Below are 121,202 nucleotides of genomic sequence, written 5' to 3' on the forward strand. Positions count from 1 at the left end.
AGCATAATTACTGTTTTCTGTACTAGCTCTATGTCTGAACAAATCTCAAAGCCTGGTTAGTTTTAGACTGCTGTGTAAACGTCAATAAAAATCCCAGAAGTGCCAGCTCATCAGCATTCCCAGGCACAGAAATGGTGAAAATATCACTGCATTTCCATGCTGTTAACATCAGGCAAGGAAGTCTCCATTCTTCAGTCTAACCTTAGAGTTTGTAATAAGGTAACATCTCCCCCAAGTGAATGCTTATTATGAAAGCTAATTAATTGCTTTCCAGTAATGAGAAGTCTTTGGTGTTCAAAGAAAGCAAAATTCACTACACAGGAATTAAACAGTGTTTATTGAAACAAAGCACCCCCCACTTAAAGACCTCTTTCTGATTAACATCATTACAAATAAAACTAAAGAAACTCAACATACAAACATACAAAACATGTATAGGCAGGAACTGTGAAGCCAAAAAAAAAAATCAGTCAGAAATCCATAGTATTAATTGAAGAGAAAACTAAAGCAATGCTTTGTAGTTGCCTGGATTTCCCTGGGGGATGGAGAGTCAATGCTTATCTGCCTTCCTCAGAAGAGACAATTTTGATTAATATCAGACCCATCTGACTCAGTCTATTAAACCCTGAAGGAAGGATATTCTTCAGATATAAGAGATATGTCTTTGATTAATAATTCTACCATATTGCCATTCCAAGCATTAACAACTGCATGGCACCTGTGGAAAGTGAAAGCCTTTGAATTCTATGGAAGGGAACTAACTTGTACTAATAGACCTGTTCTCTTTTGTCCAGATCTGAAAGCTCCATGACACTGCTCCTCCTGCCCTCTGCTGAACAAGTCAAAGTGTCAAGGTTGTCATTACTCCCTTGCAAAGAAGACAAAATGGTTATATAATTCAGCTTTACATATAGGAAGAGAGCAAAGTTACTTCAGACATTCTGAGTAGTTTGTCTAAAGACCTTGGCAATCTGTCTAGAGATTCCTCTTCAGCTCTGACAGAGTTTAACAGACCACAACAGGCTGCAAAGTGGTGGCCATCAGAGTGCACTCCTACCTCCCAGAGCACATCTCCAGAGAAATGCAAAAATCACTCAGCCCACTACGCTGGGTGTAACTAATGCCCAATTGTCACACAGAGGTGGGGGAAATGTCAGTGTAACTTTATCTATTGAGTTTTTCCTGGAAACTTTAGGCTCAAGCAGCCAGCACTGGCCTCCTCATCCCAGCTGAGCATTTCTCCTGATGTTGGCAATCAACCTCTTGCTGTATTCTCTGTAGTTCACGGGTTTGACGTCCATTGCTGTGGCCTTAATACGAGATTCATCCTGCAAAAGAGAAATTTTAGTATGTAAAAGAACATGAAGCACTCCAGGCATTTGGTTCCAACATCCTTCTGCCCCAGTAACTTACTGCTCATGCTATCTGGGTTAGCTGGGAGTGCCAACACGGCTCCCAGAGCTGGTATGTTGTTTTCTTGTGAAACCAGCCACTCTTGATGAGCCAGAGAGGGAGCAGCAAGGATCCCTCCTTCAGTGCTCAAGACTGACAGTATTTGTGTGATCTTTGGAATCTTCTGTTCTCTGTGAGCAAGGGAAACCTCTCCCCACAAACATAAGAGGAGGAAGTCACCTCCTATGGAGACAAGCTGAACTACAAAAGCCACAAGTTACATTATTTGCCTTTTGGACAACACTTACGTTGTAAGTCTCCAGTTTCACCCGGATCCTGAACTCGAAGGTGTTGAAGTTTGCATTTTGGAACACTTCTTCAAAAGCCTGCTCGTTCTGAGGGAAGGACAAAGACAGGGATCAGCTGCAGACACTTCAGGCTCTCAGTAGTGCCATGAACTTTGAGAACAGCTCAGCTTTTGGGGAAGTTGGCAAAACACTGGAACTACCTGGCCCACACAGGCAGAGCCAAGTCTTCCATCATCACATTTTAGATGCCAAACCCATAACTCAAAGGTTTTTAAAATAAAAAAAACTGACAACTTTTTAGCTGCTTAAACAAAGCAACATACAATTGCACTGAATCTGCAACCAGGTATAAGGAACAAAAATACTACAAATCTTCAGGAGCTGCCAAACTGGCTAATTCTGGTGTTGTGCTGTGATCACAAACACTGACAGAGTTAACTATTTCCTTATTAATTGCCTTATTAGGCATTCTGGTTTTCTGCTTATCCATCAAAGCTGCATGTATCCTTCCCATCCTGACACAGGCCTATTTAAGAAAGTGTTCTATAAAAAAACCAGATCCATGTTTTGAACGTGCTTTAATAACCATGAGAAGACTGTGTCATATTTATAACATAAGCTGCTTCTAATTACCATATGAACACTAAACATCATCATCATCATTTATAATAGACAATTTGTCAAAACACTAGAAAAGGAGCAGGCAAGTCGTGGAGACTGTGAAAAAAAAAAAGTTTATTTTTGTAAAAATATGAGTCGTAAAAACCTTTGCTGACATTCAAAAAAGATCCTGCATCTCCCTGATGATACTGACAAGTAATTATTAATGCATTTATCTACCAGATGCACTTGACTTGATCAGTCACTCCAGCAGCAGACAGAGCATCTGATCTGGAATTGAATCCACCCCAGTTCCACTCACATTCCAAGTGTTACATCTGCTGTTTTTCACTGTGTGCAGCACTATTTTACACTACACAGTGATTCTCCTAGGGTTTAGAAAAGCACAACAAATGGAGGTGAACAGGAGCAGCTAGGTTCACAGATTACAGAATTTAAGCATATCCCTCCTGAATATTAAAACCCCTTCCTTTGGCCATCTTATGGATTAGAGGATAAGAAAACTCGCTTAATAAAGCATTTAGCTCCTCTCTGCAGCTCTGTCACAAACTGTGCTAACCATTAGTGAGTTGAAAATGCCCTCAGCATAGCAGTCACTGCTACCCCACATTACCTCCTTTGGTATCTAACAAGCACAGGCAAGAGGCAGATGAAAAACCTTGCACATGTATCTCTGCTTAGCGTGGTCACGGGCTGTACATGAACTCCATCCATACTGTGAGCACTGAAAAGACTCCCACCAACTTCACAAGACACTGCATCAGCTCTATCAGAGAAAAACCACTAAGAAAAGCTTACTGCAAATGCATCGAGTACCATTTTTAAAGGCTCATAAAAGTGTCAAATCAAAACCAATTTCTCCTGGAACACAAAGCATTCCTGCTCAAGGGCTCACTCCATATTATGTTCCATTTTCTATCCTCAGCCATTTCCATTAGGCAGCTCTTCAAAAGACATTACATGTTTGTACTGGTACATTGGATCTGCTGGCTCTCCTTCCCCACCCAGATCTCTTCAGCATTAAAAGCGACAAAGAAATTTTGTTTAAACTCTGGCAGAGATTAAACATGGCTGAAGCAAGAAAATATTGACAGGTTAAGAATGTCTGAAAATGGAAATGCAAAAGTGAAAGCACATCTAATTAGAACCCCCCAGCCAGACATCTTCCTACAAAACAGAGGTGGCCAGCCTTTGTAGTGCCACAAAAACTCAGCATCCCAGAATCACAACCTTTGTACCCCTCACCTCTGACAGCAGAAAATCTCCAAAAATCATTCCATATTACAGGAAAAATAGCCCTGCTTTGCAGAAACAGAGGTCTACAACAGTGTCTCAAGGCAACAGCCTCAACAATGCCTCCTGCTTCATTTCTCTCCCACAGCCAAGCAATGGGTTAACCAACAACTGGGATGGATATCTGTGGAGCCCTGGAATCAACCAGCCTTAGCCTGGGAGCACAGCAAGGCTCATATGCAATTCAAGAACTTATCATGCATTCCACATCATCATTTAAAAACAAAACAAAGCCACACAGTTTTTATACAGTACACAAGTTTAAAAAAAAAAAATCAGGAAAAGATTATTTTGGTTGGAAGAAAGACAAAGGCAGCAGAAAAGCACTGAGTGACAAAAGGGAAGATAATACTGCCTGTTAGTGTCTAATGACTTAAAACCTTAAAAATTGTTCTAATCTGCACAGAAAGATCAATTCAGCACCTCTGCCAATGACCTGGTTTACAAATTGTGGCTTTTGTGAGACCCACAAAATTCTGATGATATTTGGTGGGAGAAAAAAGAGCCTTCAAAAGTGGGCTCACACACATCAGTTCAAAAAGCTTCCTGCCTACTTAACAAAGATACATACAAAGTGTTCTAGAACTTTTAGATTTTGTAAACAAATTTTTGGAACACATTAGGGGTAATGTTGTCAGCACTCGTTGCTAAACTAGGATTTTTTTTTTTTTTGCAGATTCTTCCAGTCTAGGTACAATGATAAAACAGGCTGTGTTTTCAACTGGAGCCAAACTGTTAAAGCTGTCAGTCCCAAAAAATCTGTGGCACAACCCTGGAGTGAGCAGCTGCCTCTCCAGGTCCAGGTGATAAGGACAGGCTGATCTGCAGCTTTCAGCAGCCAAAAGAGCTCAGGGGTAGACAGACTGACTGTGGGAGCAAACTATGGGGGAAAGCAGGCAAATCTCTGTTCTTCAGGCAGATGGCCTGTGGAAAATAATCCTGAGGAGAGTAAACAAGTCCCTGCCAAGAACTTCAGGCTAGGGAGAAGCAATGATTTGTGAACTTGTAAAAGATACCCAAGGCCAACATCTGGAGGACAACCTTGGGCTGAGCTGAGCTGGCCTATCACCCAGAGAAAGGGCAAATCACATCCTTGACAAATGAAACAGAACATCCCTTTCTTTTATATGGCATTATTTCATGTATTTTCAATGGTGTTAATTCCCACAGGAGGTACATGAACATGCCCCAATGCCTGTGCCACATTTTCTGTCCATTCACACACAAATATCAGACCATGCTCTCTGGTGGATCAGCACTGGTGCACCACACAAACCTTACATCTTTGCCAGAGCTGCCTTCAAAACATTACAAGAATATTTCCTTACCAGAAGGATCAAAAAACCCAAAAAAGGGGCCAAGAAATCTGAGGGCAGCCCAACAGAGAATGAATGAAACATAGTTCAACTTCAAGGCAAACAGTAAAAATACAACAAGCTAATTGACTGACCTTTTCCTTCAGTTCTCCCAGGAAAGCTGCATTTTGGCCAAGAATGAATTCTGCTGTGTCTTGAAAACAAGTCACCCACTGATACTCCAGACAGTCTGCAATGGTCACCTAGAATACAACAACAAAACCCAAAAGGTTATTTCATCCAGTTGCCTTTTCCTCCAGAAAGAAGACAACACAAAAGAAAAAAAAATATCTCAAAGCTATAGAGAGTTTTAAATTTCCAGTAACTCTCAGAGCCTGACCTGTGTGTCCTTTCAATCAATGCTGTGGGTGGAAAGCAGTGACTTCCTACCTTTTTTTAAGCTCCACAGAATGTCCATAACTTAACACAAGTTAACACTGGCAGTAGATTGAACCACAGGGAAAGGCCAACAAGATCACAACAAGACAACACTGATGGATGCTCAGCTGTGTCCTGCTGCCACTGATAAGCCAGGAACAGGTATCCCAGAACAATAACCACCAAGGGGAACAGCAGCAACTCTGCAAACTGAATTCACTTTGCACACACCTGAGTACTTGAGCATAAATTCATGGAACATTATGTTGTGTTACAAGGAAACTGTCAAAACACTCAAAGACAGTTAAAAGTTAAAAGATCAATTAAAAGATTGGTTTAGATTGGTTTAGTAAAAAGATCAATTTCCAGCTTCACATGCATTTCCTGGCTGCTTAGACAATTAGGAATGGGGAAATGGGAGACTCTGCTCTGAGGGCCCTGAGTGTACCCTCAGCATCCTCTTTATATTCTACAAGAATGACTCTGCTATGTAAAGCAGTTCATGTATTCCTAGAAGTTATCTGATAAAAATTATTCAGAAGCAGTTTGTGTTTTAAGGAGGCTGCAGGGACAGTTCCCTCCTCTCTGCATGCCCACCTGGCAGAGCATTTCTAAGAAGCAGATAGAATCTCATTTATAATGTAAAACAGGAGAAAGTTCAATGCCTATGGTGTAAGTGGGCATCACAATAATAATCCCCAGACAACTTTCTAAAGCAGACTCCATTAAAGCACGAGGCAGAACAATACCTACCAAAAAAAAGCTGCACTAAATATAGGTAGCAGCTGTAAAAGTGCAATTACTGCTCTCCAGAAATGCCATTTTACTTCAGTTTATCTTCACTACTGAAGAGGCGGGGGCCATCTGTATTCTGCACTGCATAGTACACTTGGAAACCAGAACCAACCGAGCTAGCAGCAACTTTTTGGCAAAGAGAAAAGCTTTTAATTGGAGCACTAGGAAAACAAACTGCTAATCAGCTCAATGAAACATCCCTCACTCAGGTACAGCACACAAAGCAGCTGAACACCCTGTAAGTCACAGGCAGAACTGACGGACAAACAGCACCGCGTTCCCTCAAAAGATTTCCTGCTTGGATTGTGCTGGGAACGTGGCAGGAAACGCCCTGAAATGCGATCCGGGTACTCACCAGCAGCATCAGGCGGTATTTGAAGTTGGGGAATTCGCGGTCACACTTCTCGCAGCGGTAAAGTCCGTTCTGCTGGTCTATCACTTTCTTGTTGCAATCCTGAGAGGGACATGCCTGGTACATGCAGTTCTCTTTGCGCAGATGTACAATTGTGCCCACACAGCTAAAATAATCTGCCTGAGAGAGTGAGTGTGCAACATTAGCCTCAAAATACTCAATGTTTTCCCCTTTCTGAATTAACTACAAAAGCAAGGCAACCATACTTGGATATTTAGGATTAGAAAGCTTAACAGCTATGGATTACTGGGAAACTGTAAATCAACCCCTCTGTTGCAATAATTTTTAGGCTTCCATTATGTTAATAAAGCCCCTACAGCAAGATTATTTTGTGTTTCCATTGCAGGAAACTCCAATTGCTAGGTCTTCTTTAGATAAAGCATATTTGATTCTCCATTGTGTCTGTTCAAATCTGCACTTTTTCACAGGATTAAGATTCTGCACTTTCCTACGCTTCTTTCAGGAACCAATACAAAAAACAGAAAGCCTATTGTGTAGTGTTACAGATAAGCATTTGATTAAACTATAGCCTACAGAACAAAATACCCACTCACCACACTAAAATAATCATCATAATGGTTTAAGACCACGGTCAAGTCTTTCAGCAGAAAAATAGAGGTTGCTAAAGAAGCATGGGCAAAAATTGTCAGAGAAAATAGCTGAATTTCAGGTAAAGAGAAAGTGTTCAGAGCCAGGCTGGATGGGACCCTGAGTAACCTTATCTAAGGGGTGGCATCCCTGCCCATGATAAGGGGTTTGGAAAGAGGTGATCTTTAAGGTCCCTTCCAACCCAAACCATCCTGTGATTCTAAAGGTTTTTTTCCATGGATAGAAGCTCTTGTATATTCCAAACAGCTTAGCACTTAAGTCTGAAAAAAAACCAAAACCAAAACAAAAAAAAAAACCTACCCCCACAAAACAAAACAACCAAACAATATAAAACCCCAAAAACCCCACAAAAAAACCAAAAAAAACCAAACAAACAAACAAAAAAAAAAAAACCCAAAAAAAAAACCAACAGCATAAGCCTAGAGAGGTTTCTGGAATGAAAAGCCAAGGACCTGGGGTTTATTACCAGCTTTTCTATTGACCAAATGTGCACCCTTGAAAACCACTTCCTCCTAATGCACTTGTTTCTCCTAGAACACTCTGTGCTGTCTCTTTGAACATCTTTGGGGTAAAAACATCCTCCCTTCATTTACACAAGGCCTAGAATTCTCTTGCAAACAAAGCATCATGTTGCAACATCAGCAACAAGCCTGGATTTATTTGAAAAACAATAATATTAATTAATAGCATAAATTCCAAGACAGTAAACACCAACTGCTCAATACTTTGACTGCTTCTGTAAGAAGAATACCTGCACAAAGCCTTGCTTTTTATTTTCACCCCAATACACAAAGCTTGCACTGAGTGGCCATGCCTTACCTTATCTCCTTGTCCCAAGTTCTCAGATTTGGCTTCAAACAAAGTTTTCCAGTTGGTATTTGCTCCAGCTGCTGGCCCACCCCTCACATCAGAGATGGAGGCACACTCCAGAAGCTGACCCTCAGAGTCAAACCTGCAACCACAGAGATGCACTTCTATTTTTGGAGAGCAGACCACACAGACTTATCAAAAGCTTATGTTTATTTTCATGTGCTCGATCCATGAGGGATTTTTTATCAATGATTGCAAAGGAAACAATTACAGTAATATGTGTATATTGCAAACAAAAATAGCATTTCAGAATAAGTTAATAGTCTGACTTAATTAGCACAGTATTTTATAAAGCCACAAAAGGAGGACAGCTTTGTTCTATATAACTGCAATTTGTTTGCCAGCTAGTGGTCAAACCAAGCACTGCACACTTCTTAAAGGCAGGCAGATAACAAGATTTAAGGGCATCAAGATATTTCCATAATTAAAATTAAATTACATGGTACCATTATCTTCGCAGCAGCTTCGAAAGAAAAAGCAAATAGCATTGAAAAGATTATGCTTTCTCTGTTAAAATCAGAAAGCACAGCTCTTCAGCAAAAGGTTGCACTGCATTCCCGTTGTGATGGGCTTTGTGATTTCACAAGCACACCAACGAGGCTCCAAGATTGAGCTTAATTAAAGCGTGACAGTAATAGCTCAGACCCACAATCAATTTTATCTCCAACAAGCCTCTGAAGTATGGGAGAGCTCAATGACAAATGGAGGATGCCATTTATTTCATCCACATTTGGGTGATGTAACTGGAATCTGAAGACTCAGGATTCACAAGTCTGATGCTGTTGGCACTTAACCCTCTTCACACACACACACACCACATCTCACCACATTCATACTTACAACAGACAATTTAACAGCTACTTACAGGAGAAGCAACAATGAAATCGCTTTGTTTTGCTGACAATAAAAGAGTTATTTTGCTATCTGAAAAATATCTGGCAAGAACTAGACACTGAGAGATGTCAAACAATCCCTCCACACTAACTGAGTGTGTATCAGATTACACACAATGGAAAAGCCTGTGGAAAAAAAATACCATTCTCTCAGATCAAGCCTCAGAAAGTAGAGCTGGTCAAGCCTGATTTCATGCTGCCTTCCAAGGCTTTGGGTCAGCATGCACTAGCCAGATTTCAATTTTTCAAGGTCTGTCATGGAATTAAAAGTTTTTTGAATTGAACAACTTAAGAAGGACAGCCTTCCACCAGGCTCTAGGGCTTGCAAGCCAGAGAAGCTTCTGCAGCTCTGGAAGCCACAGCCTCTGCCACCTTCCCTCAGTGCTACACACACTGCTCAAGTACAGAGAAACAAAATAAAACAAATACTCTGTGGGAGGTCGAAACAAAGCAACATAAACACACTCCTACCATCCTCGGAGTTTGAAAGCCTCTGGGCTATCAGGGTTGATGACAACTGTGCTGGAGGACAGGACAGACAGGCTCCTGCCACCAAAGTCAGAGACACGGGCTCCTTTGATGGCAATCACAGGTTGTCTGGAACCATCAAACTGTTCAGCCTGCATGTGTGAAAAACCAGAGAGCAGCAGCAGCACGTTACAGGAAAGGCACTGAACTTGTGGTCATAATTCACAGATCATGACAAGAGACCAAACCTGCCCCACTGTATCTAGAAGGTAAGGGTTTGAATGGTGTCATTAGGAGTTTAAGCAAAGGTAGGTGACAATTTTCTGTGCAATCCTAACACCCTGTTTCCTGGGGAACCAGAGAATCCTTAAATCACACCACGGGTTTGTTAGAAAGGACTGGTCCCCTCTGTCAGCAGCTTTACAGCAGGATTTTAGAAAGGGAGATGTGTTATGGGAATGCAAACAAAATTAATTGTTCATATCAGACTCCTCAGGAGATGAAACAACTCACTCAGCTTCACTGAGCCAATCATGTCCATCTTACTACCACTTACACAAAAGTGCAGCTATGCTGACCAAACATTTTTACTCAACTTTCCATCTTCTGGTTTTTATGTCATAAAGCTGCTCTAATGCTGTTCAACTGCCATCACCTGAGTAGTCTGACACTAACAAAGAACCTGATGGCATCAGAGAGGGTTTGAAAGGTATAGATTTTATGGACCCCACACCACTCAGCAAGCAAGGGGAGGACCATGTACTTAAAGATAACAAATGAGCTGGAGTTGCAGTAGTACTTACTGTACCCATGAGATGCAAAAAGAACAGAAAACACATCCCAGCAGTCATGGCTGTAAAGGACATACAGATTCTAACCCTAACTGTGCCAGCTGCAAGCCATACATCACTCCCCCTCAATGCTTATTGATATTTCTGTTCTCCAAGCAAGCCAACAGATTTTATTTTGCAAAATGCAGACCCTGATCTCTGCTGGAAGAGTTATGCCAGGAATTGTATACCAGTAGTCTCTCCTATTATAACCTAGTTCAATCTTAAGGCTTTGCAATACTGAACTTCAGTTTACTTCATCTGTATCAGCAGATGGTTAATGGTGTTTAGGTACCTACAGTATCAGTGCACTTGATCATTTAGCCATAAAGCATCACTGTCAAGCTGGCAGGATCACTCCCATTTTATAGATGCCACATAAATCCCTAAGTATCTATAACAACAGTGGAAAACAAAGTAGCCTGTTAAAAAGATAAGGAAACAGTTTACTGCAACTGTTCAAACTTTCACTTCCAAGGCTCCGATGCTTTAAACACCCAGTGTGAGACAGAGCCTCTCAACCTGCTCATTAGGGGTAACATGTATCCCACCCTACAAATAAAATTAATCTTATCTGAGACAGCCATAGCCACCAGGCTTTTCCATCATCAAACTGCAGCTCACACCCTTTCCTAAACCAGGAGCCTGTTACCTGCAGTATTTTGGCTTGAGACATAATGTCTGCAGTTGTTCAGAACACATTAGTCAGATCATGTCAGCAGTTTGTCAGGGAAAGGTTAAGAACATCACACCTGAATGCAACCAGACAGTCTTTCACCTTCTCTCGGGCCCTGATCCTTGAACACCCAGGACTGTGGCAGTGCTGTGCCCATCTCAGGTGACACCAGCACTTCCTGGCCTTACACCAAGGAAGCTTTGTAAGAGCAGGTAAGAGAGCACGTACCTCATTTCCCCACAGTGTAGCTGTCACCAGTTTCCCTGATGTATCCATCAGATGCACGTTCCTCTTTGAAACCTCCCTATTGTTAGCTTTCACTGTAATTTTAGTGACATCTTCGTAGCTCTTGCAAATTCCAATTACATCTGAGAAACAGTTACAATTTAGAGTTACTCAAGGGTCACAATTGGAGAACACAAGATCACAAGAGAAGAATTCAAACCTACTGTCAGATTTTTACCTTGTATCCCAGCTCCCTATTGAAATGAAATCTGATATGGAAATTAAGTGTATTATGGTAGGAATGTTCCACTACAGAACTCTTCAGTGCTTTAATTTTGTTGACGCAGTCATTAAGATATTCATGAATGCAAGCCTCACCACATTAGAGAGATCAAGGCATTGTACTATCTTTTCCCATCACATTCTGTCAAAGGACTTCAGTCCTGATCATGTAACACACTTGCTGTTAAAGCACAAGCAAGAGCCTTCAAAGTGACTGCAACACAATGAAACAACTGGCTCGTGCCTCCACAGAACTCTGCAATTATAAGTTGCAACTTTAACAAGTCTGCATGCTCAGGCAGACTTGTGCAATCCCCTGTGCAGTCCCTAAAAATACACCACTTTTAATATTACCCATCTACCTTTAAAATTCCCAGCTGAATGTCTCTGAATCACAGGCATCTTGTGCCTCTGAAACCTGAGAACCCTCGCCCCCACCCGAGCCTCTGATTTTCCGGAGTACTCTGCCCAATGAATTACAGAAAAACAAACCTCCAATACTTCATAAAGCAAGCCAAAACAGTCATGCAACTTGGACTTGGATGCACTGAATTATGCCAAAATCACTACAGAGATAATTAGATAGTGAAAGAAAGCAAGACCACAGAAGGTATGAAATGCACACATGCTGAGCAAGGGCATTTTTTCTTTCAGCCTTTTTCTGTGGAAAACAGCGATCGCAGTACAATAAACAACTGTCACCTACTGTCTTCAGTTTGAAGCACAAGTTTAAAGAATAATTGTTATATATTGTTAGAAAACAGGCAGAATCATCTTAACAGGAAAATTGCCTGAGGAATTTTTAATGGCAACCATCACTGGATGACTTAAATTAAGAGATCACAACACTCGAAGCATCCTACGCTCACTACCTGCCCAGAATTCAGGACACAAAAATCAAACTTCACAGCTTTGAAATTTGCCATTTTTCTACTTTGACTGACCAACAATCGAGTCTTTGGGCGTGTTCTCCAAGTCAGAGATGGATACAAAATCAAACTGAACAGATGGAAGATGCTGGGCATCATCACAGGGCACAACTGAAGTCTCATTAGTGAATGTAATCTCATAGTCATTCTTAACAGCTGTATATTGCTTGTTAGCAGTCTTCAAATTGCCTTTGGTAAAATAATACACCTACAGGAGAAAGCAATGAAACAGGGGGTATTATCAGTAGTCAGGGAAAATAGATTGTGTTCACCTTTAAAAATCCTTGCTAGGCTCAAGCTCCTCTTTTCCAGCTCCTGTCAGTCTAAGAAAGCACAAAGCTACCATACCTTGTTCAATTCAATGAGTGGAAAGAACTTGTCTGCTTGATCGTTGAATGCAGTAGCTCTAATCTCACCCTGCAGGAAAATAGGGGAGCTGGTCAGAAGTGAAATTTGGCATGGAAAAAGATTAAAAAAAATAATCTTTGCAATGTTAAGTGGTAGCAGTCCTGCAGAGACAGTGGGGTCTGCCAGGGTAGCTCCAGGCGTGTGAGAAACAAACAACATTCTCTTCACATCTGTACTTAGAGCTAAAGTGACATATTCTACACCTGACAATCAAACCTCATATTCAAGTCTCATTAGTACATCTACAGCTTCAGAATAAAAGGCATAAGAACTGCATCCATCATAGAGACACCTCTGAAAATGCCAGTAAAACTGGCAGTGATGAAATAAAATTCAAATACACCCCGCAGCTCCACAAGTTAGCACACAGTATATTGTGATGGCTCCCACTCAGATATGTCTATAAGTAAGAATTAATAACAATTATACCCTCACTAGATATAAACACTGTTTAAAAAAAAAAAAAAAAGAATATAGACACTATGCAGAGAAAACAAATGCCTGGTGACAACATGTTACATTATTAACCTCACATTTTACTCTCAATATAATCTAGCAGAATTTTGTTTGTTTTCACGACAGAAGGCTGTAATTTGATAAGAGGTTTGACAAACTGCAAGTTCAGTTAGATTAACCAGATACCATTCCCCAAACAAACCACAAAGGAAATTTCTCAGTGTTACAATAATTTGTACTCCAATTTCCTCATGAAATTTGAAAGCTTGTAACTTGGAGGTAATGCTCCTCTCACTCCCTGTTTTGTAAGGTGTAGCTCAGCCAGGAGGAGATGTCACTCTCAATCTACAGGAAACCACCACAACCCTCAGTATTAGGTTGTCAGTTTGCATAAACAACTCTATTTTGAAGCTGCAAAAATCCAGTCACACACTATAGACTTTGATGAAAAATAATCAGCAATGCTGCACATTTAAGACTTCATTCTGGATAAAAACTGGCACGTTGATGTGCAACTTAATGAATGCAGGGATACAAGTTTCAGTTGTAATAAAAAAAATCATTTCCGAAAAATGCACTTTATTTCCTCTATTCTGTCTTTATGAAAGGTTCATCAGCATCTGGCATACATTATCTTTGTCTCCACATATGACACTTACACTTTCATCAACGAGCTCTATGGAAAAGAGCTTTCCTTCCCCACGAGAGTTGCTCCACGTGCGGATCTGACCTTTTTGGGTAACACGAGCACAAATGGTCCACCTGAAATCATTCAAGAAATCACTGCTCTGCATCTCTTTGCATCTTTTTAAAGAAGAGATTGACTTGGCAAACCTTTGGAACTGGAATGTGGCTATTTAAAAGCCAGAATCTTCCCACTGCACCTCTGCAACTCTTTGCTTTCTGTTTTAATGGCCTAGACCATTAAAGACAGAAAGTTGTAGAGAAGGCAACAAAGCAGCCATAAAACATCCAGTATGATAATAATAGTGAACAATCCTTCTGCACAGAAGCAGGCCTCAAATCTTTTACTCTTCTAGGGTACATTTCTCACACAGCAGTTTGCCTGCTCTGAAAAGCCACGCCAGAACTCAAGAGCTCAATTATAGGATTCGCATTTAACTTGGGTAATCAAATCAGTTTGCATAACTTAAAAATGTCATTCACTAAATAATTACATCCTCATGCTTTTCAACAGCTCAGTAGCTGAAGTGAATAGCTTACTGAGCTGTTTTGTCATTAAGTTACCAAAAAGAAGGTTGCTTTAGGAAAAAAAAAAACCCAGACAAGTCAATCGATTTTCAACTAAAATATTAAAAACCTATCAAGCTCAGCAGGGCAGCTGCACCAAGACAATGGCAAGGCAAATCTCAGATTGTTAAGAGCATTGATGCAATTTAAAAAGATAAAAAAAAGAAAGAATAGAACACACTTTGTCACAGAAAAAAATATCAGAAAACAAAACCCTAAACAAAAACCCAAAACAACAACAACAAAACAAAACCCCATAAAAACAAAACAAAGCCCACCACTGTTTCTATGGAAGGTTTTCTGCTTGTTTCTCTGGGTGGTTTTGTGGTTGCTGTTGGGTTGGTTTGTTTGAACTTAACCAATAAAATCCAAAGAACTCAATGAATTATTTGACAGAGACTCACACACAGAAAATCAAAACAAAGCCATTGTTCCTTCATGCCTGTGAGATGAACAAGGCCTGGCAAACCACAAGGACTCACTTGGACTGGTATGGATTCAAGCTGGCAATTGGCACCACTTTGATCTGAGACCCCCCAGGTGTCTTCATGGCACTGGGAGCACTCGCTTTTCCAAACTGGTTGGAGGGAGCGTGGTACTTGGGAGCAGCAGGACCTTCCAAAAACCACAACAGAGCAGAGAGGATTTCAGCCTCACACACAAAAATCAGGTTAAAACCAATTCAGGGTGCAGAACTTTCCCACCATGGCAAGGGGAGCCACACAGGCAAAGTTCCAGGGAACACCCTGTGCCATGTGGGCACCACAGAGGGGCTTGGAGCTTGTTGCATTGTTTCTGCTCTTGGTCACAAGTGTTTTCTAGGCTGCAAAATGCTGCAGAAGAGACACTCTCAGACCTTTTAGAGTGCTTGCACTTACCTGGAGATGTGTCCAGAGTCAACCACTTGAACAGAGTTTAAGTGGCAAACAACTGTTCAGTAAATCCTCTAAAATAACAGAATCACAGGGTGGTTTGGGTGGGAAGGGACTCATTCCAACCCCCTGCCAAGAACAGGGACACCTTCCACAAACAACCTTGCCCAGAACCCCATCCAACCCAGCCCTGAACACTTCCAGGGATGGGAAGTGTTAGATCAAGACACCACTTGGGGGAACAACTAAGGAAAAAAACCCTACAAACAGTTTTTTAACATGAAGTGATACTGCTAATTCTAAACTCAAACTTGTCAATGTATATGCAAAAAAACTCTTGTGATCAGCTTTAAGCAAGGAAGGAGAAGCTTGTTTTCTGCTGCAAGTTTCTAAGCAAATGTCAAAATTTTACTATTTAAAAATCCTTCTTAAACACAGGGGTAAAGAATACAGACAAGTTAAAGCAGCACCAAGAATTAGGATTGACAACTTTTTAGCTTAAAAAAAAAAAAAAGTCTACAGGCTGACATTTAAATTGACTTCATCTTCCAGTATCTCACTGAAATCTTGATCAAAAAACCACATTTCTGAATGTACTATCAAATAATTTCAGTGTATTGCCTAAAATGTTTGGCCTCTATCTCAGCATTGGTAACACACACAGTTGGTGGCCAGCTCCAAACTGCAGCCTAATTTGGGTGTCTACAGAGCACTGTTTCAAGAATGCAGTGTAAACTGAATACAGTTGGGTTTCTTGGGCTTTTTTCCTCTTGGGAAAGAAAAGGGACAATTTTCCCCCCCTTTTATAACCACTTCTCTTGAGAGAATTCATCTTGTCAAGCTATGGGTTACTCCTCAATGGAGAGCTTCTTGTGCAACACCACTAAAGAAAGGATTTTGTTTAAACTGAAGCTGTAGTTTCTCACTAATCACATATCAGAATTCCTGCCCTGAATGACTCTTACCTGCTCCAGACAAATTGCCATTTTGCTGCTGTGGTTTGCTGGCTGCTGGGTTTCCTGCTGGAGCTGCAGAACGTTGCCCTTGTCCTGGTAATTAAAATGGAAAGAGACCATAGAGGAGGGAGCACATTAATTAAAAGTCCTCTTTTAGGAAATAAGACTTGCATGCAAAAAATAAGTAAAAAAATTAAATAATTAAACCCACAGAGAACATTATAAACTCCAGGTATTTAAGACACAGGAGCAGCCAGCTATCTGTTGATCAGTACCATGAAGGAATTCCAGTCAGATCTCTTTCCTCAAGCAACTGCTTTCTACTTGGAAAGAACTCAGGGCTGATGGTGATTTAAAAGGACAGCCCTGAAGTAATCTTGACAACTTTTCAGTGTTTATCAGCTGCTATTGCTCTGACAGGTAGTTCCTGCTCCTACCTAACAGCTATGATAAAAAAAACTGTAGAGAATTCTGTCTCATCACTCAGAAAGGGCCAAAAATCCACTGGGTAAAGTCAAATCTGAAGTTAACCCAAGACAAAGAAAACACCTGCTGAAATATGAAGATGTTTAATGTAGGGGTGATGGAGTCATCACTTCAGAATTCACCAGGGCCCTCTTGGCACACAGCAGTAAATTGCTTTGGGAGCAAAGTGATGCCATAGTAAGAACAGTGTCCATTTTTTTAGATTTCAGGACTTTTACTTGCTCTAAATTAATGATAAATTACAAGGCAAAGAGCAGACAGGCATATCTAAAGTAAAAGTCCATTAAAAGACTAATCTACCATTCAAAAATTTGAATTCCTTTACAATATAATTCGCCTCTAGATGAGAAAATATCCAACATTTTTGTCCTTTTCGACACAACTAATCCTTGAGGTCTCGCTTTGCAGGGAGACCTAGGCCTGAGCAGGCAAAAACCCCTGTAATTTGGATGTGAGGAGGAAGATGGTCAGAGAAAGTGGAAAAGAAGGTCAGACCAAGCCTGGAGAGCACCACGAGGAACAAAAGCAGAGAATCCCAGGACAGAGGGATGGCACCAAACTACAGGAAAGGAGCAGAAGCAACACAAGGAGAGCCCAGTGTGGTGTTGCCTGATGTGGTGGAGTCTCCAGAGGTAACCCTCTGGTTATTTTTAATCCAAAATCCAGGTCCTTGCACCAACCCCAATCTCTAAGTTGCCGCAGCAGAGTCACATCGGTGAACTGGTGACAGTCTCCCTGGCAACAGCGTGACGTCAAACAGCAAAATGTGTATTTACTGCAGGTTCCACTAGATGGAGGAGCCAGGTCTCCCCCTTGCTCCGTGGCCTCAGGTGCTCAGAGGGTCAGCACGCCATACCCAAATTCATTTTGTGCAAGGGAAGGTGGAAAAAAACCCAACAAGACGCATTAAGAGAAAAATATGTCTGGTCAGGGGAGGAATATTCAGGAAGAACAGAATGTGGGTATGAAGCAGCAAGAGGTTTCCTTATTACTTTTGTTCCAAATCTGTTTCTTTCTGTAGGAATTTGTGATTAAAAAAAAAAAAAAACTCCACTGAAAACCAAACCAAAGACCACCACATCCATTGGAACACGTGTGCGTTATGAAACAGAAATTCACATTTTAATGGCTGCCTACCCACAGCCGAGTGTTTCTCAACAGAGTAAGAATAAATTCACACATCTGTGCATGTGTTCAAATACAGAAGTAGCAGAAATATCTCTCCAATTTTCTCGCTTGCAGAGCCTAGGGACTCCTAAACTGTGATTTTTGGTGGCTGGTGGCCTACAGATCACTTAAAGTGCTCAGAAAACCGAGGAGGCTGCCTGGTTTTTGCTGTTAGTTTTTATTAGCAGGAGGTGAAAAAAGCAGCTGAAATACCTGCTCACATTTCTGCTGTGTGTGGTAGATTAGGCAAACCCAAGACCTTTGCCTGCAGCTGCCCCACAGCCCACTCAAAGGCAATAATTGTGTAACAGGAACCCTCAGCTCCCAATAATTTGTCACCCAGAGGTTTTGCCACCACAGTGCCGTGACACAAGACCTGCTCCAGAACTGAGCAGAAGGGAAGGGAGAGAAGGGGAAAAAAAATGCACTTTGAAACAACACACCCCTAAATCCTAGCAGTGGGAAGGGCAGGAGGAAGGAGTTCAAGTGAGTGTGCAAGTACATAAACATCTCAACATGGAAAGATTAATGACAGAAGTTCAACATAAGTAGCAAGCCATTGTCAAAGTGAAAAGGAAGTCCAGCATCAGGGTAATTTGAATGAGATTAACGACAGTAATAACACAACCACCCAGTCTTCAACAAGAACTGAACTGCTCAGTCTTAATTTTCAATACTATTATGAAAGGCTGTCTGAAAAGTTTTTATGATTTGTAATAAGAAGATTTTGTCTCCAGCTTCCTTGTTAGGCAGATTAACCACCTACTGCTCCCATGTAAAGTGGCCAAAAGCCAGCTTCTCACACCCCCTGGGTCCCACTGTGCTATTACAGTCTGAGAAAAAATATTCCTTAATCCTAGGTCTGGCAGTTTGAGATCTGTATTTCAGAGAAAACCAAAAGTAGGGCTAAAATATACATTTTTAAAGTACCAGAACTTTTTTTTTAACAGAAACCATGAAGTACATTAAAGATGATGCTCATTTTGCATTAGCTGAGTGTCCCTCAAAAATACAATTTCTTAATATATACAGGAACTTAGAGAATATGCAATTTGAAATACACACCTCTGCCATTTCATCAAGGCCTTCATGACAAATCTTGCAGCTTGCAGAGCAGCAAGGCTGGGTTAAGCTTACCTAATCTAAACTATTACCATCTTCTGTATCAGAAACTTTATTTAGTATCAAATAAAAGGGTATGAAGTCGTCAGAATAAGATCAGTGTTAAAATGAAATACACATCACATCTTTTTTGGCATCTTTTACCTAGTGCAAGCCCACACATATTATGACCACAGACCTGTAACATCTCCAAAAGAGTTTAGATTTGAAACCTTCACTGCGGAGTATTTTTGTAAGTCCAAATGAAGAACACAACTTTGATCAAAGTAATGGTAATTTTACCAGAATTTATAGTTAAAGGTATATTTTCAGCTCAATTCTGTCATATACCACGTTCTCAGTGGTTTCTAAGCAACAATATAACTGAAAAACACTATAGTTCACAAGCTCTTGTATCACATAAGCAGGGAAATGGGAGAAAGGCACAAAACAGTCTGCTCAGTAGCTATTCTGAAAGTCTTGGTCTCTACAGCAACTGTGGGATTAAACCATAAAATCTGAGATGTCAACACATTTTTTAAACAGCAATTAGCTAAGTAACTATCAAAGGAACAAAGGATTCTTTAGGCTCATTTAACATACGCCCCTCTTAATTCCCTTGGAAAAAGTTAATGAAGAAAGATGTCTTTGCCTTTGCAACAGAATAGATTTTTAACCAGAAGAGCAATGTACCTACCACCACTATTTGTCCAAACTATTCTACAGAAAACTCTTGCCACTAATGTGTGGTCCCTTAGTAATAAAAATATATTAGTCCACTTCTCTCAGGATAAAAAAAAAAAAAAAAAAGATCTTCAGGAAGAGCTGTTTGCTATTAAATTCCAGCCATTATCTGTGTATACATCACTGACAGAGCTGTTCAAATATTTTCTTTCAGTGCTTATTATTCTCCCTCCTTTTAAAAAGATCAGAATTGGAAGAGCAGAACAGACTTTTGAACATTCTCGGAGGGAAAAATGTTTTAATTTAAAAAACCATTTGCATGAGAACTGCAAGCTCAGCAGACAAAAGTGAAGAACACAGTTATTTATGCAACATAACAGATCCAAAGAGATTCATGGCAGGTCAGATTAAGGTCCAACCAGTGCCTCAATCCTTTTTCAGCTGGGCATGGTAGGAATGGGTGCTTAGGGAATTCTGTGCTCTCCTTGTTTTCATACCAGACTCTGTCTATGTACTTGGAACAATCTAAGTTTTAGTGCTTCCTGCAGCTAACATTCATGCAGAGGATGTATTGTTATGTTTAACAGCCTTTAATGGATTTCTCTTTCACATCTAATTGCTTTTTGAACCTGTGCCAATTTTTGGCACCTACCTCCACAAGTTTCATCCTTTAACTATGCAGTTTAGGGGTGTGGTGCAGCCTTTGTTTTACAACCACTGCCTGACAACACGAGAGCTAAAGAGCATCAAAGGAACATAGAAAAGAGAGAGAGAGATTCATCATTCTTTATTCATCCCCTCTATGCCATCTTAGACTTTTACAGATCATTATTCCATCTTCCTCCTCCTGTTTCTTTCCAGACAGGAGAAATTAGAACCTATTTGATTACTCATTATGAGGAGACATAAAATCGCTTCCGTTTACTTACTGGAACTGGAGGTAGAGACCACTCACTACAATAAAAACCTGTCAAGGTTATAAGGGATGGATGCTGCAAACACCATGGAGAGACTCAAGCTTCAGCCACGGTGCAGAGTTTATTACAATAGGATCAAACCCCAGTTTGTGTGACATGAACAAAAAGGAATGAGGATGTCCAGGTTTTCAAGATCTGGACATCCTCATTCCAGGCATAAAAAAAACCCTGAACGTGTCTGCCTGCTTTTTTCAAGTGAAAGAGAGAAGCTGAAAGGCTCTGAGGCGACAGAAAAGTATTTACTTACAGCTACTCACCCTCATTGTATGGCTGGGGATTGCCAATAGGCCCACCAACCTGATCAGCAGTTTGCAGGACTGTTACATCCATCAGGATCACCACTCTCCTACAACACAGAACAGACAGCAAACAAAGACTGTCACCCCCTCTGCAACTCCCATCTCTGGATATCCTTTGCAGCAGGTGAGAAAGCCAAGCATTAAGAGGCTGATTCTTTGGATGAAGGATCTGGGAGACAAAAGCTTTCCACTGTCAACAAAGCCCTCTCTAGAGGGACAAGTAAGCTTGAAACAATATCAAGGACACTTCATATCACTGCATCAAGGACAGGCCTAAACAGGCACCAAAAATAGCTTGGGAAACCATTGTGTTTTAAAAGTAGCTAAACCATACCAGATTTTTATTCCCTGCTACAAAAGTTGTTGTCTTCTCCCCAGAATAAAAAGAATACAAACCTCAGTTCATATCCTGCTAGACATATACACAGTTTTTCTGTTATAGTTTCACCTGCATCTCTTCTAATTTTGCAGCAGCCCATTCCCTCAAATTTTCCTATCCTATTTCCTCAAATTTTAACAAAAGACCAGATTCCACAACACCTAAGTAACAAGATACCTTTATTGTTTCTTTTCAACAGCAGAAAATTCTAAGGAAGCTTTGCGCAAGTATCTGGAGTATTCCAGCTGGAGTATTGCAACCAGCAATTTTATATTACTAAATCACTGTACCAAATACATCTGATCCCACCAGTGTCACATTCTGCAATTTATTTCTTCTGTTACTGGTGCTGTGGAGTTTCCCCCTCACACCCTAAAGCCTAAGTATTGTCAGATAATCCCAACCAAAAGCACTTGGCCTCTGTTTAGTAGCAAAGCACAGAGCCCCCACTGGTGCAGCTGCCTTTCTGTAGGGCTGAACTTAAAGATTATCACAAATACCTTCCATCTTTCAGGCTGTTGACAATGAATCTGTTAACCTGGCAAACACACCGGGCTGACAAGCGTTCATCTTCCACCAGGGAGTTCAGCTGTGTTGCCAACATGAATGCTGCAGGAGCAGAAGGAAAATTGAAACAATTCACAATGCCAGCTTTAAAAGGTGCTGCCATGGCTGGCCACAGATTTTCCAGCCAGTCAAGTATTGCACTGGATCTACAGCTTGACAATAAAAAACTGTGCAACTACTAAGAAGCCACCAAAACTGACCATAAACTATGCTGTATTTATTACCTACACTTCAGAGTGCAGTGATAGCTAGAATGATTCTATATCAAAAAACTAAGAGGAAGATTAAGCTAAACTACCTCACAATGTTACATGTATAGGTTTCTGTATTTTCATTATATCCTGCAGCAAGCTGATTGCTTGTATTTCACAAAGTTCCAAAAGTCAAAGATTTCACCTAAAGGACAAAATGCAGTTGCACACTTCAGAGCTGTGGCCCAGTGAAAAACCACATTCTCCTTCAATATTTATTTCAGCATTTTGCATCCAGTCACCAGACCAGGAATGTAACCACCCTTAGCATCTCCACACTTAGAAAAACCTCACTGCAGCTTGTCATACTCACAGGAGAGGGTGTTCACCCCATCACTCATCAGCACTCGGTAACGTGGGGGCCCAGTTCCTGTGGCAATAGCCCGTGTATTCTGCAGGGAAAAAAAGCAACAGCCCAGGCTGTCAGTTCACACTTGTTCAGAAACTTCTCAAAAACAGAAACTGACATTAACAAGTGACTTATCTATTCAGCTTTTTTGAACAGTAATACCAACGGCATAGCCCAACCAATGTAAACCAAAATTAACAGAACTAAAAGTAGAGCAGTCTTGTTCAACTTCTCTTCAGAGGAAAGTCTGACTGCACTCAGGACCCCACAGGCAGCCACCGAGAGAAGGGACGGTACTCACGATGACTTGCAGCACAGGCTTGGAGACTTCCTCCCCTTGCATTATGGCCTGCAGAAACGAAAGAGCCGCTCAGGAAAGTGCCACCGGAACGTCCCGCCACCCACAGGGACAGAACCACAGAACCAATGAGCTCGGACGTCTGAGATCCCCAGCCCAACCTATGCAGGGCTGTAGCCATGGAGGAACTGCCGTGGAAGAGCCAGGGACGCGGGTGTGGCCGCCACCGCTGGACCAGGACACCCCCCCGGGACCAGGCCCCGCTCCGGGCCTGCTTCTCCCCTCGGGACCGGGCCGGACCCGGTGCCCCGGCCCGGCTTCCACCTCCGACCATGACAACGACCAGGTCCATCCCAGCCCAGCCCGAGCCGCTCACCGCGATGGCCCCCTCGCTCAGCCGCACGCTCATGGTGCCGGCGCCGCTACCGCCAAATCCTCCCGCCGCTACCGCCAAATCCTCCCGCCGCCGCTGCCGCCACCGCCTCCTTCCGGCGCCGCCTCACCCCAGGCCGTGCGTGCCCCGCCAGCACGGCGCTTCTATTGGCTGCCCGGCGCCGTACGGCGGAAGTGCTGCCGTGTTCCGTGCAGGGACTCCACTGGGCGCCGCCATGGCGGTGATGGCGCTGCCGGTGGCGCGGTGATGGCGTTGCCCGTGGCGGAGTGGCAGGGCCGCACCGCCCGGCTCTGGGCCGCGCTAGAGCCGGCGCTGCAGGAGCGGCTGGAGGCGGCTTCGCTTCAGGACGCCGTGCGGTTGGGTTGCGATCTGCTCCGGTGAGCCGCGGGCAGGGCGGGTGTGGTGCAGGGCAACGAGGGGAGAGGGGGACTGGAGCATCTCTTAATGCGAATAAATAATAAAGGGTGGTGTCAAAGGATGGACAAGGTTCCACTCGGTGGAACCGAGCAACAGGACGCGGGGCAAGGGCCAGAAAGCGATACCGGGGACGTTCCACCGGGATAAAATTCCACCTTTTTACCTGACAGCAGGTTGGAGGTCTGCCTCGTTTCCCAGGCTGCTGGTGGTAGGACAAGAAGATATAGGCTTAAACTTCACTTGGGGAGCTTTGGGTTGGACTCTAGTAGGAATTCTAGTAAGAATTTCTTCGCAGGAGGGTGATTAGGGCTGCCCAGGGAGGAGGTGAAGTCGCTCTCCCTGGAGGTGTTTAAGGAAAGATTGGGCATGGCACTCAGTGCTGACAAACCAGGCATCCCTCACAGGATGGACATCCATCACTCGATGGCCTCAGAGGTCTTTTCCAACCTAATTGATCCTGAGAATATGAGAATATGGGAAAGAACTTCTTCCCTGTGCAGTGACCACACAGACTGAGCGTGTGGAGTCTCCCTCGCTGGATATATTTCATCTAGACACAGTCCCGTGCCACAGGGATCAGCCTGCTTGAGCAGGGAGGCTGAACCAGAAATCCTAAACTGATTCTTCTCCCCCCGTGTCCCACAGGAGCAAGGAGGAGGAGGAGGCAGCCCTGGTGCAGTTGTGCCACCGGGCACCCACGGACAAGAGGCCGGAGGCTGCGAGCTGGTACCGGGAGCAGGGCAACCGGGAATTCAAGCGGGGCCGGTACCAGGCTGCCCTGAGGCTCTACTCCAAGGTAGGTGTGGCATGAGGGGGTCCCACCACACCTCACAGCCACAGGGATCCCCTGAGGGGATCCCTCTCGGGACTCTAGCTGGTCAGAGTGACCCCAAGACACCTTAGAAAGTCTCTTTTCCCAGATTGGTGGTCAAAGTAGGAGTCAGAGCTCTTCAGTTCCCAGTCTCAAGGTTGTTTATTGTATCTTATCTATAAAATTCTTTCTCCTGTCCAGCTGAGGTCCATTCAGCAGGACAGACAGAGGCACTCTGCCCGCCCCTGGGGTGGTGTTATCTTTTTATACTAAAAATTACGTGTGCAATATTTACAATTACTTTCCAATACCCATCACCTATGTTAGACGGTGAGCTTCTACTCTAAACCAATCTAAAAGTGCCACCATCACAGCAGAAGATGGAGGCCAAGAAAAAGAAGGAGAAAGGCTGAACACGCCCAGATTCCTCCATCTTGCCCCCTGAGCCCCCATTCTAAAAACCCCAAAAATCTATTTTTCACCCCGTGATAAATTCGCTATCCTTCTACTTAAACTGTCGTGCCTTGTAGATCTTCATATAAGGCTGGTAATTTGCTCCATGGGTCATAATCAAACCCACAGGTGTCTTGGGCTCTGTGCCAGGGTCTCTGAGCCCCCTGGCAGGGGTCCTGGCAATCCAGGACAGCCAGAGGGATGTCAGATCCCCAAGAGAGGGTCCTGCAGCCCCTCATGGTTGAAGGGTAAGGGGCAAGGAGCAGCTCCCATGGGGGGATCCCCAAAGAGGGGATCCTGTGGGCCCTGCTGAGGGGGTCCTGTGAGGGATCCCCCCAGGCAGCAGCAGTTCTCTGGTCTCTGCAGGCAGCATCCCACGAGCTCCCTGGCAGCCCCGAGGTGTCCGTGTGCTTTGCCAACCGCTCGGCCGCCCTCCTCCACCTGGGGTACTTTGAGGTAAGTGGGGCCAGGGCAGCACCCACCCCACAAGGTCCTGGGTGCCCCTGGGGTGTTTGATTGTTAGATCAACAGACAGCAGATCAGATGTCCTTCCCAAGCTGTGCTTAAAGCATCCATAGCTCAACTTCCCTAGTTCATTTCCATGTCAGGATGTTTTATTTGGGCAGCAGGTTGGTTATGCACATGGAATTTGCTGATTCTTCCATGAGACTGTCTTAGGTGGAATGAAAGAGCACGAGTTGGTTTTCAAGCCCACTTAAAAGGCCTTATCTTTGTTCCTAGGTTTGTTTGGAAGATATTGCCAGGGCTGAAAGCCATGGCTATCCAGACAGGCTGCTGCCCAAGGTCCTGCTGCGGAAAGCTGAGTGTCTGCTGTGCCTGGGGAGGTTACAGGATGCACAGGATATCCTCAGAGTGCTGGAGAGTAAAATTGCTCTGGATGGGGTCATGACTCCACACCTGACACGGCTAAAAAGGCTAAGTCAGCTGAAGGTTAAATTGGGTGAGAAAGAGAGGTGTCCAGAGCCTGCAGGAGAAGCACATGGTGGCACTCAAGGGGAGCCAGAGATCTGGGAAGAGAACAACAGGATTTCAGGTGCATCTTCATCCCTGAGCCTGAGCTTTGATGCAGAGAGAGGACGTCACTTGGTGGCCTCCCAGGACATCGTGCCAGGACAGAGGCTGGTGAAAGAGGAGGCCTTTGTGAGCGTGCTGTGCCCCGGGGAGAGCCTTCCTCTGCAGGAGGGTGACACAGCGTGGGACACTCGAGCCACCAACGCAGATCTTTACTGCCACCGCTGTCTGAGGCAGCTCCTGGCCTCAGTGCCCTGCCAGGGCTGCAGTTATGCCAAGTACTGCAGCCAGGACTGTGCAGCCAGGGCATGGCAGCAGTACCACAGGACAGAGTGTTCCCTGGGAGCGCTGCTCCTCACGCTGGGGGTCTTCTGCCACGTGGCCTTGAGGACTGTCCTGCTGGCAGGATTTGCAGAGGTTAGCAGGCTGGTGGCAGGGTCCCACTGTGGGGACAAGAACCTTCAGAGCCCTGAGGCAAGCTGCAAGCCTCTCAGTGAGGCAGCAGGTGCAGGAGCTGGTAGCAGAGGTGTCCCTGGTTGTGACAGCAGTGGTCGGTACCAGAGCTCTTACCAAGCTCTGTTCCACCTTTTGCCCCACACTGAGCAGCACAGCCCTGAGCACAAGTTCCTCTGCACTCTCAGTGTGGTAGCTCTATGCAAACAGCTGCAAGCAGCTGGCCTGGAGGCTGCTGTGTTGAGTCAGGAATCGCCTCAGCAGTGGTCCAAACCAAAGACATGTGAGAAAACCTCAGCTGAATTGTCCCCAGAGCTGAAGACTGTGGCAGAAGCAATGCTGAGGCACGTGTTGCAGCTGCAGTGTAATGCACAAGCAATCACTGTAATGCAGGAGCTGGGTAAGATAAAAAAATTTAAGCCCTACGGTGTTGTCCCAGAATGGTTGGGATTGGAAGGAACCCCTGAAGATGATTCAGTCTAAATCCTCTGCCCAGGTAGGGTCACCTGGAGCAGGTGACACAGGAACCTGTCCAGGTGGGTTTGGAATGTCTCCAGACCTCTCTGGACAGCCTGTTCCAGTGCTCTGCCACCCTCAGTGGAAAGAAGTTTTTCCTCATGTTGAGGTGGAGCTTCTTTGTTTAATTTGTGGCCTCTGACACCTGTATTTGTATATGTATTGATGAGATCCCTTCTCAGTCTTCTCTAGACTAACCAAGCCCAGCTCCCTCAGTCTCTCCTCACAAGAGAGATGCTCCAGACCCCTCATCATCTCTGTGGCCTCCACTGGACCCTTTCCAGTAGCTCCTCTTTCCTGTCCTCAGGAGCCTGGGACTGTCCTCTCCTTGCCCATCTTGTGGGAAGTGAAGACATTAAATTCTCAGCTGTAAAGAGCTCCCATTGCAGATGGAAATAATTTGTTTACAATTGAATAGGCTGTCCCATGCTGGCCTGTTCCTTGGTGCCCATGCAGAGTGTGTTTAGCTGTTATTTATTGCAGCAATATAGCAGGAACCCTTCTGCTGCTGCCTGCAGGTCACGGGGCTCCTTGCAGAAATTGTGTGGGTTTGGGAGCATTCAATCTCAACCTGCTTGGTTTTCCTCTGTCTTCAGGGCCTGGAGATGGGGCTGTTGTAGATAAGAAGCCTGTGAGGCTGGCAACAGCCTTCTTCCCTGTCCTCAGCCTGCTGAACCACTCGTGCTGCCCCAATACCAGCGTGTCATTCAGTGGGACAGCTGCCACTGTCAGGGCAGCACAGCCAATCTCAAGTGGCCAAGAGGTTTTGCATTGCTATGGTAAGCCCCAGTTCTGTGTTTGTCTCAAGGCACAGACATCATTCACCTCCCCTTATCATGCTGATGGCTATTTATATCATAATTCTCATCAAATATTGCCAGGGTCTTTGTTTAGCAGCCTTGACCAACAGTTCATCCCTTAAACCCTCTGTTAGATTTTCAGTCTCCAGTTGTGTCCTCCCCAAAATATATCTAGTCTCAATTGTAACAAAAATCCATTTATTCTGATGTTAAGAACTGTGTCTGTGGAAGATCTTTACCCTTGCCATCCTCTGCAGGGCCTCACTGGTGTAGGATGAGGGTTGCTGAGAGACAGCAGCTTCTCAGTCAGTATTTCTTTGAGTGTCGCTGCCCAGCGTGCCTCCAGGAGTTAGAGTCTGGTGTCAAGAGTGTGGTGTCCATCAGAAATTCGTTCTGCTGTCCCAAATGCCAGGCCCCAATGCAGGTAATTCTCCATGGTCATGATTGTGCAACTTACTGGGATGTGTAAGGTTTGGGTTTGGGAAAGCCAAGAGGTGAAGACCTCACTTTGATCCCTGCTCAGAAGCCAAAAGCCCCCATTGAGTCAAGACAGTATCTCACTGTTTCTTATAAAATCAAATAAGCTGATAATTAATTTAAAAAATCACTTTGTTTAATGAATAAAACTGAGAAACAATTTAGCATCTCTATAACCCAGAGCTAATGCAGATGGAGAGTAAGCTTTGAGCTGAATGGGAGCAGGAATGATCACAAAGGTGATTTCCACAGGGGGAAGAAGACACACTTTGCTGTTCAAATGAAGCTTGTGCAACCTCAGCCAGCAGAGATCACCTGTCTGGCCGTTTACAGGACCTTCAGCAACAAATCAAGAAAGCTTTAGACCTGCTGAGAGTCAGGAAGGCTGGTAAGGCTCAGCTTTCTGCCCTGAGGTCAGGAGCTGAGGAGCCCAGGTTGGGACAGGAACCATGAGATGGCACTGTTGCTCATGACATTGGGGTGCTGTGACATGTGGCCTGGTGTCCCTGGGGACTTCAGCTTTAGATTTTTTTATACCCCCTGATCTGGGTGTTAATCTAAGTCACATATTGTTCCATAGTAAAGTAATTAAATAAAAAGAAATCAGGGTAACATTGGAGTTGGGCATTCCAAGGCCTTGTTTTCCAGGGGGAGTTGGGCCAATGCTGGGGTAGAATAAGCAGGAGTGCAGATGAAGTCAGTATTGAACCCTAACCAAATCCCAATCAGCTGTGCAAAGATGAGATTGAATTGATTTTATTTCATGGATTTTGGAACACTGGACACTGGCCACAGGGTGAACTTTTTAACCTTTTTTTTTATAGATCAGGCTATCAAAATGCTCCTGAAGTGTCAGATGGATGCTGGAACCTTCTTGTCTCCAGAGCATTTGCTGATGGGAGAGATGGAGGATCATCTGGCACAGGTCTATGCTACTCTTGGTATGGCACTGTCCTCTCACTATCCCATGTCTCCTGAACTTTGAATTTAACATGAGCTTTTTCTTGGACTGGCCCTCTCATTTTTTCCCCTGGTTTTGTCAGCAGGGCTCTCAGAAAGACCAAACCTGTGTTCCCAGCAGCCAGTGAACAATGCTGTGCTCTCATGTTCTTTCAAATTCCATGTCTTGGTTCTGTGGACAGAGTTCACCACATTTTGATTAATTCTGTCAGATTCTTTGGGTGGCAGTAGCTCTAGAAAGTATTTATTAATTTCTCATTGTTTTGTTTTGCTTGTTTTTCCATCAGGGAAGTGGGAGAAAGCAGCCAGACACCTGAAGAAGAGTATTGAGATTGTGGAAATGCACCATGGGCCATCAAGTGTAGAAACAGGCCAGGAACTTTTCAAGCTGGCACAAATCCTCTTCAATGGGTGAGTTTGGTTCCATCCTCTGTCCCTGCCCTGCACCACTCCTGTGTGTCTGACACAATATCAAGGCACCTGGAGGATGTCTCACAGGACACAGGGCAGTCTAGCACAGGTACTCTCTTAGGAATCTGCTTCTTTATTTTGTGCCTGTCTATCATTTCATTCTCCCTGGCTCAATTTATTCCCTGTCCAATTGTTTTATTCTGTCAACTCATCACCCCTGGTGTTTATATCTCAGTTGTATAATGTTGCTGACATCTTCTCAAAAGGGAATGAAATCCTCTTGCTTTATTGGCAAGGAGATCCCCTGACTGCTTCTGAAAATCTCCTCACAACTACTCCCTTTAACCAAATTAATTTTAGCAGGAGCTGCAGTGATGAAATAGTAGGTTTTTATGTACTCAAATATAATGTTTTCAGGTTTTGTCCTTACCTTTCCATCCCCCTCATCCTCCCTTTGCAGCTGAAGCAGACACAAATTTTCCTGCTGCTGGAAGGCAGGGGAGGGTGGGATCTGTAGCCATGAACAGGTTTAGGTTTTTGTTAGGAAAGGCTTAAAGGTTGTCTAAGTCAAGAAGCTGAATTAAGTGTTTTGCATGCTCTGTTCTTATTATCTTCCTATTTCAGATTTGCAGTTTCTGAAGCTCTGAGCACAATTCAAAGAGCAGAGGGGATTTTGTCAGTGCACTTTGGTCCTCAGAGTGCTCAGATCCAGGAACTACAAGAGATGAAGGCCTGTCTGTCAGAGCTTCCCAGAAACATCCTTCAGAGGACTTAATTTCCTTGTCAAAGGAAGCTGCAATGTGATCTTCCATCAAAGCTAAGTGTCATGTGGTAAGGTAGTCATGTAGTACAAGCTGGAAAATCATGTGTAACAGCAACTTGAATGAAGTCTTAAAATGCTCTTTTGTGAGCCTGTTGTAAATAAAATGACCAATTCTAACGTGAGAGGTGTGTGTGTGGTATGGTGGGAACAGAGGCTGCTGTATAAGTTCTGTGTGTGGGTTGGAAGCAAATGTTTGAGTTGCTTTTGTGTGAGGTGTGACTCTCCCCTGTGTGGTGCCCTGAGCATTATGAACATACAGTCATCCAGAGCACGTTGCCTTCTATTTTTAATACTGTGAGGCACTTTCCTTCTTGCCAGTGTCAAATGGAAATGGTTGGAAGGGGTGAGGCAACAGCCTGGGAAGTGCAAACTTACAGTTTATAAAAGGGGGCACTGCAGAACTTGGAGGGCTCCAGCCCAGGTCTGTCAGTGATGAGGGATTCACAATCAACAACTGGTGTCAGGTTGGAAAGCAGGATGGGGAACAGTGCTGCATACACCAGATAATGTTTGCTTTCAGGACACAGAACTGCATTCCTCCTCTGGGGAAATTGGGAGTGTAGGCAGATAACCTTTCAAGGGAGAATACTTGGGCTTGCTGAGATTAATAGCAAAAGCTCTTTTATTGCAGCATGAAGGCGTAAGATTTGCAAGTTGTGTCTTTGTGCAGCAGAGCAGGGAGCCAATATCCCTCCCAATATCACCCTTACCATTGCAGATTATTATGAAGGGATCTAAACACCCCTGGGATCCAGGATCTTGCCAATGAAGAGGAGGGTTCCAGTGGTATCATCCCTCAGTACAAGAAGGAAGGGTCTGTCCACGTGGTATTCTATGGGGAAGGTCAGACGAGCAGCAGTGGCCCCAGGGTTTGGTGTGGATCTTTCCCCATCCTCACTAAGCTCCAGCATGGCCTTGTGTTGCACATGAGACAATCTCAGAGGTTTGGCAGAAATCTTGGAGAAATCAGGTGATGTGAAAAGTGATTGGAGCCCTGGAGAAAAGAGGAAGTTCCATTAGCTGGGGGCATGGATTGCAGAAGGGGGAGCAGCACTGCTAATGTGTGAGCCACGAGGGCAGGGAGCTGCTTGGGCAGAGGTTTTTGGGGGAGCAGGGAGGAGCAGCTTCCATCTGCTTGTACTGAGCTTCACCCACAATCTCAGCAGCACTGCATGAGCTTGGTGGAAGGATGTGATAAAGAGCTGAGAAGTCCTGGATGAAGGTGATTTGGTTGCTGGTGAGATCTTCACAACCATAACTAACAACCCACCAGCTTCATAATCTGAGAGCAGGAAACAACTTGAGCACTGCTTTGAGCCCTGGCAGCCTGCAAGGGGGGTGTGATGCACATACTTGTCTCCTTTAGTGTGCTGCCAAGTGCCTCTTCATGGTTCAGCTTTAGTTTGGGCAGGCTCAGCACAGCATGGACTGTCTTCAGCTCCTTGTCCACATCGTGGACAAACTCAGAAGTGAGGCTTTCCTCAATCAGAGTCATGTTCTGGGTCACCTTCGTGGGCAGGAAGAACATGGCACTGATTCCCTCTGTCAGGGGCAGCTGGGCAATCTGCAAGGCCAGAAATAAGAGAGAGATAAGAAAGGATCACATCAATAATAAAGTTTTACCCATCCTGTACCAAGCAGTGGCCTGAATCTCAGGCTGGAATCTCAACCTTTTCAGTGACCATTTGATCTTTTACCCTGTTTGCTTTTATCTGACATGATGCTTCCTGACACTTCTGGCTTTTTCCCCAGGCTTTCATCCATCCTTGCTGCACTCTTCCTGCTATGGAAGTGCTCTCTCACCTGCTGAATCCTGCAGCATTGCTTTGGGGAATTCTCACTTGAACACCTTTGAACTCATGCTTCAGGGAAAGGATGGTTGAAAGAGGTAGAGATGGAAAAGTTTTGAGAGGTGTGCCCTGCCCTTCTTGCCCAACTTTAAGTCAAGCAATACAGGTTGGTAGGACCTGGCATAATTTATATTTTGGATTGCTTGTGACATAACTTGGGTAGAAGCAGGATATCCTAAGAGTCAACACACTGCCTTTCAAAATAGGGATTGCAAAAGTCACTGATGGGAGGAGCAAGGCTGGGATGGGTTAACAGGTGGGTGTAGCTGAACCTGCTCTTCAGTAGGTTTAGGAGATCTTGGGCAACATTTGCTGTCTGACCTTGCAGTTGAGTTCTGAGTCAAAACCATATCTCAGGATGGCTTTGGGGTCTGACATCATGGACACCTTCACAGTCCTGTCCTCATCCAGGTGGAAGTCCTTCAGGGCAGTCTTCTTGGTGTCAAACTTGGTTTTCCATGTCCCTGTTTTATAAGAGAGAAAATGGAGGATTTTTTCTGGAATAATAGCATATGAAACCAGACTTATCCCTGTGGCTGAATAATCTTGTGCTTTAATATACAGCATTTGAGCATTAAGGAGTGGAGGCATAACAGGGATAGAAATAGTGATTTGAGCTACTGATTTACTGCCATCCTTGGCCCCTCCTTTTCATCTGGGAATTGGCTAAATGGCAAATAAATAATCAAGCCAGTGTATGGGTGGAGTAGCCAGTGGGAAGTTGATGTCTACTTATGTAATTACAAAACTATTTTAAAGGGTAACAGTTGTGTCAATGGATATAAAGTGCTTCTCTCCCCACCCTTTATTTTGCTCCTTGTCTCTAAGCAATAATTCTCCAGGACAGTGGCTTACAGGATGTTTAAGAACAGCTCTCTAGTATCACATTGTTCCTTCTACAGTGGTAAGAAGGCTCAGAACACTCTAAGCTCTTCCTTCCCTAAATGGTAATATCCCATCTCTGAATGGAGTTTTGTGAGCTTAAACTTCCCTCTCTGATTCTTACTGCAAACAGGTCAAGATTCAGCTTCCCAAGAGTAATAATTCCTCCCTCAGGACTATTTTTGTTCAGATAGTGTGCTTTTTTATTTCTTTACTAAACATTTTCAACCACTTTCTTCTCACACTCTCTGTTTGCTTGATTGGAAGTGAGAGCATTCCTTCACATCTCCTATAACCTTAATGCACTTTTTCTGTGTCCAAGCACCCAGTATTCTTACCCTTGAAGAAAGCAGCCCCAGCAAGGAGAATGCTGACATCTGTGGGCATGTCTTTCATGAACCTCATGATCCTTCCCTTTGTCTGCTGTCGGGCCCAGGTGTTGATTTCTTGGAGGTCCAGCTGGCTGTTGCCACTCAGTGCCCTTGGTCTCATCTTGTAGGATTTTTCGAGCTGGCTGTGAAATCCAGGCCTTGCCCTGAGTCCTGGGGAATAAAAACATGGATGCTGCAGCTAGCTCCCTTATCCAAACAATCTCCAGGCAGCAGGTGGCAATCCAAAGCCCAGCAGCAGGTCTCTTGTAAAATATCTGGGCCTGTTTGTCTCCAGAAACTTGCTTTGAAGAGGAATATCTGAAAGCACATTAAGGAAAGTGATCCAAATCCTACAGCCACCCATGCTGGAGCATGGGATAACTCTCTTCTGAAAACTGAAAAAAGGAGATAAGAACTGAAGGCTTGGACACAGCCATTCCCACATCAGCCTTTCTTCTTTGCCCAGTCTGCTTTCTGAGTACAGCTTACTCAACCTATTGGATTCTTGGAACCAGCAGGTTCCAAAAGATAGCTCTTAGCATTCTCAGCAGATGTTTATTGCATGCCAGAAGCAGACATTTCAAATAGCTCTGCAAGGAATTAAACAAAGGAATATGGCTGAGTGTTATCACAAATAGAAAATGTGATCTGTGGTTCCTGGAAGCCAGCAACACCTGCCAGACAGCCTGGAGTGAAGGCAAAATTATCAGCAAGTTTCTTTTAGGTCTTCTGTGAGTTAACTGTTCTGTCACCAATGTCTTTGTGTGCATGTCTGGTCTTTTATTTAAGTGCACACAAACTTTCCAGGCTTTTTCTGGAGCAGCAAGAGCATTCCATGCCCTGCCTGCATCCTGGCTCAGCAGGATGTCAGAGCCAGAGCTGTTAGTGCTGTGTTTCTCAGTGTGTTTTTGTAAATAAACTCACACCAAAATAACTGCTGCTGACAGCTTTTTAGGTCCAATTTTATAGAGGGGAAAGAAGGACTTTTACTTTTCTCCAAGATGATCCGGGAGGCACTTTTCATGCTCTTCTCTGGCCCGGTCACAGTGCTCAGGAGGTCCTTGTAGGTGTCGTGGACCTCAGCCTTGTTGAGCAGATCGTAGAAGAGCGCGCGAGAAATCACATCCTCCGTTCGTTCTCCAGCCCCTGCCAAGGAGCAGGAAAACATGAGGGAAGGGCTGCCAAACCTGAGGGTGAGTGTGGAAATGGGGCAAAGAGCTCACCAAGTGAGAGAGCAGAAAGTGCAGTAGCCAGGCTGAAGGGAGACAGCAGCACGTTGGCCGTGGCTGTCCGGCTGGACTGCTGGCGGTACAGGTCGTAGCCAAAGTTGGAGACTGCAGCTGCCAGCTTGTTCACAGGGCTCTTGTAGAATGGATCTTCCTCTTCCTCACCAGCATTGGCTCCATCAGCTGTGGCAGAGTTCTGGCAGGTCCAAGGAGTGCTTTGGTTAGACTTGCAGGTGTGGTAAACACGTCATAGGCAAACAACTAGAGATATTCTTCAATGACCCACAGAAATACTGACTTAATCTTACAGAGAGTGTAGGAACAGTGACTTTAATGCCAAAGGCAGCACTGAGTTTGAAATTCTGCCTCCTGGTCATCCCCTGATGTAACTACTGTGGTTTTATCCAGGTAAAGCAGGAGTTAGTCTCATTATGTTGCTAAATAAAATCCCAGTAATTTAGGAGGGTGGTGCTTAATCCTTCAGTAAGAATCTCTAAAATTAAATTATCTGCTCCACACCTCTCCCCCTTGCTCTCTGCATATTGTCTCCTACTCACCTGCTCAGTAGCTGAGTTCTGGGTTCTGCTTGGGACAGTAAAGAGACCCAGGAAGAGGAGAACCACTGGAACCTGCATGCCTGGACCTACAGAGTAGGAATATGACAGAGAGAGTTTGAGCAATCAGGTAAATACATCTCTACCACAACTATTCACTGTACCTGGCTGTGACAGGAGCTGCAGTGACAGATGCTGCTGCTTGTCCTTCCAGTTCTGAAACACACACCTGATCTGAGCCAGGTTTCCTTCTCTAGTTGAAATTATTCAGCCAGACTGGCCCCAGTGAGTTTAAAATTGGGCAAGCACACGGTGTGGGTGTGCCTGAGCACAAAAGCAGATGTGTGTGGCCCAAACCACACTGATGCTGGCAGTTACTGAGTGCCAAGGTCCAGAAAAGCACCAAACCATTACTTCTGAGTCTTAAGCTTCAGAAAAATTCAAGATTTTATTTATAAAAGGTACCAAATCCATATTGTTGAATGGGGCAGAGGGCAACACTGACTGGTACTGCTTTGATATACAAATTACCTGCCTCAGGCAGTAGTTTGCTGTTTCTTGTGTCTACACGTACCTGTGTCCATTCTTTGCTTCTTATTTGCAATCTGATGAAGTAAAATAGAAGAGGTTTCTAAAAAGACAATAAGGAAACCTGGAGAAGTGAAAGGCAGAGCTTGGCTTATTCAACATTTTAAATGGAAGTAGGAGAAAAGCACCAAACTCCCCAAAGCTGTTCCTTCTGTGGAATCCACTTTTCATCACTCCAGTACTGGGATGAGTGGCCTTTCCAGACAGATCTGTCTGGTCCACAAGGGCACTGAGTAACCCAGGGCTTTGCTGTGGGTAAACCAGAGCTCCTGAAGGGTCCTGCCCCCAAGAACAGACGCCACTGAGGCTGCTCTGAAGCAATGTTTAGATAGATTCCCAGAAATTAAAGGAAGAGGGTTGTATTTAACTAACCCCTGTCATGCAGGCAACTAGAGAAATCAGAGGAAGAACATGTGGTTCAGATTAAATCCAGCTACAAATAAAACATGCCTGCTGCTAGAAATACACGTGGCCACAACAGCCCCAGCTCAAGACCCCGTTCAGGCAGAGTGAGAGGCAGTTTGCTGGTTCCCTTCCCTGCCTTTTCTTCTGGAGGCAGCTCCCCTTGGAGAAAAAAGCATCACAGGGGAGGTTGTAAGCTCTCATCTGTGTTCAGCCAGTGTAACACAGATGTGGTACCCTCTTTCTCCCCCATGCACTTGCATCCTGGAACCTGCTGCCATCCCAGCTGCAGAATGGGTGAGGTTTCTGGTGCAGAAGATGTGGATCAAGAGGATTTACTGATGGTGTGGTAGTGGATGTGATGCTGGGATTGCTCCTATCATTCCAGAGATTTACAGCTGGAAGAGAGATGCCAGAAGTCCTGCATGAGTCTAAGTCAAACAGGCTAAGTAAGGGCTCTGTGAGGATGCCTGTGCCAAGCTGCACTCTTGCATGCTGAGAGGAAGAGGTTTGGCCCAGTCTAGCTTAGAGATGAAGCTTTTCCATGGAGTGTAACCTTTTCTCTGAAGAAAAAGAAAATAATCTCAACACAACCCCTGCTTCCAGCTACACTGAGCTCCTGGGAGCATGGGAGCAGAGATTGGTTTTGCAGATTGTATTGTTTTTGCCAGTACTGTCACCAGCTTCATATTTCTCAGACTTTGCCAAAAAGCAATTTCCATTTTAAAAAGACAAAGCCTTTTGAGTTTGAATTGGCCTGAACATCTGGATTCTATTTGTATTTCTCTTAGCACACAGCCAGAAATGCAGAGAAAAGAATTTGGTTGGATTGGAGGTGGGATGGTTTCAGGCATGATATTAAAATCTGTGGCTGCCTTGAAGGAGAAGAGAAGGAGCAAGAGCGGGTGATGTTACAGTCAAAAAGTACAGGAGGAAAACCTTGAGAAATGAACTGAGAAGGAACTTCGTGTCTGGGAGTTGTCGATTTGTGAAGGCCTGCAGGTGCAAAGGAAATATTTTACTTTCCACCTACAGTGATACAAGTCTCTCACATCATTTATAAACACTTCTGACTTTAGAGATGCTGTGAAACAGGACCCATGAGTTCAGGCTGATCTCTCTGCTTGTTCCGCAACTCCTGGAGCATCCTGCAGCCACCAGCTCCAGAGGATTTGACTGTCACACCATCACAGACAAAGAACGTTCCCAGCTGCAAGGCAGATGCTTGAAAGGCAGAAAACCCACCCCAGTTCCCCAGCACAGCTCAGCCCCGGGGGCAAAGCTGATGCTGGTGGCTCCCGATCCTTGGTGAGGTCTCTTGGTGGGAATCCCACCTGCAGAAGAACCACTCTTCCCATTTCCCAGGTCCTCAGAGAGCTGCCCAGCCTCAGCCCCTGCCCTGTGCTCCCCTGGCCGCTGGCAGTGGCACAGGTGAGCTGTCCCTGAGCTGTCCCTGAGCTGTCCCTTACCTGGGGCTCCTCTCGGCCGCTGCTCTCAGGGCTCCCAGCGGGTGCGAGTCGAGGACAGTGTGGGTTTGGTGCAGCCACATCTGCTTTTTGCTGCTTCCCCCAGCCCAGCCTTCGGCAGGCTTCAGGTTACAGCTTCCCAGGGCTCTCTTAAAGTGCTCTGCTCCCATTTTCTGCCCCTGCCACCCTCGCCCTCAGTTGCACTAATTTTCCAACTCTTTTTTCTCCCCAAAACAAATCCCCATGCCAAGGGGAGCCTGGTGCGTAAAGCACAGGTAGGAGAGGCAAACACTCCCTGCCCTGTTTGAACAAGCCTTTTATCCCTGCAGTTCTGCCATAGGTCACATCAGGGAATTCCTTCTGTCTCAGAGGTATGGTTAGTGCAGTAGTGTTTAATGGATTTATAGATTTATGTCCAAGATTTAATGGAGAGACTGTGGAAACAGGATTCTGTTTGCGGCAGTTAAGATGCTGGGAACTGCTTGTATCCAGTGATAGTTACTAGTTAACAAGAAATCATTAACTGGCTTAAAGTTTTTGGCTGAAAAGAAAGAGGCTGGAAAGCCAAGGACTTGTTAAAAAAAGAAGATGAATTAAGAGAATCTTGTAGAAGCTTTCAGAATGATAAATGACATGGAGAAAGGAGAGGGACAGAGGAGTTCCATTATTACTTTCCACAGAAGGCTCAAGGGGAGCACCCACCCGTGCACATTTAAATCAAGGGAGTGTATTTTTATACAAGTATTAAATTGTAAAACTCATTATAACTATAATGCAGAAGATGAAAGATAAAAATAGATTTGAGGTAAAAAACCCAACCCAAACCAAATTAGTGGAAGAAAGGTCCCCTGAAGGCTACCAATGGCCAGCTGGGCAATACAACCAGGGAACAGTGGGTTTGCCTTGACCTTTGCCATTCTTTTTTTTCCTCATCCATGGTTACTGGAAGAAGCAGGACACTGGACATGTAGCTAACCAGATCCAGCTGTTTTACTGTTTGGAAATGCTGCAAAGGCAGTGCTGGCAGGGCCCTCAGGCTGGGACATCTCTGGGCTCACTGCCAGCAGGTAACGAGGAGCTCCTCCCAGTGAGCACTGAGCTCAGCCAGTCCCTGAGCAAAGGGGAAAGGATGGGCTCAGAGGTGCATTAGCTGCTGGTTTTGCAAGCCAGGAGAGCACATCAGGTGTGCCCTGAGATTAGTCAGTGCTTCAAAGGCCACCCCTCCTAACCAGAGGGGTAGCAGCTCTGCTTTCAGCTGCTTCTCAGCTTGCTCTGGGCAAAATCATCTGCAGAGAAAAGATTGTACTTGTTATTCTTCCATTCTCAGCCCAGGAATGGGGGTGTTGGCTGTGGAGATGTTTTCTGGTGGTTTTCATCTCTTTGTGATACCTTGTTTGTGGTGTTAAAATGCCCTTTTATGGAAGGAGCACTGGAGAAGTTTTTATGTCTTGTCTCTATCTTCAAATGAAAACCCATCTGTTTAAATACAGGTTTGGTTTTAAAACCATTTCAATCAGAGTGGTAGTTTCATAGAATGTCATTACAGACCAAAGCCAGCTTTATTCCTGTAGGTGAAGGGTGTTCCTGAAATGGTGCATTAAACTCATCTAACAAAATCAGTTTTATTAAATCAATACAAACATTTTGCTGTTGTTCTGGTTTGGTCTCAGTATGCTCTGACAGGGTTCACCTCTACTCTGGAAGTAGTGGTGATATGAATTTGCTCTAGGTAAGGAAAAAAATACATCTAATATGAAAGAAACAGGGACTTATTTGATATTCTGAGCCAGTGGTGCAGATGGATAGAGCAGACACCCTGTGCTAGTCATGTCTTTTCAGAATACAGCTCCGTCAAAATGAAAGCTTTAGCAATGCAAAGTGGAAACTCCTGAGCAGAAACATTAATATTACTTTGCATTTTACAAACTGCCTCTTCTGGAAAGTCAGTGGAGTGAAAAAGAGTCTTATGGTTGGTGTAACTGATAATTTGTTGAGCGAAGCACAGTCATGGAGGGCTGCTGTACTGTCAAATAAGATGAAATTAATAGTTTGACAAGAATAGCTTGGAGGAGGAGTGATGGCAGCAAGACAGAAAATAGGAAATAAGAACCAAGCTGTTCAGGAAACTGAGAACAAGGGGAAAAACTTTATAAAAGCGGGAGCTGGAGGGCAGAGGCGTGAAAAGGAAAACTTGAGCTTCAAATTTTGCAGTGGTTGCAGTGCAACAGGGTGGCATTCAGGGAGGTTACAGTAGCCAAAGAAGACTTACCTAAGGCATGGAATGGTATTTCTGAATGCTAGGAATGAATCTGTATAAATAAATAAGCTAAAATGTTCCCTGTGGGCTAGAGCTGTGCCCTCTAGTAAGAAAGGCTGAATTCTTGTGGGTTTACTTGTTAAAATTGCAGGGCTCTGTAATTACAGCCTCTTTCTGAAGGGTTCGTGTCATGACATTGGTTAGAGGGGTAGGCATTATCTTCGGCCATTCTTCCCCTTTTAGACTGGAAGAAATGCATAATTGGAGGCTGGAGCCAGGACTTTTCATTCCCCAAAGTTGCCTGCATCCCCTAAATTCGTGGTTAGTGAGTCAGTCCTGCTCTTGTGCCAGCAGATGGTGCAGACTATTCAGGGACGGAGGCTCCCAGAAGCATTCTGCTCCTTCCTTTGAGGGAAGACAGCCTTCCCAAGAGAGGAAAACACTGCCAGAAGGATGGCCCTTGGGCTCTCTGACTGCTGCTCTGCAAGAACACAGCACCATCCTTTCCACCCAGCAGCTGAGGGGGTTTGGAAGCAGAAATTACTATGGACAGGACTTGCTTTGCACAGAAGTACTCCTGAGTTAGGACTGTAATTTTTAAGTGGTAGGATGGCTTGGTTGGGTGGAAGGCCCCCAGAATTCCTTGATAGAATCATAAAATAGTTTGGTTTGGAAGGAACCTTTAAGATCATCTTGTTTCAGCCCCCCTGCCATGGGCAAGGACACCTTCCACTATCCCAGGTTGCTCCAAGCCTTGTCCAAGCTGTCCTTGGACATTTCCAGGGATGGAGCAGCTTCTCTGGACAATCTGTGCCAGGGCCTCATGGGCATTTAGGGCACTGCTGCACTGGAACAAGGACCCATCTCAGACCAAAGGGAAGCTGTAACAGGACATTGTCTTTTGCCAAAACAAAAGCAGTGACATTCAGCTACAGGTGTCAAAATCTTTGCTCCTTTCCCTGGAAGCTGTCCCAGCCATCCACAGCATGGACACTGTGGAGCCAGGAGCATCCCAGTGAAGAACAAATCACAGGTAACAGATGCCAGATCAGCACCTTCGACCCTCTGAGCAGATCCCAGCATTTGTCAGGTTTTACCCAAGAGAAAAGTTAAGGGCTGTTACATCTTTGCTTATCCCTGCATTGCTGCTCACAGGCCAAACCCTCCTGACCCTGTGCCACTGAGCTCATGCCCTAATTCAGGGAATTCTGCCATCTCACAAAGCCAGCTCTGACCCAGAGAGCATCCATCCCCTGCACACTTGCCAGGGGAGATGCCCAAAACTTGTTGGACTTGGCCCTTGGAGAGCCTTCACAGATCTGCCATTTCACCTCACAGCCCCTGCTGTTCCCTGTGACAAGGTGTAGCAAAAGCAGATCCTTTGCCACAGCCCCTCCTTTATTTTCTTCTGTCATGCCCAGATTTTTTTCCTCCCCATCTTTGCAATTACTAAATCTCTGTGCCTTTTCCCTTTCTCTGTTGGGTTCTTCAATGCAACACCTTCAGCAAATACATTCTGCTTTATTCTTTATTATTCTGCCAACATAAAGATTACTAAAAAACACTTTATAAAATATCCCTTGAAAAATATAGCATTACCCAGCCTCTAGAAGAAGGGCTGGAAAGGGAAAATTACCCAGCCTGTAGAAGAAGGGCTGGAAAGAAGGATCCAAAGGGAGGGGTTTCCTACAGCAGAGCCTCCTACATCAGATCCAAATAGCCAAGGAGTGGGAAAAGGGAATCTTTGAAAAGAACCCATGCCTGGAAGTGGCTGTGACTCATCGTAGAGAAGGCAACTGGTTTCTAGTCCAGTTGCTCTGGAGGTCATTGTCTAGGTGGGCACAGATGGTTTTCAGAGGAACACGGAGGGATTCGTGTTCCCAGGAACTGCGGAAGGAAGAGCCACGTTCAGACAGCCCTGGCTGATGTCCAAGCTGCCAGATGCTAATGATGATTCCAGGCTACAGGGGACTCTAATAAGATCTTAATGAAGACTCTAATAACAGTCTGGGGACAAGAAAGTCTCCCTTCCATGACTGAGAGCCCTGGAAGGGAAATCCAGGCAGAACAAGCTTTTCAGGTTCAACAGAGGGGAGCCTCAACTTGGAGAAGCTCAGAAATCCCAGGACTGGTCTCTAGGGATCTGGAAAGGAAAACAGCAAGGAATTGCCCCCTGTGGCCTCTCCCAGCTGCTCCAGAGGGTCAGGCAGTAGTCCCAGAACACTCAGCTGTGCCCTCTGTTATTTGGGCACGCGGTGCTTGTTGGCTTCTGTGGCTTCACCTGAGTCCTGTGGCTCTTGGATCTGGGGAACAGCATCTGGGTTGGGGTTCTGGACACTGCCAATAAAAAGTGGGATCCCTGTTTCATCCTCAAAGATGATGAAGATGAAGGGCCTGTCGAGGCTGAAGGCAGAGACTGAACGTGACAGCATGACACTGGTGGCAGCAGATGCTTCCACCCCGTCTTCTTTAAGCTCCAGGGTGGCCTGGTGCTGTACACTGGACACAAAGAGAGGCTCCTCTGTGATCTTCTGGAGGTTTGGGCTCGTGAACAGTTCCTGGAGGCCTGCAGAGAAATGAGACCAAGTTGGTGCTGTGAGTTCTGAGTTTTCTCAGAGCTGTCTGAAGAAAGCAATTCCCTGATCTGTTGCTCCATGTGCTGCCCACCATGGAGGACTGGAGAACTGACAAGAGAAACAAAAATTCCACCTGTTTAAAAATAGTAGTGTAAGAACTTGAAGTCATCCTTAAAAAGCAGCAATAAGTCTGAAGACTTTCTAGCTAGGCTGAAAACACTTCTACAGAGATTATTTTTTTAAGCAATTCTTTGCTTAAAAAACAATGTGAACTCTTAAATTATTCTCATCTGGAAAGGCAGCCCCTGGTGTTTTATTTCAGCTCCAGGTTTTGTGATCTGCATTTTCTCTGTTGGCAATTTCCATGTCCTGGACACTGAATGAAATGACAAAGTAAGAGACTGAGATTGATGCACGGGGGAAGTTGGTCTTGGCTACAACAGGAAGAACTCGTAATGGCTGTGAGAAGCTGTGAATTCTCTGTAGTATCATCTTGTTGGAGCAAAACATTTGGTGCCAGGCAAGCAAGGAGTAAGGAGGAGGAGAGGAAGAAGAGCTGGGAGAGTTTGGAGTTCTGGAGCAAGCTGTGAGGCACAGCTTTAGAAACAAGGGTGGCAGCTTTTGGTGTCAGCGAACAGACTGATCTTGTTCTGTGCAAACCCTGCCAGAGGCCTTACCCATTTGGCTGAGAACCTGGTTGAGTTCCAGCTGGTAATCCAACTTTATTTTGGGGATCTTCACCGTGGTGGGCACCTCTCTGGGGAAAAGCCTGCACAGTTGTTTGTAAGGGAAGTTCTCCAGCATGTGAGAGGTGTCCCTGGAGTTGTGGTTTGGTACAAAGACCACAAAACTCACATTGCTCTTGAAGGGAAACTTGGCCACCTGGAAATAAAACCAACCAGAGAAGGATTCAGGGAAAAGGAAGGGAAGTCCACAAATTTAATTTCATTTTAATTTAGTCTTTTTCTAATTGGTCTACAGGGCCACTCTTGCTCCCAGATGAAAACAGCCTGGTGAGAAGGAGGGATCTGATTTCTCCAGAGGAGAATTTGTTGGAATAACAGCTTTAGATTTTAGTATTAGCCACTGGCTGGTAAAGGTTGAGCACATGGCAGAGTGAAAGCCCACAAGCTTGTCCCACTCTGGATTCTGAAAAGCTCCAACAGCACATGGTCTGAGGGAATTCCTTTCCATATTTTCTCCTTTGTCTTTAACTCAGGGCTTTAAAATTCTATTAATTCCAAGTTAGTCAGAATATCTCTTTGTGGTTTTTCCTAGAGATTAAAAGGGAAGTTTCAACATTCTTGCTGGAAGTAAGGACAAAGAATGATTATTAAATTTTTGTGTGCTATGCCTGTAAAAAAAAAAAAAAATTTGGTTTTTTGGAGGGACTGCTTGCAGTTAGTAAAATACCACAGCAAGAGGAAGTTCCAGTGAAAATTTGCTGTACTCCTGAGAGATCCCTACCTGAATATCCTGGGACTCCAGAGTAAACCAGCTCAGGGGGTACTGGTGGGCTTTCATCATCTCAACTGGGACCACAAACTCATTGTCAAGGTGGAACACATCTGGCCCAGTGAAACTTGCATTAAATTTATTCTTCCAAAACCCTGTAAAAATAAAAGTTTTGAAAGTGATGAAGTTAAATTTGAGTAGAAAACCAGAAACTGCTGAGCTGACACTCCTCCTATCTTGAGTTCTCTAACAAGGCCAGTAGTGACCAGGGAAATGAAAATACAGTGAAGAGAAGTCAGTACCAAGGCTGGAAGAGCCCTAACAGCAGGAAACTCTTATCATCCAGAGAGAAACTATGGAATAACAAAAAGAACATGGATTAATCCTCATGCCTCAGCGTGGGAGACTACTGAAGGCTATGGAGATAAAAGAAACTATGTTTGTGCTTTGAAAAATGGGGAGTATTGCCTCTGTGCTGCAGAGGGGGAAACACTGCTCCAAGACCAAGGTAAAACGTTTGTAGATTTACACTGGAAGAGTTTGGTCTGTGCACAGCCCTCAGGGAATTCAAAAAGGAAGATGTGGCCGACCACCGTGCTGTAGTCAGAGAGAAATCCACAGAAGCTGCCTCTGAGCTCTGTGGTGGGTGTGCAGAGCTGCAAACGACCTGGTTCACCATTTGGGTTAGAAAAGACCTTTAAGATCACTGAGTAGATGAGCAGGGATGTGCCACTGCCTGGGATCCTGAAGCAGGAGGCAAAGATACTGCAGGTCCCACCTGCTGTGTCCTGGCTCTGCTGTCAAGTAACATTTTTAGCACATGTGAAGCAGTTGGGAATTATTACTGTAAAGAAATCTAAGCAAGAGGAACAGCAGATGCACAAGAACAAGCAGATTGCCTAGCAGGAAGCGAGGAGAGGAGAGGCTGTTCAGCTACAGGGCTTGCAGAAAACTGGAGTTCCAACTATTTCCTCTTGAAAGAAATGAGGAAGGCCTGTGGAGCTCACCGTGGAAATAGATGGCATTGAGCAGCAGCATCACTGTGTTTTGAGGGAGCTGCTGGAGGAAGGAGGGAATTTTTCCATGAGTGACATCCTTTACCCAGTTGTTTATGGCCATGAGGTCGTCCTGACTGATCCCAGAAAGGGTCTTGGGCTTTGCTCCATAGAATTTCTCTGAATCCTCCAGGAACTTCTCTTTGACCTCAAACCCTGGCAAAGGGGAGGAATGATGGAAAAGGTTTGCTCAGCGTGATATGACACTCCCCAAGAGGAGGAAATAGGGGAAATTGATGTCTCCAGGGTGCTTCCATCACTCTCTGTGACTGGGAGGTTTGTCCTACACCAGTCCAGCCCCCTCTCTCACCTTTCTGCAGGTACAGACGTGACCCCAGGCTGAGGGTGGACTCTGTGAGCCTCCTGCGAAGGGTGCCCAGCATCTGGTGGAGGCAGGGCTCTGACTCCAGGTGCATCACCTCCAGCAAATCCTTCTCTGTCTGATTTGCTGCTCCTAAAAATCAAATTCCTGTTAGGTCTCATGCCCACAGAGTGGAAAACAGGGATGTTCCTCTGGCTGCCTCTTGTTAGAAACACGCTGTGCCTCACAAAAGAGGCTGGAGAAATCTGAGAGTCGGAGCCTCAGAGGGCAGCTTCAATTGTAATCATGCCTAATTAAAGCTGCAGCAGCAAGGATAAGTGGTAGGGACTGTATTTCATTTGCATCTGGTTGGGAGAGGAGCTGGGGAAGGGCAGGGAATGGTGGCTTTGCCACTAAGAATTACCCAGGGCCAGGTGGGACAAGGCGAGGGCGATGCTGAAGGGGGACAGGATCACGTTGGTTCTGTTGGACTCCAGCTCCACCTTTCTCAGGAGATCAATGCTGAATCTCATCAAGCCATCTGCCAGCCTTTGGCTCTTCTTCCAAGTCATCTCACAGCTTTTACCTCCAGCCTCTCCTTCCTTCTCAGTAGAGGCATTTTCCCCAGGTGATTTCTTCCTATGACAACCCCCAGCCCCAGTTACGGCTTCATCTTCTGAGTTCCAGTCATCCCTCGTGTCTGGCAGGGTGGTGGGGAATGCTGACATGGGTCCATCATTCTCCTGGAAGCTGTCATAACTAAATTCTACCATCTTTCCCTCTGGCAGGGCTGGGATGGCTCCAGGCAAATCCCACTGTGAAATTCCAGCACTTTTCACATCCTGGGGAGAAACAAGGATAGCACTGGGAAAGCAGGAGCACAGTGACACCCTCATGGACTTTCACTGCACACCTCAGTGGGCTGAGAAAACTGGGCAGAGCTGGACTGCTCACTCTGGTTTTGCTTCAGTTTCCTTTTAACTCTGAGGATAAAGATTTGGAAAAGAGGTTTTGTATCCTGTGAAAATGGACCCAGGGTCGGGTTCCTCCTCTACTTGCTCTCAGGAAAGCTTGAGGTCAAGGCCCACCACCAGCTCAGCACATGTCCTGTGCCTTCAGCATTTACAGATCCATCATCCTCAGCCTTGATTTCATCTCCTCCCCTCACACATTTCAGCAGTGCCCACCTGCCTCACACTGGTCACCCCTTCTGCTGCTGTCACAGCCCTGATCCAGTTTGGCTCAATTCCTCCTCCAGGCATCTGTGTTTTCTTGACCTGTGTGTTCTATTCCATTCTTCTTCTCTCTAAATTTCCTCATTTTCCACTCTTCTAAGCTTTAGCCTTTAGCACTGCCACTACTCCTCACATTTGCATGATCTGAAACATCCCAGGTTCAATGGGTTGGAACAGCTACAGGTCTTTCTCCCTGTCATCCTCACAGCTGGTGGTTTCCCTCACCTTTCCTTATCAATCAGAAATTAAATCATCCACCTGCCAGCCCCTGTACACACCACACTGATGTTAACTCCACACTCTGCTGTTATTTAGGGTGGAGCTTCCAACCTGAAGGAGCAGAGCACTGGCAGCAGCTGGGAGTAGAGCCTGCAGAAAGATGGACTTTCTCATGGCACTGGCATTGCCTGGGCTCATCCCTTCTCAGGAAAAACTGCAAAACTTCAGCCCCCTTGGGTGGAACCTGTCAGTGCTTACCCTCAGCTTCCCATCCTTGTCCAGGAAGAGACGCTGCTGGTCAATGGCATGTGCCAGCTGTGGGGAAAAAAAATCAACAAAAAACCAGAATCAGGTCCCTCTGAATTTCCAGAGTGTGTCTTCCCTGCTCCCACTGCAGCCCTGGCTGTAGCAGTCCCCACAAGGTACAGCCAGGGCAGGATTTTGGGGTGCAGACCCAGAGGTGGTGGGGTCTGACATGGGCAGGTGGAGGTGAGGAGCAGCTGGGAGACACTGCAAATACTGGATTTGTTTAGAAAGGGATCAGGCCAGTCTGGCACAAAATAATGGATCCTTTTGAGATTGAGCAGTGGGGTTTTGCAATCTCAGTTCTGACAGGGATCCAGATTTAAAAGCTGGGGGGGGAGGAAAAACCTGCTTTTCAAAAAGTTCCTGTTAACTCCTGAAGGTCACGGTCACCAAATACAGTTGAAGTCAGGTTCCAAAAGAAAAGTTTCTATAGAAATATGAATAATACTGAAAATATTGTATATAATATTATAAATATTATATATATATATATATATATATATATATATATATATATATATAATAAATATTGAATGAAAATAAGAACATCCACAACTATTTGAGCTGGGTAAAGGATTAGAAACCTTGCTAGTGAACCCCCCAGCAGTATCCTCCACCAATCTGCCTTCCAGGGCTTTTCTGGGTGGTATTTGCCCCATGGTCTGGCCCAGGGAGCCACCACACTTCCCTTGCTCTTTGCTGGAGTAGCAACTTACCCTTGGGAGGCTGTGCAGAGCAGCCAGGCAGAGCAGCCCCCAGAGGAACCCCATTTTCCTGGAACACAAGGACCAGCCGAGAGAGGAGTTATTTCCAGCTGCCAGCTCAGCCTATTCAGGTCTACAGGGAGAAAATTATCAACCTGGCCAAACAGGTTGGCACAGAAGCTGGTGGAAAGCAATAGGGAGATGAACAATGCTGCAAAGAAACACCACAGGGCTCCTGGGTCTGGTGCCAAGGCAGGGAAATCAGAGAGGAGCAGGGGCTCACAGCCACAGCCAGGCTGGGCTTGGAACCTGCCTGTCTGACCCTGCTGCCCTGGTTTCTCTGGATTGCAAATGGCATTTCCCTAATCAGTGCTGCACACACCGTGCCTCTGGAAGGAGACAAGAGCCATTCTGCTCCTTTCCCATGGAAACCACAGGGATACAGGCACAGCATCCTCAGCTGTGCCCCAGGCTCTTGGGAGAAGGGCTACTGACCTGCGGGTGCTCAGCAAGTGCTGTCTGGGAGGGAATTTGCAGGTATGAAGTGCAATACCACAGCAGTTTCCCAGCATTATGTCCTGGAAGGGGGAGTCCTCCCCTTCCCAGCACTCCTCTTCCCCCTTTGCTGGCAAACCCCGCCTCTCCCTGCTCCGTGCTCCAGTTCCAGTGTGGACAGGGCTTCCAGGGGTCACAGCGAAACCCCACCCATTCCCTGGCCAACGCTTCACACAGCCACTTTTCCCTTTCAGACAGAAATAAAATACCTTTTCCTTCTCATAAAACCCCCACGCCAAAGCCCTGCCCCCGGCGTGGTGTCCACATTTAATTCCTGGGGCTCCTTTCCACTCTCCAAGCAGTCCTTACTTCACCCAGAACTGCTGGGCTGAGAGCCCGCTGGCAGAAGATAACTTGAGGCCAGTTCACTCTTCCCCTTCCTCCACCCCAAATACCCCTTTTCCTCCCTGGTGGTGCCCATCCTTTAACCCTCTGCCAAATTCACCCCTCTCTCCCAGAGGGCCATTGCAGGAGCCCTCATTTCTGTCAAACCCTTTGATTTGTGCCTTACCTGAGGCTGTTGATGTCCACGTTGGAGCTGGCAGCTGCTTTAGCCTGTCCAGCAGCTCTGCATGGGGCACACAGAGCTCTAGTCCAGCCCCCCCTCCCAGCAGTGACCTTCAGCACCACCCCCTGTTTGAGAATTTGGCAGGCAAATATTGACCTACAGCATCCGGGTAAACATTTCTTAGGGGGAGAGGAGTGAATCTCTGGTGCATTTGGAGATGGGGACACACTTTTGGGCTGCTGTACCTTCAAGACAGCCTTAACACTGAGTTTAGCAGTCCAAAACTCCCACCAGCAGCAGTAATTTGCAAGTGGCTCCACTTTGCATTCACTCCCCGTGCTAGGAATATTCTCTTTTATTCATAAACTTCAGTGAAAATGCAGGGCTCAGTGTTTATTGCCACAGGGCTGTCTGGTTTGGGAATTTTCTTTGCTGAAACCCCCAGCTCTTCCCTCCTGGAGTCCCTGCTGCTGCTGGTTGAACAGAGGGCAGGGGCCCAGGGTGCTGTGGCTGCACACAGCAGGCTCTGATGGCCAGGCTGGGCTGAGCCAAGAGCAGCTGCTCCCTCCCCTGGGGCACAGCACGCTCCAGAGCTCTCCAGGGCAGCTGGTCCCAGTGCCCAGGGCATGCACATAACTGCTGGGGCACAGAGGAACAGTCCTGGGGAGGGGCAGAACTCCAGCAGAGCTGCCCAGGGTGGATTTGTGATCATGCAGAAGTGATGGTGATCCTTCCTGCCCCTGCCCCTGTCCTCAGGGGGAGAGGAGTCACTGAGGGCCAGCAGGGAGCACCAGCAGCATCTTCCACTCCATTCCTTGCAGGAACTCTTGGTTTCCAAGCTCACCCAGACAGTGAGTGACAGATCTGAACTCTCCAACCACATTTGGGAGCTACTTCCCCCTGGAAAGCAAATCCTGTGCAGCAGAGTCCTGTCCTACATCCAGGGCTCCCCCAGAGCACAAGAGGAGCAGGAGGGAGGAGGTGGCACTTGGGCTGAGCAGCAGGAGAGCTGCAGGCAGCACACCCAGCCCCTCCAGCACAGAGCTCACACACACACACAGAGATCTCTGCAGTTCTTTCAAAGAGTATATTAGAAGTAAATATTTACATCTATTGCAAATGCTTAATAGGCAACACGGGACTGAGAGCTCCCCTTGGGTAGGGAAGGACAGCACTGGCCAACCACTCACCTCCCCAGCTCCCTGCAGCTGGCAGCTGGATGGAAGCCCTTTCCCCTCCCAGGACAACCCACAGCAGGCTCCTCCTCTGCCCAAGAGCTTCCCACTCCCCTGATACTGGCTCTGGCTAGGCTGAAGGATGGATGGGAAAAGGGCTGACATAGAAGGGAGGAAACTGCTCCTACTGGTGGGGCAAAGAGCATCCTCTGTGCCTTTGGGGTGGGAACAGACAGTGCTGTCCCAAAGGAAAGGTCCAAGAGAGAGACCATGCTGCATTCTTGCCTCCTGCCTCTCACCCTACAAGGGCAGGAGGGCACAAAACTGAGCACCTTTTTGCTGTCCTGTCTTCCCCAGGAGCCTGAGCAGCACGGAGGAGAGGATTAGGATTTACTGAGGATCAATGCCAGTGCACAGCACACATGGCATTCCTCACCCCTCACATCATCATGGGATGCTGGGGTAGGAACCAACAACAGCCCTACCCCGCTGCTCCAGAAGCCAAAATCCCCATGGAAGTATCTAGTTATTTAGTTCTGGCCTCCTTAGAGTCACATTGCCACCCCAATCTGCCCCTCTGCAGCAGCCCACTCTGACAGGAACTGAAGGGCAGATGGGGCTTGTGCCTTGGCTGCCTTCCATTCCAGTCCTTGCCCTGGAGCCAGCACGGCAGCAGAAGGGCTCTGCTGAGCCTCTCCTCCTCCCATGCAGGCTCCAACTCAGCTGGCAGAACCTGAAGTTCACAGAGCACCTCCTCTGGGCTTTGAGCACCAGCCACAGGAGGAGGAGATGCAGCCCCAAAGGCAGCAGTTCCCAGGCCCAGCTTCTGCCATCCCAGTGGGGCTGTTCAGAGGTTCAGGAGAGGAAGGGGAGGGGAAGTGCAGGTGGCAGTAGCTAAACTGTTGTGTTTTATCAAGGGGCACCTCCTACCCCTTAACTGAAGGGGGGAGGGTACCTGTGGTCCCTATTCCTGTGGAGGGCAGCTCACAGTCCCCTGGGGATCAGGCACACACGGTAAGGAAAGCTCCAGGCCTCTCTGCAGGGGTGACAGTGACCTACAACGCCCAATATCTCTCCCAGCAGCAGTGGAGGTTTCTCAGTTATGGCTTTTTTTTTTTCTTTTTCAAGATACAGAAAGAGCTTAGAGACGTAACAAGTACACCTCCCTCTGCATCCTCTGCTCAGAAACATCTGACTGTGCCTCCTCCAAAAGCCATGCTGCTGGCTTCCAGCTCCAGGGACAGCCACAGGCTGCCAGGCCGGGGTCACTATGCCAGGAGCCGGATGACGCCGTTGTCCGAGCCCAGCAGGAGGTGGCACTTTGTGGGCAGCACTGCCAGGCTGGTCAATGTACCCCGAAAGTTCTCTGAGCTCAGCTTGGTGGTGCTGCTGGGCAGGGCTGAGGACTCCAGCATGGAGTAGACCCCGATCTTGTTGGCCACAGTGCCAGTGACCACTTCGTTACCATAGAGGTCGAAGGCGTGGATGGGCTCGGAGGCAGATTTGTAGTGGTGCAAAGGTTTCTGCTCCAGCTCCTTCCACACAGTCAGGGAATGATCTGAGGAGGAGCTGATCAGCATGTTGCCCTCTGCAGCCTGCAGGAGAGGAAAGGCCAGTGAACAGGGGTTTCTGTAAAAACTCACAATCTGGTGCTGCCCATGAGAGCAGCAGGTGGCTGCCAGTGACCCAGTGGTCACAGTGCAATCCCTCAGGACAGTCAGAGTCATTTCCAAGCAGCTGATGGTACTGAGCATGTTAGCAAGGCCTTGAGTGGACACTGCAAGGTAAAGCATGCTCTGGTAGCTGGCAATCTCCTCCAAGAGATGGGCTGGGCCTCTTCTCAACAACGCCCTGACACCCAACACAACTCATTCATCATCTGTTGCTACTGCAGTGGGTACAGGGATTACCATGCAGTCTCCCTCTCCACTAAATCACCTGCAAAACTATTTTTCTTCTCAGGAGAAGGAACTGGGAGGCTCTCTCACAGTTGAAAATACTGCTGAAGGTAGGAGAAGCCTGGAGCTGCTTATTACCAGAGCTAATGAGAGGGTAAACAAGCCACACTGCTGAACTTTGTTTAACCCACATTTGGGTCGAGGACACAGGAGAGCCAGCACTGCTCCCTGGGGTGGGTAAATATGGACAAGAGTTACTCATTAGAGCAACACTCTCCCAGGGAAGCCCAGAGCCCCGTGGAGAAAGCAACACATTTGCTCCTTCACAGGAGCCATGACTCCTCCCTGCCCCTGCTGCAGACCTGCCTGGCAGGCACTGAAACCCAGGAGGGCTGAACTCTGGCAGCATGAGCTGGACCAAGAACAGCTGGCAGCAGCACTAACCACAGGGCAGGAGAGCTTGGGCAGCCCTTTAGGGCCACTGCAAGGCATGGAGCACACAACCCTGAAGGAAGGATGCTCCACACAGCCTCAGAACCTCAATGAGGCCCCACCCTGATCCCAGCTGAGCCTCTCACCTTGATCTGCAGGATGTCTCCCTCGTGGGCAGGCCAGCCCCGCATGATGAGCCCTGTCCTGGTGTCCAGCAGCACGATGAAGCCCGAGGAGAAGCCAGCCATGACGCTGCGGCCGCTGGGGCTCACGGCCAGGCAGCGGATGAGCCCCGCGCTCACGCCGCTGGCCAGGCGGAACTCGTGCTGCAACACAGACACTCCAGTTGGGATGGGGAAGCTCAGGGGAGCTGGCATTCAAGGGACAAGCTGGTTCCCATGGAGCCATCACAGCTGGCTTTGGGATCTGGGCTTTGGGCCAGCTGTGATCCCAGCATTAAGCAGAGGGATGGAGGAAGGTGACTCGCAGCACAATGTCCCTACCTGTAGTCCTGGCTTCCTGTGGTCGATGAACCTCAGCACAGAGTCTGCACTGGCCACAGAGATGCTGTGATAGGGAGGTGGCATGGTGGTCACAGCTGTGATGGGGACTTTGCTGTCTAACTCATCAAAAGTCCGCAGAAGCTTGCCTATGAAAAGATGACAGATATTACAGCAGGACAAGTCACACAGCAAAATCTCCAGCTCTGTGCTGGTTTTTAACAAGAGCCACCCAAACTCAGCGCAGCCTGTAAGGGCTGGACCAGCTCACTCCAACTCCTCACCCTTTCCCTCCTTACCTGTGAACTGGTCCCAGATGTGCACGGTGCCATCACAGCTCACCACGTGCTGCGGTGCCTCCAGCTGGCTGACGTAGAACACAGACTTCTTGTGCTCGGCGTAGGTGAAGCGTGGGGGCACCTCGCTGGTGCCATCCCCGTAGTTGTACAGAGGCCAAAGCCTCACTGTCTTGTCCTTGCTGCCACTCAGGAAGAAATCCTCGCTGCCCAGCGGTGCCACGCACTTGATGGCCCCAGAGTGCCCTGAGAAACTCTGCAGCTTGATCTGGTGGAAGTGGAAGCGGGGGTCGTGCTGGCTCACCCCGATCTCGTACTGCCAGTAGGCCAGCCAGTTCCCACAGAGCATGTGGGTGCTGCGGGGCAGGTCCTGCTTCAGGGCACTCTCCTCGCTGGATGAGCTGGGAGTGAATCCATCAGGGCCAGCACTGAGGTGGAGCAAGCCAAGACCCTCCCGCTGCGTGTCCACGGGCACCTGGATGCGGTTCCCCACCAGGACACTGCCAAAAGTGCCAGAGTGAGTGTCCTCCTGGGGGCTGGAGAAGGGCTCAGCCCCTCGAGGGTCTTGGTCAGAGCCCACCACACTCGGTGTTTGCTCCAGGCCAACGGCCTGCAGGTTCTGGGGGTTCATGTTCTCCAGGTGGAGGCTGGCCAGCTTCTCAACCAGAGAGTGGTTGGGCACAACCGTGCGGATAACGTCACCTGAGGAGACAGGGACAATGTGGCTGCAAGGGAAGCAATGTCCCCATCATCATCATCATCATCATCATGCCCCTCCATAAGGGATGTGGCCACAGCATCCTCCAGGTCAGCTGTATCTGCTCCCAGCTAAGGCAGCCCGAAGTCCAGAGGGCTCCCAACCCAAGATTCAGCCCAAGCCATGCTGTAGAAGCTGTGGGTTCCCCCCCTGGAGTTCAGACCCAGCACGCATGCCCAGAGCACAGAGCTCCCTCACAGATCCCTGGAGCTGGTGGCCAAGGCATACCCAGCAAGCAGGAGAAGGGGATGTAGGTGATGTAGGCCATTTCAGGGTTGAACACCTTCTGTAACTCCACCAGCACAGATGGATCCAGAGGCAGCAGCTTCCCATCTGAAAGGGGCACCTCCATCACTGGCACCTCACAGCTGCTCAGCGACTCTGCTGTCAACCCCTGGACAAAATAAACAATGTCAGATAAACCCCAAGATGAGATGCTCTTACCACACAAAGACAGCCAGGTATGCCCATCACATTCCCACACCTGGAGAAGTACAGGAGGACTTCTCCCACACCACTGACCTGGTCCTGCAGCTCCTGCAGCAGCGAGAATGCCCCAAAGAAGTTCCTCACTGTGTCACTCAGGTGCTGCTGCACCATCTCCTGCCCAATGCGCAGGCAGATCAAGGCAATGAGGCTGATTGTCTTCACACACAGGACAACACGGGCCTGGGCTCCACTGGGGAAACTGCAGAGGACATCCATGACCAGCCTGCCCACCACATATCCCTTTTTTTCCATCCTCTGCCTCATGCTTCCTGCCTTTTCTGTGTTACCAGAATGCTTTCAGCAGTGCACCAGTGCAAGGAGATGCACACCAGAGCAGGAACACCCCCAGCCCTGGCAGCATCAATGGTCCCCACAGAACCATTCCCAAATCCCTGATTTTGTGCTTACCCAACAGCTGGTGAAGTGAGGAAGCCCAGCACTGGGAGCAGCACCTCCTGGCTGATCTTGGGCAGGATGTCCATCAGTGTGGTGTCAGAGAGACACACCACAATCTTCTGTGTCAGTGTCACAGCAGCCAGGAGCCCGGCCTCCTTCCGACTGTTCAGCCGGACACCGCCGGAGCCGCCGCCGGGTGCAACCTGTGACAGGGACTCCTTCAGTGCCAGGGCCACCACCTCCCCAGCAGGAGACAGCAAAGGTGACCCCAGGGCCACTTGAGCTCAGCCTCGAACCCAGCACAGCACTGCTGGGCACAGCTCCTGGAAGAGGAACCTGAGCACTGAGTCTCAACAGCAAAATGTGTCCAAAGGGATGAGTCCAAAAACTGACAGGCACCTATCAGCACAAGGGATGAGCCTGCAGAAAATGGGGAATGACACCCCTAAGCTCACAGATTTCCTCTGCAGAGTACAACATCCCCACAAACGGGAAGCTCAGTAGCAAGATTCAACCACCCCACACTGGCCCAAACCACCCTGGACACCCCAGAGCATCATTTGCCAGCACAGAGAGAGGGGAAACCCTTACATTTTAAAAGCAAAAATCAGTGTTTTCATCCCACAGTCTGCAGAGGAACAGTCCTTGCATGAAATATCCAAACACAAATTATGGGCAAACCCGCTGCTGACTTCTAGAAATCCAGCTGCTAACAATTTCATGAGGTAGAACTGCACATCCTTTTTCTGCTGACAATGTACTGCTGCTGTTATGGCAGTGCCAAAGAGTTAATAACATCAGCAGCAACACTCAAATATTTCTTCACAGATTGTCCTATTTCCTAACTCCTAGACAAATCAAACACCCAAGAAAAGAGAGCCAGTAACAAAACCCACAGACAATTCCCAGTTCCTGCTATATTTCTTGTACACCTGCCATCTTCCAGCTCATCACAGAGGCTCTTCCTCTCACAAAATAGCCACCCTGCCAAATCCTGCAAGAAGGATTGACTTTATCCTATTTGTGACCCGCCAGTTCCATGGCTCCAGTATCAGGTTGCCAAATGCTGTTTCACAGGGGTATTTAATCCCCTCTGTGCCCCCAAGCAATGAGCTTAGGAAAGCAAAGCAGAACAGCTGGAGCTATGATTGCAACTGGGTGGAGAATGATTTTTTGCTGAAAAATGGGATTTTTTCCCCTGAAAAATCTCCCCTTCAACACTGGAAAAACTGACAATGCCTTTTTGTTTTCTTTAAATGAACAGCTGTGGCCTCTTTTCCTCTATGTTTAAATTATCAGAAAGCTACTGAAGTTTTCCATTTAAACGAGAATCCATAACCAAAGTGTTTACAACCACTAAAGAGAGAACAATATGAAAAATAAGCCTGTTTAAAACATTCAAACCCTTTTCCTTTTAATGAAAAATTGAGTTTTTCAACCAGCTGCATTATACATTTCCTTCTTGCTATGAACCTCAAGCTGAAAAGTTGGTGAGCCTTGCCAGTGCTTTTTATTCAGTTGAAAACCTGTTGGTCTCCCCCCAGTTCAGCCCTATCTACCCACACAGACCTCTGTGAACACTCACTCCAGCAATCTCACAGCAGCACAAGCTGCTCCTCCTGCCTGTTATCACAATCCCACCCTTGTGCCAGCTCTGTTTGGGCACAGAAAAGCAGAATAAATTCTTTTTCTCTGCTTTCACAAGGTCTGACAGTGAAAGAAGGGTATGAGCAGAGCCATGTGCTTTGCTGGGAGCAGTCTGGAGCTTGTGGCAGGAGGTGAAAGTGCCTCTCCTGCCCTTCTCAGCCAACACAGCTGCTCAGCCCATACTGGCCCAGTCAGAGTCCAGCCAAGCTCAGTTTATACACAAGAAGCTCCTGGTGAGGCTGGACTATTTTTTTTACATCTTCCCTTTGTGCCTGCACACAGCTCTTGTCCCAGCAGAGAGGAGAAAAAGGCAATACTGACCAGGTAGCTGATGTAGGGCAGGTACTGGTAGGTGAGGACAGGCTCTCCATACAAATATGCCACGTGCACGAGGCAGGCCAGCACTGGCTTGGACACCTGATCTCCCAGCACAGGCCGCTTCTGGTAGATATTTCCTGTGCTCAGGGGACTGTTCTCATCACTGCTCGGTACAAACTGCTGCCTGGTGGGGCCTGCCCAGAGAAAAACACATCATGAGCTGAAGCAGCAGCCACACCCAAGCAGACAGACTGGGGGAACAGCCCACCCTGTGTCACCATCATATTTTCTGAAAAATCCCTTCACCAGGATTTCTTCTCCTGGGAAGCTGAGAAGCCTCAGAGAAAAATGTAAATAATAATGATCTGATTGCTTCTCCTGTGTTTGCTGCTTTGGAATGTGGTCTGGACATTGTTTACCAACAGGTGCATGTTTGATTGGTTCCATGTGAATTGTGTTGACTTAATGACCAATCACCATCAGCTGTGTCAGACTCTGAGGAGTCACAGGTTTTTATTATTATTCTTGCTCAGCCTTCTGATGTATCCTTCCTCTATTTCTTCAGTATAGTTTTAATACAGCATTCTTTAATATAATATCATAAAATAATAAATCAACCTTCTGAGAACATGGAGTCAGATTCCCATCTCTTCCCTTGTCCTGGGGACCCTCACAAAGACCACAACCCTGGGCCCTGGGGAGGCATTACCGACGTAGCAGGACGTGAGCAGCCTCAGCAGGTTCCTGGCGATGAAGCGGGACGTGACGGTCGGGCCCAGCTTGGCCGAGAGCCACCTCACCATCTTACAGGCTGTGTCTGCAAAACAACAGCAGCCCCAAGGACACAGCACAGCACAGATTAGTTATCTGACAGTCTAGCAGTCCCTACTGCCCCAACCCTGACTCTCAGAGACACGTGCAGTCCTGGCCTCTCACCTTGGTTTCATCACTATCCCCAGGCTGGGACCATAAACACCCCCAAATCTGGATCTGCTTCTCCCCAGGCTCTGCCCAACATCCAGGACACTGGCAGGGTCTTACCCAGCAGTATGGTCTGCTCTTTGTCATCAGAGTGATCTGGCAGCTCCTCTCCCTCCCCTTCCTCTGGCTCGCTGCTGTCATCAGCCAGGGTGACATCCACAGAGGCCCCAGCAGCATCCACGACCACTGTCAGCTCCGCATCGACCACCGCGTCCTCCTGCTCCTCTTCCTCATGTTCCTCTTCCTCCTCCTCTGATTCCTCACTCTGCTTCAGGTCCTGGCTGCTGTCCATGGACTTCAAGCTGCTCTTGTCTTCTGGGAGTCCCCATCTGCAGGTCTGTCCTCGCCCAGGGACACCTCGCTGGCACTGCTCTTGTCACTCAGCCGGCCGAGGCTGAGCGATTCCTGCTCCTGGGGCTGCAGGGATTCCCCGACGTAGAGGCCACTCTGGAAGTCCTCACCCTCAGGCAGGTAGGCCTGGTCATGGAAGCTGACCCCAGAGGTATAGTCCAGGAGGTCGAGTGCAGCAGAGCTGTGCTCCACATCCATCTTGATCTCCTCCCCAAACACACACGACACCGGGCTCTCCCCTCCGCTCTCATCGTCCTCAGCGGTGCCCAGGAAGGATTTGCTCTCTTCCCGCGAGCTCTCGATGCCCACGAGGATCTGCAGGATGTGGGGCAGCAGGTTCAGGAGGAAGGACTGCAGCCCCAGGCGCACGATCAGCTGGGCCACAAAGCAGTCTGTGTACAGGTAGAACCTGCCATGGCGGGAGCAGGGCGTCTCGTAGGCTCCGATCAGGGGTTTCAGCAGGTATTTATTGGCGTTCTTGGGCCCCAGGGATTTAGCTATGGGTTCAAAGAGGTACCACGCTGCATAGACAGCGGTGTTTTCCTCGGACATCAGAGATAATATGAAAGGCAGAAGAATCTCCAGGCCCTCAGGAGTGATTTCAGCAAGGATCCCCTCCAGCTGCTGCCACAGCTGGAAAACAAGCTCCCGTCCTTGCCCTTCATCCTCGATCTTCTTTGCCTGATAGGTGAAAATGAACTTGTGCAGAGCAGGGAAGTAGGTGGGAAAGGGGACAATGGAGCTGAAGGGGCTGAGGAGCTGCATGGGACAGGGTGGGGGGAGGCCCTGGGAGATGGGTTTGTATTCAAACAACTGCACTGCGCCCTTGCCCAGCCTGCTCTTCAGCAGCTTCTCCACAGGCACGCTCAGCTGCAGCAGGACGTGCAGCACGTGCTGCAGCGGGGCCGGGATCTCCTTGGGATGGTAACGGCAGAGGTTCCTCACCATCAGGAACCGCTCCAACAGCGACGCGTCGGGCTTGGAAGGACGAAGCCTCGGTGCAAATATAATCTCAGCTACCAGGATGCCCAGAGCTTGCATGTCCCTCTGGAAGAGGTCTGAGAGAGCCAAGGGTGGCTCTTCCCACGGCTGCTCCAACAGCTGCATCTCGCTGCTTAAGCCTTTAACCAAGAAATTGTCCAGTTTCTCCAGTTCCTCCAGGGCCTGGAGCGGGTTGAAGCCTTCAGGAAGTGTGATCTTCATGTCCAGCTGATCCCCAGCCCCTGCCTTGCTCCGACGGAGCGGTCGGACCCCTGAGGATTTGCCCTCGGTGACATAAGCAGGGAGGGTGGAGGCCTGTGCTGGAGGCACAGCGGCACAGGGCTGGTCAGCGGCTCTCCCAGGAGCAGAAATGGAATCCAGAGCTTCCGTGCCTTGTTCCAAATCATCCTCACCAGCCATGGGTTTCTCCCCAGACCAGGTGGTTTCACTGGGAGTAGCCTCCAGGACCAGCCCGTTGACTGCATCTGTCACCTGGCCTTGGATGTCCTCCAAAACCACGGTCTCACGGATGTTCTGGAGCAGAGGCCTGGCAATGGCTGGAGCTTCAGCAGGAGTGTAGGCAGGTCCCACCATGCGCCTGGGATGGGGCTGGTCAAAGAGCTGCACGACCCCGTAGGTCGTCAGGTGCGTGTGGTTGTCAACCAAGTGGAGGCAGACATTCTTCTCCTTGACTGCATCCTTTCCCAGCAGCTTGTAGCCAAAGGTGAGGTCAATCCAGTGGTGCAGGTCCTGGGAGACCTCCCTGCTCTCCAGCAGCATGCGGTGAACTTGGATGAACTCCTCGTAGGAGCTGCACCACGACGGCACATCCAGGTCGGGCATGTCCGGGTGGATGGAGCGGAAGATGGAGGGGTCTGTGTAAAACTCTGGGATGCACTCATCAGGTGTCCAGCTCTGCATGCGCTCCATGCTGGCTGGGTACTCGTTGGGCTCCCACTGGGACCTGACATGGCAGCACAGCACTGCCTTGGGTGTCCTGCGGGCCGTGTACACGTAGTAGGTGATATCCGAGAGGACGTCTGAGATGTGATGGGGGACGTGGAGCTGCTCCCCACTCGAGCCCCCCGCAACAAACGCCTGCTTGGTCATCTCGTAGGTGAAGTCCAGCTGCTTGTCCCCCTTGTTGAGACGGAACTTGGATTTCCTTAGGTCCCTGAACTTGCCGTTTTTGGTAGTGAAGTCCACCACCCACGGGAGAACCGGGTGGTAATTGGGGTCTCCCATTCTCCTCCCAGCCAGGCTGTTCAGACGCATAAGGTAGTCGAAGTTGCTGACCTGCCCGTGCACCCACTGCAACACCAGGTCTCGGAGGTCCTTCTGGCAGGCACTGCACGTCACCTCCTGCCTTTGCACACAGCTTTGCTTGCCCTCTCGCTCCAGACCACCCTCCAGATTCTCCTCATCCTCCTCCCCTGGTCCCTCGTACCCTCTGAAGTTCACGCGCAGCCGGCTGCACAGCTTCTCATCCACAGCCACGTCCCGGAGGGAGAAATCTCCACAAGCCAAACCCGCCTGGTGACAAGCCCTCATGGCCTGCAGCACGTGGAAGAGGAGGAAGAGGATCTTGGCGTGGCTGTTGGTGAGCTTGGCCGGGCTGAAGGTCACGACGTCGTGCAGGCAGTACTGCACATAGGGGTAGATGATATACAACATGTCGGCCGACTCCAGCAGCGCCTCAGCCTGCAGCACATTGGGACACAAGGACGCCCCTTTGGCCACGCTCTCCTTGGCGGGGGACGTGCCAGGCACGTTCCTGCCCAGCTGGAGGACGGGGCAGCCGTAGGCTCTGTGCAGGGCAGCCCGGAGCGCGTCCAGCGCCGGCACCGTGGGTGGCGCGTCCGGGCGCCGGTACGGCCGCGCGTACAGCCCGTGGGCCCGGCCCCACAGGTTGTGGTAGTTCTGGGAGGCCACGCTCTGCATGAAGCCGTGCAGGGTATCCACGTTGCCGCCACGCTGCTCGGGGAGCTGTGCCACCCGCAGCGGGTAGCCCAGGCGGGCCTTGCACAGCCCGTGGATCTCCACCCGTGTCCAGCCCGCTGGGAGTTTCTGCACCGAGTGCTGCAGGAACGTCCTGAGCTCCACCTCGCTCAGCCCCTCGGGCCGCGGGCAGGCCGGCGGCAGCGCCCGGCGCTCCTTGAGGCTCTGCAGCCATTTGGCCGGCACGAAGGCGGTGACGTGGGTCCTCTCGGGGGCCAGCTGCCGGCGGTCGATGTTCAGGTCCTTCTCCACGCTCTGCAGGAAGCCTTCCATGCTGGATTCTGCTGGGAGAAAGGTGGCCCAGACAGGCTGTGAGCGAACAGAGCACAGAACCGCCCTGCCCGTCCCAGCAAGCAGCAAGCATCACTTCCCCATCGGCACTCGGGTCAAAAAAAAAGTGGTTTGAGGAGTTTGGTCATTGTGCCTGTGGGGGGGGGTGGAGAGGGACAAGGTGGGACCTTTGCAGCCTGGCTGAGTGACATGGTGGGGCTCCCACAGCCCCTGGCAGGGGGACACGATAGGGACATGGGGGAAGGGACATTACAGGACCTCTGCAGGCCCAGGGTCGCTGGGGGGACACACAATGGACCATCCACAGCCAGGGAGTGGGACGGGATGGCACCTGTTCAGCCCCAGGCTTGAGGGACACAATGGGACATTCACAGCGAAAAGGACCACGATGGGATATGGAGGGGGACATCTGCAGCCCCAGGGCTGGCAGTGGGGACACAACGGCTCCTCCGCAGCTGGAGGGGGTACACGAGGGCATCGCCAGCATTACCCCCGTATTGGGGACACAAAGGGACCTCTGAGGGCCCGGAGAGCGGCCACGGGGGACACTCAGGTGATGCTCCCAACACGGACCCGGCACCGAGCACGGCCACGGCTGGTCCAGCGGCCCCAGCCCCTAGGGACCCTCGCTACCGCCGGAGGGACCGCAGAGCCGGGCTGAGCCCCGAGGGCCGCTCCGGGGAGCCCTCATCCCCCCGTGGGGTCCCTCACCACCCCGGCGGCCCCGCGTTACCTGGCGGCGGCGGCTCAGCCGCGGCGGGCGGCGGCGGGGGCGGCCCCGGCCATGTTGGTCAGGTGACGGCGGTCACATGCGGCCGCCGCGCCGCCATGTGCGCGGGGGGGGGCCGGGCCGCGCTGCCCGCCGGGCCCCAGCGGGGCCGGGCCCGGGCTCCCTCCAGCGGCCGCGGGGCGGGGGGGCCGGGGCGGGCGCGCGCGGCCGGGGCGCGGGGCCGGGCATGGGCAGCGGCGGGGCGTGACGCGGCGGCGGGGCGTGACGTCACCGTGACGTCAGAGGCGCCCTGGGCTGTCAGCTGGAGCCGGCGAGCCGCGCTGACGAGGCAGCCGGTCTTAAAGGGGTCCTCACCCGCCACGGGCGGACCCTACCGGCGGCAGGTGAGTGCCCGGGGCAGCCGGTGTGGGGCAGTGGGGTAGCTCCAGCTCCGCCGCCCCGGGATCCTGCCGCCCTCTGCCCCGCGAGCCACCGCACGCTACGGGAGGTGCCCGGCCCCGGTGCCCGTGAGCCGAGCCGGGTCCTTCCGCCATCTCCCGGGCGCTGTCGGGCCTCCGGTAGCGGCGGTTCCGCGGTACCCACGGGGCACACGGTCATGACAGCCACGGCGGCCGTACCGCGCGCGGCCCCTTTAAGGGCGCCGGGGGCTCCCGCCGGGCAGCGCTGCATGGCGCGGAGGCGCGTGGGAGACACGTGGGTGGAACGTGGCGGCCGCCGATTGGTCCCCCGACCCTGGCCCGCTGCAATCAGCTGTTACTGGGACGAAGGGCAGGAAACGGCCTTAAAGGGGCACGGCAGCTCCGACCCTCGCACCCCTGGGCGGGAATGGCAGCGCTGGGAGTGCCGGCGGGGCAGCGGGTGAGCGCTTCTGCTCGGACCGGGCCGGGCCGCCGCTGCGCTGCGCTCTCCCCCGCCGGCACCCGCGGCGGGCGCGGCCCCTTTAAAGAAGTTGTCCAGTCATCGCGCGGCGCTGCCAAGTCATCGGGGTCAGCCGAGTTCTCGCGGCCGCGCCCCCCGCGCCCGCCCATTGGTGCTCGCGGAGAGCGCTCACTTCTGATTGGTCGAGGACTTAGAGCAACTTCTCGGAATCGGGGCTGTGTCACCAGCCCCGGCACAGGGAGGCACCGCCCGAGGGCGGGCGGGGGCGGCCGGGCCGTGCCCGCGGCAGCGCCACGCCCCGCCCGGGGCCCGCGGAAGGGTCGAGCCCCTTCGGAGCCGCCCTGCTCCCGCCGCCCCTTCACCCTCTTGAAAATGCCAACTCACAGCACGCGGGGCACGCCGGGAGCGCCGCGCCGCACTACAACTCCCGGCGCGCCCCGCGGCGGGGTGGACCCGTCCGTTCCCAAGGCAACCGCCGCCCGGCCGGGTGGGAGCCGTGCTCTCCTTCGGGGGGTGGGCGGGGCAGAGCGCTGCCCTCACCTTCCTATTGGCTAAGCCGCTGGTCGCGCCGGGTCGCCATTGGCGGGAGCGGGTGGCAATCCCGGCGCGGGGGCGGGCGCGGCGCGCGGCGGCGGTACCGGCGGCGATTGGCTCGGGGGCGTGGCCGGGGGGCGTGGCCGGGGGCGGCTGCGTCATGACTCCGCCAGCTGATCCGGGACGGAGCCGGCGCGCGGCGGGGGGAGGCGGTGGCACCGGCACCGGGCACGGCCGGGGCGGCACCGGTGGGGCGGCGGCCCCGGCGCTGGGCCAAGTCGGGCCCGGCCGAGCCGCGCAGGTGGGTCCGCCGGTACCGCGCTGGGTCGGGCGGTTCGGGTGACGGAGCCCCGCGCGGCGCCCTCGGTGCTCCGGGGCTTGAGGGGCTCCGCCGTGCCCCGTTAGGGAAGGTCACCTTCCCCCGGGGCAGGGCGGCCGTGGGGGGTGCGGCGCGGGGCGTCCTTCGCCGGGCCCCGCGGCGCCGCCTGGGCCGGGCGGCCTCGCCCCCGGTGTCGGTGGGGCGGGCAGGGGGGGTTGGGGCCGGGGCCGGGCCCGTGCGCGGCTCCCGCGCCGGAGGGTCCCGGTGGGGCGGGCGGGGCTGCGGCCGGGGCCTCCCCGCGACGGGCGGTGGCCGCCCCGGGGGTGACCTTCACTCCGGGACCGGACTGGGCAGACTTTGACCCGCGGCCGCTCCCCGCCGTGGGCACGGAGCGGAGCATCCCGGGCGGCAGAGGGCCGGGAGGGCGGTGGGGTGTCCCGGAGGGAGCGGAGGTAGCGGCATTGCCGTGGAGCGGCTTGGGGGGAGCTGCCACCGTTAGGAGGGAGGGGGGAGTTGGTTCTACCGAGAGGAGAGGCACTGGGAGCGGGGGGGTGACCCGGTTATACCGTGAGAGGGGCACCGGCTGGGGGCACAGCGTTCTTTACTAGCGGGGTGAGCTGCCACCGGGGCCCTTCCCGGAGCTGCTGGTGTCCCTCGGTGCTGAGAAGCCTGGGTGGGAACCCCGTTACCGACAGGGCTCCCCCCTTGTCGGCCCCCGGTGCCGGCCGTGTCCCCGGTGCCGGCGGGGCCGGTGGCTTCAGTGGCGGGTGCTGATTCACGGGCCGGCGGGGGTGGAGCAGGGCCGGGACCAGCTCGCTGGAATCCGGACCAGATGTACCCGGCACGCCAGGAATGCTCGGCATCCCCGCCGGGCCCCGCCGCCGCCGCCGCTGCGCCCCGGCCACCGGCCCCGCACCGAGAGCCCCGCGGCACCCACCGGGGTCCGGCCGCCCCCGCTGCCCGCCCAGGCCCGGGGCCAGCCGGGCTCCGCACTGCCCTCGGGAGGATGCTGTGGTGGCCCCCCGGGGGTTTCCCGTTGCCATCTGTCCCCCACCGTGCCCGGTTTCCCGGGAGGTTCCCAAAACTCCATCCCTAGCAGCCAAAGCGCTGCGTGCTGTAGAAAAGGGATTTTTCTGGGGTCAGAGGGGAAACAGCGGCGTCCAACACCAGCCCTGGGGTTGGCGTCCTTGCCCTCCAACAAAGCAGCTCAGAAAGGGGCTGAGCTGCCCGAAATTGCCCCGCCTGCCCGAAATTCCCCCGCCGGAGCTCGGCAGCAGCCGTCTGACCGAGTGTCTTCCCCGTCAGGAAGCAGCTGGCTCCCGTCCAGGTGGGACCCTGCCAGCAGTGATGGATGCCCGAGGTGAGCCCTGGGAACGCCGTCACCCCCACCTGCAGTGGCCTCCCTGCCCGAGGAGCTGCCCTTATCTCTTATTTTCCAGCAGAAACGGCCTTGGGTTTCCCTGCCTGTTCCCTGTGGTTTAGGGCTGGCTGCAGGTGCTGGAGCTCAGGCACCACCCGCTTTGGGAGCGGGGAGGGATGGGGAGAGCTGAGCTCAGAGCTGCCTCTGGGTTTCCTTGGATGAGGGGGTGTCCCTGGGGGGAGGACAGAGCAATAAGTCAGAGTTGTGAGGAGGGAGAGGAGTTGCTGTGGGTGACAGCTCAGCTGGGCACAGTTCAATCCTGGCTCTGAAATTGTGTGTTCCCTTCCCAGGTGCTGCCGTGCCACCCTGCTCCTGGCTAACCAGCACCAGTTCTTCAGTGGCAAGCTTTATGTCCTTCTCCAGTAGCTAAAGCTGCCAGTTGAAGAACTGTTGAATGTAGCCACTCTCTTCTCGTCACTGGGACCTTGGATGCCAGCCAGAGCCGTGCCCTGAGCCACCAGGATGAGCCACTCTGCAGAGCCCTGTGCATTGGAGGGCTGAGGATGAGCATGACCAGGATGAAGAAAGTCTCCTCGGAGCCTCCAGACAGAGCCTTGGCTGGAGGATTGTAGGCAGCTGTGCCAGAAGGGTTCCAAACTGTGTCCCCCCACCCCTCAGCGGGGTGGCACTGAGCTGGGAGGAGACTGAGAGAAGCATTAAAGGTTGTTTTGCTCAACTGTTCAGTTTTAGGAAGTTTGTTGCCCGTGGGTTGCCTGGATCAGGAGGGGGCACAGCACCAGATCTGTGTCCCCAGTGATGCCACCCTGGCGAAGGGGTCGATCCTTCAGGTGCCTTGGGCTTGTCCTGAGCCAAAGGCTTGGGCACAGGTCTGCCCTGCTGGCGGGCTCAGGAGCTGGATGATCCCTGCAGCATGGCACGGCAGGCAGTGGGCTGGAGCCCGGGAGAGGGCTGGCTGCACACCCACGCTGCCCTGAGCGGGCTGGGGCGGGCCGGGCGCGGCGGGGCAGGGCCACCGGGCCAGGGTGACTCAGGGCGAGTCACACAGAGTCACACACGGCCCTGGATGCTGCTCTCTGGCCTGGGGGGACACCCAGCAGTGCCAGGGCTCCGGGTATTTTGGAGCTAGCAGCACTCAGAGGGGCCCTGGTGAACTTTATTGGGCTCTTCTGTGGTCCGGGCTCTGGTTTGTTGGTGAGCAGAAGCACAGCACTGCCCTGGAAGGAATTTGGAAGCTGCTCTCCAGGGCTAGAGGAGCCCCTGCCTTGCACTGAGTGAGAGGGGAGCTCCATGGGCACAGCAAGAGCTCCAGGGAGCCTCTGCACACCAGGACCAGCAGCTCCCAGGCTGCCCTGGTGAATGGGAAGCAGGGGAGTGTCCAGGCATTGCTGCTCAGAGCCTGCCAGCAAGAGCACAGCTCATCCCAGCTCCGAGGGCGGGCAGGGAGGAACAGCCCTGTGCTGAAATGTCTGCACAATCTCAACTTAATCTGCCTGCCCAGGCTCCAGCTGCCCAAGGCAGGGCTGCTCCCAAGCTTTGGCACCCAGCAAAGCACAGAAAGTGGCCTGGTGTCCATTAAGTGGTAGAAGTAGAATAAGTCTTGTTGTCTTAGGGTCTTTCCTTCTTACATAAAGCTGCTGTGCTTGGTGTGTTCTTGCTGATGGTTACAAGGAGCTGAGCTTTTTTGGGGTGGTTGTCACCCAGAGGGGGTGGGACTGCTGAACACTCTTGGATCAGTTCCTCCAGCTCGAGGCAGAGCCCATCTCTTCCACCACAGCTGCCCTGCTGCAAGTCCATGCAGAACAGCTGGCACCTGCTCAGTGCCCAACACATCCTGGAGTGCATTGGGGGGCAGAAAGTGATGGTAAGGGGTGGAGGGTGCCTGAGGGCAGGGAGGAGCAGCTCCTGGGCCATGCTCCCCCTCTTCTGCAGCACAGATTGATGTGTATGGTGTGCTCCGTGTGCCTCACAAATCTGCACCTTCCCTGGCATGAAGGAACAATCCGTGCTGCTGAAACCCAGCTCTTTCCTAGGTAAAACGTGGCTCTTTCAGAGCAGAGAGTTGCTCTGAGCAGAAGCACCGAACCTGTGAGGTCAGGAAATGTAAAATGTTGTATTTCAGGTCAAATTCACGTGTGAGGTGCCAGAGGACAGATTTGGGTGTTCAACACAAAACCAGCACTGCAGGATCTCCCCTGCTGGGCAGAGGGCTCAGGCTCTGTCTGTCCTGCACTCCAGCCAGAGGGGGTTTGGGCTGCCAGTGAGTGTCCCTGTGGGAACTTGCCTGGCTCCTGGGACTTACCCTTCCTCCTGCACAGCCCCATGTGACTGGTGAGTAAGTGCAAGGCTTCCTGTAGAAAGCACAGCCTCGCTGTGCAAAAATCCAGTAACTCTTTCCTCTAGCATCTGACCACCTCCTCCAGGCATCCAGCATGCAGGGACACAGCAGGAAGGGCTGGATCTGGGATTTCTCTGCCAGAGAGCTGCTGCGGCAGCTCATGTGACATTCCAGACAGCGGTGACACTGCCAGCAGGTGCTGCTGGCCTGGAGGTTGGGTGGCATCCCTGTGTCCTTAGGGGCAGGGTATTCTGTGCAAGTTCCTGCACACAGCCCACCTCGTTCCCTGCTGGGAGAGCAGCTCGTCTCGGTCACAGCTCCCCTCGCTGGGAAAATGTGTTTTTGCAAAGGAGAAGGTCAGCGTGACCGGTGTGCTAAATGAGAGCTCCCTGCCGGCAGGGAAGGAGCAGGAGGAGCTGCTGTGTCTCTGGCTGGTGCATCTGTGCATGAGGGGTGGCTGCTGGCAGCCCAGAGCCTCAGCTGAGCCCCAGGCCATGGGCACCCTCCTCTTACCCAGCTTGGCTGAGCATTGCCCAGCCAAGGGCTGTCTGCAAACACAGAATGCAGGTGCTGGCTTCAGCTTTGCTGATGGTTTTATTGCTCCAGGGTGGGAGGATGTGGAGCTGTTGACATCTGGTTGTGAGCCCCCGGCAAGGGGCACGCACCAAACTTAGCTTTGTGCCAGCAAGGGGATGTTGCCAATGTCACAGGCCCTGAAAACAAGAGGTGGGTTGGGGATTTGCAGCGGCTCCTTTTGGTTTTGTGTCTCTCAGTGGGCTCTGCTGACGTGGGGAACAGCACAGAGCCACCCACCAGCTCGGTCAGGGTGCCACTTACTCTGCTTCTTCTTTGGAGATTTGTTTCCCCAAGTACAGCACTTCTGCAATCAGGGACACCATGGGGTCGCAGTTCAGGCTGGCAGCTGCAGTCACATGGCCATCCCTGGCACGGAAAGAGGAAGAGTGTGGATCTCCTCAGTGCACACAGCTCAGCACAGCAGCATCCCCGTGGCACAGTGGCCAGGGAGCAGCTGTGTTTCAGAGGGCTCAGGGCAGGGTGGCTGCTGCTGCTGCAGGATGCACAGGCACTCGTGGCACATTGCCTGGCACTGCTAGGAGCTGGGCACTGAGCCTGGCAGCAGTGGGGCAGAGGCAGAGATGTGTCCCAGGCTCTCTGCCCAGCTGGTGTCATTGTTGGAGTTCATTCTCTTCTCCTTCCCTGCCCTGCTTTGGTTTTCTCTGGTTCAGCACCCAGCAGCTGCCTTTAGTGCACAGGGGGGTGTGGAGCCTCTGTGGGATCTCTGCAGCTGCAAGAGAGGGCTGTGCCTGTTTCCAGGGCATGGGCTGGCCGTGGAGTCACTCACCTGATGTAAAAGATCAGGAATTTCTGTTGCTCCAGGCTGCCCTTCACAACAGTGTCTGTGTATCCCTTCCCACAGCCTGGGGGAGAGAGCCTGCTCAGGAGCCCTGGCACAGTAGTTTGCACCCAAACCACCTCAGAGCCAGGGTGGTGGGGACAGGGGCTGGGGCTGGAGAGCAGACATGCAGGCCCTGGACAAGCAGAACTGACTCTGAGCCTCTCCTTGGTTTGGAGAGAGAAGTTCTTCCTCTGTGACCTCTAACCCACTGTGGATCAGCAGAGAACAAGAGCCCTGGGTGAACTCCAGGCCCAGGGCTCAAACTCACCATGGCAGCCAATGCACAGCTTGAGCTGCTTCAGGTGACCTCTGCACCCACCCCCAGACCCAGCTGGTGGGAGGAATTCCTCTGCTCCCCTCTCTGCCCCTCCCTACCTGCATAGCGGATGCTTTTCCCAAGCAAGGTGGTCCAGAAGTAAGGAACAGTGTGCAGCTCCTCCCCTCTGCCCAGCATGTTCAGGGCAGCACAGCGACCTGGGAGCAACCAACACACTCAATATTTCTCTTAAAAACTGCTCCTCGTGTCCCCTGCTGTCCCTTCTGTGCCATTCCCATCTCTGAGGGAGCTGGAAGGGGACGTGTCCCTCACCGTGGGCCTCAGCCACTTGCTGGTGGTGGATGCTGGACCTGTCCCCATCCAGCAGTGCCACCGGGAAGGTGACCACGTCCCCCACAGCGAAGACCTTGGGGATGTTGGTTTGCATGTGCTAATTGGGCAAAAGGCAATTAGTGCAGGGAGGGGAGGGGAGGGATGGGGTGTGAGCTGGGATGCTCAGCTGGCACTCACCAGATTCACCAGGATGGCACCTTTGTCATCTCTGGCAATGGAGGTGCCCTTCAGGAAGGCTGAGTTGGGGGTTGAGCCTGTGGGGAGAGGGGCAGGGATGAGATGCAGAGGAGCTCTGCAGGGATAGGGAGGGAATTTGGCCTCCCAGCTGCTGTTCCTGCCTGGGGCAGTGAGCTGTGCTTGGGCTGGTGCTGAGCCACTGCAGGGACAGCAAAGCCAGGCCCAGGACACAGCAGGGACCTGTGGGGCTCAGCAGGAGCCAAAGGCACAGGGAGAGTGTGGCAGCTCCTCTCCTGCTGCCAAGTGTGTGCTCAGGGCTGCTGCTTTCTCCAGGTGTTTGGGGCCAAGAGGAAGGGCTGGATGATGATAACAGAGTGGGAAAGAGAACAGCAGGGAATGGTGTCCTGGAAATGAGCTGGGATGCCCTGTGCTTGCTGGATGTTCTCCCCATTCCCAAATCTGCCTCCCTGTCCCAGCTGGGGTCTCATACCTATTCCCAACACTACCACATCTGCAGGGAGCTTCTCTCCGTTGGCAAGGACAGCCTCTGTGACCTGGGAAAGAAGGAAAGGTCATTACTAAAGAGTTAAAGCCTCTGTCCTAATTCCCACAGCCTCCCTGCTGCTTTGCTCTTTGCTGTCTTTTTTTCTTCCCCAGGTTTGGATCACCTTGTCCAACTAATGTGTGTTGCTGGGAATGTAAAAGAAAATCATGGTGTTGTCCCTGAGAAAGGAACATTTTACTGGTGCCCTTTGAGCCCAGAGCTGTGCTCAGTGAAAAGGAAGGGAGGGTCCAGACATGGGAGAGGAAAGCCTGATGTAGGCATGGGGGTGTATCTCAGCTTGGGCTTTTTCCCCCTAAAATTAGCAGTTCAGGGATCACAAAGGCATGACTGACCTTCCCATCCTTTCCTTTCAGCTCACACAGTTCTGTTTTCATGTGGAACTTCACCCCTTTATTTTGCAGCATCTGAAAAGGACTGGTTTGAGTATTCATTAGGAAATTCCAGGCTATAAAAACAGCTGTTCCCAGCCAAAAGCCAGGCAGGCAGCTCTGCTGCTGCTCCAGGCTGCAGGGAGATTCCATTTGTGTCCCTGGCTGCTGCAGGGACACAGAGCCTGGCTTTTCTCTGCAGTCCTGCTCAGGACTGCTGGGTGAGGTGGGTTTGGGGGTGAGGAAGGTGGGGAGGGGGAAGATTGGGACCAGCCCTGTGTGCAGAGCTGTGGGTGAGGACAGAGGCTGGGCATGCTGAGATGTGACTCAGCACAGGGGCGAGGTTTCCTGGGCTGATGTGGATCCCGGGGCTGCTTGGCTCTCATGCCAGAAATCAGCCCCAGGTTTTGCTCACCTTCATGGCAACACCTCCAACCTGAGGACCCAGGGCGTGCTGGAAAGGGAACTCCTCTCTTTCCACCACTGAGATGCTTCCAGCCTTGTCTGAGAGGAAGGCAGCCACCTCCATTCCTGCAAGGAAGAGGCATGCCCGAGGTAAGCCTGCTGCAAGCATCAACCTGCACCCCTGGAAACCTTCTCCCCTTCCAGAGAGCAAATCTGATGTGCTGCCAGTGCTGAACTGCTTTGCTGTGCATTTCTGGGCTGAGGTATTTAACTCCCCCCATTCTTTGTCCTCCTGGATATTGGGAGGTGCAAAGAATAGCTCCTGTTTCTATCCAAAAAACCTCCCTTTCTGTGCCTTAGCCTCTTGCTTTCCCAATGCTTCTGGGGAATCCAGCTCCTCTGGAGGACAGTGACCTTTTCAGAAGGCACATTTCCCTCTGTCCATGTGTAGCAATTGTTTATAGCTCTCAAGTTTCTGGCTATCAGAGGAAAGAATGAGTGTGTGCTGTGCAACTCACACCCCCAGCAGCTCCAGGGAGGATCCCAGCTGGGTAGAAAAGGAACATCCCTTCCCTGAGGGCCTCCAGTTAATGTGCACATGCAACAGAAGGGGGTTTGGAGGCTCTCACCCAGGGTTTGACACCCTCTCCAGCCTGGTACCTATGAATGAAGCTCCCACAACCACCAGATTCTTCCCAGTTGCCAGCTCCAAGATCTTGCTGGACTCCTCTGGGGTTTGGAGTGTGCATATGTTCTGCAGGTCTGCACCTGGGATTTTGAGGAAACCAGAGCTGGAAGAGAGAGAATCCAGATGCATTTCATGGCATGAATTAAACAAAGAATGAGAAGGGAGCACAAACCCACAGCAGTGACATTCCATTCTGCCCTTCCACCTCATTTCCTACCTCCACCTCTACATCCCAGTGTTGTCCTGCCCAAAGCCCTGTGTGTGGCAAACACTTGGTGCACTCACTGGCTGCCTGTTGCAATGAGCAGCTGGTGGTACTTCTGAGAGGACCCATCCATGAAATGAACCTTCTGCTTCTGCAAATCCACCGACACTGCCTGCAGGAGAGAGGGGGCACAGATCACACAGCTTCCTCTGTCCTGCCTGTGGGACTTGTTTCTGGGCACTCAGGTGAGGTGAGGGGTGCTGGGGTTCTCTCTCCCACTTCCCACAGGTCCATCCATGGATGTTACACCCTCCCCATGAGGACTGAGCTCTGCTGCTCTGGTACCTCTTTCTCTGTCCAGAACTCTATGCCCCGAGCCTCGAGGAATTCAGGTTTCCTCATGTAGATATCCTCAGCTTTCAAGTTCATTTCCTGGAAACACAACAAAAGTATGAAATGAAGCATTTCTTAGAGGCAGCAATCCTCCTGAAGTGTTCCTTGTGGAGTCAGTTTGGAAAAGAGGTGAATTTTACATTAGGGAATCACAGCTCCCCACACTGCCCCATCCCCATCACCTTGTGCCCACCTCAGAAAAAAACATCAAACCTTAGTGGGAAGAGCTCAAAAAGAGGAGATAAAAACATCATCTTGTGTTGACTCTGGTCAGATATTTTCTGGGAGGAAGAAGAAGTTTTTCCTGGAAACAACACCCCTATTCCTTCTGGATGCCTCAGCACTCCTGCTTTGCTCCCTCCACTGCTGCTGGCCCTGAGTGTGGCCCCTGCCACAGGTGGTGGCCAGGCACAGGGCTGTCCTTGTCACACACAGACCTTGCTCAGCTTGGACTTGTCATAGGGAACGTGTTTCTCCTTGGTGGCCATGATGATCCTGCCAGTGAATCCCTCCTGGCGAAGAGTCTCTGCACACACCAGGGCAGCCACACCTACAGGAGATGCTCACCTCAGCCCTCTGACACCTCACTGGGCAGCAGCAGCAGCAGCAGGAGGAGGAGGAGGAGGAGGAGGAGGAGGAGGAGCAGGAGGAGCAGGTCAGTCCTCCCTGGAGAGGGGAGTGGCAGCTCCCAGGGTGTGTGGAGGGGGCAGAGCTCAGATCCCTTCACTGACCTCCCCCCAGCAGCAGCATCGTGTTCTTGTTGAGGAGGCACCTCCTGCTTGTGTCCTTCACCCTCAGGCTGCTTTCCAGGTCCTGAAAAAAAAAAAAAAAGCAAAATGCTCAAGTCACACGCAGCCCAAGGCACTGCCTGTGCTCAGTGACAGCAGGTAAGGTCAGTACCTTCTTTTTTGCTGTAATGAACACCTTTCCATCTTCCACTGTTACCTGAAGGAGGGAAAGGAGAGGTTTTTTTAAGTGCTGCATCCATGAGGTTGTGGTAGGAGCTCTCCTGGGAGATCCTGGTCCAGTGTGCCATCTGCCTCTGGCTCTGATCTTGGATGTCACATGATGCTGAGGAGCTCATGAGCTTTTCTCCTCATCCTAAGAGCACTAAGGAAGAGCTGTAAATCCTCTTTTTCTTTCCAAAAGCACTTGTGCTGGCTCTGAGGACTACTGGGATCTGTGGCATCACCTTTGACTGAAAGGAGCTTTAGGGCAGGGAGTTACATAATCCCAAAATCATCCCTTGGGTGGAAGCTCTGAGTGACATGGCTGTGGTCAGGGCAGGGGGCTTGGGAAAGAGAATGAATGTGAGACCACCCAGCTGGGAGGCCAAGAAGTCACCTTAAAGCAGGGGATACAGTCCAGAGCAGGGTATTCCTCAATGTCTCCAGTCCTGATGTTAAAGCAGGCCCCGTGCCAGGGGCAGCGCAGCCTCTCCCCTCTCAAAACCCCTGCAAGAGACCCCCCCCCCAAGCTGGGCAGTGAGAACCAACCTCCCCAAGGTGGTTTGGTGGTTTTTTATCCCCCTGCTCCAAGCTGGGGTTACCTTTGCTCAGTGGGGCACCGTAGTGGGGACATTTGCTGCCTAGAGCTCGGAATTCCCTCCTGTTCCTCACCAGCAACACTGGGTACCCGGCCACCATCACCTCCAGGAGCCTGGGGGAGAGGTGCAGAGGTGGGCACAGATCCCCCCAGGTCCCCACCACCCCCCCAGGCACTCACTGTCCATCCCCAACGTCGTCCTCCCTGCAGACCTCTTCAGTGATGGTGTCACTGCTGTCCATGCTGCTGGGACCTGCTCACTGGCAGGCACTCAAAGGGTCCCAAATTTCTGATGAAGCACCAAAATGACCTTCAAACACCCCTTTTTTAACTTTGTGTCCAAACCCAGCACCCATTCCTCTGCCCTTTTCTCCTCTGAATTAACCCACTTCTCATTTCCAGCCCCGTGTCTCATTAAACTCAGCTGCAGCACAGGGTGAGTGAGCAGATGTGGTAATGGCTCTTGTAAACAAATACAATTATTTATGGGGAGCTGCTGCTGCTGCCATAGCCCATGTCTCCCTCAAACTGGGTCTAAAGAGATGCTTCAGCCTCTCCAAAGCCTCTCCAACTTTTGTGCAGAGATGTTACTCATGGTAATTGCCCTGAAAGCACTAATCCCCTCCCAAAATGCCTCCTGGGCTAGAAAACAGCCAACCCCCTTGGTCCTTAGTGCTCTCCCTGCCTTAGCAGTCATTGAGAGGCTGATGAGGAATCTCCCTCTCTGTTTTGGAGGGAAAAAAAGCAAGAAATGGAGCAGGGAAAGATCATCCAAGGCAGGTTTTGGTGCAGGGTGGTGACTTGTTCCTACAAACCCCCCCTGCACCGCTCCCCTCATCCCAGGTTCTTTGGGAGAAGCATCTCTGGGTACTCACCTGGTCCTGCCAGGGGGGTTCAGGCACCTGTCCCCCAGGTCAGAGAGCCACCACTGCTGTTGCCTGTGACTTTCTCCTGCGAGGTGACACCCTGGTGTCTCAGCACAGCTGCCAGCCCACGGCTGGTGATGCTCTCCCCCAGTTGCTCAACGCTCCCATCCATCAGGAGATGCAGCTCCTGGAAGAGGCTGCCTGCCAGGCAGTGCTATCTGATTTCTGCAACTGGCCTGGGCCTAATTAAAAGGTATTTTGCTGGGGTTTAGAGTTGCAAAATAATTGAGGGCATATAAGAATTATGGCACAGGTGTGGTGTAAAGATGGGGTGCGTCATGGGCAGAACTCAAGGGGGTTCAGTGATAGCCCAGGGTCCCTTCCCACCGCCCCTTTTCCTGGTGGAAAGTACTCCAGCTCAACACAAGGTATTTTTGCAGCACTTTGGAATGATATTGCTACTTTTAATATATTTTAACAGTACTTAAAATTCTTTAATTTTTTTTGTAGGATTTTTCTCCATTGCTTTTAAGGAACATGAAGTTTCCAGCAGCTCTGCAGGTGCCTTACATCCCAGCTCTGCTCCTGGTTCAGCCACTGATGTCCAGGCACACAATCCCATCACTCCCTGGCCCATGAAGGATGACTTGGAGCAGGGTGCTGCTTGCTGGGCTATTTTTACAACAAAGTGGGAGTTGCAAAAAACTGGGAGTAACACCTACACTGTTTGTGTCTCCTCTTGTTCTTATCTCTATTTCACAGTCAATATGTTTCACAACTTAAAATATGCCTAAAAAATTAAGTGGAGGGGGGAAGTTACCAACAGTGTGCTTCCATCATCTCCCTTGCAGAACAGGAGATCCACAGGGATCAGCTCCCTGCCAGCAAATCCTGCAGCAGGGGGGATAAAAATTCTCTGGTGGGTATCACCTGGAGAAGAAGGCACGTGCTGGGTAAGTGCAGGATGGATTATTTGGGAAGCAGTTAAATTCATGGGACCCTCCAAGGCATGAGCAGGATACTGGGATGTCGCCGTGTCCGGGCAGTCCCGGCCCACGGGCTCTGCACACCCACGATGGCCACAGGAATGAGGGATTTTCTCACAGCACCAATGAGCAGCTTCTGGGCTCTGCCCTCCTGGCCAGGAGCCTGAATGTGAAGCAATTTGGCTGCCAAATGTCCGTATTTAAACTCTGTGTAATTATTCCCCAGGAGCGCGTTCCCACGTGGAGGAGCAGCAGCCGTCGCCGAGCGTTCTCTGACTCAGCAGAAATCGCTGGAAAAACGTTTGCTCACGGATGGAAATCTGCAGAGAGCAGGCAAAGGGGCAGGCACAGAGGTGTGCAGCTTTGGGATGAGGCAGGTGGAGCTCGATCCTGTGCAGGGACATTTTGCACTGCGGGGCTGAGCAGCAGATTTGGCTGCTGGATGCTGCTGGATGCAGCCGAGCATCCAGGAAAGGCTTTTGGAAAGGGCAAAGGAAAGGGCAAAACAAAATGCTTGACAGAGGCAAAGATGATAGAATGGATATTAGAAAGGTGATAGACAAAGGATACAAAGTGGAAAAGGGCTTTGGGTGTCAGGGAGAAGCTGGGGGCTGGCTGCAGGGGTGTTCCTGTGTGTCAGGGATACACAACATGCCCTCGAGGGACTGGGATGGCATTGGAGGCAGATTTTCAGGAAGGTGCTCTGTGAACACCTTTTGGCCCTTTTCAGGTAAACCAGAGGTGGTTACTCAGAGGGCTTTAGATCTTTGCTTGCAGCACAAGTCAGGATTAAACATAGGAAGGAAGAGAGGAAAAGGAAGTGGTGCCCTCAACCACAAAGAGAGCCCAGGTGGGCACCAGGCATCTCTGAGCAGATCTGCCACCCACGTTGGTGCTGACTCACACGAGCTGCTGAGCTGACCTTGGGTTTTATTAGACACCTTCACTTCTGCTGTGCCTCCCCAGAGCTGCTGAGCTGACCTTGGGTTTTATTAGATACCTTCACTTCTGCTGTGCCTCCCCAGAGCTGCTGGCCCTCCAGAAAACCCAAGTTTAGAGGCAAGGATTTAAGGGGTGTAACTTTCCTGCCTTCAAGTTCCCACCACCATCAGCTGGAGTAGCACGTTTTTTCATGCCATGGCTGTATGGATTCATCTTTTTCCCACCTTTTTGCCAGCTCACCCAGCTCAGGGCCCTTCCCTGCTCTACCAGAGCCACTGATTTTAACAAGCAGCACCCACAGAGTCAAACTGCTCAGCTGCAGGAAGAGGAAGCGAGGTGAAACCTTCAGCAGAGCTGGAGTGATTAATGGGGCACTGCTCTCAGAACAGCTTGGTTTGTGATATTAATAACGAGAGAATTCAGGAGGGAACCTAACCTGTTCCAAGCTGTGGAGCCAGCAGCAGCAGGAGATGCAAGGGGGAAGCTCCTGAGCTGGTATTTGTAAAACAGGAGGAATTGAGTGGGCTCAGAGGGTGTGTGGGGGTTGGGATGTGCTTCCACCTAGGAGGATTCATTCTTAACCTGTCTGAAATGCAAAAAAAAAAAAAAAAAAATGAAAAAACCCCATGTAGTGGTAAATGCATCATGATGTAATCATGAAGCACATACATATTCATCAAAAATTACTTAAGCTTGAGACTGGTGAATTAAACAGGGGAAAAAATGTTTATCCCACAAGGGAAGAAGACGGGGAAAAGGAAAATTTAGTGAGAATGAATTTGCTTACAGGGTAAGAATAATTATATGTGATGTTTCACATTTTCTTCCTAAGCATTCATGTCTGGTGATGGTGAGAGATGGGATACAGGTCTGGCAGACACCTGGCACCACTTCACAGTGAGCACTGGGGAAGAAAAGAAAGAACCTGAAACCTTACCAACAACAGCACATCAACAGTTCAGAAAGTCAAAACATTTGGGGCATGGCAGCTGCAGAAAGCAGAGGAGAGCTGCCCATGCTGCTGAGCTTGAAGGGGATTTGCCAGCCAATGGAATTTTGTTCATCCCACGGCATACCTGTGCAGCTGGAGTGAGGAGGGAGCACATCCTCTGTGCCACTGGTCCAGCACAGCCCTGGAGGAACAGCTGAGCCTGCAGCATCCCTAGGGACACTCTGCTGTCAGCACAGGTTTCTCCAACAAGTCCCTTGTGCCAAGTCCTGAGGGAAAAAAAAAAATCCTTCCAGTGCTGGGGAAAAGGAAGGCCAGAAGAAGAGCATCCAGATCAACCTGCCCTGGGGTCATTTATCAAAGCAGGCTCTGCCTGGGTGGTTTGGGAACATTCCCACATGCCAGGCTGCAGCAGGCAGCTGCTGTGCCCAGTCTGCAGCTGGTGTCTGGCACCAGAACGTGCTGGTTCTGAGAAGCTCCCAGGTGACATTGTATTCCAGGAATGATCTCAGGAAGGATGAGCAGCCTGGGCAGCAGAACACCTGCAGTGCTGGTCAAACCCTCTGGGGTGCAAGGAAAATGCTTCCCATAGGAGTGAGAGCTTGCAGGCCTGGGCAGGGTAAGTGTGGTGCAAGCACAGGTGATTTCCTCTGCCAGATGAGTTCAGGTCCTGAGGTCAGGGCTAAAGTGCTGACTTTTGGCATTTCTTGCCTTAAATTCTAGAGCTGCTCACCACACTCACAGAGACTGAAATCCCTTTCTCCAGTGTCCACAGCAAGTTCTACATGGTGAATATCCAGCTTCCACACCAGGAAGGTGTTCCTGGCTGGAAGGGGTGGCTGCTCCAGTTTGAGTTGATTTCAGCTCTCTCCACAGCTGCCTCTGCAATGCATGGGCATGCTTTGCCATGCAGAACCTGCATTTTGCACAGTAGATCCTTTCAGAAGTGTGGAGTTCCAGACTTCCTGGATGGAGATGTGGATGTTTAAAGCATTCCTACATCATCTGATCTCTTATGGCCTAAGCAGACAGAGTGGTGACACAGTTTAGAGAGGGATGGAGAAAACAGCTAATTAAAGTTTGGAAGCCAAACTGCTTGATTTGTTTTGAGCTCTTGGACTCCTCAGATTACTTCAGGTGTGAGCCAGGTCTGGCATTAGGTGAGCAGATGGGTTTTATGACTCCCTGGATGCAGAGAAGATGATTAAGAGAGGGAAGCTTTGCAAAAACAGGAGCAGGACTTGTGCCTGGCTCCCACATCTGCTGGCTGCAGCAAGTCCTCTGTGGGATCTGGGGGCAGAGTGGGCTCCTCCTGAAGTAAGGGATGGTGGAAGTGCAAAAGCACACCCAAAACCCCACCCAGGAGTAGTTGGGGACCACCTGGAGGGGGGGACAGAGCCCAGCTGGCAGAATTCCTGTGGTGGATTATCACTAAACTTTTAGTTCAGTGCCAGCTTTTAATTGTGGAAAGTGGGTTGTGTCTCTCAGATGTACTGCAGAGAGTCTCCAGCCTGGGAAAGGCAGACAAAAACGATTGTCTAGCTATTGAATAAAATTCTGTACCCTCCATTTACTCCCCGATTGCTGCTAGGAGGCCCCCACTATGGGATTAGCTGTGGCATTATGGGATGGACCCGGGCACGTCCTTGCTGGTGTCTGCAAGGAGTCCCCTGCCCTGCTGGGAGCAGGCACCGGCAGCCACCCGGCACCAGCCGGAGCTGCATCCCCGCAGAAAACGAGGTCGTTTGGGGACAGTCGGAAAACTTCTGGAAATCTGGGTGAAAAAGGCAGTCTCCAAATAAGGTGGGGATGAGGAATCCCATCGGAGCGGGCTCCCGGCTCTCCAGCGGGCGTGCAGGGACCTCTTGTGGCAGCTGCCACGAGAGTTCCCGTCCCTGCTCTTCCCTTCGGGTTCTTTTGGGACAAGCCTGGCCCCCGAGCCTGTGGCGTGTGGTTGAATTTTTGGCCTGATCTGGTGTCAGGGGACTTGTTTGTAACTGGGCTTGGAAGTCTGCAGCTCCAAAACCGCCCCCGGTTAATGCCATTGCTGCAGAGGAAGGAAAAGGCTGGAATTGGGCTTCTAAGAAACTACGGCTCAATGGGAAGTAAAATTAAATAAAATCTGGGCTGAAATGACCCAAAAAGTAGTTTATATGTAACTGTTGGTAGTGCTATAGCAATGGGATCAAAGTCCTTGAACCAGAGGCTCAATTAATCACGGCTTACATTCCTGCCATGCAGAAGAGGTAGGTAAAAGCTCTCCAGCCTCCAGAAATATTTTAACTATTCCTGTGCCTGAGCCCTGGGTGTTCATCTTTAGGATAAACACAAATGGAGGAGCCCCTGGGGAAACAGGGCTGGACCTGCAGGCATTCCACAGTCTGGGATTTTCCCTGCAGGAAGGTGAAGGCATGAGTTGTCACCAGGGAAAAGGGCAGGCAAGATTTTTTTGAGGCTAAACCACCGCAGATGACTTCTAATTCGGAAACCGGCTCTGTGCAATTTTATACTCAATTAATTGTTAAATGATTTTTCTCCTCAGTGCCCTGAGCAGCCCAGCACGTCTCCAAGGCACGTCTCTCTTTCCTCAGCATATCTTATGCTGAACAAAAATGTCTTTGCATTTGGTCTTCTCAGTAACAGATTAGCCTGTGTGATCCTTCCACTCCTAATACACGAGATTATTTAAAATCCCCTGAGCACTCAGGGCTGCCTATTACTTCAGGCACTGTCTCCCTGCCACGTAACTGTTATGAAAGTACAGTGTCTTGCCTGGCTTTTAAGCAAATTTGTGCAGCTTGAGCAGATGCTTTTCTACCAGTTGGGACTATCATTGAGACACAGAATCGTTTAGGTTAGAAAAGAACCTCGCCCGTCTCCCAATTTGATTTAATCACTCAGCCTCCCTTCCATCAGTGTGTATTTGATGTTTTTGTGTCCATCAGCCCAAAGCCAGGACAGCAACCTAGAGCTCAGACTCCACACGCTTCTGTTTCAGCGAAGAGGAAGTGGAAGATTTCATCCAAAATTAATACCTCAAAGCAGAGGTGGAGTTTGACATTAATCGGTGTGTACACGGTGACTCAGCCCGGCGGCAGGAGGGGAAGCGAGGGCTGTGCGGTAGCTTCTGCTGGAGACATCAAAAAGCAACAAGGGAGCGATCGAATTACGGGAAGCTGGGAAAGCAGCGTGGTTGTAGGGTAGAACTAAAATCGTGGCTACGGGATTGTGAATTTCCACAACCACCAGACAGCAGAGCTGGGGTGTCCCAGACATCGGGGAGCTCCTCTTGGCATGGGACAAGGGGATGAGGGATAACAGTGCTGTGAGCAGAGCAGTTTTAGGCAAGGCAATCAGGTCTTTTTCCGTGCTTGGTGTGCACGGTGCTGTGGTGTGATCTGGGGGGTCCTGACCCGGCGTGAGCGGCGGCTTGGAGAGCTCCTGCCCAAGGAAACAGTGACGGGCATCACCTGCCGGAGAGGCTTTGGGGTGAAGGACCACGGGCTGCAGCACCTCAAGGGAGAGGCGTTCGGCCATCAAGGCGGAGGGGGAACCTCCGGGGAACAGGGAGTGCCGCCTGTTCCCGCACGGGGACGGGACACGAGTTCCCCGCTCCGTGCCACGCTCAGCCGCCTGCGGGCTGGCGCCGCTTCTGCCGTGCGGTTCCGGGGAAGGCGGGTACCTCTCCGGGGGCACAATTCCCGCTCTCCCGCTCCCCGTGCCCCAGTCCCCGACGGGAAGCGCTGCCTCTGCGTGTCCGCACCCCTGCGCGGGAGGATGCGGGAGCTGCCAGCGCCAGCCCCGGCGCGGCCCCCGGCCCTTCCCTTCCCCTCGGGGGTGATGCTCGCCGTGCCCCCGCCCGGGCGATGAGCGTAGCGGCCGGACGGGGCGGTGCCGGTGCCCAGGGCGGGCCCCGGGGCTGGGCGAGGCGGAGTCCGGCGGGCAGCGAGCCCGGTCCCATGGGAGCCCGGCGGGCCGGTGTATGCCCATGGCTTTCAGCCCGGGGTTGCTGATGGTGGCCGGTTCCTTCGCCGCTTTCCGCCTGCTGAACCTGGGGCTGGAGCGGCTCGTGCCGCCGCCGCCCTCGGCCCGGCGCAACCGCTGGAAGTGGCGCAACATCTGGACATCGCTGGCGCACAGCGTGCTCAGCGGCGGCGGGGCGCTGGCCGGGTGAGCGGCACCGCGGGGACCAGCAGGGACACCGGGCTGCCCGGGGAACCGGGACACCGGGAGGGAACGGGGATCCCGAGGGGAACCTGCGGCCAAGGGGGTGCTAAAGGAAATGGGGGTGTTGGGGACCCTGGGGAGTGTCAGGACCTGCAGACTGAGGGGCACTGAGAGAGGGGGGAAGGTGCGAGGCACCAGGGGATGGGGAGACTCCCGGGAAAACAGGAGGAAAGGGGAGGCTGTGGGTGGAGCAGGGCAACAGGAGGTCTCCAAGGAGGGTCGGCAGCACCAGGTGGGTAATGAAGACTCCGGCAGGGAAATGGTGACCTGGAGGCACTGCCCGACACTCACAGCCTCTCTCCCTGCAGGTTCTACCTCCACCCCGAGATGTCCAACGACCTGGTGGGCACACACCCGCCGGGGGCGCATAGCCTGGTGGCCGTGTCTGTAGGTGAGGTGTGGCGATGGACTGTCCCCTGTTCTGTCCCCTGGGGGGTCTTCAGGGCTCGCCGGTGCCTGACACCAGCCCCTCGAGCCATGTCGCGATGTCTCAGGCACCTCAAACAATCGCCCTATTCTTGGCAAAGGACAGTGGCTCCTTTCTGTCCCACGGCAGCCGCAGCCAGGAGGTACTGGGCACCGGGCTGCCCTCCACCGTCCCCGGGGGGAGCCGGGGCTCGGGCCGTCCCAAAAGTGCCCACATGGGGTTGGAGGAGTCGGTTGGTGCCTCTTCCTGGGAACAATCCTACAGAGTGACTGCAAGAGGGACCCAAAGCACACCAGTTTCCTTCTTTTGCTGTGACTCCCCACCCACACGGATGAACCCAGCACGTCCCCGGGGGGGGCTGCCGGGCCCAGTCAGGTGCAGAGCCCACTGGGGCAGGGGGGATTTGTTGGCACAGCCTTTCCTGACCCCCTTTTTGTTCATGCACTCCCCAATCCCAGGCTATTTCATTGAAGACTTTGTGGACATGTTGTGCAATCAGAAACTTCATCAGTCCTGGGAGCTGCTCTTTCATCACTCTGTGGTGAGTGCACCTGCACAGGTACCACCAGGGAGGCTGGGGTTGGGGGGCTCCTGCTGTTGTTTGTGTGGGGCTTTGCTGCCTGCTCCAAAGTCTGGTTTTATTTCCTGGGGAGAGGAGCCCAGACAGCAGGGCCTGGAGCTCCTCTTGGTCCTGCAGGACTCTGTACTCTTAGAGGGTCTGCAGAAAGGCACCCAAAAATGGGGTGGTATCGCTGATGATGAGAGAGATGGGGAGACTGAGAGCTGGTCAAAATCCAAATTTATTGTGGACTACATAGCTTATATACCATTCTAGGAAGACTAGTAATTCTTTATTACAATGATTGGGTTAATCATCACATAAACAAACTTATACATTTTACAACATCTCTTGCTTATAGAACTTGATGTAATTTTCAGTCTGATTTAATTTTCAGCTCTGTTCTTGCCAAGGCATCCTGATTATCAAATATCTTATGCTAATCAAGTCCAAAGTCCTGTCTTGTGTGTCCCAATAGAGTAGGAAAAAACATGTGTACAGAGTATGGGCTGATCCACAACAGTGTCACTGACAGCAGTGACCCCGGTGTACCCTCTGGCACAGGTGAGCAGCTTATCTCCTGTGGCTCTTGCCCTCTTGAGCACCTGCCAGCAAGGGCTGCACTTCCCCTCCCATCCACCTCCCTCCCCGGGGTGCTTTCCTCCCACCTGGGACTGGTTGGCTGGAGCAGCTGTGCTGCAGGACCCCCACTCCAGTGCCCTCTGCCTGTCTTGCTGTGCCCTGTGTGGGTTTCTCTCTGATCACCTCTCTGTCCAGGTGCCAGAGTGTTTTTCACAACCCAAACAATTCTGTGATGATGAGACTGTGGATGCTGCAGGGCAGGGGGGGGCACAGCCTGGAGCTGAGCAGTGGAGATGCTGCAGGGTTCAGGGGAGGCTCAGGGGTGTGCAGGGCCTGGGGAGGGGGTCAGGGACAGAGACAGTGCTGGCACTCACCTGGGATGAGAGGGGTAGTCAGACCTGCTCTGTCAGTGAGCCCTGGGGCTCTGCTGGCTTCTGCTGGTGAGCCAAAAGTTCATCTCCACAATGGAACTAATTCAAGCCAAGACAGTGACTTAACAAGCAGGGAGCAGATAATCTCATTACACAGCCCATACAGAGAACAGCATTAATGGCATGAAGCAAAGAAAGGACTGAGTGTGCTGAAGCGTGGGCAGGCAGAGCCTGTCCCCCTGCCTGGCAGGGAGGGTGCAGGGCAGGAATCCTGTCCCAAACAGCCCCAGGGGGCTCTCTGATACACCAAAGCCACCCAATCCCTGTCCTGGGGACAATCCCTGAGCTAGCAGCAGCCGTAGCCCTGGGCTACAGTCTCCCTTCCTGTCCATCCACTGGGTGTGGAAAAACCTGCTGGGCCACAACTGGCTGCATTCTCCCTGCCACAACAGCAGAGTTAGGTCAGGCTGCTTTGTCTCCTCAGCCAACCTGGGGCTTAGAGAGCTGTTTCCTTCTCTCCCCACTGAAACAAAAAAACCCACTCAGGTTTCATGCAATGGTGAGGTTTCATGCCCGAGGCTGCAATGCTGCAGGGATGTCACTGCTGTGATGATCCTTTCCACCTCTGCTCCTTGCTGTGCCCAAGGGGTTCCAGCTTGCAGCAGCTGAGAGCAGCCAGCCCCTGGGCTCAGCCCCTCTTCTCCCTCCTTCCCAGGTGATCATCTGCTTTGGTATCGCCGTGCTGCTCCACCAGTACGTCGGCTTTGCCCTGGTGGCTTTACTGGTGGAGATCAACTCCATCTTCCTGCACCTGCGGCAGATCCTCCTCATGGCCAACCTGGTGCACACCACCTGCTACCGCCTCAACAGCCTCATCAACCTGGGCACCTACGTGGTGTTCCGCATCGCCACGCTGGCCTGGATGACCCGCTGGCTCTTCCTCAATCGCCAGAACGTGCCCCCGACCACCTACGCCGTGGGCACGGTGGGCATGGCAATCATGACGCCCATGAACATCATCCTCTTCTACCGCCTGCTGCGGAGCGACTTCCTCAAATCCAGGCGGGAGAAGGAGGAGCAGCGGGAGAAGGAGGAAGGGCAGGAGAAGGAGGAATAGCCCCTCCCCTGCGATGGGGGCACTTCCAAGCCCATGGAGCACTGGAGGGTGAACGTGGCTGTTTCAGCACCTTGCAGAGAGGGGCTGCACTAACAGAGCATCCAGGCTTTGCTTGTGGCTCGAGATCCTGGGCCCTGCACAGCAGAGGAGGTGCTCATGGACCAGGCAGTGTGGCTCTGCTCCCCAAACACTTTTGGATGATGTGGTTGGACAATTGGGAGCTGCTCAGAGAAGCCTTGGCAGCTCTCACAGCTCCCTGAGGCACCACTGAGACAAGGAGGGGACAGAGCAGCGCTGTTTCCCCACTGCTCTTCCAGCCATCCCAACACCACAGGGTGTTTCCAGCCCCTTCGGTGCTGCAGCCCCCAGCATCCCATCGGCCACAGACCACTGAGTTCTCTGTGGCATCTCTGTAGAACACCACCAGCAAGACAGGCTCCAAGGCTTTGCCTTCGAGGTGATGGTCAGTGAAAAGCAAACCCTGCACTGATGAGCCCTCCCTGAGGAGATTGTCCCAGGCTGAGACCTGGCTGGGTGGTCACCGTGGGGTGCAGGCTGGGGGCAGCCCCAATCTCTGCTGACAACTGGAGCTTTCTCCGTGTTGTTTTGTCCCCAGATAATTGAAGTGCCCATAAATGAGCGTGGGAGAGCATGAGTGGCTGGCAGGAGGATGGTGTGTGGTGGTCACTTCCCACAGATGTGGGGTTTTCAGGCACTTTTTAGGATTCAGGAATGCCAGGTTGTGCTGCAGAGCCCGGGGTAACGCTCTCACCCGGCAGCAAAGGCTCCTACTAACACGAGCTTTTAATCAATGACTGGAAATGAAGTGGCTTGAGGGGAAAGGACTGAGAGGGGACAAAGGGACTCAGCATCCCAGCCCACTCTGGGGGTGTCACTGCTCAGCACAGTCCTTACCCCGTGTCTCTCTGCCACGGAGTGAAAATACACTGTACACTCGCACACTCTACCTCTCTTGTTGGGTTTTTTTCCCACCCCTCTCCTTTCTGTGGAGGAAGATGAAGGTTTTTAAATGTTCTTCCACTCCACATTTCCTCACTGATTCTAACACTGGACTGCTCCCCAGCAGTGTGTATATAACAGGATCATCCCATGAGGAGTTACGTGAACCAGTATGGAGAAATCCACTGGCTCAGTCACATTTTCTTTGTGTGGCAAATAAGCTTTAACACAAAATCTCTCCCTTGGTTTGAAGAGCAGGCACTGCTCACAGAGGGTGGCACGTGTTCTGAGGATGGAGACACATTCCTGCTGGGCTGGGAAAGACAAGTGATTCACGGGCAGTGTGAGGCTGGAGACAATGTGTGGCCAAAGCTGCTTATATTTCTATTTGTGGAGAGCAGGGAAGCTTCCAGGTGCTGGGCACAGCTCCTCCAGGTTTGGATATATCACCTCAAGCAGTGCTGAGGTGCCTTGTGCTCCTCACAGACCCCAGCTGGAGCAGAACTGCCACCCAGGGCTCTCTCTTTGGTTTGACCCATGTATTCCAAATTTTCCAGGGGCTGCTGCACTGACCCTTGCCCTTAGCACAGTCTCTGCCTCAGCTAAAAACGCTGCCTCTGCCCACACCCAGGGTGTTTCTCAAGGCCTGGATTGTGTGTCCCACATTCCTGCTGTCATGTGGATGTCCTGTACCCCAGGCACGTGGGGCTAGGGGCCAGGGGAGCCTGGTGTGGGCACCTAGTAATCCGCCGTGGTTTTCCCACAGGGCTGAGGTGGGATAAGCAGTGGCTTTGCAGGTCACCGAGGTCAGATGTGGGGATGCCCTGTGCTTGTCCCTCCCCATGGGAAGTGCCACAGCCTTGGCTTGAAAGGTTTTGGGTAGGACTCACCTCTCTATTCCCACCATATAGGGGACCATGGAGCTAGAAGCATCATCTCCATCAGGGAATTAATTGCTGGGGAGCAACACCCCAGCCTGCCACCCAACCACCCCCACTCCAACCCCATCCAATATCCCTGCAGAACAAACCCCTCTCCCCATGGGAGCTCCCACCCAGGCAAAACCCTGAGGCAAGAGCCTGCCCAGCTGCTGAGTGGCCCTGACAACATTGAACCACCCACAGTGAGCTGGCCCTCACGATTTCACAGCTCCTGGGCAAGCACTGAGGGCTGGGGCCAGAGAGCCCCCAGAGAGGGGGAAAGGGGGCAATAAGGTGAGTGGTTTCTCACTGGGGGATCAGGGGCCACAGTGAGGCCATGGGGGCAGCGCTGGGGTGAGACATCACGGCGGCACAGCATCCCCTGCCAGCCTGGGCCACTGGACTGGCTGAGACGGGCTCAGCCACACTGAGGGGATGTCCAGGCCCCGTGGGGGGATGTCCCCGCGCTGTTCCAGCGGGGACATCACCGGGCTGTGTCCGAAATGTCCAAAATGTCTCCCTGAGGGCTCCCCCCGCCCCTACTACCCTCGGGGGGGGGGGGAGGGGGAATGCACGACCCGGCCCGTGGTGCCCCCCACAGCAGCGAGCAGTGAGCTGCGCCAGGCGCTGTCCAATCAGAGGCGGCACCGCGCTGTCACCGCCGCCCCTCTCCGCCAATGGGAAGCAGGGAAGGGCGGGACCGGGAAAGCGGGACACCGCACCGGAAGTGTGCTCTAGACACAACTTCCTCCCCTCTTCCGCCTTCAGTTCCGCCCCCGCATCTACGCATTCTGATAGGATAAGCCTGCTGTCTGTCAGACTTCCTGAAAGCTGATTGGGTATTCCGCTCTGCTAGTCACGCCTACATCCGGGTCTCGCAGGCGCGGTAGCGACGGCGCGGGGCCGCCATTGTGGTGGGGGAGCGCGGGGGTCGCGGCTGACGGTGAGGGCCAAGGGGGAGCGGCGGGGCTGGGGTGTGCCCGGGGCGGGCGGGAGAGACGGGGGAGCGGCCGCCGGCGGCCTCGTCGTGATCCCGTACCTCACCCTGAGCCCCTCTCCACGCTCTCCGCAGTAGCGTCGCCATGGCCGCCGTGTTCCCGTACCGCGGCGGCTGCGCCCCGGTGCCCAACCCGCTGGCGCCGCTGCCCGACTACATGTCCGAGGAGAAGCTGCAGGAGAAAGGTGGGTATGGCCCTGGCTCCCCAGATCCTCCGGGGGGGACAAGGCGTGACCCGCCGCCTCTGTGTCCCCGCAGCCCGCAAGTGGCAGCAGCTGCAGGCCAAGCGCTATGCGGAGAAGAGGAAATTCGGCTTCGTGGACGCGCAGAAGGAGGACATGCCCCCCGAGCATGTCCGCAAAATCATCCGCGACCACGGCGACATGACCAATAGGAAGTTCCGACACGACAAGCGCGTCTACCTGGGGTAAGGGATCCCCGGTGTGTGACTGGGGGAGCTCAGGGGATCCGGCTGTGTGGCCTTGGTGTTTGTTGGAGGGAGAGATCCTTCTCTAAAGGGCTCTTCGTGCCCGTTGTAGCTCGCTGAGGATGCCCTGAGGTGTCAGTGCAGAGGAGGATTAACAAAAGGAGTTGTTGCTTTGAATTTATGAGAAGAAACATCAGCCTGGATAATGCATCATTGAAGGGGAAGCCCCTTCTCCAAAGGGCTTTCAGTGTCAGTTGTAGCTCAGTCTGTTGCTGTGAGGTATCAGTGCAAAACAGCATCAGCAAAGGGAATTGTTGCTTTGAATTTATGAGAAGAAACGTTACCCTGCATAACACAGTGTCTTAGAAGAGGTTGGGGAGAGTATGAAATGATTTTTGAAAGATTGAAAAGCATCCTGAGTGCTTCTTTGCTGTTTGTGTGTAGAGAGCTGTCTAGTGCACAGCACGGTCTGCTGCAGTAACTTACCACTACCCATAAAAACTCCAGAAACTCACTTAAAAACTTCCTTTTTTGTTAGCAACATTCCTGACAGCCAAATCACTAGAAAACCTTTTGCTAGTCCAAAGGCAGAGTGGGAAATTCATGGATTTGCTTTTGGAACGGCTCAGATGAGCAATTCTTAGGGAAAGGTGGGAGGTTGTTGGACTGGTGGCAGGTGGTTGGCTGTCCCTGAGAGCCACTCCAGCGTGGTTTCCCTTGGTTTGTGGCTGCAGTGCTCTGAAGTACATGCCCCATGCTGTGCTGAAGCTGCTGGAGAACATGCCCATGCCCTGGGAGCAGATCCGCGATGTGCCCGTCCTGTACCACATCACCGGCGCCATCTCCTTCGTCAACGAGATCCCCTGGGTCATCGAGCCTGTCTACATTGCCCAGTGGGGGTAGGTGCCTTCTGCTTCATCCAGCTGGCCCAAACCTTTTTGCATCCACCATAAAAATCCCCCTGATTTTAACCTTGCCCTGATTTCCTGCAGCTCCATGTGGATTATGATGAGGCGGGAGAAAAGGGACAGGCGTCACTTCAAGAGGATGAGATTCCCCCCGTTTGATGATGAAGAACCCCCTCTGGATTATGCTGATAACATCCTGGATGTGGAGCCCCTGGAAGCCATTCAGCTGGAGCTGGATCCAGAGGAGGATGCCCCTGTGCTGGACTGGTTCTATGACCACCAGCCTCTGAAGGACAACAGGAAGTACGTGGCTGTGATAGCACAATTCACTGGGAGAGGGGAAAAACAAATAGTGCATGAATCAGGTGTGCAGAGCAGTGTGTAACCTTTGTGTGATGTTGGTGGGGAGTAAAAACCTTCCCTCAAGGCTGGCAGGGAAAACCTGAGTGTTGGAAAGCTGCATCTTTTGCTTGCAGGTTGCTCAGAGAAGCTGTGGCTGCCCCATCCTTGGAAGTGATCAAAGCCAGTTTGGATGGGGCTCTGAGCAACCTGGGATAGTGGAAGGTGGAAGGCTTGGAACAAGATGAGCTTTAAAGTTCCTTCCAAGCCAAACCATTCTGGGGTTCTATGGCTCCGCATCCAGCAAGGCCCCTCTATCCAGGAGGCCTCTTACCCATTCATCTGCTAAAACTGATGTTTCTGACTGTGGTGTTTGTGAGGGTCCCCAGCACGAGGTGAGAGATGAGAATTTGACTCCAAGTTCTCAGAAGGCTGATTTATTATTTGATGATCTTCTCTTATGTTATCTTAATTATATTGTATTATAGAATGCTATACTAAAACTGTACTCGTGAAAGAGAGAAGATACATCAGAAAGCTTAACAAAAATGAATAATAAAAACTCATGACTGACTCAGAGTCCATCACAGCTGATGGTGATTGGTCATTAATTAAAAACAATTCACATGGAACCAATCAAACCTGCACCTGTTGGTAAACAATCTCCAGACCACATTCCAAAGCAGCAAACACAGGAGCAGCAATCAGATAATGATTGTTTTCATTCCTCTCTGAAGCTTCTCAGCTTCCCAGGAGAAAATCTTGGGCAAAGAGGATTTTTCAGAAGTTATCATGGTGCCACTGACTGTGCTGTAAAGCTGACAGCCTGCATTGTCTAGGTGGAATTTGAAATTTGCTCAAGGTGCAGAGATGTTCTGTGTCAGTTGGGACACACAAGATGAGAGGAACTGGAGCAACAGGCATTTTCTGAGCAGGAGGAGTCCAGAGTTGTCTTTAACAGTGCTGCAGCCTTCTTCCAGTCTGGAGACACCCATGTGTTACCTGTCCTTGATGAATGATGGGTGGCAGGAGGTGTTTGGTGACTCTGGTGCTGTGGCTGTGCCTGCAGTGTCCTTGCTCTGCTCTCCCAGGTATGTGAACGGCTCCACGTACCAGCGCTGGCAGTTCACCCTGCCCATGATGTCCACCCTGTACCGCCTGGCCAACCAGCTGCTCACTGACCTGGTGGATGACAACTACTTCTACCTGTTTGACCTGAAAGCATTCTTCACCTCCAAGGCACTAAACATGGCCATTCCTGGAGGTCCCAAGTTTGAGCCCCTCGTCAGAGACATCAATCTTCAGTAAGTGTTGGGTTTAGGAGAGTGGTTATCTGGGAAAGGGCTGATGGGTGTTTTCAGTCACAAATGTTTGTCTCTCTCACCATGAATGCCTGCATAACAGTTTTTTGTCTCATTTTAAGGGATGAAGACTGGAATGAATTTAATGACATCAACAAAATCATCATCAGGCAGCCCATCAGGACAGAGTACAAAATCGCTTTCCCATACCTGTACAACAACCTGCCACACCATGTCCACCTCACCTGGTAAGAGCAGCAGCCTCCAGAGCCAGGAGAGGAGGGAAAGGCTGTCAAAGGCTCTAATGTTTATTTTTGTTGCAGGTATCATACTCCAAACGTTGTTTTCATTAAAACAGAAGATCCTGACCTCCCAGCTTTTTACTTCGATCCTCTGATCAACCCCATTTCTCACAGACATTCTGTCAAGGTGAGTCACTGAGTTAACTGTGATAAACCCTGGGTGTGGAAGTAATGGCCATTGGTATCTTGCTTCTGATAGCAGCACACAAACATAGGTATTTTAGGAGAAGGCACCAGCCCTTTGACAAAAAAAAGCTACACTTGTGATTTTAGTCTTCTGCTTCTGGAGTTGCACAAAGTTGTCTCCTTTGGTTTCTGTAGGATAAAGCCCAATGTCTGATTAATACTGTTAGAGTCTTCTGACAGAGAATTTATCTTTGTAGTTGCCCTTGGTGTATTCATGGAGCTGACATCTCCCTGAAGTTACCTCCAGAACACCTAACTCAGGGTCTGGTAGCCACAGTTTGCCTTGTGGAGTGTTTTTTGCTTCTCTCATGCTCAGTACAGCCACACTTCTTCCATGAGAGCAAAGAGACGGATTTTTAACTTGCTTAACTCAGAAATGGAGCTGAAGCAACCAGGAATCACCTTGTGTGGTGCTTCTGTGTTTCAGAGCCAGGAACCACTGCCTGATGACGATGAAGAGTTTGAGTTGCCAGAGTTTGTGGAGCCTTTCCTGAAGGATACCCCTCTCTACACTGATAACACAGCCAATGGCATTGCCTTGCTGTGGGCACCACGACCCTTCAACTTGAGGTCTGGCAGGACCCGGAGAGCTCTTGACATCCCACTGGTCAAGAACTGGTGAGTTCTGTCCTGAGGCTGATGTAGTGATCATGACATTTTTACCTTGTTATAATGAAAATGAAATAAAGACATTATGCTGACTGGTTTCTAGAGATTTTAGGGGAGTTTTGGAGACGTTTGTCTAAGGAATGTGAGTTAGCTGAAGCTTTGGAGTGTGATTTGTCCATAGGTACCGTGAGCACTGCCCAGCAGGACAGCCAGTCAAGGTGAGAGTGTCCTACCAGAAGCTCCTGAAATACTATGTCCTGAATGCACTCAAACACAGACCTCCCAAGGCCCAGAAGAAGAGGTGAGTGGACTCTGCTCACTGGGGAACTGCTGATCTCTGTAGGGGATTGAGCTGATGGTGGTCTCTGCTCTCTCCAGGTACCTGTTCCGCTCCTTCAAGGCTACCAAGTTTTTCCAGTCGACCAAGCTGGACTGGGTAGAAGTTGGCCTGCAAGTGTGTCGCCAGGGCTACAACATGCTGAACTTGCTGATCCACAGAAAGAACCTGAATTACCTTCACTTGGATTACAACTTCAACCTGAAGCCTGTGAAGACCCTCACCACAAAGGTACCAGTCCATTTGCTGTTGTACCCAAGAGCAGAGTTCATGTGAAGGTTGTTGTGAGTGAGGAAAGAGAGGCCACAGTGCCTCAGCTGCTCAGTTGTTGACCAAACTGGAGTTGTTTCACTTCTCTGTGACATTGTTACACAAATTCTGAATATTTTGTCTTTTCCAGGAAAGAAAGAAATCCCGTTTTGGGAATGCTTTCCATCTGTGCCGAGAGGTCCTGCGGCTGACCAAGCTGGTGGTGGACAGCCACGTCCAGTACAGACTGGGCAATGTGGATGCATTTCAGGTAGGCTTTTTGGTTTTAAATGTGGTGAGAAGAAGTAGAGAGGAGAATTGGAGTATTTTATATAGGATATACAAAGTGGCTGAATGTTGCAGTGTTATGGAGAAGAGGGGAAACATTGGAAATATCCAGTATTGTTTAAAGTTCTGCTTTTATATTACTTTATAAGAATTGATCATTGTCTGAGCCAGCATTAGGAGCTTTGTATGGCCTGATACACTCTGTCCAAGAAACCTGGCTGCTGGAGGTGGTGTCTGAGGTGTTGGTTGTTGTCCCTGACTGTGTTCCATGTCTCAGCTGGCAGATGGCCTGCAGTACATCTTTGCCCACGTGGGTCAGCTCACGGGGATGTACCGGTACAAGTACAAACTGATGAGGCAGATTCGAATGTGCAAGGACCTGAAACATCTCATCTACTACAGGTTTAACACAGTGAGTTCCACCTTCCCACGTGATACTGACCCCATGTAAACTGAGGAACAAGGGAGGCATTCTGGAATGTCAATAAATGACCTGATCTTGCCATGTCTCTGTTCCTCCAGGGGCCTGTGGGCAAAGGTCCTGGCTGTGGTTTCTGGGCTCCAGGCTGGAGAGTGTGGCTGTTCTTCATGAGGGGCATCACCCCACTGCTGGAACGCTGGCTGGGGAATCTGCTGGCCAGGCAGTTTGAAGGTCAGTACCCTGTAAATGGTGCATATGGGAGGAGTGTGTGGTAAAGATTAATGCTGTTTGCTTGCCAGCCAGTTTCCTGTTCATACTGGTGGTCTTTATCCATGCTCCACTGACCAGCTTAGAGAGCTCTTTCCAGATCTGTGCCCCCAGAACAGATTCTAAATGGAAGTGGGATTTCCTGCTCCATAACCACTTAATCATTTACTCCAGACTCCTGGCAGTGTAATTTCTCCAGACATCCTGCACCTCCTCAGGAAGGAGGAGAATCACTGCCTGGTGGTGTCAGAATTCTGAAGGACTTTGCTTTTTCCAGGCCGTCACTCCAAGGGTGTCGCAAAGACTGTCACAAAGCAGCGTGTGGAGTCTCACTTTGACCTGGAGCTCAGGGCAGCTGTGATGCACGACATCCTGGACATGATGCCAGAAGGGATCAAGCAGAACAAAGCCAGAACCATCCTGCAGCACCTGAGTGAGGCTTGGCGCTGCTGGAAGGCCAATATTCCCTGGAAGGTAAATCTCTCACTTGGCCTTTGGGTTCAGTTCTAACATCACCCAAATGGAGCTGCTCCTGGAAGGCTCCCACTCCTGCTTCCCTCAAGTCCCTGTCCCTCCCCAGGTGCCAGGGCTGCCAACTCCCATTGAGAACATGATCCTGAGGTATGTGAAGGCCAAAGCTGACTGGTGGACAAACACAGCTCACTACAATCGGGAGCGGATCCGCCGGGGAGCCACTGTCGACAAAACCGTCTGTAAGAAGAACCTGGGCAGGCTGACCAGACTCTACCTGAAAGCTGAGCAGGAACGACAGCATAATTACCTGAAGGTACTTTTGTCCTCCCTGAAATCACCCAAATTAATGCTGTTCTCATAGGGAAGCTTTCACTGATTAATTCTGCTGGTGTGGTTCTGCAGGATGGGCCTTACATCACTGCAGAAGAGGCTGTCGCTGTGTACACAACCACAGTGCACTGGCTGGAGAGCAGGAGGTTCTCCCCCATTCCTTTCCCCCCACTGTCCTACAAGCATGACACCAAGTTGCTGATCTTAGCCCTGGAGAGGCTGAAGGAAGCTTACAGGTAAGCAGTGGGAAGTGATCTTGATCTTCAGGGGCACTGGGAAAGGCTTCTATTTTCTTATCCATTATTCCTGTGATGAAGTATGGTGTAAAATTTACCCTGGTGAACTGGTAAAGCTGTTGGTTTGGTACTGCAAATTAATCTGGGAGTTCCTATTGACTCTGTCACTTGGGCAAAACCACTGCCATGCTTGCAAGTTTGGGGATGTGGATTGTGAGGATTTACAGGTTGAACATTATCATTCATCAGTTTAATGCAGTGGCCCTTAGGCTGTTTGTGTGCAGGTGCTGAGCTGTTCTCCCTTGTTTTCAGTGTGAAATCACGCCTGAATCAGTCACAGAGAGAGGAGCTGGGCTTGATTGAGCAGGCTTATGATAATCCCCACGAAGCTCTGTCCAGAATCAAGCGACATCTGCTGACTCAGAGAGCCTTCAAGGAGGTGAGTGAAAGCCTGGTGAAAGCCCAGCCATGTTATGCTGCATTCAGAAGCTGAATGGCACAAAAACCTTGTGTTTTCTCTCAACTACCAGCCTCAGTTTTTCCCCCTCTTTTTTTTAAGGTGGGAATAGAGTTCATGGATCTCTACAGCCACTTGGTCCCTGTTTATGATGTTGAGCCCCTGGAGAAGATCACAGATGCTTATCTGGATCAGTACTTGTGGTATGAGGCTGATAAGCGAAGGCTCTTCCCTCCTTGGATCAAACCTGCTGACACTGAACCACCCCCTCTGCTGGTGTACAAGTGGTGCCAAGGTCAGTGGGCTCTTGGATTCCATGCAAAAATTATTTTTCCTATGAGGGAACTTGTGTCCTATGAGTCCCCTTAGGAGCTGCATTTTGCTTCTGCAATTTGCAGTCAATAATTACAATCTGGGATGTATTTTGTAGGTTAATACATATGTGTATACTGGAGGAGGACAACTTGCACAGCATTTGTGGTTAATTACATAGTTTTCCTCCCACTTCTGGATAGACTGGAAGATCCAGAGTCTGAAAAATCAGTCATTGCAGGACTTCTGTTGAGTTCCTGTATCCAGTGGCTGCTTCTGTGCTCTGATGTGTCAGATAACACAAGATTGTTTGTTCCCTCAGGCATCAATAACCTGCAGGATGTTTGGGAAACGAGTGAAGGGGAGTGCAATGTGATGCTGGAATCTCGGTTTGAGAAGATGTATGAGAAGATTGACCTGACCTTGCTCAACAGGCTGCTGCGTCTCATCGTTGATCACAACATTGCTGACTACATGACAGCCAAGAACAACGTGGTGATCAACTACAAGGTGATGGTTGTTGTCAGGAAAGGGGGTTTGTGCTAAAAGGGACCCATGAGGGAGGAGGTTTTGGATCCATGGCAAAGAAGGAGCACAAGACTTGCCAAAGAAAAGTGATGAGGGAGTAAAAAAAACCCTTCTTGGGTGATGCTGAGGAACAGCTGCTCAGGTGAAGGGGTTCTGACGTGTTGGGATATATTTGCTCACAATTCCCCTTCATCTCCTCAGGACATGAATCACACAAACTCCTACGGGATTATTCGTGGGCTGCAGTTTGCTTCCTTCATTGTCCAGTACTATGGGCTCGTGATGGACCTGCTGGTGCTGGGCCTGCACCGGGCCAGTGAGATGGCAGGGCCTCCCCAGATGCCAAATGACTTCCTCAGCTTCCAGGACATTGCCACGGAGGTGGCCCATCCCATTCGCCTCTTCTGCAGATACATTGACAGGATTCACATCTTCTTCAGGTGAGATCTCTGGGGCCCTGCTTTCCTCAGGTCAGCACAAAGGCAAGGGAGATTTAATATGCTCCTGCTGCTGGCTTTTGTTCCCTTTGCTGTTGAAGATCAGGAGTATTTGAATTGACAGACTTCCCTGGATAACTGGGTGTCCACATGCCTCCTCTTGCTTTCTCAGTTTTACTTTTCTGCAAACTGAGAAACTTCCAGTTTCACTGGACCAATAGAAACTCAAAAATGTCAAGAAACACAAATGAATAGAAATAGAAATAGGCTCAGTTGTTAGGATTTGGTAAATTAGAGACTGGTAAAATATGCCTTTTCTGTCTCTTCATGGAAAGATAACCCAAACCCTGAGTTGCTCTGTTGCTAATGAAATTTGCTAATGAAATTCCCCCATTCCTTGGGCGGTCACAAAAACGGGATAGTTACCTTCAAACAGGTTGACACAAACAGCTTTTCCTAATTTAATCCTTATCTTTCTGGCCAGGCTGGTGTTGCTAAGTCAACCATGTAATTCCAGATCCTTTTGTGTGCATTTCCAGGTTTACAGCTGACGAGGCAAGGGACTTGATCCAGCGGTACCTGACAGAGCACCCCGACCCCAACAATGAGAACATCGTGGGCTACAACAACAAGAAGTGCTGGCCCCGGGACGCTCGCATGCGCCTCATGAAGCACGACGTGAACCTGTAAGTGCTGCAGCTGGGGAAGAAGTGGTAGGAAAAAGGGGAAAATCAGTGAGAAATAACTCTTGGAGACTGGGGAAGAATGGTAGGTGTAGGACCATCGGGGAGTAGGACAGACGGAGATGAGAGATCTCTGCAGCCAGGTCGTGAAGCTTGGGGTTTATTGCAAAGGGCCCTGCTGGGAGCTGCCAGCCACAGCTTAGAGCAGGCCTGAGAGAAGAGAGGATGAGAGAGTAAGAGAATAAGAAGGTAAGAGAGCTAGGTTCCTCTTACAATACAAGAAATCTTCCTCTGTGTTGAATATTCTAATTCTCACTAACCGATCTAGTACAAGATAAAAATCCTATAGCATTTACATACGGCCTATAAGAATCATTACATTACCACACTGTGTTACATTTTAAACCCTAAAAACTCCTCTTTGGACCCCTTCTGCTAAGCTAGTAGGGTCTGCTCTGACCCTTCAACCTGTCTGCAAGCAGAGGGTATTGTTTCATCAAATAGCTTCAGCTGGCCATACCATTGTTTTCCAGTTGTTTAGTAACTAAGCTTGCTTTCATTTCAGTCTCCTGTATTCTCAAAATCTTTTGCCAGGCAATCATATTTATAAGGCTTTCCTATTTCATCTTGCCTAACAGGTAGGAAACAGGGGAAAATCAATGATAAATAACTGTTGGAGACTGATAGATGCTCAGGATGAGATGTGAGAAGTGAGGGGTCTGCACTGAAAAATTAGGGAAGCTCTGAGAACTCACCCAGTTGTTATTTGGGTAAATTCTGCTGTGTCACTGTGCCCATGCTGTTTTGCAGTGGCCGTGCTGTGTTCTGGGACATCAAGAACCGTTTGCCCCGCTCGGTGACCACGGTGCAGTGGGAGAACAGCTTCGTGTCCGTGTACAGCAAGGACAACCCCAACCTGCTGTTCAACATGTGCGGCTTCGAGTGCCGCATCCTGCCCAAGTGCCGCACCAGCTACGAGGAGTTCACCCACAAGGACGGGGTCTGGAACCTGCAGAACGAGGTGGGCTGGGAGAGCAATCCCTGGGTGGGCTTTCCATGGGTTGGAGAGGGGCTCCCAGGAGGGGACTGATGGGTCTGTGCTCTCCAGGTGACCAAGGAGCGCACGGCTCAGTGCTTCCTGCGTGTGGATGATGAGTCCATGCAGAGGTTTCACAACAGAGTGAGGCAGATCCTCATGGCCTCTGGCTCCACAACCTTCACTAAGGTAAGGGAGAAGGGAGATCTGTGACAGCTTTCTACACATTCTTGGGAGTGAGCCAGGAGCTGATCCTTTCCTTTCCTTTCTAGATTGTCAATAAATGGAACACAGCTCTGATTGGCTTGATGACTTATTTCCGGGAAGCTGTTGTAAATACTCAGGAGCTGCTTGATTTGCTGGTGAAGTGTGAGAATAAAATCCAGACTCGCATCAAGATTGGCCTGAACTCCAAAATGCCCAGCCGTTTTCCACCTGTGGTGTTCTACACCCCTAAGGAGCTGGGGGGGCTGGGCATGCTCTCCATGGGCCACGTTCTCATCCCTCAGTCTGACCTGAGGTGAGTTGTGCTGTTCTAACTCCTGAATGACTTGAGTGTTCTTTCAGATGCTCTTTCCCCTAAAAATATTCCAAGAGTGCTAAACCATGCCATGGTACAGACCTGTGTTGCCTTTACAGTAGCTCATGGCGGTGATGAGGGAAGTCTCAGTTCCTCCTACCTCATTCTTGTCTCTTTGCTCCAGGTGGTCCAAGCAGACAGATGTTGGCATCACTCACTTCCGCTCGGGAATGAGTCATGAGGAGGATCAGCTCATCCCCAACCTGTACCGTTACATCCAGCCATGGGAGAGTGAATTCATTGACTCTCAGAGGGTGTGGGCAGAGTATGCCCTGAAACGACAGGAGGCCATAGCCCAGAACAGGTGTGTGTCCAACTGTGGGGAGGTCAGGCAGCAGTGGGAAGTTTTGTGCTGTCTGGGGATTTTGGAGACCTTGCTGGCCCTGCAGTGCTCTTCCCTCACCTCTGGCATTTTAGTGTCCCCTGCCACAGCCCTGAGCTCTGTGACATTTCTGTGATCTCATCAGCTGAGCTACTCATTAGTGCATTGCTGTAAATTGAGAGGTAACAAATTTGTGGGGATTTTGTTCCTTCAGGCGTCTGACACTGGAGGATCTGGAGGACTCGTGGGACAGGGGAATTCCTCGGATTAACACCCTTTTCCAGAAGGATAGGCACACTCTGGCTTATGATAAAGGATGGAGAGTCAGGACTGACTTCAAACAGTATCAGGTACTGACAGGGAATTTCTCTTCACCTGAATATAAAGTTCAGATGCCTGTTCCACACAAAGTCCTTTTACCTTGCATTATTGCATGTGCACTTCTGTCTCTCTGCTGCAGAAGGAATTTACAGCCTTGTGTTGGGACTGGTAGAGGCTGTTTGGAAATAAATGCTCCAGAATTTGTATCTTATCCCCTTTGGAATAATTTACATAGATTGCAGTGTATTGAAGAAAAATACAATAAACACAACAACATATTACAGAATCAGTTCTGGAGAGAGAATAATTATCCCAAAACAAACATTCCAAAATATTAAGTTTTAGTAACAGTGGAATAATTTGTATTTAAAGCCTTTAATGACAGCTTTGCAGAAGGCCAGTCCCTGAAAGATAAAAATATCACCTGAGGTTCCACCCAGAGTGAATTGCGGAGCAGCACTGACAGAACTTGCGTTGTAGATGAGCTGTGTCCTCCAGCTCTGAGGGCATGAGGCTTTTTACCTGCTCCCTGACCATCACCATGGTGTTGGTTCCTACAGTTAGTGCAGCCAAGGGAATGATCTGGTCTCTGCTGTCTCCAGGTGCTGAAGCAGAACCCGTTCTGGTGGACACACCAGCGCCACGATGGCAAACTCTGGAACCTGAACAATTACCGCACGGACATGATCCAGGCTCTGGGCGGGGTGGAAGGGATCCTGGAGCACACCCTCTTCAAGGGCACCTACTTCCCCACATGGGAGGGTCTCTTCTGGTAAGAGGAACTTTGCTGTGGGCTCTGGGCTCAGGCTGTGCTGGTTCTGTTGAGTTTCTGCTGGTTTTCAGTGGTTGTTTCAGAACATTGTGGAGTTCAGTTGTGAGGGCACTTGGGAAAGGGGCTACAGCTGAACTTCTTGGAAACCCATGGAAATTTCTTGGCACGAAACAACCCTCCCACCTCATGCCTGATTTCTGTGTCTGTCGCAAGTGACACATGGCAGCAGAGATGAGGGGCATCTCATTCAGTTGAATCTAATGGTCTGCCCTTTTTAGGGAGAAGGCCAGTGGCTTTGAGGAGTCCATGAAGTGGAAGAAGCTGACAAATGCCCAGAGATCGGGTTTGAACCAAATTCCAAACAGAAGATTCACTCTCTGGTGGTCTCCTACCATCAACAGAGCCAACGTAAGTACCTGGTGTTTGTCCCTCTAGGAGCAGACAACACTTATCCACTGAAATGAGAGCAGTTAATTGATCCAATTAATTCTCAGAACATCTCTTAGAGAGGTGCTAAACCTCCTTAACAGGTTTAAGTGCTCCATTTTTAAAATGTTGTGCTGTTGTGTGTTCTCACAGCTGCTTTTCCTTTGCAGGTGTATGTTGGGTTCCAGGTGCAGCTGGATTTGACAGGGATCTTCATGCACGGTAAAATCCCTACGCTGAAGATTTCCCTCATCCAGATTTTCCGAGCTCACTTGTGGCAGAAGATCCATGAGAGCATTGTCATGGATTTGTGTCAGGTGAGCAGTGTTGGCTTGGTTTGTTTCTGTGCCCTTCTGGAGCAGGACCAGTCTTCTCCCAGCAATTTGGCACAGAAAAGGAAGAAATGGAAAATGGGATTTTCCTGACTTCCTTGGTGTTGAGGATAGATCCCTTATCTGGGTTGCTTGAGCACATCTCATCTTTGACTACCTTTTCCCCAGGTGTTTGATCAAGAGCTGGATGCTCTGGAGATTGAGACAGTGCAGAAAGAGACAATCCATCCCAGGAAGTCCTACAAGATGAACTCCTCATGTGCAGATATCCTTCTCTTTGCTTCCTACAAGTGGAATGTGTCACGTCCATCCTTGCTGGCAGATTCCAAGTGAGTTTCCCTTTTCCCTCTCCTCAGTCTCCCTGCAGAACAGAGCTGCTGAGCCTGTCATCCAGAGCCTCTGTGTCTCTTGGGCATCTGGGGGGCACTGGAGATTGTGTCCAGCAAAGCACAGGGCTTGTTTGGGTAGGTGGTTGCAGCACCTCCTGGCACTGCCTTTGCCAAACACCAGCACTGGCTTTGCTCCTGTTCTCTCCTCTGGGTGAACTTTTCCCTGAGCTGTTGAAGGTTCTTCTGGAAACCCCACAAAGCTGAACTGGCCCAGGGCCAGAATCTGGAGTGAATCCTCACCAGACAGTCCCTGGGGGAGATGATCCTCGTGACTGCACAGCAGTGGACTCACTGGTGCTTTGCTTAAACCTTTCAACAGCCTCTGCTTTCACTGCTGTGTGAGGAGAACAGCAGGGTCCCTTCCCAGGGTGGAACGTGGATATGAGCTGCCTGCAGTGTCCATGCTGGGTGACAATTACTGCAGGAGAACTTTGTGCCAGATGAACTTGTTGTGGCCTGCTTTCTCCTCAGGGATGTGATGGACAGCACCACCACCCAGAAGTACTGGATTGACATCCAGCTGCGCTGGGGCGACTACGACTCCCACGACATCGAGCGCTACGCCAGGGCCAAGTTCCTGGACTACACCACAGACAATATGAGCATCTACCCCTCTCCCACTGGGGTGCTCATTGCCATTGATCTGGCCTACAACTTGCACAGGTCAGAGCTGCACCTTCTGTGGTTTCATTTCTAGGGTTGGAATTGGTGGTTTGTGGGTATTGTCTCGGTGCATCTCCGGACTGGGTTGTATTCCAGGCAGGAGGATGAGGGGAGAAGGCTGGAGATGGGCAGTGAGTGGGATAAGGCATCTCAGGTTGCCCAGTTTTGCTCAGTAGTAGTGGTTCAGTTCCCTCAGTTCATTAATAATTTGTTTCTTAGGATATTTCTGTCAGGCTCTTGTTGGAGCTGAAGGACAGGCCTTGTTTCAAAGCCCCTACAGGTGGGGACAGCTATTTCTCACTGGAAACTAGGGGCAAAGACAGAAATCAGTTCTCCAGTGTGTTTGTTGGAGATGGTGCAGCTTTTCTGGGACTGCAGCATGTGTGTGCTGTGGCCTCCCACTGAGGAGGTGTAGGTAAAAGCCATAGGTGCCCACCTCCCAGGGCATTACAGAAGTCCCACTGCAGTACAGAGCTGTGTTTTCAGCAGTACAAAGGGGCCTGGCTGCTGCATGGAAAGACTTGGGTAGGGCTGTTGCCTTTTCAGGTCTAATGGTAACAACTTCTGTTTGTTTCCTCCTTCAGTGCTTATGGGAACTGGTTCCCTGGAAGCAAACCTCTGATCCAGCAGGCCATGGCCAAAATCATGAAAGCAAACCCTGCCCTGTATGTGCTGAGGGAACGAATCCGCAAAGGGCTGCAGCTCTACTCCTCAGAGCCCACGGAGCCCTACCTGTCCTCCCAGAACTATGGGGAGCTCTTCTCCAACCAGATCATCTGGTTTGTGGATGACACCAACGTGTACAGGGTCACCATCCACAAGGTGAGGCCTGAGGGGTGTCTCAGAAAGGACTGAATGGGCTGGAGGTTTCCATGTGTGATGGAAATCTGGGAGTCAACACTTGGACCCAGATTTTTGCAGTGCGCACAGAGCAGCTCTTACATTTCCCTCATAGCCCCTGCTCAAAGCACACAGAGAGTTGGCTCTTGTCTAAAAGTGAGGGTGGGCTCCATTTATCTCCCCGCTCTTCTCACTCTCACTTTTTCCCTCAGACTTTTGAAGGGAATTTGACCACAAAACCCATCAACGGAGCCATTTTCATCTTCAATCCCAGAACTGGGCAGCTCTTCCTGAAGATCATCCACACTTCTGTGTGGGCAGGACAGAAGCGTCTGGGACAGGTAGGGCCTGGCTGGGCCTTGGGTGTGACCTGGGGGTGGGCTCTGACTGCTTGAGACACTCCTTGAGCAGAAAACATCACAAAGATCTTCATCTTCCTGCCTCTTAATGAGTTTGGAGCTCCAAAGTCCAAGTGATCAGGCAGGCAGGGGCATGGGATGTAAAAGTGGAGGAACACAGGCATTGCTGCTGCAAGGATTTTGAGATTCTGAGGTGTAAAGACCCCACATCATCAAGCAGAGCTTGAGGAACAGTGCTCTGCTCCTTGTTACACTTGGCTGTACATCCAGTGCAGTGAGAAAGCTCAGGTGCCAAATCTAGGGAGGTGGAGTAGCCAGCTGGTTTTTTCTGAGCCACTCAGGAGTAACTGAGCTCCAGGAATGGGAACTGCCCTCTGTGATCAGTAAGGAGGAAATGCTGGGCCTTGTCACTGATGTGAAACAAACCATAAATTCCAGTTGTATTTTTAGAATTTGGTTTGCGTCCCTTTGGTTCCCAGAGACATGGAGAGGCTGCTGGAGGGCAGGGGGATACTTCTCTAACCCTGCTGTCTTTCTGCAGCTGGCCAAGTGGAAGACTGCTGAAGAAGTGGCTGCCTTGATCCGATCCCTCCCTGTGGAGGAGCAGCCAAAGCAGATCATAGTGACACGGAAAGGCATGCTGGACCCACTTGAGGTAAGGCTGCAGCTCCCTGAGGGTATGTAAAATCTCTGGGAGATAACAGCACACTTCTGTGTCCTGTGATGTTCTGCAGTAGCTGTGAGCTAATTCCTCTTGATGAACTCCAGGTGCACTTGCTGGATTTCCCCAATATTGTGATCAAAGGCTCGGAGTTGCAGCTGCCCTTCCAGGCCTGTCTGAAAGTGGAGAAGTTTGGTGATCTCATCCTGAAGGCCACTGAACCCCAGATGGTTCTCTTCAATCTCTATGATGACTGGCTGAAAACCATCTCTTCCTACACAGTAAGCACAGATGTGTCTCCTGCGTTTTGCTTTGCTGCTGATAAATGAGGCAAGGAACCAAGGCCTCAGATATCCCTGATGATTTGTTTGGGAGCACTTGGCTCTGAATCTGCCTGGATTTTCCTTTAGATGGATTTCCCTGGCAGTTCCCATGTGCTCAGAGGAATGCTGTATTTGGGTCTTGTACATTTAATTTTCTTCTTCCTAACTCCATCTTCTTTCCATCTCCAAGGCATTCTCCCGTCTGATCCTGATTCTCCGGGCACTACACGTGAATAACGATCGAGCCAAAGTTATCCTGAAGCCGGACAAGACAACCATCACTGAGCCTCACCACATCTGGCCAACCCTGACAGATGAGGAGTGGATCAAGGTGGAGGTGCAGCTGAAGGATCTCATCCTTGCTGACTATGGCAAGAAGAACAAGTAAGGCATAATCCTGTCAGCCTTTCCTTCCTGCCCTGAAGGCTCTGGCCAGAGGCCTTTGTCAGTGCACTCTCAGCTTTGTAGGGGATCTGGTTAATTTTAATAACCTTGTGGTAAGGCAGATAAAAATGTCTGCACCAAATCATTGATCTAAACATCATGTGATCATGGCCCCTCTTTGGTTTAAAAAGTTGTGGTTTAATTTTTTCGCAGTGCCCAGAGTGGGTGTTCTGAGCCTGTGCCTGAAGGTGAGAAGGCTCCAGAATGTATTTTGAAATGCCTGACTCAGGTGACTTTTCTCTTCCAGCGTGAACGTTGCATCCCTGACCCAGTCAGAGATCCGAGACATCATCCTGGGCATGGAGATCTCTGCCCCATCTCAGCAGAGGCAGCAGATTGCAGAAATTGAGAAGCAAACCAAGGAGCAGTCACAGCTGACGGCCACGCAGACCCGCACAGTGAACAAACACGGGGATGAAATCATCACCTCCACCACCAGCAACTATGAAACCCAGACCTTCTCCTCCAAGACTGAGTGGAGGGTCAGGTAGGAAGGCAGGCAGGGGTGGTGGAAAGGGTTGGAATGCTCAGGGAGGTTCTGTGCCCCCTCTGATGACTGTCTCCTCCTCACAGAGCAATCTCTGCTGCCAACCTCCACCTGCGGACAAACCACATCTATGTCTCATCAGATGACATCAAGGAGACAGGTTACACCTACATTCTTCCCAAAAATGTGTTGAAGAAGTTCATCTGCATCTCAGACCTGCGGGCCCAGGTGAGTGGGCCCCACTCAAACACACCAGGAAAGGAAACTCTTGGTTTGGAGCTGGGAACTTGCTGTGGTTTGTCCTCGTGAATCCCTCTGATGCTCTCCTCAGAAATTAAGGAGTTCCCACTCACACAGCTACACAGAGATCTCTTCTGGCTTCTAAGGCAGGTGTGTGTGTTTCAGATTGCAGGTTACCTGTATGGAGTGAGCCCTCCAGACAATCCCCAGGTGAAGGAGATCCGGTGCATTGTGATGGTGCCCCAGTGGGGGACACACCAGACCGTGCACCTCCCAGGGCAGCTGCCACAGCACGAGTATCTCAAGGTGGGTTGAGGTTGAGCTTCTAGGGTGGGTGGAAGGTCAGTAAAAAGGACCTGACATGGTGGAGCAGCTTCCCTTGGTCTTATGTAGTTGGAGGACTGAAAGGGCTCTGTCTAAAGCTAAACTTGATTGAGATCAAGTGAGGGGACACAGAGATCAAGTGATCTCTGTGTCCTTTTTGCCAGGCTTGAAGTGGTCTCATTTTAAATGGTTTTGATTTTTCTCTAAACCACTCTCTTTTTGCAGGAAATGGAACCTCTGGGGTGGATTCACACCCAACCAAACGAGTCCCCTCAGCTCTCACCACAGGATGTCACCACCCACGCCAAGGTCATGGCTGACAACCCCTCCTGGGATGGGGAGAAGACCATCATCATCACCTGCAGGTGAGGGGCAGGGAGGCTTCTGGTGCAGAGCTGGGGAACCCAAAACAAAAATCGGCAGAAAGGGAATGTTGGCTCATTCCTGCTTTCCCTCCTCTGCCCCAGGTGAGTCTGACTTGCCTCATGTCTCCTTTTCAGTTTCACCCCTGGCTCCTGCACACTGACAGCCTACAAGCTGACCCCGAGCGGGTACGAGTGGGGCCGGCAGAACACGGACAAGGGCAACAACCCCAAGGGGTACCTCCCCTCCCACTATGAGAGGGTGCAGATGCTCCTGTCCGACCGCTTCCTCGGCTTCTTCATGGTCCCAGCACAGGGCTCCTGGAACTACAACTTCATGGGTGAGCTGGCCTGGGGAGGGGAGGGGAAAGAAAGCAGTGTGGGGAGGTTGGGAAGGAGGGAATTGCTCCTTTACCCATTTCAAACCTTCCTCCAAGTGGCTGGCAGGGATACCAGCGCTGTGCCCTGAACTTTCCATAGTACCAGCATTGGGATATCAGTTCAATTTTTTTTTTTTTTTTTTTTGGTGGCTTGAGAGGAAAAATAGATCCCATGTCTGTCAGGATTGTAGTGCATGGTCTATCGCCACTGAATAATTAATCCCTGTCAGGCAGAAGAGATAATGGAAAATGCAAGAGAGAAGCTGTTCCCAGTAGGGAGGTGCTGGTATCATGAACACCATGCAGCTGGAGAAGGGGTCAGGAAATGAGAGTGACAGAACACTCGACTAGCATAAAAGGATTGTAAATCTCTTGAGGGGAGGACCCAAAGAGGGATGATTTTGTGGGTTTAGAACTTTCTCTCCTATCAGGGAAATGGTCGTAGAAGGGTGGAGAGCTGTGTTAGGCTCCTAAGGGGTGGAGGAGACAGAAGAGGTGCTCAGGTGGGTGACACTCCCTCTTTTCCAGGTGTCCGCCACGACCCCAACATGAAGTACGAGCTGCAGCTCGCCAACCCCAAGGAGTTTTACCACGAGGTCCATCGCCCCTCTCACTTCCTCAACTTCGCGCTGCTGCAGGAGGGGGAGGTTTACTCTGCCGACCGCGAGGATCTCTACGCCTAATCCTGCCCGCGCCCCTTTAGTACTGTTGATATTCAACAGCGTGTTCGTGTGCCCCCCCCCCCCTTCCCTCCACTGTGCCCCGCTCGCCCCCCTTCACCCCGCGCGTTGTTGTTTTCCCCATTTTTCCGCTCAATAAATTTTGTACGAACGGGAGCGCTGAGGTCCCGCCTCGGGGGCGGCCCCGGACGGGGCGGGCCGGGCCGGGCCGGGCGGAGCTGCGCGGGCGCGGGGCAATGGCGGAGCCGCTGTGGCGAACGCCGCCGGCCCGGCTGGCCCCGCCGCACGTCTACCGCATGGCGGGCGCGCTGGGCGCCGAGCTGCGCCGCCTCTCCGCCCGCTTCGGGCCCGACGCCGTGGCCGGGCTGGTGCCGCCCGTGGTGCGGCTGCTGGAGCTGCTCGAGGCGCTGGTGGCCCCGCCGGGCGCTGAGGGGGAGGCGCCGGCAGCGCCGGCCGGGCCGCAGGAGGCGGAGGTGAGCGGGGAGCTGGGAGCCGGTGGCGCCGAGCCACGCGTGTCCCCGCGGGCTCTGGGGACAGCACCGAGCCGGCTGATGGCTTTTCCTGGGGCATGGAGCTGACACGGGTGTCCCACGTTTTGTGGGACGGCTCCGACCCTTCTGTTCCCTTTTCCCAGGTGATGGCTCTGGCCCCGCTGCCCTGCATCCCCTGGGGCGACTGTGATGTGCCTGTCCCCTTCTCCCAGGGGATTGCTGTCCCTGCTGTCCCCTATCCCCTGGGACAGCACTAATCTCTCTATTCCTGTCCTCTGGTATGGGTCTGACCCAGCTGTCCCCCATCCCTTGGGATATCTCCGACCTGTCTGGCCCATTTGTCCCTCTGGACTGGCTCTAAGCCAGCTGTCCCCCTTTCTGGGGTGGTGGCACTGTCCCCACTGTCCCCCATCACCTGGGACGGCTCTGATCTCGCTATCCCTGTCCTCTGGTGTGGGTCTGACCCAGCTGTCCCCCTTTCCGGAGTAGTGGCACTGTCCCCACTGTCCCCATCCCCTGGGAAGCCTCTGACCTGGCTGTCACTGCCCCCGGGGGTGGCTCTGACCCGGTGTCCCCGTCCCCCAGGACCCGGAGCAGAGGCTGTGGGAGGCCGAGCGCCGGGAGCGAGCCCTGTACGGCCGCCTGGCCTGCCTGGAGGAGCAGAACCGCCAGCTCCTGGGGCAGCTTGCTGAGAGCCAGTCCCAGGAAGGTGGGTGTCCCCGTGGGTTTGGGGTCCCCCGATGGCACAGGGTGTCCCTGCGAAGTGGTAGGCTGGATGCAGGGCTGAACCTGTTCTTCTGCAGCCTGGAATGCTGCTCTCCTTTCCCTCACCTTGGAGACCTGTCCTAGCAGGGAGCACAGGCATTACCTTGTTCTGCAATTCACAGGGATCCCAAACCTCCAGAGCACCTCGAAAGCCCCCGAAGGGTGGTGGGGGCAGGCACAGGGTTTGGGTTGCTGTGGCAACACAAGGATGTTCCAGGAATGGTCTAAAACTCTCAGTTCCCTTCTTTCCACTGTGAGATTACCAGGAAGAAGTCGGACTTTGCAGAAGCACTGAGGAAGTTTGTAGTGTTGTGGGCTTGGGGGAGTCCCTGGGCGCTCTGACCCCTGTCCACCCCGTGTGGTCTCAGACAGCACGGCACGGAAGGAGCGGGAGGTGATGCTGCGGCTGAAGGAGGTGGTGGACAGGCAGAGGGATGAGCTCCGTGCCCAGGCCCACGAGATCGTCTGCAAGAGCCGGGACACGGAGGCGGTGAGGGCGTGGGAGCTCAGGGGTGTGGTGTGCCAGGGCCCGGGGAGCTGCTTTCATGTCACATCCCCCCCACCCCGGGGCTGTCACAGCTGCTGAGCCTGCTGGGGCAGGTGGCACTGGTGTCCTGGGGTGGGGACACTGCCTCACCTCTGGCTGCCCTGGGCCCTCCAGCTGCAGGAACAGCTCCATCGCTTCATGACCATGAACGAGGAGCTGCGGCACAAGGTGGCCGTGGTGCAGGCCCAGCTCAAGAGTGCTCTGGAGCAGAAGTCAGACCTGGAGGCTGCCATGCTGCAGAGCCAGAGGGAAACGAGCAGGAGAAACAGGACAGCCCTGGAGAGCCAACAGCCAGAGCCTGGTGTGGTGAGTCTGAGCTGATCCCACAGCCCGAGCCTGGTGTGGTGAGTCTGAGCTGTGACCCCACAGCAGAGCCTGGTGTGGTCAGTCTGAGCTGTGACCCCACACCAAAGCCTGGTGTGGTCAGTCTGAGCTGTGGCCTCGCTGCTGCTGGGCATCACCAACACTGACCCCAGCCTTGTGTGGAGCTTTTGGCACACCCAGACGTAGCTATTCAAGGAAAGCCCACAGCTGAAAACTGAACAGTGTGGTGTCTGCAATACCACTAACACCTTCTCTGTAGAAGTGTTAGGGGTGGAGCCAGATGAGGTGACAGGAGTTGAAAGTAGATGGGACACAAAGGATGAGGGAGGTTTGCCACATGTGGTTGCTGGCTGAGATGAGGACATTCTTGAGACTTTTCCATTTTTGCCTGCGTGTGCACCCAGCCTTTGGGTGGGGGTTTTGAGGTCTCTGCTTGCCTGCTGACTCTCTTTCCATCCCCTCCAGGAGGGAGCCCTGTCACCCTCAGAGGAGCCACAGCACCAGGATGGGGACAGGAGCCCTGCTCACTGCTGCTTCTCCAAGGAAGAGCTGCAGCAGATCCTGCAAGAGAGGAATGAGCTCAAGACCAACCTGTTCTTGGTGCAGGAGGAGCTGGCCTATTACCAGAGGTGAGTCCTGCCCCTGCAGCCACCCCTGGCCCATCAGAGGCTGCTCCCACCACAGTCAGGGCAGAATCTTCCCAGGCTCTTGGTTAACCAGCTGACTGCTTTTTACCAGGGAGCTGCTGAACGAGGAGAGAATTCCCAGCTTCTTCCTAGATGCAATGAAGTCAAATATCAAAAAACAGAGGAAAAAAATCAGAGCTAAAATGCTGGGAACAACAGAGGAGTCGGCGAGCAGGTGAGACAGGCTGGGTGCTGGGATCCTCCCGTGCAGGGTGGGGGCTGGCTGCCCTGCTCCAATGTTTCCACGTGCTTGATGCCCTGGATTGGAACCTCCCCAAGCCCAGAGCTGCCTCCTCCCTTCAGAGATCAAAGGTTTGATGTCTGCAGTTGATGTGTTGCTCTGGCATAGCTGTGCCACAGGGGCTGGGCTTTGTGCTGCAGCTCGTGTGTCCCTGTCACCAGTCAGGCATGGCCTGGCCAAATGCCACTTGTCCCTGCGTGCATGTGACAAAAGGGAGGTGAGGTGGTGGCACTGGGAGCACTGGACAAACTCCAGAGTGGCTCCAGCACTTGCTGCTGTGGCTCAGTGCAGGTTTACCCCCATTTCTTTGTGCAGTGATGAAGAAGAGGGCTCCTGGCTCCCAGGTCATGGCACAGACTGTGTGGATGCTCAGCCTCCAGAATCCAAAATTAGGAGCTTGTAAGTTTGCTCCTGTGCTGGTAGGGACGGGAGGCTCTGCCAGTGGAGAGGTTTGGGGTTTGGCTGGGACCTGGCAGCTGTGGAGCTTGGATGTGATGGAAACAGAGTTCAGCAGGCTGGTGCAGGGATGCTGCGAAAGCAGGGGTTGCTGTTTTAGGGGGATCTGCCTTGTCCTGGGTGCCACAAGCTCCCAGGGCCCACAGCCAGGCTGTGTCCTGCTGCCACCACCACAGAGGGAGGTTTGGATTCTACATCCTCTCTGAGGAGGTTCTTTTCCCCCATAGCCCTTATCTGCTCTCTCTGCAGTTTTGGGCTGTGGTATCAGGGCAGCAGCAAAGACCCCCCCACATCCAGCTGCTCCGGCACCTGGGAAATCATTGACTCACTGGACACACAGCTGGAGCCAGAGGGAGAGAGCAAGGCAGGGTCCAGCTGCCCTGACAGAGCCACAGCACCCCTCTGACCCCACGGGAACGGGAGCAGGATCTGTCCTCACAGCAGAACTTCTGGATCCTCTTCTTCCAGTGGATTCAAGAGCAGCACAGCAGCCCTGGCACTTCCCAGTGCTGTGGTGGTGGCAAAGCCACAGCATGGGCAGGTTCCTGCAAACCCACTGGGACACTTGGATGTGGGCTGCCAGCCTGGCCTGGGACAGCTCAGCACCTCTGGGCATCTCTGCCCACCAGTCACCCTTTCACTGTGCCCACAGCTTAGCTACAGCTGGGCTCAGTGTGCCCCACAGCTGTGCCCCCTTCCCACTGCTCCCTGCTTGCAGCTCAGCATGGTAGGGGTCTGCACCCTCTTATTCTCCACACCCCAAAAGGGATCTTCCCATCCCCTGGTGGCTCTTTGCAAACCCCTCTGCTCACAGTCCCACGATTCTATTGCTCCATCCTGCTCTGTGTGTTTGTTTTACCTCACCCCTTTGTGTCTGTAGCTTCCCAATCCCTGCAATGTGAAGATCCCTTTGGGGTGTCCTGGGGTCCCCACACGGCTGGGAGGGGCTGAGCACACTGCACTGGGTGTCCAGGTGCTCCTGTGGCTGGGAGCTGTCAGGATCAGCACCACCAGGGCCACTCCTGCACTTCTCAGGCATGGGGTGAATCAGTTTTGTACTGGCACCTCTTCCTGCCACCTCTGGGACCTGGCAGACTGGAACAATCCTTGTGTTCATGGGGGCATCAGTCCCCTCAGATCAGGTACTTTCTACCTTTAATTTGGAAATAAATCAGTCTCTTATTTTTCCTCTGAGGTTCTGCCTGCAGCCTCTGCTCTCTGCTTGGGGAGGGCTGGGTGATGCTCCCAGATTTCCCTTACCCTTCTCCTTATGGCTGTGCCCCCTTTCTGGTGGGTCAGCTGTGATGGGGAGGGGACTGCAGAGGGGTGATCCCTCAGTGCTGGGCATGGAGGAGTTAATTCCTGCATGGCCAAGGGGAGCACGGTGCTTCCAACCCGGAGCCCCCCCCGGAGCCCCCCCGGCTGAGCTGGCCTTGAGTAGGAAAAAGGTGTTTCCTGTGCATCTGCTGACACAAAGCTCCTGGGGACGTGGCGAGGTGGGACAGTGGCCAGCAGCCCTTTAAAGGCCAGCACAGGTCAGGCTGTGTTGCCATGGGGGACATGGGGACCCCTCCTCTGAGCCTCTGCCAGGGGTTGGCAGTGCTCATAGGGGTTGAGGCAGGGGTTGGCCCTGGATGCCTTGTTTGGGTTGGGGGGACGTTTGCTAAAGCCATTTTGGGGGTGATAGAGAATGGCACAGAGGGAGTGTGGTGACACAGGTGAGATGTCCAGGCAGGTCCCAGCCCCTTTGTGGCTGTGCTGAGCCCCTGGATGTCCCTTTCTGTGGCAGGGTGGCAGCCAGGGCCAGAAATAGCCCGGGCAGCAGCATTCCCTGCTCCCCCTCCCTGCCACTCCCCTGACGTCTGGATCGGGCCGCCTCCTCCCGCGTTTCCTCAGGAAGAAACCCAAGGCTGGAGGGAGGAAGAGGCCGCCCCACGGGTGGGACGGGACAGACGGGACAGAGGGACACCAGCGTGGGGCTGGGGAGCCACCAGGACGGGGGCCCTGGTGCCCTGCTGGGATGGAGAGCGCCCGGCCCATCCTCTGCCTCCAGCTGTGGCTGTGGGTGCAGAGCTCTGCCCAGGAGCTCGACCCTGAGGGAAGGAACGTCTGCAGGTAGGTGCCACGGGGGTCCCCACCTGTGTCATCTCCTGGGGCCTCTCAGCAGCCCCAGGGGGTTGCTGTCCATCCCTCCTCCCATGGACTGAGATGTGCAGCCTGGCACGGGGTGGGTGCAGACTGGGGTTGTGCTGGGGAGCGTGACTGGGCCATGTCTGGGCATTTGGGGCATCAGATCCCTTCTCCAGGGCTTATTTCTCATTGACCCTCAGAGTGCAGGGCAACGGGGCAATATGGGATCCATGGCGAAACTCATCGTGGGGAAATGTCACTGTAGCAAGCCCCAAAGAGCTTTGGGACTGATGTCCTCTAAATTTGTTGCCACTTTGCCTCTCCCATTGTCTCCCATCAATGGTGATGCCTTTCATGACCTTCACTTCAGTGCCTCATTTCTGCACTGCTGGTGAAGCTTTGAGCTTCTCGCAGGCATGGGACACCCGGCACGGCTCCGTGGGGACATTCCCAGCCCTTCTGGGAGCCCAGCCCAGTCGCCCACTCGGGCTGCAGCCTCCTAAATTTCCTTCTATTTTTCTGGTTTCCTTCCGGAGCGTTGCCCTGGGGGCCACACCGCCTTCTCAGCACTGGGGCAAGGATCGCTTGGCCTTGGCCGGAGCCACGAAGCCGCCCTGGCCCCCCGGCCCTGGCTGACATCCCCCGGTCTCTCCCGCAGGTTCCCGGCCGGCCCGGAGTGCTGTCCCGGCTGGAGGCAGGAGGGGAGGGCGTGCACGGTCGGTGAGTGATGGATGGGGTGAATCCCAAAGCGTGGTCCCCACGCTCACCCGGGCTGATCCTCTGTGCGCTGTGGGAAGCCCTGCAGCTCTCCTTGAGCGGAGACAGTGGGGTCCCGCCCCGAGGGGAGCCCCAGCTGCTGACGGTGCTGCAGCTGAGCCGGAGGGATGGAGCGGGAAGCGGGATGGTGCTTTCCCTGGGAATGCTGTCCCTGAGGCAGCTGGGTGGGCGGCAGGTGGGGTGTGAGCCCCGGCCAGAGAGTGCTGAGTGCCTTTCCTGCCACGACAGCCGTGTGCGAGGGGGAGGATGCCTGCAGAGAGGGCGAGGTGTGCCTGAAACCCGGGCTGTGCCGCTGCCAACCCGGCTTCTTCGGAGCAGACTGCAGCTCCCGTGAGTGCCCTGCCGTGCCTCAGCCCCTGCCATCCCCCTCTAAATCCAGCTGGGTGCTCGGGGGGCTGCCGGGCTTCTCCCCATCCCTCCTGTGTCCTTTCCCCTCGCAGGCTGCCCCGAGCAGTACTGGGGCCACGACTGCAAGCGGAGCTGCCCGTGCCACCCCAACGGGCGCTGCGACCCCGTCAGCGGCCACTGCACCTGCGACCCCAACCACTGGGGAGGGCTCTGCCAGTTCTCCTGCCAATGCGGCCCCCACGGCCGCTGCGACCCCCTGACCGGTGCCTGCCACTGCGAGCCGGGCTGGTGGGCACCCAACTGCAGGAAGCAATGCCAGTGCAACCCCTCCACCTCGCAGTGCGACCCCCTGAGCGGGCTGTGCCGCTGCCTGCCGGGCTGGTGGGGCAGGAGGTGCAGCTTCAAGTGCTCCTGCAACGTCTCGCCCTGCGCGCAGGAGACGGGCAAGTGCGAGTGCCTGGCTGGCTACTGGGGACCGGCGTGCCAGCGGCGCTGCGACTGCGGGCACGGCTCCTGCAGTCCTGTCACCGGCCACTGCACCTGCGAGCCCGGCTACCAGGGCAGGAGCTGCCGGGAGCCCTGTCCGGCAGGGAAATACGGATCTCAGTGCGTGCACAGGTGAGATGGGGGAGCCGAGGGATGCAGCGGGCTGCAGTCAGATCTTGGGGGAAGGCAGTGTGCCTGTGTCTGTCCCTTTGGCTGGGCAGGGAGACCTGTCCTGGGTTTGAGCATCCCAGGTTGGATGCAGCATCAGTGTTGCCCCAAAAGAAACACCTTGCTAACACCAGCAGAAAGTGTCACCCTAAAATCTGATTGTCCTCAATCTCGCTCCCCATGGTGATAAAGCTGCACCTTCCAAGTCAGAACACTCTGTGGCTCTGCTGCCCTCCTCTCCTCTTGCTACCACAGAGCATTAGGCACCACTGTGTTTTTCCCCTCTGTCCAAAATGATGCTCAATGATTTTGTGTAGTGAATCTGCTTTTTTGTGGGGTGAAAGCTGCTTTTTAGGGGTGCAAGGGTGGGCGTTGTGACCTCAAGGCCTCTCTGCCCACACAGCTGTGGGAGCTGCAAGCGCAGCCAGCCCTGCTCACCCGTGGATGGTTTCTGCCTGGCCTGCCAGCCTGGCTGGAATGGGACCCTCTGCAAGGATCCCTGTGCTCCTGGATTCCATGGGGATGGCTGCCTCCAGATGTGTCCCCGCTGCCAGCATGGGGAGCCCTGTGACCCCCAGACTGGGTCCTGCCTGCGCTGTGACCCCGGCTGGACAGGGCCCAGGTATGCCCAGGGTGAGGCCCCTGGTCCCTGGGGTGTCCCTGCTCTGGGGTGCAGTCACTGATGCTTTGCTCTGTTTTGGCAGCTGCAACACCTCCTGCCCAGTGGGCACCTTTGGTGATGGCTGCCAGTTCCTCTGCCCCGAGTGTGTTTCGGGGAGCTGTGACCCCGTGACAGGAGCTTGCATCTGCCAGGCAGGCTACTGGGGAGACAGGTAACACCAGGAAAATGCTGGGATAACGCTGGGAGTGGGGCTGGGCTGGAGCCTCACTTGCTCTGGGGTCATTTTTCTCCTTTCCTCTCTCTTCCAGCTGCAACAACACCTGTCCCGAGGGGTATTTTGGAGTGAATTGTTCCTCACCCTGCCAGTGCTCCCGGGGGACCTGTGACCCTGTGCAGGGTGACTGTGTGCTGAGTAAGATTAACCTCACATTTCTGGGCAAGGGATGGTCACATCCTCCCTGGGGAAGGTGCTGGGGGGCTGGGATGCATCCTGGTGCCTCCTGGCCCCACCGGGAGTTGTCAGCTCCTGCTCTCTCTGTGCAGGGCTGTTCTGTAGGTGTCACAGCCACAGCACATGCCAGACTCAGCCCATCTCCTCACACAGGTTTGAAGGACCACGGAGCCCTTGCAGCTGCCATCCTTGTCCCTCTCTTGCTGCTGCTGCTCTGTGTCGCTTGCTGCTGCTGTGGTGCTGGTTCAGCAGATGCCAGAGACAGGTATTTTTTCACATTTTTCACCTTTGACACAAAAACTCATGTCCCATGTCCCTTGATGTCCATCTCTGCTCTGCAGGGCAGCTGTGCCAGACGATGATGTGGTGGCCAGGATGAAGCACCACGTGCAGGGGGTGCTGGCCAACCTCAGTGCTCTCATGCCCTGCTTTAACCTGGGTACCTCGAAACTTCCCAAAGTCACAGGTGAGCAAAGCAGAGCTGCCCGCAGAGCTGCCCACAGCACTTCCAGAAGTGCTGCACTCTCTGCACTCTCTGCCTGGGGAGAAGCCTGAAACCCCGCTCTCTCGAGCATCCTGGGGTGCTCAAGCTCAGCTGAGTGTCTTGTCTTCCCCAGTTTCCCACCACGACATGGAAATCCCCTACAACCCCAGCTTCATCGAGCCCCCATCGTCTGCGTGGGTTTCAGACAGCTCCTTCTCCTCCTTCGACACCGACAACGAGGGACCCGAGTACTCCGTCCCTCCCAGAGAAGGTGACGCCCATGGCTGCTCCTCTTCCTCCTCTCCGATCACCTTTGGGGTCAATCCTGGCCGTCCCAGGGAGCTGTGCTTAGCACAGACAGTGTTTATTTCCTTGTCCTTGTTTTCCTGTCTGCAGGGCTGTGTTTGGCTGCGTGCAATGGGACGTGCCCAGTGGGGCAACCCCATTTCACAACCTCCTCCTTGGGAAACGATCCCAGGGACAATCCTATTGCATCAGCTCCTGTCCCAGTGTCCCCAGTTATGTCCCCGGGCAGGGTGGCAGTCGTAACACGCGTCACTTGTCCCACAGGCATCCCGCTGCTGGGCGGGGCTGAGCTGCAGGACGGGGCATCCCCCCCTGGCGAGGCGCTGCCGGACCCGTCCGCCTTCGACTCCGAGGATGTCTCACAGCCATTCGCCATCCCCCGCACCTCCAGCATCGCCAAGGCCAAGCGACCCTCTGTGTCCTTCGCCGAGGGGACAAAATTCGGGGCGGCAGAGACCCCCAGCCCCAGCCGAAAGCCCAAGGCCCCGTGGGGCCCATCCAGGCTGACCCCACCTCCGGGAGATGTGGTGGCCGAGCCCCCCAGCGAGAGCCCGGCCAGCGATTGCTACGAGAACGCCGAGCCCCTCAGCAAGGGGGACGAAAGCCACCGGCCATCGCCTCGGGCCACCCCGGGGGGACGCCGCAGGGTGGTGTCCAGCACCAGGCATGTGGCCCAGAGAGTGGAGGCGCTGGAAGCAGCTGCGAGATGCGGCAGCTGGGAGGCCAAGGGGAAGGAACCCAATGTCACCACCATCTACATGATGGTGGGCACGGCCGGCCAGGACCCCAAGGCAGAGGGGACTGGCGAGGGATCGGTCCAGGCTGTGCTGAAGCGTCTGGGCAGCTTGCAGAGGGGCAAGTGGGCTGCGAAGGAGGAGCCCAAGGTGAGGAGGAGCATGGAGGCCATCCAGAAACCTCCTCGCCGGGCCCTGGCGCAGCGCAGGGACTCGGAGAACAGCTGCAAGCAGAGGGAGAGTGTGCCGGGGGCTCCTGCCGAGTCAGCTCCTGGCAAGCAGCAGCATTCCGCTGCGAAGAGACTGTCCCTTCTTCTCGCATCTCTCTCGTCAAAAAACACCGGTGCCCAGGACGGGGCCAGCGAAACCGCAGGTGCCACAGAGAAGGGAAAAAGCCCGGAGTTAGCTGGCAGCCTCGAAAGGAAGGAACAGGCTGCAGCGGAGGAAGAGCCGAAATACGAGAACGTGGCCAGCAGCGGTGCTGATTCGCCCTCCGGCCCCGGCAAAGAGCAGCCGGCCACCCCTCCGGCCAGCTGAGCCGGCACCGCCCGGGCTGGGGTCCCGGGAGCACCGGGCTCCTCCAACCCCAGCCTGGGGCAGCCGAGGGCCCGCTCCGAGCTCTGAACTGGAGGAAGCACTGAGCCTTCCTGGTGACTCCCTCTGCTCTGGAGCCTCGCTGGGGCCACAGCGGGGACAGCCTGTGGGGTTGTGGTGCTTGAAGGGCTGTTTTCTGCTCCTTCCTGCCCTACCAGCCCCACTCGTGTCTGCACATCCCCGTGGGACAGCGATGCTCTGGATGCTGCATGGCACCCTCAAGTCCCTGTCACCACTAGGGACATACCCAGTGCAGGGCTGCTGAGTGCTCAGCTGGGAAATGCGTGCACAAAATCCAGTCTCATCCCATCGGTTTTCACCTTTCCCGGCCCCAATTCCAGTGATGCAGCTCAGAGCCTCTTGCTGGAAAGATGTTTCTCACTGAAGGGGAGTATTTTGTGGATCTGGGCTGAGGAGAGATGATGGGCTGCCACAAGCAGCTTCAGAGAAAATTAATTTTAGCTGCTTATCTCAGAGGGTATCTGGGTCTGCAGGGGTTTATCTGTGTGGCTCTGGCTTCTGTGGCAGGCCCTGGCTGCCTTTGCTTCCATGTGGAAAAGCTTGTGGCAGGACACAGGGTGTAGTGGCAGCCTTTTAAACTCCACACAGTTCCAAGCTGCAGTTGTGCAAACATGGCAGCTGGGCAGTGACCGTCAACCTGTGCACCTGGCACCATGCTGATAAGATAGAAGTTGGCTGGAAAATGGGATTTCCACGGGTGCCCTAAGCTCCTGCCACCTCCCACGCCTCATTCCTGCTGTGAAGGCAGCTGAGATGCGGAAGAGGATTTGCAGAGTGATCTGGTTTTAGATGTATCTAAGTAGTAGAAGGTTTTTGTGTATTCTTTTTTTCTCTTATTTCACTTGGTGTGAAAGCCTTGGAATGAAAATTAAATGCCCTTCAGGAGATGAGTTTCCCAGCTGCCCTTTGTGTCAAAGATACAACCAGGAATATTCTCCAGAGTGTGGAAACTGTCAGCAGCCTTAGGCTTTCCATTTGGGAATTTTTTTTAGCTTTTCTGTCTCAGTTGAATTCTGAATTGTCACTCACTGAGCTGAGCCCTGCACAGAGCCCAAGACTGGAGTGCAGGAGGAATGTGAGTGGGCTGTGAGTGTCCAGAGCCCTTCTGCTGCAGCTTGCACCTCACACATCATGTGCAGAGCTCCACATGAATCCTTCTGGTCTGGCACTGCTCAGCTGGGCTTCAGGGTTTGGGGTGTTTCAGAAAACACAGTGGGTTTTGCTTTTTCCCTTTTGCTTCCCATGGGTGCTTCTCCACAAGGCACCAAATCCCCACAGTCTGACGTGGCTGAAGCTTCCAGTTTTGCAACCAGCACGAAGCACCCTTTCTTGCAGTGGAATCATCTGCTGCTGTGATTATAACATCAAATATTCTGGCATCCAAATAAAACTGCTCATCCTAGCAGGACTGGAGCAGCAGCCTGTTCTGCACGAGCTTGCTTTTGTTTTGACACCATTTTATGACAGCAGCAGGGACAGTCCCGCATTTGATTTATAAGCAGCCATTTTTTTTCCCTAATGGGATGGATATTTTGAGCCTGTGAGCTGAGCAGTGCAGTGCCAGAAGTGAATGTCACGTGAACCAGTTCACTCTGGGTGCAGCATGTAAATAGCTGACAACAACCTGACAGCCTCAAACCAGTGCCTGCTTTCAGAAAACGCTGCTGCTGGGAGAATCTTCCTTGTCCATAGAGCCAGGATGTTTCCCCTGCTTGAAGATGGAGCATCTTGGCTGTGTCTGGGCAGTGAAAGGGAAACGAGCTGCAGATTTCCAGTGTGTGGCTGCCCATGCACACTCCTGCAGCGTGGCTGCGCTGGTGTCTGCTTGTGGGAATGCTTCTGTCGGCTGTGCCAGGGGTTAGCTCTGGGTGTGGGAGGTCTGCAAGGCAGAGCTGGCAGGGGAATCTCTTCCTGTGCTGGATTTCTGACTTTGCAAAGCTGCTGCAGTGTCTGGAAGGCAGGCAGTGGGAAGGGATCCACGTACAGGTGCTACCTGTAAGCAGAGAGGTGTCTGTGTGCTCTGCTGGGGCAGGAGCAGAGGCTGGAGCTCTTCCTGGGGTCTGTCCCATGGTGGTCTGTCCTTGTCATCCTGTCAGCCCTGTCATCTCCTTTCCCAAACTGCCCAAGCCTTTGAAGAGCACCACATCATTTCGCCCAGGGGCTGTGCCAGAGCAGGAGCTGTCACCTCCCTTCCAGCTAAACTCATTCCTGGCCAGTTTCTAAAAACATGTCTCTATGTCAGTGCTGTTCTTTGGCTTCCCTTTATTTTTTTTCTCCCCATGCTGTTTACTCAATCCCTGGGGTATTTATAGCTGGCCACGGATCACCTGATAGCTTTTCTCCTTCTAGGATAGGAAAACTGAGCCCTCCCTGCTCTTGCTGAGGCAAAGGGTTCCCGTGACCCCAAACAGCCTCCGAACCCTCCTCATGCTTCTCCCTGTCACAGTTTGTGTTTCTTGGACACAGCAGCCAGGTCTGGGTGCTGAGGTCTCCTGGGTCTCGTGCTGCCTCAGCCTTCTTCTACCTCTGTTAAACACCTGGCACTGATCCAGGCTGCCTTGTTTTCTTTGGGCTTTTTGTTTGTTTGTTTGCATTGGCTTAAATCCACTTTCCAGCTGTTGAAACGTTTGATCCCTCTCCCACAGCCAAGGCCGAGGAGTTTCCTCTTCCCACCCGCCACAGGGATGGAGTGGTGGGGACACGTCCGTCTGTCTGGGGCCCTCTGCTTCCTCTGGGGTGTTTACCTGCCACAAACGCTGTTTTCATCTCCTTTGACTGAGAAAATGTCCCCTATAAAGATTCTAGGGATTTATGGCCATGTCCTCTGACCCAGGACCTCCCTATTGAGGGGAGGATTTATGGAAGGTCTGGAAATACCTCAGAGGAATGCTGTGAAAAATAATTTAACAGAAAAAAAGAAGGCAGAGTTGTGGTGAAGTCAGACGTGAAGCTGGCTTGTAACATTTCTTTATTTCATGAAACTGGGCTGTATCCCCAGCAGTGATCAACAGGTTTAGTGATGGGGGTTTTCCCCCTTAACTCTGCTCACCTAAGATGCCACCTGGAGGTGTCATCTGTGTCCAGTTGCAAGGATTCCAACATAAAAAGAACAGGGATATGTTGGAGCAAGGCTAGAGGAAGCAACAATGATGATCAGAGGCTGGAGCAGCTCTGCTATGGACAGGCTGAGGGAGCTGGGGGTGTTCAGCCTGGAGAAGAGTACAGGGAAGCTTTATAGCATTTCCAGTGCCTAAAGGGGATCCGAGAGAGCTGGAGAGGGACTTAGGACAAGGGGGAATGGCTGACAGAGGGCAGGCTTAGATGGGATATTGGGAAGAAATTCTTGGCTGTGAGGCCCTGGCACAGGCTGCCAACTCCTGCCCCACCCCAGAACTGCCCAAAGCCAGGCTGGATGGGGCTTGGACCAACTTGATCTGGTGCTTCAAACGGTAAAGTTAAAAGTTGTCCCTACCCATGCCAGGGTGTGGAATGAGACAATATTTTAAGTTCCTTCCAATCCAAACCTTTCTGTGACTCTTTGAATGAGCTGTGTCATGGGCTGGGGTGTCTCAAGGGCTCATTGCCCCTGTCCAGCTGTGCCATGAGGGTGGTCAGCCCTGGGCTGCTTTGGATGCTGTTCCCAAAATACCCTTTCAATGGGGTGGAGCAGCTCCTCAGGTC

General features: G+C 51.4%; 10 protein-coding genes and 1 long non-coding RNA gene across 23 annotated transcripts; 6 read left to right on the top strand and 5 right to left on the bottom strand.

Moving 5' to 3' along the window:
• Positions 1–314: 314 nt before the first annotated feature.
• On the bottom strand, positions 315–23,343 carry RPA1 (replication protein A1). The gene is made up of 17 exons (XM_009094737.4): positions 23,214–23,343; positions 22,841–22,888; positions 22,504–22,582; positions 21,873–21,981; positions 20,952–21,040; positions 16,289–16,372; positions 14,934–15,066; positions 13,860–13,962; positions 12,685–12,753; positions 12,352–12,544; positions 11,129–11,268; positions 9,398–9,546; positions 7,983–8,115; positions 6,498–6,674; positions 5,065–5,172; positions 1,701–1,787; positions 315–1,328 (listed from the first exon to the last, which is right to left on the bottom strand). The coding sequence occupies exons 1-17, from the start codon at positions 23,244–23,246 to the stop codon at positions 1,221–1,223; spliced, it is 1,842 nt and encodes a 613-aa protein (XP_009092985.1). The 5' UTR covers positions 23,247–23,343; the 3' UTR covers positions 315–1,220.
• An 84-nt stretch (positions 23,344–23,427) lies between these two features.
• On the top strand, positions 23,428–30,506 carry SMYD4 (SET and MYND domain containing 4). 3 transcript variants are annotated; one of them, XR_007779174.1, is made up of 10 exons: positions 23,428–23,608; positions 24,294–24,444; positions 25,279–25,368; positions 25,654–26,797; positions 27,510–27,692; positions 27,971–28,137; positions 28,443–28,578; positions 29,015–29,115; positions 29,438–29,561; positions 30,186–30,332. XR_007779174.1 is itself a non-coding variant. In XM_009094923.4 (10 exons), exons 1-10 carry the CDS (start codon positions 23,478–23,480, stop codon positions 30,334–30,336), a joined length of 2,394 nt encoding a protein of 797 aa, XP_009093171.3. In that variant the 5' UTR covers positions 23,428–23,477; the 3' UTR covers positions 30,337–30,506. The 3 variants fall into 3 exon arrangements, 2 of the variants coding, with proteins under 2 accessions (XP_009093171.3, XP_050837934.1); XM_009094923.4 differs by having other exon boundaries at positions 29,015–29,131; positions 30,186–30,506; XM_050981977.1 differs by lacking the exon at positions 30,186–30,332 and having other exon boundaries at positions 29,438–30,178.
• A 477-nt stretch (positions 30,507–30,983) lies between these two features.
• On the bottom strand, positions 30,984–37,867 carry SERPINF1 (serpin family F member 1). The gene is made up of 8 exons (XM_009094736.4): positions 37,727–37,867; positions 35,271–35,356; positions 34,711–34,909; positions 34,478–34,633; positions 33,455–33,658; positions 32,556–32,698; positions 31,738–31,948; positions 30,984–31,378 (listed from the first exon to the last, which is right to left on the bottom strand). The coding sequence occupies exons 2-8, from the start codon at positions 35,346–35,348 to the stop codon at positions 31,119–31,121; spliced, it is 1,251 nt and encodes a 416-aa protein (XP_009092984.1). The 5' UTR covers positions 35,349–35,356; positions 37,727–37,867; the 3' UTR covers positions 30,984–31,118.
• A 3,623-nt stretch (positions 37,868–41,490) lies between these two features.
• Positions 41,491–49,050, bottom strand: SERPINF2 (serpin family F member 2). Of its 4 annotated transcripts, none has more exons than XM_030231191.2 (9): positions 48,898–49,050; positions 47,844–47,901; positions 47,080–47,136; positions 45,792–46,209; positions 45,377–45,520; positions 45,019–45,222; positions 44,024–44,166; positions 43,234–43,438; positions 41,491–42,546 (listed from the first exon to the last, which is right to left on the bottom strand). In XM_030231191.2, exons 2-9 carry the CDS (start codon positions 47,895–47,897, stop codon positions 42,221–42,223), a joined length of 1,551 nt encoding a protein of 516 aa, XP_030087051.1. In that variant the 5' UTR covers positions 47,898–47,901; positions 48,898–49,050; the 3' UTR covers positions 41,491–42,220. The 4 variants fall into 4 exon arrangements, with proteins under 4 accessions (XP_030087051.1, XP_018774925.1, XP_018774924.1 ...); XM_018919380.3 differs by having other exon boundaries at positions 47,844–47,964; positions 48,898–49,004; XM_018919379.3 differs by lacking the exon at positions 48,898–49,050 and adding an exon at positions 48,327–48,749.
• Positions 49,051–49,962: 912 nt separating this feature from the next.
• Positions 49,963–62,275, bottom strand: WDR81 (WD repeat domain 81). The gene is given in 12 exon segments (XM_030231189.2): positions 49,963–51,664; positions 52,546–52,725; positions 52,903–53,048; positions 53,199–53,897; positions 54,181–54,346; positions 54,475–54,640; positions 54,850–55,040; positions 56,806–56,996; positions 57,512–57,619; positions 57,844–58,098; positions 58,101–61,394; positions 62,138–62,275. Coding segments are annotated over 11 exon segments (5,715 nt in total). The 5' UTR covers positions 61,387–61,394; positions 62,138–62,275; the 3' UTR covers positions 49,963–51,337.
• A 5,878-nt stretch (positions 62,276–68,153) lies between these two features.
• On the bottom strand, positions 68,154–74,961 carry LOC103820111 (apoptosis-inducing factor 3-like). 6 transcript variants are annotated; one of them, XM_009094733.4, is made up of 19 exons: positions 74,831–74,961; positions 74,136–74,244; positions 73,960–74,069; positions 73,755–73,864; positions 73,311–73,355; positions 73,142–73,223; positions 72,848–72,960; positions 72,363–72,449; positions 72,098–72,189; positions 71,785–71,915; positions 71,135–71,250; positions 70,684–70,755; positions 70,277–70,340; positions 69,787–69,863; positions 69,589–69,706; positions 69,375–69,473; positions 68,946–69,021; positions 68,420–68,524; positions 68,154–68,295 (listed from the first exon to the last, which is right to left on the bottom strand). In XM_009094733.4, exons 2-19 carry the CDS (start codon positions 74,195–74,197, stop codon positions 68,253–68,255), a joined length of 1,602 nt encoding a protein of 533 aa, XP_009092981.2. In that variant the 5' UTR covers positions 74,198–74,244; positions 74,831–74,961; the 3' UTR covers positions 68,154–68,252. The 6 variants fall into 6 exon arrangements, with proteins under 6 accessions (XP_009092981.2, XP_050837885.1, XP_050837888.1 ...); XM_050981928.1 differs by having other exon boundaries at positions 68,946–69,132; XM_050981931.1 differs by having other exon boundaries at positions 68,946–69,132; positions 74,168–74,244; positions 74,831–74,849.
• Positions 74,962–75,151: 190 nt separating this feature from the next.
• On the top strand, positions 75,152–79,640 carry LOC127060282 (uncharacterized). The gene is made up of 3 exons (XR_007779165.1): positions 75,152–76,160; positions 77,582–78,317; positions 78,422–79,640. It is a non-coding gene; the product is annotated as an uncharacterized LOC127060282 (long non-coding RNA).
• A 293-nt stretch (positions 79,641–79,933) lies between these two features.
• On the top strand, positions 79,934–85,948 carry TLCD2 (TLC domain containing 2). The gene is given in 6 exon segments (XM_009094922.4): positions 79,934–79,944; positions 81,240–81,516; positions 81,519–81,868; positions 82,234–82,316; positions 82,811–82,893; positions 84,580–85,948. Coding segments are annotated over 6 exon segments (1,206 nt in total). The 3' UTR covers positions 84,982–85,948.
• A 1,771-nt stretch (positions 85,949–87,719) lies between these two features.
• Positions 87,720–107,046, top strand: PRPF8 (pre-mRNA processing factor 8). The gene is made up of 43 exons (XM_009094732.4): positions 87,720–87,804; positions 87,934–88,043; positions 88,117–88,285; positions 89,020–89,184; positions 89,278–89,496; positions 90,624–90,836; positions 90,956–91,081; positions 91,157–91,262; positions 91,749–91,939; positions 92,112–92,231; positions 92,309–92,498; positions 92,668–92,787; positions 93,082–93,216; positions 93,327–93,456; positions 93,770–93,966; positions 94,073–94,279; positions 94,369–94,532; positions 94,845–94,971; positions 95,092–95,284; positions 95,624–95,811; positions 96,031–96,269; positions 96,806–96,952; positions 97,760–97,970; positions 98,058–98,174; positions 98,258–98,505; positions 98,690–98,869; positions 99,102–99,237; positions 99,811–99,980; positions 100,259–100,388; positions 100,577–100,723; positions 100,907–101,067; positions 101,599–101,790; positions 102,375–102,612; positions 102,843–102,971; positions 103,531–103,644; positions 103,758–103,931; positions 104,164–104,357; positions 104,665–104,904; positions 104,991–105,132; positions 105,310–105,450; positions 105,694–105,833; positions 105,969–106,171; positions 106,739–107,046. Exons 2-43 carry the CDS (start codon positions 87,944–87,946, stop codon positions 106,891–106,893), a joined length of 7,008 nt encoding a protein of 2,335 aa, XP_009092980.1. The 5' UTR covers positions 87,720–87,804; positions 87,934–87,943; the 3' UTR covers positions 106,894–107,046.
• A 47-nt stretch (positions 107,047–107,093) lies between these two features.
• Positions 107,094–111,594, top strand: RILP (Rab interacting lysosomal protein). 3 transcript variants are annotated; one of them, XM_050981637.1, is made up of 8 exons: positions 107,094–107,363; positions 107,967–108,090; positions 108,515–108,636; positions 108,808–108,999; positions 109,483–109,646; positions 109,756–109,878; positions 110,260–110,343; positions 110,628–111,594. In XM_050981637.1, exons 1-8 carry the CDS (start codon positions 107,127–107,129, stop codon positions 110,722–110,724), a joined length of 1,143 nt encoding a protein of 380 aa, XP_050837594.1. In that variant the 5' UTR covers positions 107,094–107,126; the 3' UTR covers positions 110,725–111,594. The 3 variants fall into 3 exon arrangements, with proteins under 3 accessions (XP_050837594.1, XP_050837595.1, XP_030088334.1); XM_030232474.2 differs by having other exon boundaries at positions 107,095–107,363; positions 110,650–111,594; XM_050981638.1 differs by lacking the exon at positions 110,260–110,343 and having other exon boundaries at positions 110,650–111,594.
• An 81-nt stretch (positions 111,595–111,675) lies between these two features.
• Positions 111,676–118,411, top strand: SCARF1 (scavenger receptor class F member 1). Its single transcript, XM_009094920.4, has 11 exons — positions 111,676–112,515; positions 113,189–113,250; positions 113,536–113,637; positions 113,748–114,273; positions 114,713–114,931; positions 115,014–115,142; positions 115,240–115,343; positions 115,536–115,647; positions 115,724–115,848; positions 116,000–116,137; positions 116,437–118,411. Exons 1-11 carry the CDS (start codon positions 112,421–112,423, stop codon positions 117,441–117,443), a joined length of 2,619 nt encoding a protein of 872 aa, XP_009093168.2. The 5' UTR covers positions 111,676–112,420; the 3' UTR covers positions 117,444–118,411.
• The last annotated feature ends 2,791 nt before the right edge of the window (positions 118,412–121,202 follow it).

Source organism: Serinus canaria, chromosome 19 (assembly GCF_022539315.1).
Source record: "Serinus canaria isolate serCan28SL12 chromosome 19, serCan2020, whole genome shotgun sequence".
Classification (NCBI taxonomy): domain Eukaryota; kingdom Metazoa; phylum Chordata; class Aves; order Passeriformes; family Fringillidae; genus Serinus; species Serinus canaria.

Excerpts from the sequence above, each read along its gene's own strand:
- SCARF1 (XM_009094920.4), top strand. The coding sequence starts at position 112,421 with ATGGAGAGCGCCCGGCCCATCCTCTGCCTCCAGCTGTGGCTGTGGGTG. Across the intron at positions 112,516-113,188 it reads GAGGGAAGGAACGTCTGCAG|GTTCCCGGCCGGCCCGGAGT; the intron begins GTAGGTGCCACG and ends TCTCTCCCGCAG. Across the intron at positions 115,849-115,999 it reads GAAACTTCCCAAAGTCACAG|TTTCCCACCACGACATGGAA; the intron begins GTGAGCAAAGCA and ends TGTCTTCCCCAG.
- SERPINF2 (XM_018919379.3), bottom strand. The coding sequence starts at position 48,403 with ATGCTGGGAAACTGCTGTGGTATTGCACTTCATACCTGCAAATTCCCT. Across the intron at positions 45,521-45,791 it reads CTTGTCCCACCTGGCCCTGG|GAGCAGCAAATCAGACAGAG; the intron begins GTAATTCTTAGT and ends TTTGATTTTTAG. Across the intron at positions 44,167-45,018 it reads CAATGCCATCTATTTCCACG|GGTTTTGGAAGAATAAATTT; the intron begins GTGAGCTCCACA and ends TTATTTTTACAG.
- PRPF8 (XM_009094732.4), top strand. The coding sequence starts at position 87,944 with ATGGCCGCCGTGTTCCCGTACCGCGGCGGCTGCGCCCCGGTGCCCAAC. Across the intron at positions 99,981-100,258 it reads ACATGGGAGGGTCTCTTCTG|GGAGAAGGCCAGTGGCTTTG; the intron begins GTAAGAGGAACT and ends TGCCCTTTTTAG. Across the intron at positions 100,389-100,576 it reads CTACCATCAACAGAGCCAAC|GTGTATGTTGGGTTCCAGGT; the intron begins GTAAGTACCTGG and ends TTTCCTTTGCAG.
- SMYD4 (XM_009094923.4), top strand. The coding sequence starts at position 23,478 with ATGGCGTTGCCCGTGGCGGAGTGGCAGGGCCGCACCGCCCGGCTCTGG. Across the intron at positions 25,369-25,653 it reads TCCACCTGGGGTACTTTGAG|GTTTGTTTGGAAGATATTGC; the intron begins GTAAGTGGGGCC and ends CTTTGTTCCTAG. Across the intron at positions 26,798-27,509 it reads CACTGTAATGCAGGAGCTGG|GGCCTGGAGATGGGGCTGTT; the intron begins GTAAGATAAAAA and ends CTCTGTCTTCAG.
- RILP (XM_030232474.2), top strand. The coding sequence starts at position 107,127 with ATGGCGGAGCCGCTGTGGCGAACGCCGCCGGCCCGGCTGGCCCCGCCG. Across the intron at positions 108,091-108,514 it reads TGAGAGCCAGTCCCAGGAAG|ACAGCACGGCACGGAAGGAG; the intron begins GTGGGTGTCCCC and ends GTGTGGTCTCAG. Across the intron at positions 109,879-110,259 it reads ACAGAGGAGTCGGCGAGCAG|TGATGAAGAAGAGGGCTCCT; the intron begins GTGAGACAGGCT and ends TTCTTTGTGCAG.
- LOC103820111 (XM_050981928.1), bottom strand. The coding sequence starts at position 74,197 with ATGGACAGCAGTGACACCATCACTGAAGAGGTCTGCAGGGAGGACGAC. Across the intron at positions 73,224-73,310 it reads TCATTACAGCAAAAAAGAAG|GACCTGGAAAGCAGCCTGAG; the intron begins GTACTGACCTTA and ends TTTTTTTTTCAG. Across the intron at positions 72,190-72,362 it reads AGTTCTGGACAGAGAAAGAG|GCAGTGTCGGTGGATTTGCA; the intron begins GTACCAGAGCAG and ends TCTCTCCTGCAG.
- RPA1 (XM_009094737.4), bottom strand. The coding sequence starts at position 23,246 with ATGAGCGTGCGGCTGAGCGAGGGGGCCATCGCG. Across the intron at positions 22,583-22,840 it reads AGCCTGTGCTGCAAGTCATC|AATACACGGGCTATTGCCAC; the intron begins GTGAGTACCGTC and ends TTTTCCCTGCAG. Across the intron at positions 5,173-6,497 it reads AATACCGCCTGATGCTGCTG|GTGACCATTGCAGACTGTCT; the intron begins GTGAGTACCCGG and ends GTTGTATTCTAG.
- SERPINF1 (XM_009094736.4), bottom strand. The coding sequence starts at position 35,348 with ATGCAGGTTCCAGTGGTTCTCCTCTTCCTGGGTCTCTTTACTGTCCCA. Across the intron at positions 34,910-35,270 it reads AGAACTCAGCTACTGAGCAG|AACTCTGCCACAGCTGATGG; the intron begins GTGAGTAGGAGA and ends TGGACCTGCCAG. Across the intron at positions 32,699-33,454 it reads TGGGGCTGCTTTCTTCAAGG|GGACATGGAAAACCAAGTTT; the intron begins GTAAGAATACTG and ends CTTATAAAACAG.